Below are 144,179 nucleotides of genomic sequence, written 5' to 3'. Positions count from 1 at the left end.
CAAATAGGCTGCTTCTTTTGATCCAAAATCAACTTATTATAGCTAATTTTAACTCATGACATGCGTTTGCATCTATAACTACAGCACAACTTTCAAAAAACCAATTAGCTACAACGAAGCTGGCTAATGAGGAAGCGTATTTGGTGCTTTTGCCAGACTGTTTTAAGTGATAGGTCAATTGTGAACAGGAGTTAGCCCCTAGGAAAAAGAAGGCCACCCCCCTAATGACACAGATATTTTTATAATGGCTTCTTGTTTGGTTTATCCTACTGATGAGTGACAGAAATAATAACTGTGATAAAATGTATAAAGATCCTGAGTTAAGGATAGTATTGGTAGCAACCGGAAAAGTTAGATGTAATTCAATGCTGGATTTGCTCAATAAACTTTAGATTATGTGTCTAAGCACCTACAGGTATTTTTTTGAAAGCATACACCCAAAAGTTTATTTATGTTGCCACTAAAAAATTTAACTTTGTTATCTCTCCAGCTCTGAATCACATCTCCACTGAAGCAATTCTTTTCATCATGTGATTTTTTGTTGTTTTTTTTCTTGGATAACAGAATTTTTGAGGAGCATAACTATCACTTTATGGCAGAACAGACTGTTCTGAACTTTGAAAACATATTACTATGGAAATTGGTGTTTGGAAAGTCAAGTGCAAAATGCCATATGTTTATTTCTGTCTCAATGGCATTTTTCATACGGGGAAGGACCACAGTGGAGACAGAATCAGAGAGCCCTACACTGGCACAGCCATGCACGTTTTCTAATAAGTATAAGCATTCCACCACCTGTATTTACGGGGCCATATTTTCATTCTACCTGTGTATTTTCAGGAAGTTCCATAAAATATTTGCTCAGAAAGTATTCCGGACATGTGAGGGCACAAGATGCCAAGTCATACAAAGAACTGGATGCAAGAGAGGAACAGGAAGTTGAATGGGTGAAAAGTGGTTGGGCAAAGAAGTACAAAAGGGATTTAAGAAATGCAGAATGACCCTTCAGAAACAGAGGAATCAGACCGTAACATCCAGAGCAGAAACTGTTTTCATAACGTTTTGTTCCTACAAATAGTGTCTTGATGATCTTAAACCTCTGCCTGTGCCCATTTGGGAGCCTGGAGTGAAGGGGATGTTAATATGCCGGGAGTTTTTGGAAACAGGCTTTCCATGCATGTTCTGATTTCTCTTGTGTGCACTTAGCCCTGTGCAAGAACTACGTGGCGCGGTTAGTTCTCCCAGGCGTCTCCTTCAGAGATGCCAACAGAGGAGAGTGGCTGGCATGAGGGGATGCGGGCTCCCCCACACCTAAGGAAGGGGCTCTAACTCATGACTCTTACGAATGCCCAAGGAATGCTCAGGAAACTCCTTCAAGGGAATTCTGCTGCCGAATACATTTGTTAAACTTGTTAAACGGAGGCGACTTTTTCTGGCAGGCTTACAGATCAGAGAACACGTCCGCCTGCCTTTTGATGCCCTCTCCTGGGTTTTCAGGCTGTGCTTCCAAGGACGGACCCGGGGCGTGAAGGAAAGCTGGCTACAAAGCATTTGCCTACAAAGAGTTCCTCAGTGTTTAGGCATATTCTACATTCATGTCCACAAAACAATATTCCACATTACTTGTCTCTCACTCAGCTGGCTCTGAAGTGGAAACACCCATCCCCTGCGTGCACTGTGAGAAATTCCTAGGTTTTGTTTCCTGAATGTTTCATGGAAAGCAAAACAGTGTTTCTGTCTTTGGGTTCTTTTTTCAGGGGAAGGGGGGTTGTATTTTTTTTTTAAACAGGACATCTTTCAAAATGTCCTGAACTTGCTTTGGGCATTTAATCAGATCAGTTTTCTGTCGTGTTGCTTCCCGCCCTTCTGTTCTTCTCTCATCCAAGCCGCAAGGCCTCCAGCCGCTGGCCTGCCCAGAGCCCTGGTTCGATAACCCTGCAATTGGAGGGCAGAGTGGGAGGGGCGGCCCCATACCTTTGTTTTTCTGGTTCCCCCCAACACCCTGGTGGCCTACTTGGGTGTCCCACAAGCTGTTGGTGGAAAATAGTGCACCCTTTTAGCAACGACCCCACCTAGCATGAGCTCCTGAGCTATACTTAAACAAGGAGGAAAGAGAGTTGGAATGATTGAGGCCTGCGTTATGCCATGAGAGAAGAACCATTTTCTCTCCATGGTGGCGGGCCACAGGGTAATTTCGGCTTCTGCTTTGGCAACCCCTGGGGCGGAGGGAGTGAAGTCATGTTATTTTCCAGTGTGACAAAAAAGCAATTGGTATTCACAAGCATATTTTCAGGGGAAATTTTCAACAAAGTTGAAAGGGTTTGTATTTTTTAACCTAATAAAAAATATCCAGAAGAAGATTTCTCTGTTTCCTAAGGCTCCTAAAGCTTCTCTTCATGCTGGGTGATCTCTTCACGTACGGGAAGGGAGACAGAACCTGCACAGCTCAGAGTGTCCATGTCCTCATGGCGGCACAAAGTGACCACCCTCTTCCCTGTTTCTTCTTCAAAATAGCCACGGTCTCTTGTGTTTTGTAATATTTATAGAAAAATACGGACTAGCTGCATAGCCCAGCTTTCGAAGCATCTCAACTATTTAGAGTGTCCCCCAGGCACTAAAAACACGCTGAGGGGGGAGGCGTGAATATGTCCGTGTTCCCTCTGGAGGACCGTGACCTGAGTCTGCTCCCCTCTTCAGTTATCAGTACGAAAAGGGCTCGGGCAATTTTTCCTAAGTATGGGGTGACTAAAATTTCACACTCACGCCCATCCGTTAAAGCGCTGTGACGTGAAAGTCCACTCCTAGGGTCTGGGCCCTGCTGTCAGCATTCCGAAACCACTGCCTGTCTCCATTACAATCCTGCTGACCATCTCTCCTTTGGGCCCCATGGTACCCACTGTCTTTGTCCGTCATTCAGTGGCATTTCTCGTAATGTTGTATTGTATGGGTCAGGATACTGATCTGACACATGTTTGTCTTCCGATATTAAGCCCTTAAGTTCTGTCTGATGTCAAAGTCGTTGTGAAACTTCCAGGGTCAAGGCCACACCCAGACTGCACAGATGACTGATAACTATTTGCTGAAGGAAAGAATGAATGAATAATAGGAAGTTGGAACTGACATAAAGAGTAAAATATTTATTTAAAAAATAAATTTATATATACATGTATATGTATATGTATGTGTGTGTGTATACATATACAGGTATATATATACACACACACACACACACACACACAAGGGGTACCCCCAAATACCTGGAGGGCTTTTATCTTCTGGAGGGTGGGCCACTTGTAATACAGGCTTCCCTCGCTAGGTGAGGGACCCTCACCTAGGACTCTGTATCAGTGGACCAGCTGGCATTGTTGTGAGAAGCTGTGTTTGTTTTTAACGAATTTTTCTACAGACTCAACACATTTGCCCATTTCATGATGGGTGATTTACGGCACACCTGCCCACACCATGCTGAGTGTTTAGCAGTTTTTGACCAAAAATGGGCATGACCCCCATGTCCTACCCTTTTTATTTATCTTATCTTGCCCCAAGCAACTTTTTTGTTTCCCCAGATGAAAAAAGCCCGCAAAGGAAACATTTTGCTGATGTGGAAGAGGTGAAACAAAAAATAGCAGAAGCATTAAAAGGCATCAAAATTGACGAGTTCAAAAACTGTTCTGAGCAGTGGAAAGACTGAATAGGTGTATTGCATGAAGATGATTGAAGTTTAAACATGGAAGAATACACAATTTTTACTAAATAAATTCTAGTTTTAGGACATATCTATAGATAGATAGATAGATCTCTATATATATGCTTTAAAAGACAAACAATACACATGCTTTTAACAAGATGCGGACATGAGGAGTCACGGTAATGGCAGGAAGACAGTTGATCTGGGCAAAGCCAGAGTCTGCACTCAGGATAAGGAAGGAACCTCTCTCTAGGCTGTTCCTGCTTTCCTTTAGACCTTGTCTTCTAGGTTTCAGTTTTTCTTTTTTAATCATCCAGTTGAGATCTATCTATCTATCTATCTATATCTATTACATATATATTACATATATGTCCCTTGATTTTTTTTTAAATTTTTTTTATTTATTTATCTTTAGAGGGGAAGGAGAGAGGGAGAGAAATATCAATGTATGGTTGCCTTTCGTCCGTCCCCTGCTGGGAACTGGCCTTCAACCCAGGCATGTGCCCTGACTGGGAATTGAACCTCGATCCTCTGGTTCGTAGGCCTGTGCTCAATCCACTGAGCTACACCAGCCAGGGCCCCTTGATTTTTTTTAATAAAGGGCTGGAAGCTTGAGTGAACCAAATTTACCTATTTTGAATTCTACTGGTTGAAAAAAATAATTTAATTTCCCTCCTTTACATCCACTCAGAGTACTGGGCACAGAAGTGAAGCAAACAACTGGTAGTATTTACAGGCATTATAGTAAAAGCCTAGTAATACAAAATACTTTTCTGGCATCAGAATTATAGACAGATGAGAACAAAGTTCTTTTAAAAAAAAATGAAAGTAAAAATAAAAATTAGCCCTGCCTAGTGTAGCTCAGTGGATTGAGCGTGGGCCTGCAAACCAAAGGATCACGGTTCGATTCCCAGTCAGGGCACATGCCTGGGGTGCAGGCCAGTCCCCGGCAGGGGACGCACGAGAGGCAACCATACATTGATGTTTCTCTCCCTCTCTCCTTCTCTTCCCCTCTAAAGATAAATAAAATCTTTTAAAACTAAAAAATAAAAAATAAAGATTAGTGTGGAATATGTATCACGTAGATGAGATACTATACATGGTGCATCATTGTAAATTAGATATTTCTTTGGGGAACATTCATGTCTGTAATTTAAAAGATTCAAAGTTAGGCATCCAAAGCTAGAAGCCCCTGAATTGAAAAAAAAACAAAAACAAAAACAACAGCAACAAAAAATACTCTTATCCCAAAGAGGGATTTTTAAATAGAAGACTTTGTATATAAGCCCATTTATCTGCAGCCTAGTAAGGAGCTGAAAAAGGCCTAGAGAATGTGATCTCAGTAGGCAAACAATTCAGATAATGTAAATTGCAGTCCCAGGCCTAAGAAATACAGAAAACATGTTTAGTCTAAAAAAACAGAGACCTAAAATGGCATGCACATTCTGAGAAGAGCCCTTCTGGGACCGGACAATATGGAAACACTAAAATATAAATCGAAATCAAAGAGATGCTTCCATTTCAAATGTGTGCCCTGGAAGCTGCTCTGAACAGCCTGTCCCAAGCCCCCATTCAATTCCCACGGAGACATGCAAAATGAAAACAGGGGAAATTATCCATTGCCAGAGTCAGAGACAGGTTTTCGTAAATAAAGCTGATCTGAAAAAAACAACAACTCAGAACCTATGCACGCTTTACCTCTTGAAACAAGCAGCCCCGTGTACCTAGAAGGAGAGGAGACCTTTTTTCTGGCATCCTGGGCGGGGGCCCAGAGCCTTTACTAATAAGAAAACGGGGCCATTTCCCTTCTTTAGGGCAGAAAGTGTTTTCTACGACTCATTGTTCATATCCATCCTGAGGCTGTGTGTTCCAGAAAGTAAAGGAACCATAATTTAAAGAAGTACTGGTGGTTGAACACGACTTCCTCGGTGGACAGAGATGGGAGAACCCAATGGTAAGGGTTTGCTGAAGATATGGTTTCCTGGGACGAGTCTTCTCACACTGAAAACATCTCAGCTGGGGCATCCAACTTTTAGCTCTCAAACACTTCCCTGCACAACTGTGTGTGGCTATGGTTTTGCTGTGTTCTGACCTTTCCTGTTTAAAGAGTGCCAACCCAACTTCAGCCCCCATGTCGATGGGGTTACTGTGTGAAATAACAGTCAGTGGGTGCAGGGACCTGGAGGTTTTCACTTGCTTCGCTGCCCTTCACGGCCTTACGCTGACTGGGGCAAAATTAATTCAAGAGGGTCCACACAGAGATGTGAGCTGATACTGCGGTAAAATAGGAGGACAACATCTAGATAGAAAATGCAGGTCAGCTACAAGGGGCTGAAGGTGGTTGGCTTTTTTTAAACGGGAAAGGCCAGAATACATCGTTGCATGCAGTTGTGCAGGAAGGTGTTTGTGAGCTAAAAGTCCGGCACCCCAGCTGAGATGTTTTCAGTGTGAGAGGACTAGTGCTTGGTATGCCGGGTCCAAAAACAAGCAAACGAAAGTCACATGTCCTTCTAGAAAAAAATCATAAGACACATTGGTCAAGATTTATTTCAAAAATAACAGCCTCACAGTTGGAAAGTATTCTATAAAAGCAGGGTGGTAGAACTGCCTGAAATCTATTAAACACTGCTGTCTAAGTAACATATAAATAACTCAAAAAGTGGAGCGCAAGTTTCCCGAGCAAATTTCAAAGCTCAAACACAGAAACTAACTATAAGAATAATAATAATGTATATTGATTTTCAGTATGTACTAGACAGTCACTCTGAGAACTCCTTTAATCTCAACAATGAAACTTACAGGATGGTTGCACAATTATCCCTATTTTCCAGATAGGAAAACAGAGGCCCAGAGCAAATCGTGCTAAGTTACATAATTAGAAACTGGATGTAATTGCCTGAATTTACAGCTGTGAGGCTTTTTTTAACGTATCAATTGGGAAAAGTGGGTGGTAAAGTCCCTTGGAGGAATTATACATAAAAACAAGGCTTTTAATTGTTCCCGTTCCTGCATCTCTAACTTTGTGATTGACCTCCAATCTTTTGTCCTAATCCCTTTTCACTGACTCTTCGCCCACCCAACCCTGCTGTCCGAACAGGACCCTGACTCGGCGGCCCTGCAACGCCCTCGCCCCTGCCTGCTCCTTCCTCCTTCTCCTGAATTCAGCTCGGCCCTCTCTGCCTTTGACAGCTTATGTTTGCAAAAATGCACTTCATGGAATAGAGGAATAACATAACAAACGTATTTGAGTCAATATGTTTACCTTTCTGTCTTTCACTCACTACACTCCGGCCGCACGGCCAGAGAGATCTGAATAAATGTTGGATCTGATTAGATAGAAAGTGACAGGAAGATTAAGATACTATTAAAACAAAGGCAATAATGATCAACTGTCACCAAAACTCTTTGTAGAGATAAGACCATAAGTGTAAACACTATTATTAAAAAATAAAAACTAGAAATACAATTTAAAAATTGCACGCAAACTAATGGTTCCCAGATGGGAGGGCAGTTAGTTGGAGGTGGAGGGCAGGTGAAAAACGAAGAGGTTAAGGAGTACAGACCGGCAGTTGCAGTACGGTCACAAAGATGCAAAATGCAGCCTGGGGAACGGGTCAGTAATATTGTAATGACTATGTACGGGCCCAGGTGGCTACCAGACTCACCAGGGGGATCACTTCGTAAGTTACATAACGGCCTGACCACCATGCTGTACACCTGAAACTAATACAAATGTGGAATGTCAACTGTAATTTAAAAAAGTAAAAATAAAAATCGAAAAAGTAAATAAAGTTATGGTATTATTTTTAGAACTAAAAAATGCAAAATATTAGAAAAATATGCTACTTTTAAAAGTAAATTCTTAGATCTATGTCATATCTTTTTCAGTCCCGATTATTTTTTAAAAACTGTAAAAATTAATCAAGAAAAGTTAAATTGAATAACAAATTTAATATCAGAAAGCAGATACATAGGGAGATACATAAGCAGATATATAGGGATGCAGTTTTTAATTTAAGTTTTAAACTTGTAGGAAACACTATATTAATAAAAAATTAAGTATTACTATTCAGTGCTGACTCTACAGCACCTAGAACAGTACCTGAGAGATGGAGATGTTCGGTAATACTTGGTGAGCATGTAAATCTTACAGAAAAATAGTACTTGTCTCAAGAAGTAGGACACCTCAAAAGAGCAGCAACCGTGCCGGGAAGGATTGATACTTTGTCACCAGAGAATTATCTCAAATTCCCAAATCCTCTCATTGTGTAAAACTGAGCACTTACTATATGCCAGGAATGACTTTAGACACTGAAAATACCCCTCCCCCTCCCCTAAATGTCTTCATAAATTACATTTATTTCTTATTAACTCTAGGAAAAAATAAATCCGAACCAAACCGATGGTTATATGCGTACGAAGAAAACAATGGCAGAGAGAGAGAGTAGGGTCCCTCAACGTTTATGCCTTCCGGGAGTCAGAAGCAGCAGACCTGGAAAATCTGAGTGTAGCACGCAGGTAATGAGCAAGGCTGTTTTCAGAGGAGACAGAAAGTGGGGGAGCCCGCAGAGGAAGGCAGGGGCCTGAGCCGGGAGCTGAGTGAGCCAGGCAGGAGGAGTGAGTAAGGCCAGGCCCCATGCGCTCAGAGGCACCGCACTCCGAGTAAGAAGGGAAGCCACGTGGTCTTGATCTTGTGCAATCTGACCTGCATTTAAAATCCACACTGTGATTGTGGTGGGGAGAATGGACTCTGGGGTGCAAGGTGAAAAATCTGGAAGGATAACTTCAATATTGATCATTGCTCTAAACCCAGCAAGAGAGGACGGTGGCTGATGCCAGCATAGTGACCGTCACTAGTGACCGTGGAAGTGGCCAAGTGGTAGGGCTGCAGACATCCTCGGGGTCAGGTTTTGGATCTGCTCTGAAGAGGGAGCTAACAGAATCCACCGATGGATGGGGGAACTTGTACTTTAAGACCACAGAACATCTTAGAAGCTGCAAAAATAAAGAAAACAACAAAAAAAGTAGAACCCTAGTTCAATGAGAGGATCAGGAACACAAACTATATAAGAGGCAACCCATTGACAGATGCTAGAATATATTTTTTAAATTGAGTACATGATAAGCATGGCTTTACAAATCAACTCTGTAGAGGACAAAGAATTATTTAATAAATGGCGCAAACATAATTCATTACCTATTTTTAAGTCATTCTTAACTATTACATATGACAATGAAATGGTTCGTGAAGTGATAAATTTAATGTGAACAATGTTTTAAAGGCACCCATTATTATCAAGAGACTTTTGATTAACTTTTATCTGAACGCAGTAGCCACAGAACTTTGAAGTTAAACAGCAGAGAAAGAAATCACAAAGAGGAAAACATACTAGAGCGTTAACTAGACAAAACCCAGAACTCCTCTAGGTCAGAAACGTGTAAACAAAATTAAAACCAAAGAAAGTAGAAATTTTTGCATAAATATGAAAACAGATGGTCAATGTTCTAGTTACACAGAAATTTGTTTAAAATCCAAAACAAAAAACCCAAGTCCTAACCACCACATTCTAGCCCAACAACAGAAAGAGAAGCTTGGTGCAGCTGTGCTAACACAGTGTTTTTTCCCAGAACTGGCCCCGGTGCTGGCTCCGGTTTCTACTTCTTTTAAATCTTCATCTTTGGAAGTACCATCTATGTTTCCAGATGGAAGGAAGATTTGCAAAGTAAAGCTGAAATGGCTAACTAAATGATGTTATCGCAGAGCCTTCAAGGAATCAGGTGAGCTGTGGCTCTGACATATGGGAAGAATTGCATTTGGGAAGAACATCCAAATAATACTTATAAGTGAAGGAATTAAAAATAAGAAAGCATTCTAAAAGTACAGCATGCTGCTCACTGAATGTAAGATTCTAATACTCTGTGTGGACAAAAGGAGCCATAACATACCAGATATCAAATGTGAAAATGTCATTCCAAACCATAGTGGGCTGTCCCTGGAATATTATATGCAAGGACTAATGGCCACTGACCCTTTAGAGAGAAAGGAAAATAGAATGCTCTCAGGGATCAAGAGGCTTATGGAAATAAACTTTAGGAGGCAGGAGTCTTCCTCACAGGGGCGAAGTTAAAATAATACTAATAAATATCCTATGTGTTTACTGTGAGTCAGGCTGCATGTTAAATTTTTTCAATGTGCTGTCCCATTCAGTCCTTCCATCTGGCCTAGGGGGGAGGTATTCGCACCCCCATGTTACAAGTGAGGACGTGGGATCTCCAACCTTGAGGCCACACAGCAGGGCAGAGCTGAGCAGGGAGGGACCCCACAGTGGGCCTGTCTCACTCCAAAGTACATTCTCTCAGCCATCAGCATCCTTAGGCATGGAAAGAAGCTACACAGGCTAGTCTGTCGCATATTAGACCATGGGGTACTCCTTGAAATTTCAAAGAGGGAAGCCCAAGGTCAAGTCATCCCTGGAAGCACCTGTAGAATTCCCTCCCTTGGGAGGCAGAATAGGATGAGATTAACATAGATTAATTAACACAATAGATTCCAGAAGAGTCTTTCATCACTTCTTCACCTCTCCAGCAAGTATTTATTGAGGCCCAGCTATGCACCAAGCATGGCACTAGGCACTGAGTGTGAAGTTCAGAATCAATTTCTAAGGGCAGAAAGAGATGCTTAGTTAGGGTGGGCATTCTCCGCATTTTTAGATTGAACTCATGCAGGGCAAGCAGGCTTTAAAAAAAGAAGCCCTTTCTTGCCCTGACATAGTAAGCATGATCAGCTACAAATCTGACACATGTCCTTCTGTCTAAATTTAACCCATGTATATTTTGAGAGGTGGAGCATTCGGACCACGAGTATGGTTCTCTGAACACTCGGAGAAAATAGCACTAGGGCATAATTTTGGAATGGTAAGAGGCAACCTACTTTTCAAATGTGAAATCTGCTGAGATTCCTTGTACATTTTTCCTCTATCCCCAAAGATCAACAAAACAATTTTAGAGCTAGTTTATTTTCTACTATGATTTATCTTATTTTGTCAGTGCTCCCTAATCTTGATCTTCAAGTTTCTCCATTCTCTCTCTCATGATGTCAACTTTGGGAGTACTGTAATACACTTTCTATAAGGCCTTGGAAAAGAGCATACATTTTCCTTAAAAACATGTAAAGGAGAAGTATTATACAGGGGGGAAGCTTTTCATAAAAGCATCATATTCTATGGGAGCAAATAAAAACACCGGAATATTTCCATAATTAAATATTCTTTTATAACGATGGAGAAGTTAATTTCATCAATTAAATTTGATCCTACCTGATAAAATTTTCCAACTTGGGAACTTTATGTTTGTGTGACCAGCTTACATGGAAAATAATGACTTTATGTTTCTCAGCCGCCAAAAGCCTGGGTGTAGGACAACCAACTCCCCAAGGGACAGCTCCGGCTCAAGTCCTGACGAAGGTGAGGCTGGAGCCTGGGAGGGAGGAAACAGATTGCACTGCACATGAGCATGACCTAGTGGCTGGTTCACTGAGTGGCATTCGTGGCAATAAGAGAAAAAAGTACGTGTCTCTTTTCCAAGGGTCAGGGTGAGTGATGTGCATGTAGCTGTTGCTCCCAGAGCAGTGAAGGACAAGAAAGAACGGCACCCTAGAAAGAGAGCCCAGGTGAGAGGAGGACATTCACAATCTCTTCCATTCAGCAGTTGGTCTCCCCACTGCCTTCAGGAACCTGGACCCATCAAAACCACTTCGTGGCATAAGTAAACAGAATGCTCTTACTGATTCTTTACAAGAACCAAAAACGATAAACTTTGCCTCGTACTGGCTCCCAAGTCATTGTGGTGAGTTTATTTAGACTGCGAAACATTCAACAGAGCTTACCGTGGTCAGCACAACTTGCCATACACATCCATCAGGGGCTCACTGGCCAGGGCGCAGGGACATTGCTCAATAACGTAAATACAATGCATTAACCCTAGAGAAGTGTACAACTGCTGTTTCACAGCCAAACATGTACTATATGTGCCTAAGCACCTCTGTGGTCCCTGGATAACATGGCTTTGCATGCCTGTCAGTGTCTTCATTAAAGTTGACTACATGACAAATTGTCTGAAGCACTTTTTATAAACTCTCTATGATAATTGTTTCACCTTAGACATCTGACTATTGATATAACAGTTAATATTTTGTTCCTATGAGAATTTATAGAACTAGACATTTCCTAGCCAGAATTATAGACTTACTACAATATTCCTATAATCAGCGTCAGTAATTTGGAGTGGGGAATAAGGCCAGAGATGCTCAAGTTACACTCCTGCTTAAACAATTAAATTAAATTAAAAAGCCAAGTCTTAAACGCCTCATTTGAAAATTATGTTGCACAAATTCGCATATTACCCTCGTGCAACTTAGCTGTATCAATTTAAATAATTGTTGGGCCATATTACCTATATATGCAAATTCACTATTGAGTAGTAAACCCATGAACAGTTAAGAGGTTATTTTAAATGATCATGTCCTGATTAGAAGCAAAAGCAGCAGCATCAAAAATATGAGATACAGTAGAATTTTATAAAAAGCAGTTTAGACTAGGAGTACAGAGATTTGGGTTCTAGTTTCCACTTGGTTGCAAAGATGCTGCATGACCCAAGCCCTTAATTTCCTGTTCTCAGATCATTGCTGAGGCGCTAATTCAAAATGGTCTGCTTTAGAATGGTTCAGGTTGCAGGGATGGAAAAACCCAGCTCAAATGAGCTGGAAGGATAAGGGATTGTTTGATTCGGGGAGTGTGGGAGTCGGACAGCAGGCTTTGGGGTTGGACTCAGGCTCTCCCTCGGTGGTCTCATCAGGGACCTGCTTCTCTCTGTCTCTCCAGCCTGGTATCAGCACCATTCTTGGCCTATCTACCCTCATGGTCACCAGGTAGCCGCCAACATCTGAGGATGCACACTCAGAGACAATGTGTCTGTCTCAAATGCAGAACAATATACTTGCATTTTTACTGTGACTAGACTGACGGGGACTGCGACCCCCGAAAGGGGCCTCAGCTGTATGGGTGAAGTGTGTCTGCCCCCTGAAACTCTGGCATTTGTTAGAGGGAAGAGTAGGAAGAAGTGAATGCTACAGAGATACCCAATAAATATCCAGTGCAAGGCTTTTTAAAACGAATTTTGACCTTCTGCTATTCTAAGTTCCTTGGGCCTTACAAAATTTATGCATGTATTCAACAAGCACTTATGTAGAATCTAAATCATGGACGCTGGCCCACTCCCAAGGAGATTACAGCCTGGCTAGAGAGATAAGAGAAACAATTATTTCTATAACCAAAGGAGTGTATGAAAATAAATAAATCAGAAACAAATGGATGTGGGGGAGGGATGAGGTAGAACGCGGGGAGAAGCACAAGGCAACAATCTGAGGAGCACAGAGAAGGAAAGTGGCCAAAGAACAGGCTGGGTGGGGAGAGAGGGCAGAAGATGACACAGAAGATTGTAGCGGTCAGACTCTTTGCGAAGAGTCTATAGCTGGGAAGACTCTCTGTGTCTTAGTTAGGGAAGCTTCTGCCTTCTCATAAATGTATGTAGTTTTCACTAGGGACGAGAAAATTACATGCAGTAATTTTCAAAAGAGTGAAAGTGTAATGTAGGTGCATTAATGTAGGTGGCCAACTCAAAACTTTGTTGATTGTTTCCTTCACTGTGCAAAAGATCTTTAGTTTCATGTGGTCCCACTTGTCTGCTTTCGCTCTTGTTGCCTACACTTTTGGTGTCATGGACAAGAAATTATTGTTAAGACCAATGTCAAGGAGCTTTCCTTTATGTTTTATTCTAGGAGTTTATGGTTCCGGGTCTTACATTTAAGTATTTTAATCCATTTTTGCTTGATTTTTGTGTGTGGTGTAAGGTTAAGAGTCCAATATCATTATTTTGCATGTGGCTATCCTGTTCTTCCAATACCATTTATTGAAGGAACTATCCTTTCCCCATTGTATATTCTTGTCATGCTTATCAAAGATAGGTTGACCATATGTTTCTGGGCTCTGTATTCTGTTCTATTGGTCTAGGCATCTGTTTTTATGCCAGTACTATACTGTTCTGATTACTGTAGCTTTATAATATATATATATATATATATTTAATTATATTTAATTGATTATGTTATTACAGTTGATTTGCCCCTTTGCCCCCCCACACACACACCCAGAACCCCTACTCCCTCAGGCAATCCCCCCACCAATGTTCATGTGTATGCATCCGGTATATAAGGTCATTGGCTACTCTATCTCCTATACTGTGCTTCACATCCCCACGGCTATTCTGTAACTACTGATTTGTATTTCTCAACCCCTTCACTTCTTCGCCCATCCCCCACACCATTCTCCCAGCTGGCAACCATCAAAATGCTCTCCATATCTATGATTCTGCCTCTGTTATGGTTTGCTTAGTTTGTTTTTTAGATTCAAGTGTTGATAGATATGTATTTTTGCCATTTTATTGTTCATAGTTTTGATCTTCTTTCTCTAAAATAAGTCCCTTTAACATTTCCTATAATAATGGTTTGGTGATGGTGAACGCCTTTAGTTTTTTTTCTTATCTGGGAAACTCTTTATCTGCCCTTCAATTCTAAATGATAGCTTTGCTGGGTAGATAATCTTGGCTGTAGGTCTCTGAATTTCATGATTTTGAATATGTGTTACCAATCCATTCTAGCACACAAAGTTTCTTTTGAGAAATCAGCTGACAGTCTTATGGGAACTCCCCTGTGGGCAACTTCTTTTTTCTTGCTGTTTTTAAGATTTTCTCCTTATCTTTAACCTTTGGCATTTTATTTACGATGTGTTTTGGAGTGGGCTTCTTTGCACCCATCTTATTTTTTTTAATATTTTATTTATTTATCTTTAGAGGGGAAGGGAACGAGAGAAGAAGAGAAACATCAATGTATGGTTGCTTCTCGTGCATCCCCTGCTGGGAACTGGCCCCTGCCGGGAACTGACCTGCAACCCAGGCATGTGCCCTGACTGGGAATCGAACCGCGATCGTCTGGTTCACAGGCCCACGCTCAATCCACTGAGCCACACCAGCCAGGGCATTATTTGGGACTCTTTGTGCTTCCTGGACTTGCATGTCTATTCCCTTCAACAAAAGGGAAGTTTTCTTAGAGAAGAAAAAACTTAGAGAAGTTTTCTCTCATTACTTTTTCAAATAGATTTCCAATTTCTTGTTCTTTCTCTTCTCCTTTTGGTACCCTATGATGTGAATGTTGGACCTCTTGAAGTTGTCCCAGAGACTGCTTATTCTATCCTCATTTTTTTAAATTCTTTTTTTCTTCTTTTTGTTCTGGTTGGTTGTTTTTGGCTTCCTTATGTTCCAAACATTGATTTGATTTTTGGCTTCATCCATTCTACTGTTGTTTCCCTGTAAATTGTTCCTTTATTTCAGTTAGTGTATCCTTTGTTTCTGACTGGATCTTTTTTATGCTGCTGAGGTCCTCCCTAAATTCCTTAAGTATCCTTATAACCAGTGTTTTGACCTCTGTATCTGATAGATTGCTTATCTCCATTTTGTTTAGCTCTTTGTTCTGGAGTTTTGATCTGTTTTTTCATTTGGGCTATGTTTCTTTGTCTCCTCATTTTGACAGCCTCTCTGTGTTTGTTCTTATGTATTAGGTAAAGCTGGTTTGACTCTGTGTGTTGGTGGCCACTCCGTGTGGCCTAATGTAGTAGGTGCCCTGTGGGGTCCAGTGGCACAGCCTCCCCTATCACCCTAGCTGGGTACTTGTGGTGTGCCCTTTGTGTGTGCTGAGTGCACTCTTTTCTTCTAGTTGAGCCTTGGTTGGCAGACCAATGGGAGGGATTTACCTAGGCTAGTCAGCTGCAAGGACTGGCTATGACCACTGACCACCATTCTCCACCCTCCATGGGGGATCAGCTATGCAGGGACAGGGTGGTGGTTCTCCAACATGGTCTGTCTACTGGGTGTGCTGGCCCTGGGGTTTCCCAGGTAGTACAAGCCAAGGTCAGCTCTCACCTGTGTTTTGCTTGGGGCCACCCTACATTAGCTAAAAAGCTGAGATGGTTACTATTTGTGCTGGGCTTGGAGACTCGTAGGCAAAGACAAGCTGTGAATCTACACTGGCCAATGCCAGTGCTAGGCCTAGGGCTCACTGAGGCCAGCTGTTGTTTGATAGGATTCAGGAAGTTGTTAAGCATGAGACAAGACCAGCCATTCTATGGAAAAGCAGTTTGCAGGGCCTGTAAACTGGGTGGGGTGGAATCTCTGGGTATCTCAAAGATTGATATAGTCTCACACACAGCACCAGCTTGCTAGCTCTGTGGCCCTGCGTGTGGGAGTGGGGGTGGGTTTAGAAAATGAACAATGGTGTCTGTTTGCCTTGATGCCAGACTTCAGTTTCTCTCTGTATGCTACTGGTGCCTTTCAAGCTGTTACCCTGACACTGGAGCTTGGAGGGAGTAAATCTGAGTAGGTGAGCCCATGTGTGAGCTGTTTAAGAGGAACTGCTTGGGGCTCCAGGAGTTTCTTCCACTGACTCAATCCCTGCTGGTTTTTGCAGGCAGCAGTTGTGGGGACTCATCTTCCTGGCACTGGAACCCTGGACTGGGAGCCTGTTGTGGTGGGGCAGGACTCCTTACTCCTAAGACACCCCTCCTGAATTTTTATCCACCACATGTGGGCGTGGAACAAGCCTGTTCAGTGTCTGCACCCTCCTACCAGTCTGGATAGATGTGGTTTCTTTAATTCCGTAGTTGTCAGACTTCCATCCTACTTGATTTCTGATAATACTGATGGTCGTTCTATATTTTGGTTGTAGGTTTGATGTGGTTGTGCAAAGAGGTGAGCCATGTCTGTCTATGCTGCTGTCTTGACCAGAAGGAAGTCTGTAATATACTTTGAAATCAAGAAGTATGATGCTTTCAACTTTGTTCTTCTTGCTCAAAATTGCCTTTGGCTATCTGAGATCTACTGCAGTTCCCTACAAATTTTAAGATTGTCTTTCTATTTCTGTAAAAAAACACCACTGGGGTTTTTATAGAGATTGCATTGAATCTGTAGGTCCCTTTAGAGAAAATATTTATAAACAATATATCTGCTAAAGGCTTAATATTAAAAATATATAGGGAATTTCTGCAAGTCATTTGCAGAAAATAAATGAACTGATTAAAAGGGCAAAAGAACTGAATAAAGATTTCTCCAAAGAAGATACACAGATGACCAACAGATACATAAAAAGGCAGTCGATAACATTAATGATCAGGAAAATACAAATCAGGACCACAATGAGATATCACCTCACATTTGTCAGAATGACTATTAAAAAAAAAAAGGTAAGTGTTGGTGAGGGTGTGGAGAAAGGGCACCCTGGCTTACTGTTGATGGGACTTCGAAATGGTGCAGTCACAATGGAAGACAGTACAGTAGTTCCTCAAATACTAAAAAAATACAGCTACCATGTAATCCAGTAACCCCACTTACCAGTATATGTCCAAAGGAACTGAAATCAGCATTTCAAAGTATGTTGAACAGCAACATGAGTGAACCTAGAGGACATTATGCCTATAAATCATAATAGCACAACTATTTAACGTACCAATTCAAAACTACATGTTAAATGTAACAGTAGCAATAATAGTCTTAATATTCAATGCACATCAAGGAAGCAAAAGTTTCTCCCTTTGGACACCAGAATTCATTTCAGGCATCCCAGGTACATCACAACTCTTATTTGAGGTGAGTTACGGCTTCCTAACAAAGGGAATATAAGCAGTGTAGACCCACAAACACAGGACTGATTTTGACAGCCAGAACAAGATCTCTAATTCCTTGTTAAGAAGAGAGTGAACCTAACAATCCACTGAGCTATGCTGTCTTCTGAGAGAATAAAAAGAGAGTGGCTTATTAGATTCAGGAAAAGGTACTTTGGTGATATACTGTAATCTTTCTTCTCAAATATAAATCACCTTTAGCATTCTGAATCACTATGGCCTTCAAATTAATATTCTAGAGTGGGTGGAGAGACTGGAAGGTACCAGGCACCCTTGAATATGGTGGACCAGAAGCCAGACACAGATGGAGGTAAACCAAATAAATACTCAGTTTCTTTATACCCAGGTGAGATGAGGCTCTGGGAATTTGAGTCATCTCTGGAGGGTGTAACTTTGGATCAGAGAAGTTTGCAGGAATGTATTTGGAACCACTGCAGAGTGAAGAATTACAAACATCCAGGAACCTACTTGAGCAGGGTGAGCCCTTTCAGAGCTGCATGAAACTGAATTTCCATCAGTATCTTTTGAGACTTTCTGAATGACTGTTATCCTCTGGACCCCTATATTTTCACCTGCCCATTTCAAAACACCTGGAGTAGATGTTCCTTTGGAAGAAAAGAAGGCCAAGGTCAAAACAAAGTCGCCAAAGCAGCTGTGCATCCCTGGATCCCCAAGGATCCAGCATGATCCTGGTATGGTCTTGAGATTCCCTGAGCATCATGGAACTCGGCAATTTGGACCCAAGTGGTCCAGCCTCTGACTCTCAGACCCCAAGGCAAACACACTGATTAACTTAGGAGCAAGATGCCCTTTCTGTATTGCCAGGTGTCATTTTCATGACTCAATCCAGCAAAACGCATTAAAATCAGGGCTCCACTCCAAGGAAGAGGCCTTACTCACGCCTAATTGCAAGTAAGAAATGCACAAATCCATTTCCAAATGGGAGGCAGTGTATAACCTCGGAACCATTTCAGTGGTCCCATAGCTGAGGGCCAACTGAGATTCTAGCTCCATTCATCTCTCAGAAAAGTACTCGGCCACATACATCAGCTGGAGTTCGCAAGCAACAGAAGTAATGAAGAAAAGGGATGAATTTCAAAGGATAATAAAACCACCACACCAGGATGAACAGCCCTGAATCACAAATTAGAATGCTCCCATTGGCAGAGACACAAAGGTAATATTTTCATGAGAATGAATAGTCCCAGAAAAATCTGTTCTCCAGTATCAGACACAACCAGGCCTTTCCTTCCAGATGAGACATGAATGTCTCCTTTCTCCACTTCATCTTTTTCAGTTATCCAAACAAAGCTTTAGCGGCAGAACAAATAATGAATATAGTCATTTTAGGTCCAATATTTCCTCATTAATGTAGTAACTTTCCGGTAGTAGTCAAACAGGGCACTCTGACTCCAGGATATTTCTTTTTCTTTTATCACCGTGAGAATTCCAATGCCACCTAGTAACTAATCATATTTTACTTCATTTTCAAGGAGGAGACCTTGAAACCTTAAAAGCACATTCATTTCATCCTAGGGAGCCTTCTGGAAGCTTTGCATAACAGTACTAAGGCAGACTGCTGTTTCGATGTTCTCTCGGTAACGTTTGTCAGAACACTTTCACTTCAAGGGCTCCGCGAAGAGGCTGTTGTTTTAGCTCAAAGTGTGTGTGAAGAAGAGCATCCCCACCTATAAATTACCACTTGCTGAACCGCCTTCATTCCCCCAATGCCATGCTGTTCAAACGCTCTGTATTCCTTTCGTTAGCTGTCATGTTGTTTCTGAGTGCAGTGTACGCCAGGGTCCAGCATGCAGCCTCGTGTTTCTCATAACTGGGCATTAAACAATGCTTTTACTTTCATCTGAGGCTGAGGGGCAAGGGGCAAGGGACAGACAGTGTGTGGTCCAGGGGGTTGGCTCAGGTCAGGTCTTGGACTCTGAGTTGCTGCTCTCTACTCCAGAAGCCAGAACACCTGGCTCTCCTTTCTTGTGTAACCATTTTGAAAAGAAACCACCACCACCCTGGGTGGGATTTAAAATAAATGTAATTACAAAATCAATGCTAATACGAGAGAGAAAGGGAGAGGAAGAAGAAGGAGAGAAGGAGGAGAAGGAACGGAAAAGGAAGGAGATGGGAAAGGAGAAGAGCTGAGAAGGGAAGAGGAAGAAGAGAAAAAAAGTAGAAAAATTATCCCTGTAGAAAGATCTGGACATGCACCTGTCAGTGCTCTGGACATGCAGCCGTTGCCAGTGCTCTCTGCTCTTGGCTGCAGGTGAGAGCTGGGTTCGATCCAGTGTTGTCGATCATTTACTCCCGAAACTATCATCCAACTTGAGGTTGCAACACAGAGTCACACTCTCAAAGCTTGAGGAGCAGTGAAGAGAGGAAGAATAACATCTCAGCTCCTTGAATGTTGCTACACCTCTGCTTTGGAAAGATTTCAAAGTGTCCTCATTACTTCTTATCTTTCCTTTACCTGACCTTCATTTTTCCCTCCCCTTGTCTCATCACGTCCTCCTGAGAACACACTACGTGGCGTATCTAAAGGGAGGGATACAGCCCCAGCCATGGAGGATGGTGGAAGGCACCTCCTGCACCTGCCTCCTTCACCCAGCCCGCCAAACTCCCCAGCCGCCTCTGCTGCCGCCTGTGACTTCCACAGCACCAGCTCTAATGGTAGACCCCATAACTTCACAACCAAGCTCCCCAACATCACTCTGCCCTTCCGCCCCTTCAGAAAAGATTTTTAGCCTGCCTAGAGTGCCTAAAGATCCCAATGCCACATCTTTTTTTAATCCACCTCGTCACTGCCATTGCCCTCAGATCCATTCAACTCAGAGCAACGCTATTTACCCTCTAGGTGCTTAGTAACAGCGTTGGTCCCGGGCCTGCCAAAATAACGTCTTTGCGGACTTGACCCTGGGAGCTCTCCGCTTTTTCTTGGTGTTCTTATACAATAAAGCCCTCTTTATAAGATTGTTTTTCAACTGAGTGTTTGAATCAGAGAGGGGGATGGCAAGTCCTATTTACCTTCACAGTTTCATACCCATTCATCTTGAGAGGGAGTGTGTGTCTCTTTTGGACCACTGGGCACTGCAGAGCAGAGCCAGGAAGTACCGAACAGTGTTCTCCTTCTGCTCCCCCATAAACCCGGCCTCGCGGACCCGGCCAAGCAAGGCGGCAGCGTACCGCTCTGCACAGCAGCTAAGCCTGTGGTCTCCCCTCCCGGCCTCCTCAGGAAACACAGCCTAGAACTATAGTCGATCTACCTCTGAATATAAGTGTTTTACTGTCTTCCTGCAGCCAGCACCCCCCCTTCCCCGCCCCAAAGTCCTTTTGGACTTTTTTCCCTTTACAGGCCCTGCTGAGACGTCTCTCCGCTCAGTCAACATGGCCGTTGTCTCTGGCTGGGCCCTCCGGGCAGTAAATAGGTCAGTTGCGACAAAAAGGTTCCAGCTGCTGTCGCATCTTGCTGCAGGTGGCAAGCAGGTTCCTGTGTGTGGTTCTCAGAGGGCTCTACTTCTGATGCCAGCATATCTTACCTGTTCTTTCTTCCTTGCTTCCCCTCTGGCCCATTTCTGCAAAGGTAAGAGTGTCGTTTCTTCAACAAATAAAGGATTTCCTCTGCGCACTCACAGGCTTGGTTAAGCCCCGTTGCTCTAACACTTCTTTTCCCCCACTATGTTCTTTCCAAATGCACTGCACCACAAGTGGACTGCACCACAAGTGCTATTGGATGGCATGCAATGCCAGGCTGTTTTTTAAAGTTTCATTTTGAGGACAAGCACTCGGAAAACCTCAGTCACCTGCCTGTGCCTGGGTTCTCACCAGGTGGTTAGACTTGCTTATTCAGAGACTGAGCTTTTTCTCTCATTTATCCTTTCATTAGCAAAGGGATAGACATGGGACCTGAATTATAGCTTTGGATTTTACTGTGGGTTGATTAAGCCTCTTCTCTGGAGTAAGGATGCGGCAGAAATAGGAGAGATCAGTTTTTTTAAAGTTTTGAAATAATCTGTTAAGTACAGAAACCATTTGTTGAGTGCTCCCTTCGAGCATTGGGCTATAGGCTTAGACATACTGCTTTATTCAATCAATTCAATAATCTTATGAGGGTCTCCTTACTGTCTTCACTTTATAGATTTATAAATAGGCTCAGACTAAGTAATCTGCCTACAGTCCCAGAAAATATCAAAGCAGAAATATGGATATAGAGTTTATTGAACCTAAAACCTGTTCTACTAGGTGCCCTGCCTTACTGATAAAATGATATCATTTGAGTTGTCCGATCTATCATAATGGTCATTGAGAATTTAAGGAAACACAGCCACCAGCATTTTTTGCTGTATCTATTTAATTTTTTAAAATCTGGACTACTGATCCCCAGGACACTTGAATATGCTTTTGCCTCTCCTGAATTATGTAAGGCCCATGTGCCGAATTCAGGTCACCTATTGATTCCTGTGCCTGTCACCTATTGGTGTCACTCACATATATACATATATATACATTTATCATATATATCTCCTAGGTATTTTACATCTTGGAATAACACAGCCAGTAAGTGGCAGAACCAGGATTCAATTGCAACCTCAATTTTGTCATCTGTACAATGGGGTAATAATATCCCTCACAAAACAATCATTGTAAGAACTAAGCATAATGGTATATATAAATTTCTGGACATAATGCCTGGCATGTAAATCCCTACTAATGATGCTTTTAATTATCATTGTTTTTCTTCTCTTCATTCTTCTCCTCCTCCTGTAATGTCTTCTGTGTCTTATTGGTGTTCGCATGCTTATTCTCATGCCTGGTGTTTTCTGACCCCTTGCTGTTGTTTGTGATGTCCTCTTTAGTGCGAAGCTTCAACCCTCCGGTTCTGCCTCTTCAACTGCATACTATGCATTGTGATAAGACTCCCAAACACTTCCCACTGCAACGCATGGGCAGCCGACTCCAACCCTGAGAATTCCCGGTCCTTTGCAGAGATTGGTGTAGGAGAATTTATATGGCCCAATCCTGGCCAATGAGATGTGAAGGGAATCTGCTGGTAATGACGTTATCTTTCCAATGATGGAGGCTGTCCCTCACCTTCAATTGTATGAGGCTGTGTCTGGATGTGATTCCTGAACTACTACCATCCAATCAAAGATGAAAGTGAGAGTGAAGACGAAGAATGGAGGAGGGGTGGAGAGAACCTGGCTGATATCAGGAGTTACTCACACAGAGCCTAGCGCCGTCTTTACCTCTGGTCTTCTTGTCACGTGAAATAAAAATCTTTTCTTAGTGAAGCCGGTCTGAGCTGTAGCTTCATTCTTACAATGAAAAGGATACACAAATATGTTCCAACTTTGCATGCTGATGGATATTAACTCAACTTATGGTGGTGATCATTTCACTACATAGATATCAAATCATTACATGGTGCATCTGAAACCAATATAATGTTATCTGTCAGTTATAGTTCAATAAAAAAATAGGATAGCTCTGGCTGTTGGCGTTTTCCACTACATCAGTCACGAATGCAGTTTCTCACAAACAGCAGAAAATGTGACTATTATGACTTAAATAAATATTTATTTTTCATTTAAAAAAGGTACTAAAATATTCACTGTCCTTTGAGGCTAAATGCTGATGCCACTTTCTCGGTGAAAGTGTCTGGTTGCAATGTGTTCTCTCCTGCTCTGGTAAGTTTTGGAGTCTCCCTCTCTCCACTGCACCTAACACAGGCCACAGCCACGCCCGCAGGTACCGGTTTCTCCCTGGAGAGGTGCTCACTGCCGGCAGTCACCGAATCTCAGTCCCCATGGCATCCCCCCCAAGGCGGACGTTGGCACCCTGCACCTGTCATGGCGATTTGCTCAATGACACCTGTTCACAGACTTCATTTGCTATTTGGGGGGCTTATATGTACTGATTTTTTATAGTTTGGATGGAATTCAGTGATTCTTTCGAAGGACCGTGGTCCTGGCACACAGGAGTCTAGATTCCCTTCCAAATTCTCTGGTATAAAACTATTTTTTAAAAGCTGTATGTATGTATGTATGTATGTGTGTGTGTATGTATTTATTTATTTTTAGAGGGGAAGGGAAGGAGAGAAGGAGAGAAATATCAATGTATGGTTGCCTCTGGTGAGTTCCCTGCTGAGAACTGGCCCGCAACCCAGGCATGTGCCCTGACTGGGAATCGAACCGTGATTGTGTGGTTCGCAGGCCCGCGCTCAATCCACTGAGCTACACCAGCCAGGGCTGGTATAAGAATATTTTTTAAAAATTAACTCATTAGGTGGAGAGCTCAAACAGGCTATAATCAGCACTCTCTGATAGGAGACAGCCTAAGAGTTTGAGTTTAGGAGAGGAAGAGATGAAATGCAGGTACCAGACTTAAAGGAACTTCTAGCAACGCCAGTAGGCGTCGCTGAGCAAACCTGTGGGCACTGATGTTTTCCAGACATGCCGATGCCCTCGTGTGTGATAAAGCTAAATGGCTGTCGCTTTGCCGGTACTGCTACGGGGCAGGAGGAGGGAACATCCACAGAATTTTTTTTCTGCAACCAAAATAGTCAATAAATTCTATTCTTTCCTCTATTGGAGCCACCTCCTCATTTTTTGTCTCCAAATACGGCAGGGAGGGCACATTTCTAACTGACCGGGCCTGGTGGCCTCTCAGCACCTGCTTTGCTCTTTAGCAAACACTTCTTGCTGCCCTAAGCATCCTAGAGTGACGACTTCCCTTCCTCGGGGTCTGCTGGTGGAGGGGTCTGCACATGCTCTGTGGGCACACCCGTGGCTCCCGAAGTCAGTGGACAAAGCAAAATGGCTAACGTCAGAGACCACTGGGTGCTTTTCACAGGTAAAACATGACAGGGACAATACCAACCACTGAGTGTGTGTGTGTACACATGATCTGTATATGTGTGATATGTATACGATACAGTCACTCTCCTCTGTTAGCAGATGGGAAGACAAAAAGAGCAAAAGTTGCAAACAATGTAAGAAGTACTATCACAGGAAGGAAAAGAGCAACACAAAGGTCAGAATCATCGAATCATGCTAATACTTTTATCTTTAAAAAGCCAAACCCTTAGAAAGCAGCAGAGGAAAAAAGCAGCAGTTCTTGGTGTTTTGTGAATAAAATACTTAAAAATTCAAGCAAACAAAATTAAACGTAATTCAATAAAATGGCTTCTCTAGAATGTGACTGCAAGATTACATTTTCCCTTTGCGGAACCCTATGGAAAAGAAAACAGTTAAGACTTAGCCTTGGTAAAGCACATATGCGTGAGTGGTCTTTCCAAGTTTAAATTGATAGATGATTTTTTTCATTCACTTAATAAAGAAGTGCAATAACACATCTTTTGAATGAGTTAAGTGTAAATTAACCAGAAATACTTGTGCTTGGTAATGTCATTTATAAAATAATCTAGTTTGGTCAGGGTGCTGCTAATTTAAACAAGGTGGCCTAGCCTGTGCACGACATGCTTGCCTTGACTAGGAGAATCTTGGCTACCAGCATCAGAATTTCCGAAGGATGTCCCAGGAGACACACGCAGAGCAGTGACATTATCGTAACAGGCTCCGCAGCCATCACTCACCAAGGCCATTCTGGTTCCTCCACCCTTTCATTCAGAAAACAGTCTCTGGAGGGAAAAAAATGAGGGAGTAGTTGGAAGAACTTGCGAGAAACGGAACATCTACGTTTCTCAGAAACACCACTTTTCCTGTGGAGTTTCAGCAAGTGTCTTAATTTATTATATTATCTTTGCTTTAATGTTGCCTTGGGTGAGGCTCATTTCCACCTTTCCCTTTGAGTCATGTGGAATGGCTACTCCTGGGAATGATGACAGCGGGTGGGGGCGCTGAGTCATCCGGTCAAGAGGGAAAGAAAAGCTGCCACAGATGATCATCGCTTCTCCAGACGCCACCGCACAGTTCGAGCAGCAGCGGTTATAAATTAACCAGCACAGGTCCTTTCCTCCCGGCGACGGCAAAGTCACACAGGAAAGCGATTGACAATGATGCACCGTGCGTGTATTGTGCGGGGCGTCTTGTGGCTGCAAAATACCTTCCTGTCTTCAAGAAACTGGCAAAGCAGTTCCAGAGACCAGCGCTAGACAGACACAGGGGTTAGCAAACACAAAGCGGGGATCTCACTCTTCCGTCTTTGCCCTTTTAACAAAAGGCTTTTTTCTACTACCACAGCCAACTGAACACAGACCAGGAACAAGATGTAGGGACAGGACTAACTAGTCAACACTCCTCAGGAATTAGTTAATGCTTCTCAAGAGAATTCTTGATCCGTGGAGTATGATCTGCTTGAATGTGGTCAGAGAAGGAAGAAAACAGTTGGAATGTCCTGACCTCGCAGACACCAAAGAAGGTGAGTCCAAGACGACAGTCCTCAGAAGTGTGGAATGCTGAATTGATTGTGGTCTCTTTTTTCAAAGAGCTTGTCTCTTGTGTCTCTCAATCCTATCTCCTCCATTAAAAGACCTTTGAGTTTAAAACTCATCCCCAGCCCACCAGCACATCCATGGGCCACCCAGGACACAGTGTTGTCATAGAGACATTCTACAGTTCACCCTTATTCACCAAGTCTTTTTACTTCCCAGCCACAGCTATCTGCCACTCAAGGCCACTCACCCAGGCTAACACAGTCCCCTGCATTGGCCTTCATCTTCTCACGAAGTTTTGTAACTTCTCTTCTTGCAATGACTAACCTCTGAAGGAGTCTGGGTTTGGCTACGTCCGTGTGTCACTGAGAACTGCATTTTAACTGTGTCAGTGTTGTAACGGCTGAGTTGCTCTTTAGCTAATGCCACAGGAACAGATACACTGCACAGACTGAAACCAATGACTAACACAAAATTAGGGCGTATTTATGCGAGATGTCACTTCGCATTAGCAGAAGTAGCTGAGGTCGAACCCACCTGAAACACACTTCCAAAAACCCTAACAATTTACCCAAAGACATTCGTTTCCCACAAATGATCTACAAGTAACTCTGTTCTGCTTCTCTAGATAAAGACGACCTGAGAAATTTTTTAAAAAGAAAGAAAAAAGAACTGTTTTAAAAGAGCACTTAGGTTATAAAATATAAAATCACAAGATGACTTTATTTTGTGGCTCATAAAACCATGATAGGGCAATTCCGAGCAAATGACTTTCAGTTCTGTGCGCTAAGGATGCATCAGTGGGTACGTGTCTAGTTTTCTTTCCAGAGTGACTTTTTTCAAGGGCACGAAGCCAGTTTGCCTTTATAGGTTTTGAAGTATCTATTTAAAACATTGGTCTTCTGACTTAAAAATTATACATGCCCATCACTCAGATAAAATACACTCAAATTTTTCAATAAGAAGAGGTACCAAATTTGTTGGCTTCAACACAATACACCTTTTTCTGAATATACCAACATATTTCTGAATATTTCTGAATATACCAACACCTTTTTCTGAATATACCAACATATTTTGTTTGTATCTTGGGGTGGCAGATAGAAGAGATTATGATTTTCATTTCCTTTGGGATTTTCTGTATTTTCCACATTCTCTACACCGAGAGTGCATTTCTTTTATAATCAGAAAAAATTAAACATGGCTTGTAAAGGTAGCTTATTCACATTGTACTCCAGGGATGTTCAGCAGCTCCATTATTCTGAGAAAACCCAAAATTTCCTTTCAAGGGGAAAAAATAAGGTTTATATAAGAATTATATAACCAGTCTCTGGTTGGCATCCTATTGAAAGAGTTTTCTTTGAGTGACTTTTATGATCCAAAATATTAACTCGGCACATTTCAATTTTCTCTGCTCTGGGAGGCACATTAATTTCCTCTCACTGACTTCCCAGGGTTCTGTGCGTGAGCAGGCTGCCCAGGGAACGGGGCTGACACCTGGCCTAGCGGGTGTCCAACGTCCCCCATCACAGCTCTCTTCGTGGTTTGCATAATGCAGGGTTCTTTGGGGCCAGGAAAACAGTTGTTTATTAAGTTTTCCTTTAAACGCCTGTGGACCTTTAAAGAGGACTTCTTTAGAGAAACAGCATGCGGGGGGTTTTCATAACACAACACAGTTGAGAAAATGGAAAGGTTTTACACATTCGTCTGCGTCTCTCAATCAGAGTAATGTTACTCGCCCAACCTGGGACCTGGACGAGTCTCTTTATTCTTTTAAGGGCTCTTTTGAAATGGGTAGCCATTACAAAATTATTCTACGTGTTTGTAATGTAATTTAAAATCCCAGTTTTTTCACTGCCTTGAGGATTTTCTCCTTTATTCCCATTAACCCTGCTAGTTCAGGCAATAGTCCACAACCTGATTTAACAGTTACATACTGATGGATGGAAGTTAAAAGTTAGATTCTTCTGGTTGCATAGTTTCCCCCCAGCTGCATCAGGAACTATTATCAGGGAATCAGCAAGTCCTATTTCTCTAAATACACGATTCAATAGTTGCCCTTCAGCATATGTTGTTCTATTAGCAGGACACTAGATGTGAAAAGCCTGATTTGCCAGTGGATTTTCATTTAGTAATGAAATAAAAGTAAAACAAAAAACTTCCTCTGTGGTTTTTGATTAGATGATTCCTTGCCTGTATATTCCTTGCCTGTAAAACCTCACCTTTGTTTTATTTTCCTTCTGTTCCTGGGCGTCAACCTCCCTCCAAGGGCAGGTGTGGAATGGTATCAGTTAGGAAAGTACTAGCAGCCTGGGGCACCTTTCACACTTTTGTGAGATCCCCTTCCCTGGAGAGTGGGTGGGACCTCTGACTTGCTTCACGCCGATAGGATACAGCCAAGGGGACGGGACATAACATGGTTATACCTCTGTGTTCCCAATACCCAAGACTGTAATGGCCACTGTGAGAGACACCCTCTCCTCCTTGCTGACTTTCAAGAAGTAGCTGCCATGCAGTGAGATGACCCACGCCAAGGGCCACGTGGTATGCAACTGAAGGGGGCTTCTGGCCAATACACAAGAAGAAACCGTCAGTTCCACAGCCTGTAAGAAACCGAAAGATGCCAACAATCACAGGAGCTTGAAAGTGGATCCTTCCCCTTCGTGGAGACTGCAGCCCAGCCACCACCTTCAGGGCCCTGAAGCTGAGCCCGTGCTCCTAAGTCACTGGAACTATGAGATAGAACAAGTCAGTGTTTAAGCTGCTAAATTTGTGATGATACTGTTGTGAAGCAGATATAACTAATAGAGAGGATGCAGTCAACAAGAGGAATGTCAAACCAGAGGTGGTGACGAAGCACGGGGTGTTATCGCAGACGGAGGTGGAGGAGGTAGGGGGAGGAAGGAGTCAGTGGAAATGAGGACATCTCAGAGGAACAGGTTGAATTGTCGGTTCCTCTGAGAAGAGGAAGAAGAAGAAGTTATATATGCAAGGAGCTTCAGGCTCAAAGACAGACGATGAAAGACGTCCTGGGAACTCTCAGCAGCACACATGAAGACAGGTGTGGTCTCAGATCGGGAACGAGGAGATGAGCACCATGCTGGGACATCTGCGTTTAGGATAAAACAATCATCCCAGCTTTTGGAATCACCACAGTAAACTGATTGAGCACGTGTTTGTACCATGGCTCTGTCATTTACAACCTATGTGGCCATGAGAAGTTTCATTAGCTCACTGAGGTTTTGTTTTTTAGGTAAAATGTATTTTTTTCATTGTAGGGTTTTGCTACAATGATTAAATGAGATGATAGATACAAAACGCTTATCGCTGCACCTGACAGAAAGGCTCAAATACGCTCTCAACTGGCTTTTCACACGAGAAACTTCACATCACAAAAATAACTGATCAAATGAATTCAAAGAGTGGAGGGAAATGTCACACAGGTGTTGCACAGAGAAAGCTCTTAGAAGAACCTATAAGAGCCATTCGTTTACACAAATGGAACAGCACCAACAGAACTGAGAAGTGCACTACATCCCAGAAGGCATGAAGGGAGAGAAAAATGCTGGTTTCTAGAGAAATGAGATAAGGCCGGAATGTACAAACCCATGTACAGAACGCAACACTGAATTCCAGATACATGATCTCATTGTCCCCCTGAGGCTATACCAACTCAATATCCAAACCTCACAAGATCAACACATTTTAAACAGTTCCTTTTCCTGACTGTGAGCACAGACTTCACCTCAGGCCTGTCCCTGTGCGTAGTGCTGGCCTTGGGGTTGGTCTCACGTGCAGAACCCCCTCCTCGTTCAGGGTGGAAACACAGCCGTTCCTCCTCAGGTGCATATTAATCATGCTAAGCTACTCTCTAAAAGCAATAAACAATGCACACGTGGTGATTAGGAGAGAATTATTTTTCGTAGGAAAATAAAGTCTGGCTCCATATGTTTTGGATTCCTGCTCCCCAAAATAAACCCACAATTCTCCATTCCTTTACCAAAAAGGAAAAAAATAATCATCTGTTTTAAAGAATAAGGAATCCTGACATCTCAGTTAATTGACATTTATAACTATCTGAATATATTTCAAGAACTAGTTAATATTTGAGAACATATATTTCAGATATTTTAAATAGAAAAATCACATTTTATGTAAAGTAAACAAACCAGAACACCAAAAAGGCTGAATCTTGGGGAACCTATGGTTTTATGACATACAAGTAGACTTTAAAGTTAGAAAGCTTTCTCTCATACCCAACATTTATTCTAAATTTATGCATGTAAAAATATCTGTAATGTCTACAAAGTGCCCAGGTGTTTACAACATTTAATAAATGAAAATGTTTGCAGAACTTCAGGCCCTTGGGTAGGACGTAAAATTCAGACACATTTCCAACCAGGAACTGAAGAACTTCTTTATAAGTAAACCGCTCGTTTTGAAAATAAATCGGATACATGCTATCCATGAATTTTAAAATGAGGTAGAATCTGTGGTCTCAAACCACACCACATAGACCATTTTTTAATTATATCACATTCTATCAAGTCAGGTATACAGTTTGCCTCAGATGTAATGGTTTCTTTGGCCCTAAAATGTAATGACTAAATTTTTGTCTCAGTCTGTCAGAACCTTCCTTCACGAATATATCTCTCCCCTTCCAGATCAAATAACCACAAAACTATTGCAAATCCACAGTTTTAACTGCACAATAAAGGGTTTTATAACATACCATTTTTGCAGGGCAATTATTTATAAGATAAATAATATTTTAAATATTTATTTTTAAATGTTTAAATGATCATATGTTCAGGTTTGATCTAACTAGTTTCATACTGAATTGATGTTTTATATTTTAAAGCAATGTTTTGCCAGATTGTCAAATTGCCACAATTGTACATAGCTTAGTATTTCTGAGGACTACTTCTGTATCTTAAGGTAGCCTGTCTTGAATAAATAAGTCTCAGCATTTTTACATTATGCTTGAATTAAATCTAGCAATTGAGCATGTTTTCATCCAATCATCAGTAAACATTCATTTGCATATGTTGTTTTTACAGACTGGTTGCCAAACATGTAGTTAAATGATAAATAGATACTCATCCAGGAATTAAACTTTCCTACAGGGTGGTCTTGATATGAGTCAAAGCCAGAAAATTAATGCTTAAGTTTCCAAAACACCTAATGCGCACAAAAGTAATTAATTCTATAGCTGTGTGGGCTTTCGATTCTGCGAATTTATAATGTCTTCCACATTTTGTTAATTGTTTACATGGTTAAGGTATTGTAGTTTCTCACATCACATCACGACATAGGGTTGAGATACAAATGAGTTAATTTAATTGATGTAATCATTAATTATTGAATCATCTCAGTTGTGATCATTCTGTTTATGAGGTCATTTCAGGATGCCAACTGTTTTCCATTATTTTATAATTAAGTCCCATTTCTGCACACCCTCAGTCCATTAGCTCACCCTTCCAATTCCATCGAAGGAAAACATATTAGCAAATTACACACGGCAGTTGATTCAGGTATTATAAGAAATTGACATTTACTAAGGAAAAACTCTAGTGGGTACTATAAAAATAACATTTTAAGTCACGGTGATTAAATGAGGCTGTTTTTTAAAAAAAATTAGTAAGTGTGAATCGACCACACAATTCCAACAGACACAACTGCCAGCTGTCACAGGAAATCTACACGAGAGATTCCTGTTGCCAAGCACCCAGGGATCTCCACCCCAACCTCCCACTGACACCAGCTCTAGCCAATGTGCGGACCTGGGGATGTTCAATGGCACACCAGTGGACTCTTGGAGACTCGAAGACACTGTGAGATGCAGAGGGGGCTGCACAAAAGAGGTTAGGTGACCATGGCCATCACAGCCCCGTAACTGTGGCCAGGGGCAGGGAATGTTGCAGAGAGAATCCATCTGAATCAGACCTGATTCCATCATTCCATCACGGTCTGACATGATTACAGACTGATTGCAGAGATTTAGGAAAGGCCAGCTATTGGTAAGGAAACGCAGTAAATACCATCTGCTAATGGGTGCTGCTGCTTTTAAAGAATTGATACCAAGCAATAAAATTATATTCAGCTGAAGAAGTAGGTATAATGTACAAAGTATAACAAATAAGGTACCATTAATATGTAGTCTCTCATAGTTGTTTTATAATTAGTTACATGTAGCATAATAATTACAATGAGTTATGAATAAATTAAATATAAATGGAATAGAATTAAAATTACAGAATTACAATTCTATTTCATATGATTTAATGAATTAAATCACAGCTATTTACATCTACATAGTAACTAAGAGTAAATATCACAGAAGGAAGCTTGAAAAGGCAATACAACCTAAGTAAACAATATACATTTTTGTGAAACTTATCATCAATACATTCAGAAATATAATTTTGCTTATGAAACCACAAAAAATAAAGGTCACTATGTGAGGTGACAGATGTGTGCTTGTGGTAATCATTTTACAATATACATTACGTCCTCACTATCATTGATAGGTTCTTGGAAACTATGAATCTCAGTGAAACAGTGTAAAAAGAAGTCAATTTTCCCATTGGCTAATTAGATATAAGCAAGAATTAAGTTCCTACAGCATATTTATGGTCACAAAATATCACCAAACTTGTAAATAAAGACCCAAAACACCTTTAATATTAAACAGTGAAATAAATGTGAGCTATACATACATTGAAGAAAGATGAATATAAACCAATAAGATCTCTATTTTCCAGCCAGGCTGGCGCCAGTTCAAGGTTACAGACTAAGCATGTGAATTTATCTCCTCACTCTCCCCAGATCCCACCAAAATAGGAATATACCAGCTAAAAGGGGAGGGTCAGAAACAGCAGTGAGCCCTGGCTGGTGTAGCTCAGTGGATTGAGCGCGGGCCTGCGAACCACACGATTGCGGTTCAATTCCCAGTTAGGGCACATGCCTGGGTTGTGGGCCAGTTCCCAGCAGAGGACTCACGAGAGGCAACCATACATTGATGTTTCACTCCTTCGCTCCTTCCTTTCCTCTCTAAAGATAAATAAATAAAATCTAAAAAAAAACCAAAACACAGCAGTGAGAAGAACATGAGGGAGTTTATCAGTGGGTAAACTATTTCAACACAGTTCTAGAAGGTAAAAGGCAAGTGGAAGAGTGAAGCAGACTAGAAAAAGACAAAACCCAGAATAAATATGAAGAGACTGCAGCTCAAGAGGGAGCTATTCTGCCTTTCAGAACTCGGGAGGGGTGGGGCTGCAGACCCGAGGATGCCCGGTGTGATGGGCAGCAGAGTCCAGTACAGGGCTGAGAACAGCAGTGTTTATTGAAGTCTTGCTGCCGATTTCTCCATCTTTATATTCATAATACACAGCCAGGTGTTGCCCTCTGGGCAAAAGAAAAAAAAGTAGAAGAAGGGTTTTTGTGTGTATTTTCTAAATAAATTTAACACTCTGTCTAGAATAAACAAAAAAAGTAACTCTTGCTATTGGAGCAGGAAGAAAGAGAGCCATTCTGAGAGTCAGGGTTCCCCAAGGTAACGGAGAGCCCGGAAGAAGGCCTGGGCATGGCTCTGGAAACAAAGGGTGGTGGGCAGAGCTCAATGGTCTTGATATAAGAATGGGAGAGGTAGTTAGGATCACGACTCATAATGAAGGGCAAACATGGGAAATCATTGACGTGCACTCTTGCCAGCTACTTTGTGAGGATACAGATTATATGAAGCTATGAATCCCCCACTGACTTGGTGACTGGGCCTGTTAGATCCAATAGTTTTAAAGAAGTTGAGTTAGTTATTAAAAACCTTCTTTCTCTCTCTCTCGCTCTCTCTCTCACACACACATACATGATATTGTTAGACTTTTGCTTCTAGCCAAGATGGAATAACAAGAACCAACTTTACCACACCACCTGAAAAACCTGAACTGTCCTCATCATAATATTATAACATGATAACTAAAAAACTGGACAAGGCTTTTAGGCATTGCACATCGACCACCTCAGCAAAGGATGTTGATCCCTGAGAGAGGGGAAACATACAAGGTGAACCTTCTAACTGAGCTTACAGCTCACATCTTCCGGGCTTCCGTGCAGGGTGGGGGAACCCGAATAGAACAAGGCAGTCACCTTGAGTTGAGAAGAGGCACACAAGGCCTAGAGAGGCCAAGAACTGGAGTTCAAAACGCAGAGTCCTGAGAGAGGCAGCTGAACAGAATAAGAGCGGTTGTGACCCACTGCAAGACGATTTCCTTTGCATTTTCAGCTGAGTAGTTAGAAGCACATATGACTGTAAAGAAATGACCCCAGGAAAGGAAAAGAACCACCTGAAAAGAGCAGATGCTCAGGGCTCAGACAGGTGCAAGGACATTTCATGTTCTGAAAAGCCAGAGGGGAAAACCTAATAATTCAAGGAAAATTGGCTAGAGCACCTGTACGATGGCATCGCCTCAGTAGTGGAGAAAATTAGCCTTAGATCACAGGTGATCCTGGTTTCACAAGTGAAGAGATCAACCTGTTACACTAAGGCATTCAACTGCACTTCAGAGCAGAGCTCAAGAATATTTACAGGAATATAATAGCACGCATCTAATAAGGTAAAAATCAAAACCTTTGGAGTTTAATAAAAAAATTATCAAGCATGCAAAGAAGTAGGATAATATAAACTACAATAAAGAGAAAAAAATCAGTGAATAAACACAGTCCCAGAACTGGCATAGATAATAGAATTGTCAGACAAGGATGTTAATGCAATTATTTTAACTCTATTCCACATATCCAGGAATGTAGCAGAAAGATTGAGCAGGTAGATACAGACTTGAAAAGACTTTTTAAAAAAATATATTTTATTTATTTATCTTTAGAGCGGAAGGGAAGGAGAGAGGAAGAGAAACATCAATGTATGGTTGCTTCTTATGCATCCCCTGCTGGGAACCGGCCTGCAACCCAAGAATGTGCCCTGACTGGGAATCAAACCGTGATTGTCTGGTTCACAGGCCAGTGCTCAATCCACTGAGCTACACCAGCCAGGGCTTTGAAAAGACTTTTAAAAGATCCAAATATAACTCTTTGAGATAAAAGAAAAGGATGCTTGAAGTTAAAAATATATAGGTGGAATAGGTTAAACAGCAGTTTAGGCATTGGAGAATTAAAGATTAGTGAACTTAAAGATACAGAAACTATCTAAAATAAAATATATAGAGAAAAAAGAGAAACATTAAGAGAGCTTTAGTGATCTGTGGAACACTTTCGAGTGGCCTATTATACATATAATTAAAGTCCTCACAGGAGGAGAAAATAATTGAAGAGGTAATAAAAAAATTCCAAATATGATGAAATCTATAAACCCACAAATTCAAGAACTCAACAAACCCTGAGCACAAGAAACAAGAAAATACAGGTAGATTAGAATTAAGGGGCTTAAACCTACCAACAAAGGAAAAATGTGACAAGCAACTAGGGTAGCAGGGAAGGCATATTACACACAAAGGAACAAAATAAGAATGAGAGCGAGTTCTCACTGGAAAAAAAATAATTAAGACAGTGGAGCAGTATCTTTAAAGTACTGAGGGGGAAAAAATCCCTCTAAACTTAAAATTATATACCCAGCAAAAATGTTTTTCAAAAACCAAAAGCAAGGGGTGGTCCTTTCCAAAGACCCCACAAGATGGCCGAAGTGCAGCCGAAAAAAGAAGCGGACCTCCTGCGAGTTCACCTGCCCCGGCGGCATCTCCACCGCGTGGAGATGTGCCTCTGAGCCGCTGGTGCCAGTGAACCACACACGGCAGCGCAGCTGAGCCCAGGCCTGTGGGGGAAGCAGCACTCTCTGCCGACTGTGCACCCAAGAAGGCGGCTCCCCACGCCCCCATGGAGTAGCCCAAGGTGGTGAAGACACACCTGCGGGACATGATCGTCCTTCGGGAGATGGTGGGCATCTACAATAGACGTTTCCAGCCTCTGACCTGTTGGAAATCAAGCCTGAGATAACTGGCCACTGCTGTACCAGTTCTCCATCTCCTACAAGCCAGAGAGGCGCAGACCGACCAGCATCGAGGGGCATCTCTCCTCAATTCCCTGTTCTGTTTGGGTTCCCCCTCTGTGTATCCATAAAAGTGCAGACTTCCCCTTTAAAAAAAAGGCAAAATGAAAACTTTTTTCACACATACCAAAGCGAATTAGACATTTACTCTAAGATCTCACAACACATGCTCTTCAGGAAAAGTCTATACTAAGGTATGAGGAGCACCACAAATGGTCAATATGTGTGTAAACATAAAAGAGTTTTATTTTTATATCTTTCTAAAAGGTAAATATCTTTTTACAGAAAAAGTAATAACAATGCGCATTGGGGTTTATAACATGGGAAGCGTATGTACAAGGTATGGGAGGAGAAATGAGAGTACACTGTTAAGTTTCTTACATCATACATGACGTGGTACACTGTTAACCGAAGATGCACTGTGATCACCCAAAGATACTCCAGACTCTAACGTAAGCACACACAAAAAGAAAAACTCATAGCCAATAAAGCAGAGAACAAATGGAATAAATAAATAAAAGGGAATAAACAATAAATGGAACAACTAAACAACATTAAGGTGATGGATTTTAAACCCAACTAGATCATAATCACATCAAATATAAAGGGTCTAAACTCCTCAATTAAAACCTATAAATTGTCATATTGACAAAAATAAGCAAAACTCAATTATATGAGGCCTCCAGTAAATGCACTTTAAATAGAAAGACAGAAATAAAAATTGAAAAATTGAAAAAAATCTGTTAACAGGAATCAGAAGGGTAGTTGCATTAATAACAAAGTAGATTTTGAATAAACATTATTCAAAGGATACAGGACACTTTATAAAGACACAGGAGGCAATGAATTCATCAGGAAAATGTGACCATCCTAAATGCTCACGCAACCAATTAAGAGAGCTTGAATATATATGGAACAAAGGCTGATGGAACTGTAAGAAATGGAAAAATTCATACCATAGTCAGAGACATCAATATCCCTGTTTCTCAATAACTGATAGAACAGGCAGACAGAACACCAACAAGGAGACAGAAGAATGAACACTGTCTACCAAACCGACCTATTAAACAATTAGACACTCCACAGCAAAGTGTACATTCTTTCAATTCTATTCAGAATTCGGACCAAGACTGACCACTGTCCTGACCATAAAAAGTCTTCAAAAATTCTTTTAATAATTAATTCATACACATTATATTTACTCTATAATGGCATTGAATTAGAATCAACAACAGAAAGGTCTCCCCACCTCAAACCCTAAGTATTTAGAAACTATATAAACCACTTTAAATCACCTGCAAGTCAAAGAAGAACTCCAGGGGGAAATCAGAAAATATTTTGAACAGAATGAAACTGAAAACACATTTCCAACTTGGTCAGACATGGCTAAAGCCGTACTGAAAAGGTACAGTACTCAAGGCCTACATTAGAAAATGGGAGGCAGCACCCTCAGGGGTTCCCGGGCCCATCTCTTGCTTCAGCAGTGTTTGGACAGGACAGACCCAGGGACCTGCTTCCAGCCTCCCTCTGCCCTCCAACTTCTTTTCCAGTCACTACGAGAGGAACCACCTCAGCCATCCCCAGCCTCCGAGACCAGCTGACACCAGTTTTTGACCTTAATTCCTTATTACTGAACAACCATGAGCTCCCAAATTCATCAGAATTATCCACCAACGTGAAGGCCACCATCAACCACCCCGCCACCCTGCACCTGCGGGCCTCCTACACCTACTCTCTCTGGGCTTCTGTTTCCACCACGACGATGGGGCTCTGCAGCGCGTGGGCCACTCCTTCCACGAGTGGACAGAGGAGAAGGGCAAGGGACCCAGCATCCCCTGCCAGTACAAAACCAGCACAGGGCGGGAGCGGGGGCGCATTCTCTTCCAGGGTGACCAGAAGCCCTCCCACGGTCAGTGGGGTCCAACTCAGGATGCCAGGGAAGCAGCCTTGGCCTTGGAGAAGCACCTGAACCAGGCCCTTTTGGGTCTGCAAGCCCTGGGTTCTGCCCTCAGCTGTGACTTCCTGGAGAACCACTTCCTGGGTGAGGAGGTGAAACTCATCAAGCAGATGGGAGACCAGCTGACCCTCCTCTACAGTCTGGCGGCCCCCGGGCTGGGCGGGGCAAATATCTCTTCAAAAGGCTCACCCTCGTGCATGACTAGGAGCCTTTGGAGCCCAGAGGCTTGGAGGGGGCCCGTCTCCATCCCCCCCCCATGTCAGGCCTCTGCCGGAGGAGCCTCTCCCTGCAACCACTAAACAGACTTTTAACCATCCTGGAACCCTTTCCCATGCATTGGACCAAATGGAAATAATAAGGCTTTTTGCAGGAAAGGAAGAGGAAGAAAGAAGAAAGGAGAAAGAAAACGAAACAGGTCCCACATTATTTACTTTAGTTTCCATCCTAGGAATCTAGCAAAACCAGAGCAAATTATACCCCAAATAAGCAGAAGGGGTAAATAACAAAGATCAGAAGGGAAATCAATTAAACAAAAACAATGGACAAAATCAGTGAAATCAAGAGCTAGCTTATTCTTTGAGAAAACTCATTAAATTGATAAACTCCTAGCCACGGTGATCAGGAAATAAAATAGAAGATACACATTAGCAACGATTATTACTACAGATTATATAAATAAAAAGGGTCCCAAGGAAACATGAACAACTTTATGCCCACAGTCGAAATAGACAAAGTCCTCAAAAATATATAATATAGCTTTCCATCCTCCAGAGAACTGTTCTGGGCACCTGGGGGTTTATGTCTCTCTAGGGAGCAACACAAATGATAACTGTTACATGGGTTAGAAAAATCAGTCCGCCCCCACCCTGCTCTTGCTTCAGGCGAGGATGGATTCTGTGGTGCAATTCGGGCTCTAAGGCCCCGTGGAATCAGCCTGAGACCAGACACCAGCTCCCATTCTTAGCTTCGTCCTTACTTAGGCTTCTTCTCCTGCTCCTTAGCATACTCCTTCAATAAATTACTTGCCTAAGTTTCCCCGTTTGGGGCTCTGCTTAACAACCTGACGTAAAGACAGGGCATCAGAGGGAGGCTGGGACGCAAGGATGAGAGAGGGACTTTAATTCTTATTTTATCTTGCTTTCCTGCCTGTGCCACCCTGGCAGTGAGCCCTTGTCTTTCTTGAGTTATGGATTAAATTGTGTCCTCCCCCACCCCCACCAAAAAAAGGGTGGTCAAGTTCTAACCCCCAGCCCCTGGGACTGTGACCTTATTTGAAAATAAGGTCTTTGCAGATAATCAAGTTAAGATGAAGTGTCTTAATCCACTGTGACTGAGGTCCTCATAACAAGGGGAAGTGGGGACAGAGACCGACACGCACAGAGGGAACTCGAGGGACAGACCCAGAGAACACCATCTACAAAACCAGAACAGGAACCCCTAGGCTGCCCGAACCAGCAGGGAGGCCTCCACAGCTTCTCCCTCACATCCCTCAGACGAAACCAGCCCTGCCCTCCCTTGGATCTCAGACTTCTAGCTTCCAGAACTGCGAGAGAATACATTTCTGTTGCCTTAAGCCACCTGGTGTGTGGTGCTTTGTGGGGTAGCCCCAGGACACTAATACCTCCTGACAGTGGCAGTTGGTTCCAGTCTCGAGTTCTCTGCCCGCGCTCCCATAATCAACTCATTTCACCAACTGGGGGGGTCCACGTGGGCGGGGCAGCAGCCCCATCTCCTCAGTCCCAGCAGGGCTCACAGGTCAGCTTCTGGGCTGCCAGCCCTGACCTGCCTTGTTTCCCAGTCCCCAGGGGTGGAGCCACAGCTACTACTCTCCTCCAGGGCTCCCTTTTGGCTCTCTCCGTTTCCCGATCTCCATTCAGCCAATTCCTGAGACATAAATCATTCTGTGGGGATAGGAACTAACTAGCAGAATTTCTTTATCTCTGGCAAGACCCCGGAGCGACCACCATTTCATTCACAGTAAAAATCCAAGTCCACAACATGGCTTACCAGAGTCTCTGCTCTGCAGGCCCCTGGCTCCCTGTCTGCCCTCCTTTCTTGTCATCTCTTCTGTCACCCACTCTGACCTAGCCACCTGGGTCTCTTTGCAAATCCTTCAACACACCAAGCATGCTTGCTTCATGCTTTTTAACTTGCTGCTCCCTGTGCTTGCTGACACCCGCAAGCACGTGACCTGCTGCTCAAAGTTTCCCCCTAATTTCCACGCCCTGGTCCGTGCCCACACCTCTGTAGACACCTTTGCAGACAATGCACAGCCATGTGCTGCACAGGGGCGTTTCAGTGAGCGACAGACCGAATGTCCAGCGATGGCCCAGTCAAAGTATCATGGAGCTGAACAATCCTCTTGCCTAGTGACACCGTAGCCATGGTAATATCACAATGTCTGTCATAGCACAAGATATTTACTCACGTGTTGTGACACTGGTGTAAACAAACCTACGGTGCTGTGAGCTCTACAGAGGCACAACATATACTACCATCTACGGTCCATAATACTTGATAATGACAATTAACGACTATGTTACTGCTTTATGTATTTACTACGATATCCTATTTATTGGTAGAGCGTACCCTTTCTACTTATACAAACGTTTTCTGTTAAGCAGTATGCCCTGTGATGCCAGCAGCCACCTTGCACGTCTGGTGTTCACCGAGGCTCTTCACCAGGCCATTTTCTCTTTGCTTGATTCAACCTCGTGTTGTTCTGTGCAGTGTAGGCTCGAGGCGATGGGCTAGACTGCAGGGCCTCGGTGCACAGTAGGTACCGCATCTCAGTTTGTGTATGTGTGCTCTATGTGGTTCACGTGACACATTTCTCGGAACATGTCCCCAGTGTAACCGTCGTGGAAGTCTAAAACTGTGTGTAGAACTCTTTCCTCAACCCCTGTGCTCTCCTTCCCAGGAGCCCTCGCCTTCGCCCCACAGGCCTTCTGCCAGGCTGTCATTTTTCTCCTCTGATAGCACGTGAGCTCCGTGAGACAAGTTCTGTTCACAGCTGTGCCCACGGTGCCCAAGCAGGGCCTGGCACGCAGCAGAAGCCAGCTTTCGAAAAAAAGACCGAATGAGTAACTAGAAAAAACCCCACCGGCAGCCCTACCATTGCATCACTGTTTTTGAATTATAACCAGTCTCTAATTTCTAGAAGATGTGCCCTTATTCTCTGGCTGTGTTGTCGCCTCCCTTGGTGGGATCACACTTGATGGCAACGTCTCCTGAAACTCCTTAGTGATAACGTGCAGTCCTCCTGTTTCATCACTTAAAATTGTATAATGCAAGCGTTTCCTCCATTGTCAGCCTCTAAAAAGTGCTCCACCAAACAAGATGGGCAGTCAGCAGCATTTGTTGAGAGGCTGCCACTGTGTGATGGGGCTGAATGGGGCTCTTTTCTGGGGTCACCACAGAAGGGAATGTCACTCCTGTCCTGGTGGAGCATTCCATGTCACAGATAGTCAACTCCCGCATAGGAAAAAAATCTCAGGGTTATCAACAACGCACAAATAGAAACAACGAAAATGTACTACATCCGTGCTGGTTGGATGAGACACAATGGCTGGTGGGCCATTCGAACTGGAATAATTCCTAGCAGTTGAGTGAAAAGCTGGGATTTAAAGATCCACGAGGACAAGGTAGGAAGGACGACAGGGTACTTGCAAAAGGAAACGACAACTACGTGAGCATAACTTCATTGGCTCCCCGATCGCTAAACTACACTACCAATTGGGCCTACGGCCTTCCTCTCTCAGTTACCAACTACATTCTGTGCTTTCCCTTTAATATGTCACATTCTATTTTGAATTCAAAGGGCCCTGTACCTTCAATGACAGGGCGGAGTGATTTCATAAACTCCTTCCAACTTATCTTCAGGTCTCAGCTGAAATGCCCTTTTCACAAAGAGGGTTTTTCCATATACTTAATCTGAAATGAGTGTGTTTGTTATTCTCTGTCTTGGTATTTCTTTCATAGGTTTTACCACCATTTTAACCATAAATCTGGGACTTGATCATCTGTCTTCCTTGCTAGATTATTAACTTGCTAGAAGCAGGATGCTTGTATTTTTTTCATTAATACATACAGATTACTTAGCACAGTGCCTGACACTTAATATATATTTATAGAAACGGAGTGAAATAGTTCCTACTTCCATGAAGTCCAGAAATCCATCTGCAAAACTGATTACAATACTGAAAATAATTTTATTTTCAACATTTACCAAATTTAAGTCGGGCTAACTTCTGATACATAGAGATGTGCATCAACATAACTATAAGTACATTCCCATATAAATATATACATATATAATTCATACACATGATAATATTTGGAGCTTTACCTATTCAGTTTCAATGGTGTCAAATATTTCATCTTTTTTCCCTGCCCCTTCATCATCTTTTATATTAAACTAAATTGTTCATGAGAATCTTTCTTTTCTCCGAGGTAAGGAATATGATCCTGGATAGGACTGGTGCGTGGGGGTGGGATTGGCCTAGCTGCTCCTAGCCCATCCAGGGGGCCTTGGTGCAGACCAGAAGGAGCCACGCAGTCTTCGGTAGACACGGCCACATGCCGATGCACTGTGCTTGGTGAGTGGAGCTCCGGCATGACTTCCCTCCCATCCGCTGCCTCAGCCACGTGCCCTGGTTCAGAACACCGCCCATGCGAAGGCAGCAGTCCTGCATGGGGCTGCTCTGTGTTGGTGCAAGCAGGACATGGGGACCTGGCCACCCTTGTGCAGCTAGCTCCATTCCTTGCTTTACAAAAAGACTGATTTGTCTGGATGGGTATAGGCAGGTGGGGGTTCCCTCTTCTTCTTGGAAGACAAAGAAGACAAAGAAGACCCCTTTTCCATGCGTAGTGCGCAGGTCGTGTGCCGCCTCTGAGGGAGCTTTCGAGGTTTAATCTCAGGAAATAACTGAATGCTGATACTTGATTCCTAGAAAGTTATGCTGTCAATCTAGCTGTAGTTGAGCTTCCTAATTTCCCTCTGCAAAAAAAAAAAAACAAAACAGAAGTTAGTTCACATGTGTAACCCTGCTTAGTGGCCATTTGGAGGGTCTATCAGTGGCGTGAGAATAAGCTCAGCTGTCTCATCAGTGACCCAATTTACTGACTGCCACGATTGTCTCGTTTCTGTGATTCTTTATAAACTCTCGATATCTCAAAACTTAGGATCGTAAGTCGTAACAGCTGCCTGTTTTACAACCACAACTAATATACCTTTAAGTGACCTTAGTCTTGAAGTACAACCAAAAGGAAGGCCTGTTTTGAACCAACTAAGATGAATTCATCCCTTAGAGCGAGAGCTCAAACGACTGAGACATANATAAAAAAAAAAAAAAAAAATAGAAGTTAGTTCACATGTGTAACCCTGCTTAGTGGCCATTTGGAGGGTCTATCAGTGGCGTGAGAATAAGCTCAGCTGTCTCATCAGTGACCCAATTTATTGACTGCCACGATTGTCTCGTTTCTGTGATTCTTTATAAACTCTCTATATCTCAAAACTTAGGATCGTAAGTCGTAACAGCTGCCTGTTTTACAATCACAACTAATATACCTTTAAGTGACCTTAGTCTTGAAGTACAACCAAAAGGAAGGCCTGTTTTGAACCAACTAAGATGAATTCATCCCTTAGAGCGAGAGCTCAAACGACTGAGACATAATTTTGGAAAGGTTTTGATTTTCAAAAACAGAACATAAAATTGGTATTGGGGTATAGAGCCTTGGATAGCCAAATGCCACCGAGGCTGGGTCCCTGGGTTCTGGTTTTTAAACAACCTGATGAGATGAGATTGTGTAAGTGATCCAGTCTTGATGGGGTTCATCTCCAGATCTGTTTATTACATGGGAGTTTCTCCTCTTAAAATCTTTATAACTCTGCTTTATTTTGTAAGTCCTCAAAACGGAATATGTTGGAGTACCTGTGGATCAGAAGAAACCTTGGCATCACGTGGACACAGGACTCACGTGTGTCCACAACAGTCCTGGGAGAAACGGTGAGTTTTTTATAGGCAGCCCCACACTGAGCTCAGTACTGGACTGAATATTCCAGGAGATTCTTTTCACTTATTATAAATTGGTCATCTTTTGGGGGCGGGGGTAGGGGGGCAGGAATGTAGCTCCACTAGGAAATCCGGGCCCAGGGAGTGGAAGGGGCAGAAACCTCATCTAGCCACCGGGCCCACTTTAACAGGAAGTTCAATCAGCTACCCATCCCCACCATCACCAACTTTCACATTAGCTTGGCGAAATTTATACCCAGCAGGGAAGCAAATCCAAATACGGCCAACATGTCCTCCATTGCCAAAAACGGAAAACGTCCTTTTCTCCTCTTCAAAATCCATCTACTAGAAAAGTCATCTCCCGTGTTAAACGCTTAGTGGCACGAGGCACGCCTGTGTTCAGTCCCTGTAATGCCAACTGGTGCGGATCTCGAAAACGTCCAGTCACCACTGTTGATAACTTGCAGATCCTTTTAGAAACTCTTACTTTAGGCAGACTATGTTTAACTAAGGTGGGGGGAGTTTAATTTATTTAGGTACATGGAATACGTAAGGCATCCCGCTTCTGGATCTCAGCAAACTCGCTACGAATTTTTCCTCCAGAACTAACGCCTCCGTATTGAAACCCCCAGGGAACTCTCCCCAGGAATTTTTTTTCCCACTGAAAATGAAGCTGATTCGCAGCCAGCTTCTTCGCCTCTCCTCCACTTGGGGCGGGGAAAGCCTGCGTTCCGGGGGAGCGCCAGCGGGGTCTGGCAGAGCTCCAGGGCACAGGTGGGGGCCCCTCAAGGGGCGTCAGGGGCCAGCCCGCCCAGGTGGGCGCAGTCCCTCCCGCAGTCAGACTCCGCCGCGCACCCCGTCCGCGCGGTTTCCGTAGCGCGCAGGACCTCAGGCGAGGACCGGCACTCTTCTCCGAAGTCTTCAAACCGTCTCCACCTACTCAGCGGCTCGCAGCATCTGGGTCGCACCCGCCACTAAATCAGACCCCCAGGAAGATCTTTATGGACTAGAGCTTCACACTGAAAATCACCAGGGCACAGGGGGAGTCCGTGCGGGCCAGCAGCGGGGAAGGGGTCGGAAAGCTCCCTCCCGCCACCTCAAGCGGTCTCAGCTCATCCTCCCCCGGGGTGAGGGGCGGGCCGGGGACCGGACCGGGAGGCCGAGGAGGGGGCCCCTCCCTCTCACCTCCCGCGGCCCACTTCTACTCACTTTCTCTCGCAGCCTCGGCTCGGCCGCCTATTTAGCCCGGGGTCGCGCGGAGGGGCTGCGGGCAGGAGAAAGGAGACGGTGGGGACTCTCGGGACCGCGACCAAGCCCCAGGCCGACCCGCCGGAGGACCAGGGAGGTGGACGCCCCCACCCGGGCGCCCCTGCAAGGCGGGTGCGTTGGGTCCCGCACCCCCGAGGCTGACTCCGAGAGCTCGGCCGGGCCCCCACCACCGCCCGCCGCCGAGGCCCTCGACCCCTCCCAGCGCATCCCGGAGGTCGCTGGGCCCCGGGGACGCGCTCGCGCCCCGGCCGCCCCATCCCCTCCCCCCCTCCGGGCGGGGGCGCGCGAGAAGCGGTGACGTCAAGGGGCGCGCGGTGGCAGCACCTCCCCGCGCGCTAGTTAAAAAGAAGAAGAAAAGAGGGAACGAAACATGAGAGGCTGTGTGAGAAGCTGCAGCCGCCGGCAGAGGAGACCTCAGCATCATCTAGAGCCCAGCGCTGGCCCTGCGTTCGCCTGCCCCGCCGCCGCCGGTTCTGTTCCTGCTACTGTCTCACCTAAACAACTCCCGTTACCCGGACAAGTGAACCTCTGTGGCCGGCTTCTCTTCTTCTTCCTCCTCTTCCAACTCCTCCTCCTCCCACTGCCCAGCTGCAGCAGAAAGCCCCTAACCCCACTGACACTGGCACAGCTGTACTCGGTGTCATCCGCACAACTTTCTCCCGCTCCTCGGGCTCTCCCGAGGCATTGGACCATCGCCTTTTATTTTTGGCCGAGTTGCATCGTCCCCGCCACCTCCCTCTACCTCGCAAGTGTCCCGCCGCCCGGCGCTGCGCCCTAGTGCCCCTGCTGGGCAGTGGCGTTTCCCCCCTCTCGCCCGCGCCCACCCCAGGCCGCTCCGTGCAGACGATGCTGAAGATGCTCTCATTTAAGCTGCTGCTGCTGGCCGTAGCTCTGGGCTTCTTCGAAGGAGACGCTAAGTTTGGGGAAAGGAACGAAGGGAGCGGAGCGAGGAGGAGAAGGTGCCTGAATGGGAACCCCCCGAAGCGCCTGAAAAGGAGAGACAGGCGGATGATGTCCCAGCTGGAGCTGCTCAGTGGGGGAGAGATGCTGTGCGGTGGCTTCTACCCTCGGCTGTCCTGCTGCCTGCGGAGTGACAGCGCTGGGCTGGGGCGCCTGGATCACAAGGTAGGCGCGCACCCGCCTCGCCGCCGCGAGGCTGGTGTACTGGCCGGGTGGGGTTCCCTGCGGCTCCGGCAACGCTGGTGGCCCAGAGAAGGGCGACACTTGTTTGGGAAGTTCTTTCTGGTAACTTTTTTATAGCGCTAGCGTGGTTCGGTTGTGCGTTCCTTCGGGGTGCGCAGGCACCTCGCCCGCCCCCAAGAGTCCGCGGTCGGGATGCTGTGCAAAACTGTCTGTCTCAGAAAAGCTTCTGTGGTACCCGCGTTCGGGGCTGGGTAAATATTTTAAAAGAATCGCGATTAACAGTGTGTTCTGGATCGAATCGGGCATGGGCTGCAGGGAAACTGTAAATTAAGGTGTCTGTGGTTTCCGGTTTGTTTTTCTGGAGTGGAAAGATTCGTGCATCTTTCTCCACGTGCTCGGTTAGGGAGAGGGCTGAATAGTAAGGGATGTTGAAGCGTGGTTGGTTTACCATCTCCAGCCCCGTCAGAGGGAGTTGTCTAACGTTACAATCGTTAAACAGCGAAAAGGGAACTCCTGGGACTCCAGCTGAGAACCCGAAACACTGGCGAAAGGTTTTGCTGGGGCGTCTTTACCACATAAAACGGAGACCATCCTCCGTCTCTGGAATGTTTGGTAATATCATCAGTTCCGGCTCTCAGTGGTGTTTCGTTGTCTGGGACGGTCTCCCCTGGAAACGTGTTTCAGGGGTAAAAGCATTGACATTTTCCTCGTGTTAATAAGTTTAAACAAACAGGAAAACAGAGTTGGCTGAGTGAAAAGACAGGCTTGTTTTTGAGTTTGCAACATCTTCCGTGCCATGATGGGATGCGGTAGTGTGTGCTGTCTACTGTACTCCCAAGAAAGACTGGGGCGCATGTCATTAACAATCGCTGCACGTGAAATAAACAATCAGGTGTCTTTGCCCCCCCCCCTTTCCCCATTTTAGGTTTCATTAAGAATGCCTCTGTTACAACACTGCAGTTGTGAAGGTCTGAGAGACTCTTGAAAACCTGTGCTTCAGTCTTGCTGGCCCAGGCATAATAAAAAAAAAAAAAAGAAAGAAAAATACCCAGGCTGAATCTAATTTTTATGCTCAGTTCACGGTAGATTTCACTCTATTCTCATGTAAACAGCTCCTACGAATCAACATATGTGTCTGGGTGGTATCTCTCACTTTGTTTTGTAACAAAAAGCCATATTGCATCATTTAATTTGCTCAAGTCATGCAAATAGGAAAAAATCAATAGGACAAAAAGGGGTCGACTTATCCTCCTCCCCACTAAACTGCTGCCCACACACAGCGTCCCGTTGCTTATGGCAAAAGAATAACAACAACACCATTGTGCTTGTTAGTTGGTTCGCTAATGGGTGAAACTGGAGAACATCATTCTCTTTCAGTCCCCAGCTCTGTCCAAATGTTCGTGCCTTTTGAGGGAGCATTTGTCCAGCGCGCTCTATTCCCAGATGAGTGAGAACTGTCTTGCTGCAGGTTTTCAGCTGCAGCTCCCTCTTTATTCTTACCATATGCAGCAGGGGTCTGAGATTCGGGAACAGATATGCCAGCATTTTATTCAAAACAATGTCATTAAGCTCCTGTGTTGTAACTGAATTAAGTTACAGAATGGCGACATTCACATCATGGGGCAGGGCTTTACCAGGATCCCCAAAGGAGCAAAGATGCCGGGGAGGGTTTAGAAATTTTTCCCATCAAGTCCGCCTGTGTGCAGCATGTACTGTGGGTGCACCCGTGGTCTCCAGCCCCTTGCCATACTGAACAGGAGCGTGAGGAGTGAAAACTTGGTTCTGAACTTAAATGTCGTGAAGGTTGGAGGGGGGCAGGGGGAGGGGGGCTGATGGGAGTTATAATCCTTAAGAGAAGTTACATTGATTTTTTTTAAAGAAATCATTCTTTAGGAAGTAATCTGCCATGTTAGCTATCCACATTCCTTTCCGTTTTACATCCTTCCAATCTCCAGCAAACCCCACCTAATTTGGGAAATGTGTCTGAATTAAATTTGGTACACTAGGTTTTGCTGGCTTCATTACGCATGGTTTGTAAACCAACAGAACTCAAATTGTTCATATCAGAGACTTGATATAGCTGTGCCTATGCATTCTTGACCTATGTGAGCTCTCAGGTTGTAATAGTTTTTAAAACATGTTATTTTATAATAAACTTCACTGTTTCCCTTCTTTCTCTAAGCCTCCTTGGTTTATAATATATGAGAGGGTCTTATTTCATAATGTGTGCACAGAAGAGAGGATGGCTATTTGAAAGGGCTCTTTTTTGTTTATGAAAGAAAATTTTTCACCCAGAAATATTTCTGCAACTTTTCAAAAAATGACAGGGGTAGCCTTTTCCTATTGGGGGAAAAAAACCCTTCACAGACAGATAGTAGCAAACTGGGTAGGAGTGTGGAGCATGCCCAGCTGTGCCATTGAGTCCAGTTTCCAGACCAACACATTTTCTTTCATGTAATGAATTAGCTTTGAGTTCCATTCTTTAGCCAAAGTATTATGCTTTTATATTTTAAATTTTTGTACATCTTAGTAGTTTCATGTATTGTCATGAGATGGCTAACTGCCATTATAAATAATGGTTACCAAAATTTAGGAAGTTACATTGTCGTAATATTTTTGCAGCTCTTAAGTACAACATGCTAAAGGGTCTAATTCCATTAGCCAGATGGAATTGCAACTAGCAGAAATACCCCCATTTCTAAAACTTAGATTGTAGCCACAGAAGCATAGAATCTCTCTCTACCTTGGGTGGTTTCCCAGCCAAAGCTGTCAAGGAATGGGTGAAAAGTAATTGTTTTCAAGTGTGCCCTTTTACAATCATTTGTTTGCTCTGGCTCTTTCAGGGACAAAGGCTATTGTTGAACACATCCAACTAAACAAATAACTCATCCCAGGGTCCCTTTAACAGCTGCCTTGGTACAATGATCTATTTACATATTAGCCTAAAATTGAAACTGAACTCTTTAATGACATAATCCAGCACTATAGTCCAGAGCCCCGTGGGTTCTACCCAACAGCTGAAGGACCTTGTAGTCATATGATTTTTAGAAATAACGTTTTATGTACCAAGTGATCTTAAGGTGACATCTTAATATACTGTCATGCATTTTCCCCTTTTGTCCACTCATCAAGCCCATGTGGGGGCCTTTTTATTCTCTTTGTTTAGTTGCTTGATAAATAAAGAGAAATACAGAAGGTCTCTGTCACCCATTTTACTGTTTGTTGATAAGCTATGGTTGTAGGCCACACTTCGCTGTGTATTCCAGGATTTATCTTACCTTTCTTCTATGGATTTTACTTTCATGTGGCTAAAGATTAAAGGATGACCTGCCAGATGTTATAAATTAGTCAGCAACAGCCACAATCATTACTAGGCATGCTGTAATAATGTTTCGAAGTTTTACATGATTTCCAAAGTATATTTAGTTTAAACCACTATAATTTGATGGTTTCGTATATGGCTTTTAAAAATCAAAACAGGAAATTAGCTTAAATTTCTTCTTAAGATTGATGACATTGTCAGGCATAAAGTTAAGGACCTATATAGACACAGACACACAGGCCGAAAAGAAAAAAAATACCCTACACACACACAGCAGTACACATCTGTCCGAAACAGTGTTGCAGCTTGGGCTGAGTCGGTTTAATTGACTTCAGTAAGACTATTGGTTCATTGAAACCAAAGCCAGAATGATGGCTCTATCTATCTTCAAATGGGTATTTACACGGCAGACCTCACACGGAGCAAAATGTTACCATCCTGCTGGGCGGGAACAGCATGCAGCTTTACAAAGAATAATATCATACTTGATTTCAGATAATTTATTGAATCCTAGTCCTGAAACTTTTGATGAGAGATCCTGTGGCCAGGACACATTCCAAAACTTGTAAGAGACCAAATTCTTTAGGCACTAAAATCAAGCTCTTCCTGGATAGCAGCTGGGAGTGTCCATGGGGATCACTTGGTCCCAGCTACTAAAGAAATGGAAGCCCGCGTACTCCCCATAGAACCGAAGGTGGCGGCACCGCAGCCCCTCAGCCGGCCAGAGAGGTGGCTTCGGCACCCTGCCGTGGTTTTGTGCTCAGAGGACTGCTGTGTGATAAACAGACAGAACAAAGTCCAAGAGTATTAATATTGAAAGGTCTGGTGAGGGCTGCCAGCGTATGGACAATAATAGACATTTAAAACATTCTTGGAATGCAAATTCTAAGTGTCTGGTGTATGTTTCCTTTTAGGAAACTTGAACCATTTAAGCAATTGTCATTCAAACTAATTGATAAAAATTAATATGTGAGTATAAGTGTCATTAAAAGTGACTCCTGGATATTGTAGATCGTTACTGCATATTGTATATTTTTTCTGAAATCAGGTTATTTCTATTAAATTTTTAATTATTGCATGCTAGAATTTCAGCATGCTTGTATTCGACTATTTTTTTTAGTTGCTTTGCTCTCTCAGACCCAACTTTCGTGATCACCTAGAATATCTTTATTCTAAAAAAAATAGAAGCCATACAATGTACCCAAATTAGAATCTCAATTTGTGGATGAAATGTTTGCTTTAAACAATAATCTAGAGATTCAAATATTAATTTCAGTTTATAGTTCTAAAGAAATGATAAAGTATAGCTGTAATTACATAAGTTGGGAAAAGGTATAAAATTCAACCCCATTATGGTATTTTTTAATATGAAAAATCAGTGATTGATTTAGACAGCACCACATTGCATGTCACAAATATTGTGCTGATACTGTTCCTCTGCATTCATTCCAGGGACTCCTGAGGTCAGCTTTTTAAAGTTAGTACCAGACACTGAGACCTAACCTCACTGAATCGATGACTCCAAAAGTGGTCTTATTGAAATAAAAGACATAATACTGTATAAATAAAGATAAAAGTATACCTTTTCCCATTAGAACTTACTAAATACGATATGAAAGTACTTTTATTAGATTCGTCTGTTTATTTTTGCATGTAACATACCTGAGGAGCTAGTTAGAAAGTTTTTTCTGGATAAGGTACGATGAATAATGAAAATTGCTCTTAAACCTGTTTGATTCAGCTTCAGGTATCATTTTTACAAAACATGAAAAAGAAAGATTTTCCCCTCCTTTTGAAAACTTTCCCTATGCAACCTGTAGGTTGAAAAAGAATTGAAATTAGAAAAATGTACTTCAAGTTCACATCTTTGAGACTATCGTATTAGGCATTTCAGGAGTGAAATCGATGTTTACCTAAGACACAAATAAACTATGCTTTAAAAAATTCTGCTTTATATACTGTTAGACAAAAGCATCTGGAATTTTAAAGTTGAGTATCAGTCAGTATGCACTTTGGGGCAGAGGAAAGTGATAAAGGATTCAAGGGACTACATGTCATTGTCATTTAATCTTTTGCATCTGAAAGACAGACAAACTACTTTGATTTACCAGAGTCAGAAGACTTTTGTCCACCCCTGCTCCTCGCCCTTGCGTCCCATACCAGAGAGTAGAAAGTACTTAACATCCTTATAAAGGCAGTCTCTATTGTCACGTGGTAATTCTTTTCAGATGCCTGCATTGGCTAAGTGTACTTTTCTACTTATGTGATTCCAAAAAAAAAAAAAAGTGACTAAACCTCACTTCACATCACTAAAAGCTTCATTTCTGATTTACGGCTTTCAGATATTTTCTGTGACCAATAACACCGAGTGTGGGAAGTTGCTGGAAGAAATCAAGTGTGCGCTCTGCTCTCCACATTCTCAGAGCCTGTTCCACTCACCTGAGAGGGAAGCTTTGGACCGAGACCTCGCACTCCCCCTGCTCTGCAAAGACTATTGCAAAGAATTCTTTTACACTTGCCGAGGCCACCTTCCAGGTAAAGAAATGCATAAATCAAATAAACCGCTGCAGAGTATCCTTCCAAGACACCTGTTCGGAAATGCTTGCATACAAGAGTGCAAAATGAATGTCATCTTTCAAAATACCTGTTCTTTCCTCGTCATTAGCCTTTTCAAATTTGTGGCCTTTTATCGCTGCCAATGGGGATGACTGTCATGTCAGTCTGTGAGCAGTACGTTGGTTCTGTTGGAAACGGTCTCCTTTCTTTTTTGTGTTAAGTGATGCAGTTGGTGGTCTTCACACACATTGTATTAGCAGTTGGATCACCAACACATTTCTGGTTGGTGTCTTTGCCCATCCACGTCAGTAGCAAGATGGCCTCCTCTTCTGCATGGTTGACACATACATGCAGACTGCCCACGGACTCTGAAAGTACTTCCTTAAATAAAATACCACTCAAAATCCGCCCCCAAAGCAATGCCTTACAGAGCGCTTTCACATATGAGGACTAACTTGCTCCTCAGAACCCCCGGGAGGTGGGAAGGGTAGAGTCATACCCCCTTGACAGGTGAGGACCCCTGAACCTCAGGAGGCTCCCAAGGCCGTGACCTAAGCTGTACAGTGGAGAGGTGATGGAGTCATGTGGAAGTTCTTACACGCACAGTGTTCCAAACGTTCCTGGTCCCCACCACGTGCTGCGCCCTGATAAACAGATAGAGTCTTGGGTGTTGATTAATTTTACCATCAAAAGTTGGTAAACTTTGGTTGCTGGTTTAGTTGGAAGAATCAACATAGAGGGAGAAAAGACTTTCACGAGACAGATTCTGTGTAGTTAGGCAAAGCCGCACACAAACAAATCTACGGAAGCTAACAGTTTATGAAACTAAATGGCACGGAAGGGAAAGACGGGCTTTAAGAACGCTGGGATGCCTGGGAGAATTTTTTTTGAACTGCTATGCACATTTCCCTTTTTTCTCTGACCCAGAAAAGTGTAGATTTCTTTGGCATTTTTTTTATGGAGCTCTCCTAATAAGCTAGGAAAACATTTTGACTCGGGTGGCCTGCTTCCGTTGCTGTGCCGTAGCATATATGGAAACGTATTCCATGTGAAAATATTATTATTGTCTTTATAAACTACGGCCATGTTCCCAAGGCTTTTCTGAAGCCAGCTGTTTCTTCCTCTTTATCGCATTCCCCAAAGCAAAGGAGAACAGGTCACGGTTTCCTAGATGGCTTGTCGAGAAGCGATAACAGATTAGGTCCCAAGAAGGTTCGCTGCACATTTCAAGCCTGGAAGGTTCCCCTTTACCACCCTAAGTCGAAAGTGATATCGACACTTCGCATTTTCATCTACCTCTCTCTCCTTGAGATAAAGACAACCCACGCTGGGTTTAGGAGCTCATCTGCGGGGGTCTTCCTGTATCTGAAGTTATTTTAGCTTCCAAAACAAACACCAGAGAGCGATATCCACTGTGGGAGAGAGCACCGAGGACGGGGGCTCAGGAGCCAGAACGGCAAGCACCTCACTCCCCAGATCAACAGATGTGGTGACGAATGACAAATTTATTTTTCTACAAAGTTTGTGTATATGTAAAACTGCTGAAGTGCATCAAGATGTCAAGTGCTTTCGGTGGCCACCCAGGCTGCCTTGAAAGATAACCAGATGAAAGCTCCGCTCCAGCGGTGGATGGAGCCGCTGGGGCGCTTTTCCGGGGCAGGCCAGCAGGCTTCAGCAGCTAGCAGACGGGCTCCCCCTGGATCCGTCAAACGCTGATAATTGCTCTAAATGCTTGTCCACAGAGGGAGCTGTAACAATGCTCCCTTTGCCTTCCTCGTGTTGATCAATGTGTTAGACTGATCCTTGGCATGTGGGTTGCTGCTTCCCAAAGTATGATGAATACGAGGGTAATCCTGCCCTTAGCCCTGGCCCCTATAACCCAGGAGGCTCTTGAGAATTCTAGAACATGGATTTTTCAGAAATTGCTCAAAAGGCAAGTGTTTTGATATTTGCCCCTTCTGAAGTCTGTTTCATGATGTGGTTCACTTTTTTCTTAAATTCAAAATGGCAAAACAACCCAACTTTATGATTCTTTTTTTTTTTTTACAAGGAACTAGTCAACATATTTTGACTATCCTCCTTAATACCTTCACCTTTCTGTGAATCAAAAGCATGACGAGGAAGGTGCCTGAGGGATGTGTTTTGCTAAGGGAATTGCTGAGGGGGGTTGGAAATGCTCCCAGAAACACCGTCAGGTCTCCCTTGCCCGATCCATGCAGAAACATGTATCTACGTGATCCTGCCCTTGGCTCCACCCCCTTGGCTTTAAGAACACACTGGGGCCCTGGCTGGTGTAGCTCAGTGGATTGAGCGCAGGCCTGCTAACAACACGATCGAGGTTCGATTCCCAGTCAGGGCACATGCCTGGGTTGCAAGCCAGTTCCCAGCAGGGGACTCATGAGAGGCAACCATACATTGATATTTCTCTCCTCTCCTTCCCTTCCCCTCTAAAGAAAAATAAATAAAATCTTTAAAAAAAAAACACACTGGGCACTTTGGAAGGCATGTGCTGCTGAGAGAAAGCTACTTTCTAGAAACTTTAATTCAGAAATATTCATGGTCTGCTTATTTCCCAAAAAACTAGAAAGGAAGTTAAGTTAGAAATCACTATAGTGAGGATTCACTCGAGCTTTATTAACCAGATTCTCCACTTGTGAATTTGCTTCAGGAGGTAAATTCTTAAAACTCAAAAAATACTGAAATTACATGGAAAAAAAAACCACCCACACCCACACAGGAGCTCCTTCCTGACACCACAGTTCTCTTCTTCCGCCTGAATTATGATGAGCAGAGCGGATGCTTTGCTGCTCACTAAATAACGGCCTACTTCACTCGGGAAAGCCTTGCTTCTCCCGTTACACTGGTTTTCCAGATGCTTTTTATCACTCTTAGAGCATCATCTGTAGGTTACTGTCACGTGACTTGTCTGTGCCCAATTAGTTCGGTTGGTTTAATCCCATTGCTAACGAGGGCAAGGTCAAGGATTTGATTCCACTGAGTTTCTCTAGTCCACAGCCACCCCCGACCCCAGTCAGACCTCTTACACTTGTGTCTTATTGGGCCCCAGGACAGCAAACCGGAGGAAATGGATGGACACGTCAAATCCACTACCCGCACTAGAGAAGTGTTCTGGAGCACAGGCCTTACTGAGAGTGGAGGGGCGGGGAGTGCCCCATTTTTCTTTGTCACGATAAGCGCTACACGTAAGGAGGAGAAATAACTTTTCTCCAGCATACATGCTGAGAGAAAAGCGAGCAGTTGAAATCTTTCACAGAGTATTTGTTTACATGACAGTGTTTTACAGGGCGCTTCCCGGTATCGTGGGGCGGGGTTTTGGTCCCGGGGAACAGTTCCAGGTCCCAGACAGTTGATAAGTTATCAGGAGCTGAAACAAAAAATAGAGTTACTGGAACAGTCAGTGAGCTTCCGTCATCAGTAGACGTGATCTTATTATGGTGGTCCAAGGGGAGCTAAGCACTCCCTTTGCGCAGGATGCTCTTCAGTGGAGACTCCCAGACAGAAGGGTACCATTTGGTAAATTGCATCTTCCCTGGCAATAACTGGTAGCCCAACATCCTAAACCAGATCTTTTAGCTCTTCCCAGAAAAATCTCCGCATTCATTGGTTGTAAGAAAAATTCCCATATTACATGTAAGAGTCTTCTGATTGGCTCCCTCTTCTCGCTTAAATGATTCACTGTGTCTAGATTCTGTAAGAAGCTTGGAGTAAGCTTCGTTGCCAACCTTCTGAGTTTGTTTTGTTTTTGATTCGCCAAAAGAGCATGGTACCTCTGCAGCGGCAGAGTTTATGAACTGACACCATTAATCTTCTGATTTCTCATTTCCTCGTGTTTGTCCCTAGCTATTAATTCCTTATAAAGTGGAATCAGCCACCTGCATTGTTCCTTCATTTCCCCTTAAGATGGTGTTGGTTCACAGACTGTAAGGCTGGAATGTAGTTTTTTTTAAAAAAGGCAAATCCAAAATTTCTTCTGAATTAGGCTTTAAAATTTTCCTGTGGCCCAAAATGTCTCCTTCACACAATCAGTTAGAAATATATCCATAGTCTAACACGCTTCCTAAATGTATGGAGATGAGTATGGGGGTCTTCCGGTTTGAGGGTGAATATATATCTCTAGAAAATATGTACATTATATAAACCTATATTTCATATCTGATATAAATTATATATGTAGAGAGAGAGATTATGTAATATGTATACATGTATATGCAAACAGAAAAAGATGTAGCCCAAAACTGTTCAGAAAATTTGATTTAGCAACTCAGTTTTTCTTCCCTTCTTTCTACCCAAGCAGACTTGTTGAACGCTACTAGGCAGCTTTCCTCTGTATGCTTAGCCATTAAATACTTGAGGGGCAAGTTGATCTTTCAAACAGCGAACTACTGCAGCTGAGTAAATGTGGCTGCAGCCTTCATTCCTCTTCTCAATTTCTAACCCCTGATTTTTTTCCCAAAGAAAGATAACCTCCTTTCAGCTTCCTCATCCCTTCCAGGGAGCATCCTTCCCAGTTGCCTTACCTCCTTTTTCTGGCCCCCAAAGGAAGATGTTTCTCAATAGCCTAATCAGCTGTTTTCCTTGAAGAATTTGTCTCAGACATTTAGGGGTGAGACATTTTACCCAAAAGTTGGGTCAGAAATCTACATCAAGTGTTAACCATTTGGGATCCCCGGTTCTCAAACTAGTTTTAGATTTGAGGGGACCTAGGTCAAGCTCACAGAAAATAAACTTGAATGCCTTACATGTTCCATCCATAAGCTTCGCTTGGTTGTCCTCAAATTCTTGAGGAATATATGCAAACTGGAATGTGTTATACAGCTTCCGAACTTCAACTGAGTTACTTAATCGCAGTCTTGGTGGGGGTATGATAATTTGATATGTTGGGTAAAAATCAAAATTTTAAACATGATTAAAGGTATGAGACCAAAAGGCAGGGATTTAGGACTTCATGTAAAGTCAACTGTGGTAGCAACAAACTCTTTTGATAGTAGAAATCATCAGAATATGAAAGTGAATTATTAATTAATATGCTATCCTCCCCCCAAACCAACACCTAAACTCAAATCATAGAAGGAATATCAAAATTCTGTTTTATCACCTAGTCCTCTTCTTATTAAAATATAGCTATTTTCCTTTCATAAAAAGTGTTAATACAGTAAGAAAAATGATATATCTTTCAGGTGATTATTTTGCATTTTTGTTTTGGCTTATTGTAATTTTTTTCAGTGAAGAGTGGTATGCCAGCTATTCTGCTTGAGAAGATCAAAAGGATATTTTAAATATAACTTTTGTCTTACAAAATAATCATTATCTCCTATAAGTGAGGTGTAGGAAAAAGTTACCTACATATTTGAAAATGGTGGCTCTGTTATTAGCATCATTATTGCTTAATCATTGCACAGTGAATCAGTGATTTATTATAGCATATACTGACCTTGTGATCATCATTAGGTTTGTTATTTAATCACTTGTGAGTGACAGTGGAATAAGACAATGGCCCGGGCTCTAGCAGCTAACAGTCTATCTGTTTCTTGATTCTAACTTGTCTTTCGTAGGAAGTTCCTGGTACTGTAAGGCAAAAAATGCTGACCAGATAATCTTACAAGGGCAACATATGGTAATGGGGAAGCTTGAAAATAAGTCGGTACGCTTACAAGATTAATGCCAGGCTTATATGATGTGTATTTTGTAAGAGCCCTTTGAAATACCCAATACAGTATTATTTCACTTTTACCAAACTTCTTAAGTTTGGGTTAAAAAATGGAAATCCCAAGGGAAAAAAAAACTTTTCTGTCCTTTTATTTTTGTCTATATACCAGTACTTTCCTAGAATATTCATATAGTCTCTAAAAGTTCTTTTCATATAGTTTATCTTTCAAACAGGATGTGTTTACATGACAGTAAATATTGCTAATGAGCCTTTTTGACATTTTTTAAAGGTTTTCTTCAAACTACTGCTGAGGAGTTTTGCTTTTACTATGCAAGAAGAGATGGTGGGCTGTGCTTCCCGGATTTCCCAAGAAAGCAAGTCAGAGGACCAGCATCCAACTACTTGGACCAGATGGAAGAATATGACAAAGTGGAAGAGATCAGCAGGTTCATAAAGATAATTCCCTTGAATCTTTCCTTAAAAACTTGATAAATCTTGTGGTTTTGAAAGTGAATTGTCTGTCTCTGCTCATGTCCAGCAGCTATTTCCTTCTGATGCTTTTTAAAAATTTTATTTATTTATTTATTTATTTATCTTTAGAGGGGAAGGAAAGGGAGAGAAACATCAATGTATGGTTGCCTTTCGTGGGTCCCCTGCTGGGAGTTGGCCTGAAGGTAACCGGCCTGCAACCCAGGCATGTGCCCTGACTGGGAATCGAACCACAATCCTCTGGTTTGCAGGCCCGTGCTCAATCCACTGAGCTACACCAGTCAGGGTCCCTTCTGATTCTTTTTTAAAAAGTAGTTTGCCTCTCTACAATCATATTAGCTTAAATGCTTTTAATACTTAGATTACTAATCTTCTGTTACGAGCTTGGCTTCCCTGTGAATCATGTGAATTTTATGAGTATTAACTTGAAATTTATGGTTGTTGTTATATTACGGCACTGTGGAAATATTCAGGAAAATTATTACTAGCAAATCAGAGTTTTATAAACAGATCTTAGAAGTTTTTCTCTGAGTACCTCTCTGGCAGGTGTAATTATTGTAGGTCAAGCTCATTTTAATTACAGTCACTGAAAGATGAGATAATGAGCTTATGAAGTTTTAAAATACATACTTTTTTGGTAATTTTTGAAGCTGGGTGGCATGTGAATGGTAGTTCCTTTTTTAATTTTTAAATTTTTTTCAGTGAGAGTTGCCATTCAGTGTTATTTTGTATTAGTTTCAGGTGTACAGCATAGTGGTCAGACAATCACATACTTTACAAAGTGTTCCCCCTGATGTTTTGGTTTTCTCTTTTCCTCTCCAGGAGGCAGGGTTCCCTGCCCCCCCCACCCCCCACCCCATCCCCCACCCCCGCCACTGAAAAGAATCATATTGGGCCTTTGGGTTAGCAGCCCTTCAGGGTCGTCCAAACCATTGATTCCTAGAGGAAACGTATTTTGAAAAGGATGCTAGGTGCATCCCTTCCCTCCCGCACCTTAAGCAAAGCTGAGTGGTTTCCTTTCTTTGTTTAGAAAGCACAAGCACGGCTGCTTCTGCATTCAGGAGGTGGTGGGCGGGCTGCGCCAGCCCGTGGGCGCCCTCCACAGTGGGGACGGCTCGCACCGGCTCTTCATCCTGGAGAAAGAAGGGTACGTGAAGATACTCACGCCCGAAGGAGACATTTTCAAGGAGCCTTATTTGGACATTCACAAACTTGTTCAAAGTGGAATAAAGGTTGGCTTTTTCAATTTTCTTTATCTTTGCTCTGGCTATGTTAATTTTTATTTTAGTGTTATCCTCACTAAAAGTATTTCTTTATAATAAAAGGATGTTTAAGGAGAAACTAAGGAGAGAACATAAGGGAACAAGAACTATGGCAACTGAGTTGGGACAACGACGTAAATTTATAATGTTATTTGGTGACTATTAAATAGTGCAATCAGATTGGTATTTTGACATGCTTTCCCAATGTAATTTTCACATTTAAAATAAGTCTTGGTTTTATAAAGTATTTGTTGAAATGTAGAATTGTATATCAGAACTTGATGGTAGACTCAAAGAGGTCTCGGGGTTATTTTGGCCATTGCAAGTCATTCTTGACCACATCTGTTTCTGAGCCTGTGTCATAAAAGATGCTACGTACACTGTGACTTCCTTGTGCAATGTTTTTACAGGTAAGTCCATTTTTTTTTTTACCTACAATAAGCCATCTTTATAACCTATTAGCACACCTTTTGCCTTCTTCCCCGCTTCTCCAATTTGAGTGCTCAGGTTAAATCACCTAGTAGGTATGTAAATAAAATGGTTGAATTTGTTTCACGGGAGAGTAACATAGTATAGTATTAGCAGTACTAAGCTGTGAAGCAAATTTTGGCGTTCTAAAATTAAGGTAGGCAGAACTCGTGACTCCTTTAGAGTGAAACAATATTATTTGGGAATAACTAACTATCCTTTTCATTTCTTAACTAAAAAAAACATGAAAGGACTATTTATACTCTTCTACTCATATAGAAATCAATTCCTCCTGGTTTTGTTGAACTCTACTCAAAGATAGGTACATCAAAACCACTACAAACAAGTGGGGAGAAATACAAATATATTCCTGACACCTTTGTATTTGGTGCATACTATGTAAAATAATTAGAATGACTCAATTAGAACATAGGAAATGCCTTATTGTTGGGACCACCCAGCCTCAAATTCATGTGATGACGGGGTCACCAAGACATACTGCCTCGGAAAAGCGCCTTGTACTTCCGGTCCTTTAAGAAAAAGGACTTGAGCAGCAAGAGGCAGGTCATTTGGAAAATCTGTTTAATTCTCTGCAGTTTCAACTTTCTTCCAACAAATTTTTTCTTTAGAGTTCACTGCACATAATCAAAAGTCTCTTGAAATGCAGCACTGATGTCTGGCACATCAGAGTTCAGTAACTATTCTGAGTGGGTTCTGATAGCTCACTGCCAATGTCGCTAGCAGGCAAAGAACAAGGGGGCAGCCGCAAGGGCATTCATTACTCACTAAGGGGGTATTTTTCTTATGATGGAAGCTAACTAGGCTCTCTAAAAAAGAAAAAAATGGGCCCTAGCTGGTGTAGCTCAGTGGATTGAGTGCGGGCCTGCAAACCAGAGGATCACGGTTCGATTCCCAGTCAGGGCACATGCCTGGGCTGCAGGCTGGTTCTCTGCAGGCCAACTCCCAGCAGGGGATGCAAGAAAGGCAACCATACATTGATGTTTCTCTCCCTCTCCTTCCTCTCTAAAGATAAATAAATAAACAAAAATCTTTTAATAAATAAGAAAAAAGAAAAAAATGGGGAAAGTATTTTTTTAAATTATTGCCTATAATCCCATTAATTAAAGAATATCACTATTAACATCTTGATACACTTTCTTCCAGTTTTTATATAAAAATTAAATGAATTTTTCCTGACTATACAGGTAAGACAGGTCCATAGTAATAACTGCAGAAACACACAAAAGAATATGTTTTCTTGTAGTTTTTATCCTAAAAACCTTTAAAACAAAACTGAAATCAAACTATATAACCATCTTCTTAGACTTCTCTTTTTTCACCTAACAATAAATGCCATGTATATGTTACCAGATTTGAAATATTTTCTTAAAAACTCCATTTCCTTTTTATGAGATGTTTAGGATGTCTTTTCTTTTTATCACTGTAAAGACTGTTACTTACCATTCCTGTATATTATTTAACCTGATCATGGGTGACTGTCTTAAGATGCATTCATGGAAAAAGCATTACTGACTTAAAGGGCATATAATATATGTATATATATAGTCATTTTCTTCTAAAATATGTTTTCAGGTATCTGCAAGCACAATATATGGCTTTCAAATATTATTTTAGTAAAAATGTTGGCATTGAAAAAATACACATGATGAAGTATAGGTGAAAGAAATGAGATAAGAATAGTTGAAAACTTTGTTGCAAGAAACAACAACAAAAACCCTGATGTTCTTATTTCTCCTTGACCTGTCGAGAGAATGTCTTCCTTTTCATCAGAGTGCCTGCAGAGGCCCTCTTTTTAAATGTGTGCCCATGCACTGGGAAAGCGAATGAAGGTTCACCTGTGCCGTTGAGACATTGCACTGTGCAACAGCACCACACAGCCAGGCCACCACGGGCCGTGGTTCTGCCGCCGTGGTTCTGCTGCCATATTTGCATGCCTCCAGAAATTCTGCACACTCCGCCTGGCCCTCCTCTCCTAGGAGAGCTCCAGACCTTAAAACCAACTCCAAAATCCATTACCTTACATGTGTAGAGTGATGTCTAATGTAATGGACCCAGTAGGGTAACTCTCAGCAATCTCCCTTCCCAGGGAGAGCTGACCCCAGCTCCAAGGACAGATCCTGCTTAGTTAACAGTCACCTCTAGCAACCCATGACTTCTAGCCAGGAAGAGGGTGTGGCCCAGCTAAACTCTGGAGGGCTCTTATTCCGTGCTTGGGAAGAAGGAGCTTTCTCATTTCCTAGATGGGAACGAGAAAGCCTGATGCTCTGTTGCTGCCTGCAGTGGCCCTGTGAACACCCTATGAACATCACATGACATATTTTAAAGCGCCATCTTCATGTTGCTTTCTGTTAGTATGTTGAATTCTGTTAGTATTTGACACTTATGCTGTCAGTGAGGTACCGATCTATCGCATGGATATCTGAGTGTAGACTGGATAATGAGCAATGAGATCGCATCCTCAACTCTTAGAGCGGTTACACCATAACTGGCCTTTGTCTTGGACCTCCATGGACCTGCATGGATTTCCATGGACCTCCTGCCACAAGTCACAGGTTAGAAGCATTGGAAGAGGCAACTCTCGGGATGATGGGGCAGGCACCAATCCGCTCATGAGCTGAGCGCACAGCTGGCTCTCTTGGTGCGCCCTTCAGAAACTGCTGAAGCGAAGAAATTTTCACGGTTGTCTCACAGTAGGTTTTCAGGCTCCTTGATAGATGAATAGTTAGTGTGTGCATGGCAATATTCTTTATTTGTCAACATTTTGCATAGGTCATGCAAATAGGAATTTTCATGAATTATTACACATATCACTTCTTTACTATTCAGTCTGTTTCAAAATCCCAAGAGAGGGAATAAAGCTATTTTAACAGCGCACAGGACGGATGCCAATACTCAGCTCCCAGAATTAATAATGTATACTAAACCCAGCCTTCATATGTTTGAAATGAAAACAAGACAAACCACAGTGGGCTCCTCCGTGATATTAATTAATGACCAGCATGAGTATATTAAATCAAACATAAAGCAGAATTCCTGATTATAAGAGTTTTTAAAGCTAGTGCTGGCTGGAAGGGAATCTGAAATTCCTTTTCTGCTAATTGTCAATTAAGAAATGATAGTGATTTCTGTCACATGAAAAAGGACTGACCTTTTTGTGGCAGGAACTGGACTTGGCTGATCCCCTTAAACCTGTACGAGCCCTGATTCTTGGAGCCAGCAAAGAACCAGTCTTTCCGGGGACTCAGACAGTGCCTCCCAACATGGGCCCTAACTGAAGCTAAAGGTGCTGTCTTGTTTGACACACCCAGGTTCTGCTGCCCAGATCTTGGGAGATTTCAGTACCCGGTGAGCATAACTGTCTAGTTTCTTTGAACAAAAGTTTTAGGCAGAAAAACAAAGCACGAATTAAAGAATTGACTTCTTTTTGCTATAAAAAATAAATTGTGGAGCTAGATTAATGGGTTAAATTCTATGCTGTATGAATTGAAACTGCCATTTCTTTTAGGAAAAGATGATTCCATCCCCAGTAGCCCAGTCTATGCCCAAATCTTAATGCTGAAATGATCCCTGAGATCAAATAGTTGGACACCATTTGTCACTTGTCCTGTGTCTTTAGGCATTCACTTGACCTTTCACACAGTACTTGTTCACTTTGATTGAGGAGGTGAGATTACTCTGGCAGCATGGAAGATTCTTGATAGAAAGTTTTGAAAAATGGCATTTAAAAATCTCAACAATTAATTCTAATTGGATCATTGCTTTGCCCGTTAAATTTGTCCTGGTTTCATTCCTTTTCGAAATCTGGTATTCACCTAGTTGCCACAACCATTATCACTCCTGTTCCCTAAATATGTAGTCTACTAAAAATACCTGAGAATCTCTTGTAAAAAAATGACAAAGACACCAGAAGTGTCTCTAGTATAATTTCACTGGACGTCCCCTGGCCACCAAGGATCTGAAAGCCTGCCTTAGCTTTTCATGTGCATAGCAGTAAAAACAAGCCTGCACCTGTCACCTGCGTGGTGGCCCCTTAAGGAAACTGGCCACCCCCGATCTCTGCCACCAGCTCTCCGAAGCAGGCAGGAACGGAAGTCTTCCAGGCATAGCTCCTTCGGCTTGCGGCGTGCAGCAGGCAGTGCAGAAAGACTTGTCTGTCATTGGGACGAGTGTGACTGGACCCCTGTCCCTCTCTATCTACTTGGATCCTCATTTCAAAAGATGCTTTTTGAAGTGGTCCTTTTACTGGGGCGGGGCATGGGGTGAGGACTAAGGGTGAACGCTGCTGATTATCTGGGTGACTGAGCCCATTGAGGTGAAGCTCTTGAGAGACAGCAGCCTGGGTGCCTGGGAGCCTCAGGAGCATGTGGGGAGGACGCCGGGGGGGGCCCCAGCAAGCCCTGATGGGGCGGCCTCTGATTTCACGTGCTTGTACATCACACACAGAATGGTGACCATCGAAAGTGGAGTGAAGTCCAAGGGCTCCAAGTCCTGCTTTTCTGAAGTTTGTCAGGGACCTCTCACATTGTCCTCTGTCTTGAACCTGGGATCTCATGAGAGCCCAGGAGTTGTTAGTGTATTTTTGTTATCGTGCTATGAACCGGAGCATAAGTTAGAAGCAGTTTACCGTTCAAAATCAGTATTGAAAACACAGCACGCTCACATGTACCTGTGGCGATGGCGGGGCCATGCGGCAAATGCTTCCTGAGGAAAACTGTTAGAAGTCCACTGTTAAGTGTGCTTTGGGTTGGAGGAAAGCCTGGCCTTGTTGACAGAACGCAGCCAAGTATACGTGGTAAATACTACAATGGAAGGATCACCATTTGGAATGTTAAAAGTTTTTGATCTAGCAAGTGACTGCATTCGAAGTTGTCAAACCTCATCTTAAAAGAGAATTGCTGTATTGTTGGAAATAACCATTAGGTAAATGCATTCCAAAAGTGGCCTGCCACTTTAAACTGAATAGTCTCCCCTAAAGTTAAAATTTTTCCGTGTCTTCCCTTTTTTTGTAGGTTAAAATTCTAGTTCCGAACTATTAAGTTAAAATGTAAACAGAATGTGGGTCTACAAGTAAAAATTTTTAAATCTTTTTTTAAAGATTTTATTTATCTTTAGAGGGGAAGGGAAGGAGAGAGGGAGAGAAATATCAATGTGTGGTTGCCTCTCGTGTGTCTCCTGCCAGGAACTGGCCTGCAACCCAGGCATGTGCCCTGACTGGGAATCGAACCGCGATTGTGTGGTTCTCAGGCCCACGCTCAATCCACTGAGCTACACCAGCCAGAGCTACAAGTAAAATTTTAAATACATTTAATTTTTATATCAAAGTAGTAATGACATATTAAACCCAACAATATTTTATTATTGAATATTGCTGACACTTTATATCAGAATGCCCTGTACTCTGTGAAAATTTTTCCAATTTAAAATCAATTTTCATTTAAAATCTACTATGAATGTCCACAGAGAAAAGCAAAAAATCCTTTAGGGAGGTGCAATCATCCCAGTGTAATTTTCTGTTCCGTTATGTCAGTTTTCCCGTGTGGTGTTCGCACGCCTTCGTTTTGGCATCGGCAGTTCTGTGGATAACACAGTTTCGTCACTAGGGACTTGCACGCAGGCAGCCAGGGCCAGGGTCCCCGGTGCACCCTGCGCGTTCCTTCCCAGCCCGCGGCACTTCTCCCCAGAGTGGTGTGCGCAGCGCGTCCAGGTGGGGAGGGAGGGGCCTGCCTGCTCCTGCCTGCGTCTCCTAAGACACAGCAAGGAGAGGAGAGTGTACATGTGAACGTCTGTACTTTTATCTAAGGCTTGCAGGGCAGGGGACATAGAGTCTCTGAACCTGACAAGTCCGACGGTAATCATTTACAACGAGCAAGAAACCAAGACATCTGTGCCCCAAGAAGGTCTCTGCCACCTTTAAAAAACCTCCTGTCTGAGCGTGGCAGCCACCACCTCACCGGCCGACCGGGAAGAGAGAGACCTGTTGGGGATGTTCCTTGTTACCGCGTTCCGGTCAGTGGCTGCTTCCTCTGATGAGAAGGAAGTGGCAGGTGACACAGCCCTCTCTCACCCGGAGGAGGCAGCACAGTCCTCCCTGTCAGAGACACGCGGTAGCGTTTCTTCCCCAGCACTCCAGTCTCCAAGCAAGCCATCTTGTTAGTGTGCGCATGCTGGCCCGCCTTCTTACTAGCCACAACCACTTTTTTTAAAGCACCTACTGTGCAGATTATTTCCAGAATCCACAAATTATTTCTGTAATCCTTACTGTAACCCTGGGAGGCAGGGATTGTGAGCCCATGCCACAGAGGAGGAGACTGAGGCCCAGAAGTGAAATAAATTGCGATAACACAGTCAGTGTGTCACCAGGGCCAGATCTCCACCGCAGCCTGGCTGAGGCTGGGCTCCCCACCACAGCACTCTGGGGGGGCGGGGGGAAGCAGACCATGTGGGGCAGACTAAGGAGCATGTTTAAGAAATACAGGTTGCTGACAGCCAGCGTTGGCACGCTCAGTGCCACCTGTTGTGGCTGGCAGGACGGTGAGGAGACTGGGGGCCTAGACCTGCAGGCAGGCACGGGTCCCAGACTCTGTATCGACACCACGTGCTGGAATTGGGGCTCTAGGAAAGTTATTTAGCCTTTGCAGGCTTAGTTTCTTCATCTGCAAAACAGAGGTAATAAAAGGTTGCACCCAGTACTGTCCATGCGCAATCTCACATGAATCGGCGGTACTTTATAAGCACTAGCTGGTACCGTCATCTGTCTTACTAACACTTGAAGGGGGAAGGAAAGGAAAATGGGTCAGCTCCGAGAATGACTCACAAGCTCCAGTGGCCATGGGGAATATACCCCCTGGTGTTAACAGTGCCCCTGAATATGGGGTTGAATAATAATTTATGGAAATTCTGTGACAGTGTTAGCATTCGCACCAAAAGTACACGGCACTCCCACAGAAATAAAACTACACGGATGGATGCGTGTGGGCTTTCATTCAAACGGATACGTCTAGGATATATTTTTATTTAAATGTGTACCTAGAGAAGGACGACACCTTCATTTTCACAGCATCGCCTATTGACACTAGCTGTCTGGCATGGCTACCTACCTCGTTGAGAGAAAGCGCCCAGTCCTGGGGCTTGTCAGAGCGTGGGCCTAACCATGATTAAGCACAGACCAGCTGACCCACGAGGCCGGCAGCTACCTTTCATCAGAATTTCCTTGCTTTCAGAGTAGTTTTTCTAAACCTGGATATTATAGTAATGTATGTCTTTTTGTGTGTTTATTTTGGAACACGGTTTGTGTCAATCTGCCCTAGAGTTAATAAATTGTAGGATTTGCAAAGGAAATATACTGGGACTGAAAACTGAGAAGGCACGTATTTTTGCTCACTGGCCACTACCCCTCACAGCACAGATGTAGAATCTCAGGGTCCCGGTGGGGAGCCGTCGGGCAAAGGGCCGGGAAGTTAACATGTCCTGCGATGATGCAGAGAGTGTTCTACCCAAACGGAAAAAAAATCCCTCTTTGAGGCCGATCAGTACAAGGTTCTAGGGAGTCAGGGGAGAGAGGACTTTAAAGGAAGGTTTCAGTTACACAACAGCAACAACAAATGTCTCCTGATCTGTCTGTGAAATGTGCTGCAGCTCAGGCATGAGGACACACCCGTGGGACGACCAGAGCTGTCGCCCCCTCCCAACCCAGCCTATGGTGGACACGCCTGCGCCCGCAGGCACTCGGTGCTCTGGAGAAAAGTTCCGAAAGCTGTAGGCGTATCTGCCCTTGGGGATGTCGCTGCCTTCCTCTGACCAACTCTGGGAGCTTAAGTAGCATTTTGCTTTTACCGGCTTCTTTCCTTTTTATGTTAATACATTAAATATATAGATTTATTTATACAATAATGATGTTTATATAGAATAAATGTTATCAATTACCGTATTTTTCAGACTATAAGACATACCCCTCCAAAAACATTTTGGGAAGAATAATGGTGGTTAATGCTGCTTAGAGTTCTGTTTACATTTACATTGGTGAAATATTATGTTATTTATGTTATTAAATATTTTACCACCTTTTTTGCTTCAAAATTGTTTTTTTTCTATTTTCCTCCTCTAACACCTACGTGCATCTTATGGTCTGAAAAATACGGTACTACAATATATTTTAATACATTTGTTGGTAGTGTTCATCAATTGACATTTAGTTATTTTAAAATCTATAAAGTCTATGATTGTGTTGAACTATCATCAGGTCAAGGTGGCCAGAACTGAGCACGCGTCTAAGGTGTTTTTTAAACCTGGATCATTGCCTAGAAATTAAAAACAGCATTGGACTTTTTAGTCAAAATAGGCTTTGAAAAATAAGGTACTGTTTATCGAGACCATTCTGTACTAAGTTATAATGAGAAGAGCCTGAGAACACCTTTTTCTGCGTCATGTAATTTTCTATCCTCGCATGACGTCGTGTTGCCAGATAGCAGTGCTTGTGGCCACAGCAGCCGCAGGAGTCACGGCGGAAAGGAGGTGAAATCTGAACCCTTCGGAGACTGAGTTTCCATCTTGGTCTGTCTGGGCCATACACAGCGCGATGTGAAGTCCATCCATCCATTCATTTAAAGCATTGCGTAATTCCACAAGCCTAAAATTGAAATCACACAATCTGTAAAAAAAAGTCACTATTTGTTTAAGATAAAATATATACATATATGTAGTAGAACAAGAACAGAAAAAGAGACCATTAACATATTTGATCTTAATTCCATCATTGCTAGCAGTTGAAGTTATTTCATCTGATTATAGAAGTGAACCCAACAAACTGAAGCTACTGCAGAAATAAAACATTATGACAAATGATCTTAAAGGTTTGTATACTGCCACAAAATTCCTGAGAAAAGAACTTTCCATTCAGATATCAAATGTTCTTTCTCTTTAAGAGTAAACTCTACTTAAAAAAATAAAATCTCATGAGGCTGTTTCTAAACCAGCCTCTTATCCTAAAGCACCTTTGATCCGAATGGATCACAAACTTAAATAAAATGACATCTGTCCTCAGGCTATATCTAGGTAGGGAAAACACATCTGTTCTGAGAGCCCTCAGCCAAAGGGCCAGAAGAATTCCTTAAAAGAAGAAAAGAAAAAGCTCTGTACTCAGGACTGAGGAAAGAGGCTAGCGGTTGGAAGGAATTAGGAAAGCACTACTCTTAAGAGGATAAAAAGATAACGAAATTTAATTCCTATGAAACGTTTAGCCTTTCTATGAAAGCTTGGGTGACGAGACCCCCACAGTGGAAGCGTCTTTGTGGATGGATGTGAACACACCTGTTCAGAAAGAGTGAAACAAAACCTGAACTGACTTCCCTCCACACATAGGTCACCGAACATCTGTCATAAGTTATCAATTACTAGCCTAGACTGGGCTGAAGCCTGTGACCCGAGGTTGAAAAAACGACATAGCTCACTCTCTCTCTTACTCAGTCTGTGGTTTTTCCCTGTACCCCCATTAAACCTTCTGTTTAAATCTCCAGGGGGTTGGAAGATCAGGTTGACCCCGTGACATTAATAATGTATTTACACCCAGGGTTTCTATGAGCAGCCCCCTGGGGCTGATCGAAGCTAGGATTTCGTGACTTGTGGTAATGTGGCTAGCTCCAAAAAGATTTACCCACTAGTTGGCATACTTCCTTAATTGCATACGTTTTTAAATTGCAGCCTAAAGATAATGTCTCTGTGTGTGTATGTGTGTGTTTTGTGTATTTTAAGATTTTGGCTTTGATTAAATATTGATACATATAAAACCTCTGCACACAAAAATGATCAAAAGCACCCTGGGCATGACTGCCCAGGTGAGCCACTTCCCTTGTAAATAATTAATTATTAGAGGTAGTACTAAGTCAAACTTTTGGTGACAGCATCAACTGTCAACCCATTTGATCCCAATGTGTCATGTCCCTGGAATATCCCACCCACCTCCGCTGGAGAACTAGCCCTGTGGGGCCACAGCACCCACCCATTGCCAAGTCAAGGGCGCCCGTTCTCCCCACTGTTGAATGACTTGGAGCAATTGGCTTACATTTCTGGGATCTCAGAAGCCTATCTTTGGTCTAGGCTGAAGGCTGCCATAGTCCTTTCTAGTTCTAAAATTCTGTGAAAATAGAAAACAGTGCAAGAGAATTGTGGTAAAGACAAATGCAAGAGGTCAGTGGGGCTCTGGCGTTGGAAGTCCGAGGTTGCCCGGGCTCAGTGTGCTGTTTACTCTGCCTTAGTCCAATTTCCCTAGCTTGGACTGGACCCAGACACCCAGTCAAGTCAGTCTCTCCCCACGCAGAGCCCACAAGGCACCCACCATCCTGGCAAATAGGTGCACTCTCCATTGCTCCAGTTAAACTTTGAGGAGCAACCTAATTCACCATAAGTGAGACTTCAGGGTTTTGGTGAATGGCCATGGATGACAGGGTTGGCAATGGCCACCATGACCTTGGAGTGGGCAGTGCTTGGTGTGCCAAGGAGGAAACAGCATGTAGCTGAGTGAAGGAAGAGGACAGGGGTCTGAGCCGGTGAGGGTGCAGAGTGTTGGTGGGTTCAGAAAGCATGCGTCAGGGACTGGAGGGTCTTTGGCTTTCACTCTGAGTGACGTGGGGACTCATTGGAGTATTTTGAACAGAAGAGTGACAGGATCTGACAAACCTTTAAACAAGTAAATAGGAGCCACGTCAAAAATAGAGTAGGAGGGGCCAGATAAGAAGCAGATACCAGGTGCAATACCGACCCCGCACACCAGCTCTGCTCTGAACATGCTGTGTGCCCTTGGGCCAGCCACTGCCCACTGGAGCCTCAGGGTTTCGTCTGGGGAACAGAAAGATCTATCGTAGCTGGGGTTCCTATCCATTCCAATTTCCAGTGGGTCAGAAATTGGAGGAATACTTAGAAAGTGACCCTAGTAAGTGTTCAAGCATTTTTACACATGGTGATTGCTGAATTTGTGCCTTACTTCCCATGGTTTATTTTAAAAGACAAATTTTGAAACTTAGCACATTAGCAACATAGGACATTTCATGGGTGCTGGTGGAAGAACACCCATTTGGTGACCTGAAGAAGAGGGCTGTGGCCTCTGTAAATGGCGATTCGGGAAAATGGCAGCTGCAACCCCAGACAACACACACATGTTCCTCCTTGGAGCAGTGCACGTTTAAGTAGAAAAAGAGAGGAGGTCAGATGATTTTTTTAATATAATTACACTTGGATTTAGCATATAAGAGGCCAAAATCCAGGAATCTTAAAGTCAGAGAGGACTGCAGTGACGATGGAACACGAGACTAGGGACCTCTGCTAAAGAGAATAGGCATTTGTTGCTGTGGGAATTTCTAACTCTTTAAGTTATACCAGTAATGACCTGATTTATAAACTACCCATAATTCACTTTCAAAAGTAGAAATTCCCAGATACACTCTCAGTGAGGTTCTTTTCCCTTTGTTCTTGGCCACTGCACCCCATTTAGCTAATCAATCCTTTGAGCTGTAAATTAAGCTTCGGGGCAGGGGGAAGGCAGTTTGCTCTTCTCTACCTGCAAGTGAATTTGCAAAAGTTAATTTGGCTGTGGACGGAGGGAAGTAGATGTGAAACGCTGAGAGGGAAGGAGGCTCATGCCTGTCATTTCACTTGCACACGTGTAAGGATTTCAGGGCTCTGTGTTTCCTTGAGAGAAATCCCGTGGTGCCAATTAACCTAACTTGTTCCAAAACAATTCTCTGTTTGGAAAGAATCATTTTCATTGTGGGTGTTCCTGGAAATTGTATGCCTCCTCCTCCCCTGTTATTACCGAGATGTGCGCTTTGCCACTAAACGTCCCAGCTTTGTTTCCACGCACTGTGTAGATCGAGCTATTTCCCACACACAGTGTCAGGTAATCTGTTTTAATTTTGTCCAGTGCACACATATTTTAACCTTTAGTCATTTTTTTAAATGTGGAAAAACCATCTCTACCTAATATTAAGCCAAATAGTTCATGTCAAAATTATCAAAAACACTAAAAGCAGGAGATTTGTTTTAATCAGGAAATGGCTTTTCTTGCAAAATTTTTAAAGTACGTTGACTTTCTTGGCTTCAGTGGCATCTTCATTTTTCTTTGAAATACTGTGAGAGCGCTTTCCCTCCAGTGAGGCAAAACCGGACGAGGAGAGACTGAGAGGATTTTAACTAAATTGGTAATAAATACATTCTCTATTTCATTAGGCTGTTTTGGCGATTCGGATTTCTGGAGTATTTTTTAAAAAACCTAATAAATCAATTAGCCAATGTCCATGCTAAGATTTAATTTGGTGAAGAGAATATATGTGCTTTTCATCAGGTCACGCATCTTTTTTAAGTCTGAAACCAACCACACACAAAGAATTTAATTCTGACAGACATTTGTTCTCAGCATAAATACTTGAGGGCCAATAGTTGTCCCCACTTAATCATGCTTCTTAAAAGTGAATTCCAGAAGGACTGTAGGCTCCAAGGGACCCCTGGTGAGGTGAGTTGTCAGTAAATTACTTTTATGATGTGCCCTAGGGAAGCAGGTCTGCTAGAAACTTGGTAGGAAGCTGGCCCCCTCTTGCCTGCGGGGGGGGGGATGACCTTTAACTTTATCTGACCTTTGCATTTCTAATGCTAAATTGCTGGGAGTCATTTAGTCACACGGGAGGATACCATATTAAAAGACATACCTTTTAGGAGACAGTGCTCACTGCACATTTGTTGTTACAACTTCTAGGTGAAGCATGACAGTAAGCTTTTTGTTTCTGCAGTTTCATTTTAAATGCCGGACACTTGATGAGTTGAAGTATAAATGAGTTCAAAACGGATCCGTAGTTAAATGATGACTGTCTTGGGTGCCCTTTGGAAAACATGGTAGAAAATTTAATCCCTGTAATTTTGCTCATTTGAATTTACTGTGCCACTTGAAAAATTGGAAGAGCCATTAAAGGTGAATGATGATATTCCATCAGAATAAAAGTATTTTTTCAACGAGTATTTAGTTTTTGAAAATGGGTCTTGTCAGTTCTTTTGTTGTGACCATTGTGAGCGAGGCTTTATTGTGCCATTTGGGAGCAATAATGTACATGGAAAGGATCAGGAATTTTGTTTCGGTTTTGTTTGAAAAAAAAATACCCTTATTTGGCTATATTAGACTGAAAACATTGGAAAATAATGCTTTTTACAGGATATAAAATATAAAGTGATCACTAATTTCCCATTAATGGTTAGGGCATGACTTAGGTATGTAAACCCAGATGTCTATATTTTAGTTCCATTGTTTTAGTTTCATGAATGTCTAATTTTTCTTCTTTTCCCATTACTTTTGGATGACATTTCATGGGCTGGTATTTTTAATTCCTTCCTAAAGAAAAGTATTTCCTTGCTCAGTTTTACTGTCTATAATGTGATTCAAAAATATATATATACATTTTTATACATCTACATGTATAATAGAACACTGGGTGGTTGAATGAAATATTAATAAAATAAACTTTTCAAAAAACTACACACCTAATTTTTAACCAGACAATGTGTTAGGTGTATAAGTGCATAGACTAAATGTGGAATATTTCCATAATCTCTTTGACTCATAGTTCATATTGTAACGTAAGCAAAGCCAAGCAGTGAGAGCTTTGCATTTGATGGCAACCCTTTGAGGAGATCAACAATTAGCAGTCATAGGAGCAATTAATGTAACTTCAGTAATGTTTTAGTGGGGAAGGAGAGACTTCAGCAAATTCTTTCCTGTAAACCGAAGGCTCTGGCTCCAGAGCGTATATAAACAAGATGTAAGATTTAAATATAGCTTAAATGCCACCCAGGAGTGAAACTCAATGGTAAAAGAGTTGTCAACAGAGAACACTCCTGAAACGGGGAGGAAGATCCTGGACCGACGATGCGGAGGTTCGAACGCACAGCCAGGGCTGCCCCCAGATCAGCCCAGAGTGTCTTCTGCCCCCGGCCCCACCCCGGTGGTTTATCTCGGGATCTTTGTTGACCTCCTCAAAGGGCTGCTATCAAATACAAAGCTCTTGCTGCTTGGCTTTGCTCACCCTATAATATGAATTGTGAGTCAAAGAGATTATGGAAATATTCCACATTTAGTCTATGTACTTATATACCTAACACGTATCATAGTAAAACACGCTGTAGCCGTAACTCACTGATAACTGCAGGAAGATTTTACTTGAGAAAGATGGCACTCAATGTCACTATTTTGAAACACATTTGAAAGTGATAGAATGAAATAGATGACATATTAAGATACTAATATTCAAGCCATCCTATGAAGTTTGCTTATTTTAATCCTACCAAAAGCATTTCTTTGTCATCATGTCCGATACTGCTAAGATATGACTCCGTGGTTTTCATTGGTGCATTTGTTTGGTTTTATCAAAATTTCCGTGGGAAAGTACCTTGATGGCATTAACTGATGTAGCCTGTTTCATGTTGTCATTGTTTGGAGACTTGCTATTCAATTACCATGAAACATGGATGAGGAGACTCATTCATGATGTGTGTTAGGTACTGAACTGGGCCCGTCTCCGGAACCCAACCCAAAACACAGGACCTGGACTGTGAAAGTAGTGCCCCCCAGGAAAACCAAAGTTCTCTGACCAGGAAAAAAAGTGCATGGTGGGCAGGAAAAGCAATAGAAGTACGAGCAACTCAGATCTAATGAGGAGGAGAAGATAGTATAAATGACCTGGTATGTGCTATCGTCAAAGCTAAGTATAAACAAAGTCTGGGAGAACCCCGTGGAAGGAGCAGGTGACTCCATCCAAGGATGGTCACACCTCACACAGGGAATAATTCTTCAAGGGTGTGGACAAAGGGAGGAGCTGTCCGTGCAGGAAGCATCATGAAGGGCTTGAGATCAGGCTAGACATGTGGCCTGAGGCAAGAGACAGTGCCCAGAAGGGGTCTTCCACGCTCAGCTAGGGAGTCTGGGTTTCTTTCAAGGGCAGAGGGTGACAGTAGTTATGGCCAGCACCCAGCAATGTGTTAGGCTCCCGTGGTACCAGCTGGTTTCTTCAAGCTGGTGGGACTGCCCTACTTCCCCTTGAAGGGGTTCGGGGAGCTTCTCCTAGTCTGGAGGGCGAGGCAGCTTAAGAACTGAATCTAGAAAACATTGGAAAATGAATAAAAGTGAAAGCAAAGGGAGACGATCCTAGGAAAAACGGAAACTCAGTTCAAACGGGCTTAATGAAAAAGCAAAACAAAACAACCACTGGCTTTGCTTTCCCCTGCCACGGTTTCCTTTTCCACTGTGGCGGCCTCATCCTTGGACAGGTTTCTTCCCGCGGCACAAATTGTAGCCCACGTCCTACCATCTCAGCAAAGCTGGAGGAACAGGAGGGCCTTTCCCTGTGAGTTCCAACCTGAGTTGCCCAGTCGATGCCATGCCAGGGCTCCCCTCATGGGCCCCCACGATCAGCCTGAGTTGTGTGCCCTTCTCTGCAGCCAGGGGATGTGATCAGCATGGTCTAAAGCAACGATTTTCTCAGCCAGCGTGCCACAAGAATTTTTTAAACATGCAATACCTGGCTGTTTGGTCAGAGGCGCTCACCTCTTTCCCCTTAGACTATTACCAAAAGAAAAAGCCAACAGCCAATACAACAATAGCCATCAGTGTGAATGAATCAAAATTATACCTGTTTTTGGTCAGGTTGGCAAAAAATATATTTTTGGGTGTGGCGCACAGTGTTAGTAATTAGTTTTTGTGTGCCGTGAGAAGAGGTTGAAGATGCCCGGTCTGAAGCACTGAAGGCCAAGTGCGGAAGGGGTGGTGCCCAAGAGGAAAATCAAAGCACTGTTGCCTGCAGACGATCACTACTCATTGGACAAATAAGACCCCTTCAACTCCCAGCCCAGGCTCTCAACAGTCAGTCCCACCTCTCTTCATCCCCATGCTGCTTTAAATTCTTTTTAAAAAGATTTTATTTATTTATTTTTAGAGAGAGGGGAGGGGAGGGAGAAAGGGAGAGAAACATCGATGAGTTGCCCCCCACATGCACCCTGACCGGGCATCAAACCTGCTTCCCAGGCATGTGCCCTGACCAGGCATCACACCCACAACCTTCTGGTACGGGACAACCCTCCAACCAACACAGCCACACTGACAGGGTAGATGGTACTTTCTTAATGTGCACACAACACTAATTTCTTGCTTACATCTACTTTCATTTGTGAGACATGCAAACCAGCAAAACCTAGGTTTGATATAGGCTTTAAAAGCAGTGTTGAATGTGTTCATGTAGAAAGTTACAATGATTTGACCCTTCTGCTTTATTTCACCACCCCGGCTCCTTGTCAGACCATTCATTCTGCCACCTGATTGTGTCGGTGGATGGGAAGGTCCAGGTAGGGATCCATCCAGAGGACTGGTAATAAAGCTACTTTCCGTTTAATCGAAAAGCTGACAGAGCTGTGAAATTCGGCTCAGAGGAAGCATCTGTTGTATGGAGGTCTGTGTGTAGGAACATACTGTTTCCGTGAGCTTTATAGACCTGCAAAGCCAACACGGCTTGGCCCCCCACGAGGGAGGTGGCTATAGGTGTGTCCTTCAGCCACTGGTGATTTGTTCATCAGGCTAAGGTTTGCTGGACTTCTAACTGAGCCTGAGGAACTGGGAAAGGTCCAGAAATCCTGTCTGTGTTTGTTGGTGGATTACAGTGAGTTCACCGTAAACACTCAGATAGAGATTCACAGTATTAGAGAGAAGGATGGAGGGAAGGAGAGTATTTGGATTAGTGTCCCAGGGTTACCCTCTCAACAGGGCAGATACCTCCCCATTTACTTGTACAATTCTTTGGCATGAAGCCTGTCTCATTGTTTCCAATATTAACCTGAAAAATGCTAAAATGCATAAACTTACCATTTATCTGTAGCAGGGAATGGGAACATTGTATTGACTGAATATTCTTATTAAATAATAATTGAAAAGGTACATGGGGAAAAATACCGATTTTCAAAGAATGCACGTGAAGTTTTGATGAAAACAGTGCCAAACACTGTTTATCCTTAGATAGAAAATTTAAAATATTGTAGTATTCAGATCATCATTAGAAATGTATTGCATTCACCGTCCCTTGCCGTCCTGTAATGAAACCCTTGAGACTAGATAAGTTTCAGAATTCAGTGATTTTTTTTTCCGATTTATACTAAGTCAGTCTGGTTCACACATGACGTATCACCTGCCAAACCCGGTGGGGCCTGGGATGGCAGCTTGTAACATTATTGTTAGTATTAATAGTCGGTGAAAAAACATCTGAATATTCAGCCTGTGTGTAATCAATGAAAACTATAAACTGCTTCACAGCAGTATCAGGTCTAGTTTTTCTGACAAAGAAATTTCCACTAAACCTATTTTTAAAAAGGCTTTTCAAAGCTTTTGGGGGGCGTTCACCTCTGCCTAGCAGAGACTGCAAATGGCTCAGTCGCTGCTTTAGCGTCTCATTTGGGTGGCAATCAGTTCAACATCGACTTTCGGGGCTAGGAAGGCGGAATCAAGCAAAAATGGCTCCTGAGCTTCAAAGAAAATAGCTGTCACTAAGTGCTTTAGTTACAAAATCATAAAACTTTTAGAAGTTTGGAGGGAACCTCTGGAATCGTTCTACGGCTGAGGAAATTAAAGTCTGCAGAAGCGTGGTCATTTGTTTGAGGTCGATTAGACCCACAGAGCCCTACTGACATTGAGTTATATGTAAAGGAAATTTCCTTATTTAACAAGCCTGCCGTTTTGCTGTAGGTTTTCCCAGAACGTTCATGTTTCTGAGTGACGGTGCACAGTGGATTAGAAATGCGGAGGACATAGAGGGGGCTCTAAAGACTGATTTACTGAGAAGTGGAAACTGATAGCAGCAGAGAACTTCATACCATGACACACCCTGGAGGCTAGACAGCGCGACGAATGGATTCACGCTGGGGTGACGCTATCTGTCGGCTGTTCAGATGCTCGGAATCAAAGCAGATGCCATGCTTTCTCCTGGACACAAAGGGAGGGCCTGTGTGGCACTACCTGTTGCCAACCCATTCACCTTGGGCGCCTTTCATTGCTTTCAGAACAACCCCACTTGACTTGGGGTGGTGAACACACAATACAATATTCCAAGCGATGTAGAATTGTTTACCTGGAACCTGCATGATCTTATTAACCAATGTCACCCCAACAAATTCAATTAAAAATAAATTTAGAAAGACACAAAAACATCCGCAGATATCACAGTAAAAAAAGAGAATTGCCTCCACTTCTCAATGATATTTCAGTTAGATGGGATTTCTCTGGGAAGAGAGATATGAAATGGGAACATTAGTGTTGTTTGTTGATAGTTATTTGCAGGGAAAAATATGTGCAAAGCAAAATACAGACGAGATCACTTTTTAAAAGTAGCATACTAAGATACTAAGAAAAAGTTAAAATTGTATTTGCAAAAGCAAAGATGTATGGAATGTACTCTTTAAAGATCGTGAGTCCAGTTTTTATAGCTTGGCTTTGGTTAAAATGCAAATGTCCCGGAGAAAGCTGACTCCTTTCTTTACCAGGCTTTTTAGTTTAATGAGAACAAATGTCAGCTCTTTTCTCAAGGGTAGATTTGGATGGGGAGGAACCTTGAGGATGTGTGCGTTCAGAAGGGTAGAAATAGATCGCTTCAAGCAGAGAAAAAAAGGCAGGACCTGAGACAGTCTGGGCACTGAAAACAGAGCTCCGATTTTGTGATCTGGCCCACACGCAAATAGTACCTTCCAGAATCGAGCTCCATTGTTGGATCACAGGACTTTTCATGTACTTAGTTAAGAATATTTAAACCTCATTAATTTGCTTAGACTACTGATTTGCGATCTGATTGATGTTCCTCATTTTCATTTTGAAATAAAGAATCTTGGATCAGCTTGAACAAAGATAAAATATTTTCTGAATCTTCACCTCCACTTGGGATAAATGACCAGAGCAAATGCTATTTATTTAATCTTCATTTTTTTTAGAAATAAAGAGTAAGTGCAGGATATTTATGAGGAGTTTGTGAATATAAAAGTCGACCTGTGGTTAAAAAAATGGCACTAATTACATAATTTTCTTTTTGTTTTAGTAATATTAAGTAATTAACAAAAGATCACTATGATTACAATAGCTGGTTCTTGGAAATTAAATTTAAGATTATAGTTAAATAACTTAATATAAACTTTGCAATAAGTTATACCACATATGTGGATATTATATAGCTTGTGGGCCAGAGTAAAGTACACTTAAGATATACTATGTAATAATGACTTAGATTAAGAATTGGCAAACTATAGACAGAATCTGGCCCACTGCCTATTTTTATAAATAAAGTTTTATTAGAACACGGCCACACCATTTGTTTACATATTATCTATGGCTACTTTTGAGCTACAACAGAGCAGTGGAGAAGTTGCCATACAGAGAAATTCTATGGCCTGCATCGAAAAGCCTTAAATATTCTCTATCTGGCCCTTTAAGAAAAATTTGGCTTATCTCAGATCAGTTATTCTCAAAACACTCCTCTCTGAGAAGTTATGCTGCTTTAAATCTTTGAAGACGCTACACTACCATTTACACGGTGATATTTGAACAGATTAGGGATATCTTGAAAACTTGGTATATTTCTCTAAATGTACATTTTCTATCAGAAAGTATGCTAGTTGTTCTATGGTTTGTATTTCCTAGGGCTTTGCATTTTTTAGGACATCATTACAAAGAACTATTTGTTTTTTAAAATATTTTATTTATTTATCTTTAGAGGGGAAGGGAAGGAGAGAAGGAGAGAAATATCTATGTATGGTTGCTTCTTGTGAGCCCCATGCTGGGAACTGGCCTGCAACCCAGGCATGTGCCCTGACTGGGAATTGAACCAGGACCGTATGGTTTGCAGGCCCGCACTCAACCCACTGAGCTACACCAGCCAGAGCTACAAAGAACTATTTCTGAGAGTTCCATGTATGAGACTAGTGAGGAGAAAGTGGTAGAGGTGCTTTTGATCGCATTCTGCACCTTTCTACTCTAAATGACTCACGGGGGATTTCCATCAGTGATCGGCATGCCCAGGCTTTTATACGTGCGCATCTCAAGTCCCAACCCCATTGTCTTGACTCCCTGACGACACCACTGCTCCCCAACACTAAGGGCGCCACTGAGTGTACAGCTGTGTCCTTCCGCACTATATGCAGTAGCCGAGGCCTGCATACATCCTTTGGTGACTTACATCCTTTACAGCCTTAACAGCTGCCACCGCCATTGTCGGCCACACGCTCCTGGAGGACAGGGACCATACTGACGTCACCTACCTCCACTCTAGCCTTTGGCACCACTGACTATACAGAGCTGATACTTTCATCTAAAAATATAGTTTTAGAGTTTTCCTCCTTTGCCCATGCTCAGGAGTTGAAATATATATTAAAGTAAGGGTGACCTTTTAATTTATCATCCAAACAGGAATACTTCCGAGTAAAGAGAGGCTCATAACCGTTTTACTAGAACACAGACCAGAAGGATGTCCAGGCAAACAAGGATACACGGTCAGCCTAAGTTTCACACATTTTAAATTTACAGAGTATCCTCAACTATACCGTATCTGATCATTAAATATTTACTATAAAATAGACATACCAATAACCTTGATGATGGCAACAAAATTACCAAAAGCAAAACTGTTGTGAAAGTTGAGGGAATGCCAGTTAACTTGCACTTAGTTATCTTGTGTCTATGAAAAGCAACAGATGACCCAGCCCCTTCCTCTCGCTTCCTACTTCCATGCCTTCTCCGCACTTCTCTCCCTTTCAGTCCCCAGGGACAGCAGGTGGATGTCACCCTAGGCAATTACCCCGAGAAGTGGGGAGAGAAAAACAGAAGAAGGAAGGGAGCGGATGAAGTGTCGTGCCGGGAGAAGGAAGCGATGTCTTGCACAAGCCATCCAGCTTCGTGTTTCTTCCCGTTTAATCATCATTGCTTTTTTTTTTTTTTAAGACTTTATTTATTTATTTATATTTAGAGAGGAAGGAGAGAGGGAGAGAAACATCAATGTATGGTTGCTTTTCATGCATCCCCTGCTGGTAGTTGGCCTGCAAGGAACCGGCCTGCAACCCAGGCATCTGCCCTGACTGGGAATCGAACCGCGATCCTCTGGTTCACAGGCCCATGCTCAATCCACTGAGCTACACCAGCCAGGGCCTCATCATTGCTTTTTAAAAGAAAAAAAGCAGAGTTGAGCATGCATCGATCTTTCGGTAGGCTTCACGTATACAGTACAACTTGAGCACATGTTAAATTATGCAGTTCACTATATTAAGCCAGGACTTTCCAGTCCACCCAGAGTTTCCAGTAAAGTTCTGTCTGACCTTTGTGTAAAAGACCACCTTTACTAGGTGACTTATTTTTGCTGCCCTCTTGGGTGGTCGAATGAGACAGATTTCCCTGCTGAACAACACACAACCGTCTCTTTGCCAACTGAACGCTGCGCTGGGCTGCGGCTTGGAGGAACAGTTTCTCAATACTATAAACAACACTTTCTTGGAACAGCTGGTTGCTTAAGCATAAAGAGAGGTTACTCTTGGTTTCTCCTTGAGTAGCATATGAATTGGTTAAGGAAGTAAGTGTGGCTGACCCACCAAATTACAGTGGCCATAATATAATTAAAGTCAGTGTCCTCCCTGGAGGCCCTAAGAAGTATTATTATGACACCAAACTTAAAGACAGGGAATTTTTTAAGAGCCAGGAAATTAGTGAGAAGCAGTCTTTGGGGAAATGTTGCAAAGTTAGAAAAAAAAAGTCAGTAGGAACAGAATAAGAGTTGTTCAAGGAAAAAGGCTGGTTAAATACAATATTTTGTTTTGAGTACCCTAAGTCAATATCTCTCAAAAGAGGAGTGTGCCTAAGGATTAAAGATTCTATTGGAGTTAGGATGGGGAAGAAAAGGGAGATTCCAGATGTATGTGAAATACTGAAAATCAGGGAAAAATAGGAAGTGATCCTAAAAGGAATTTTGGAGAAAGCATTTGCTCTCTGCTTACCCAAATTAAATTGTACTTAAAAGTAAAGTTTCTGGTAACGACTTGGACTGCTAAGTCATAGGCGTAGTACAGACTGTTAAAAGGTTATTAAAGGCATTAAGGCCTTTGCATGGAGAGAAGGGGACAAAGGAATGAAGTCATAGAGAGAAGTCAGGCTCACCATAAGCCCACGGCATTCTCCACAAAGCCGCCTGTGCAGAGACGGGGACCAGAGTTCCTCAGAATATGTGTGAAAGCATAAACACGGAACAAAGATGCTTAGACTGGATTTCCTTCCATTGCTCTCTATCTCTTAGGCTCCCTGACAGAGTGGTTTAAAATAAACGATCAAGGTTTATTTTATAATCAAAGACAAGGGTCAGATATTCTGTGGTAACCTACTGCAGCTTTGTCGCTTTATGCAATTGGTCCTCATACCACTCACTGGTTGTTGCTGAATAACTGGGTTACTCTGCTCATGTGCGTCTGTCTAGGCATCAGCCACCCACACGATAACTCCTTTGATATCCTAATACCATTCTCTTTATGTATCCTGCCTGAGAAGGCTACACTGCAATAAACATTGCTTTCATGTACGTGGAATATTTGGGGGAGGAGGAGAAGGACCATCGGTCAATGTGAAGTACGACCCCACAACGGTGCTGGTCAAACAAGTCACAGGACTGAATGTACCACTCGGCAAATCCATCTCTTACACAGCCAGTCTTCTCCATCCCTTCAGTTTAGACAATGCCTTAGTCGTATACCAGTATAAAACTTAATGCTGCATCCCTGCTTAATTGCTCCCAACTTCACAGAGGCTATTTCAGCCTCCTAGAAGGAGGAACTGAGAAAGTTTATTAGATAGGCTCAAAAGTCACTGAGCCTTAGGTGGGAAAAGAGAAGCCAGCCCCGTGTAGTACTTGGGTTCTGTCTACGCAGAACTGTCCTAGGTTACGCTGGTACGTCAGCGTCTCCCTTCCTTCCACCATCAGGCGCATCATCTTCCTACCACAGAGGCAGAAAGGACATTGGGTCTCATGAGTGCTTTAGGTGTTCCAGGTGCCGAATATCTTTTGGAATATTTTTGCTATTGGCCAATAGGTCATTTCAGCATTATCGAAGCTAAACCTAAATGTGGTACTTTACACTGTATTTGCATACACTTTTTAACTTAAGGAAGGCCATGCACCTTTGCCAAGTTCTACTAGTTCCAGAGACTTTACAAGATGCACCCTACTTAATCCTTGCAACAGTCCTATAACCTGGCTGTTATTGTTCCTAATTTGTAGAGGAGAACATTCATGTGTAGAAGACGCAGTAGTCTCCCCAATCTAGTAACTAGGATTCAAACTCATGTCTGTCTGACTCTAGTAACCACGCAAAATCCATCCAACAACCATTCAACCTGTGAACATTTGAAGATGATTTGTTCCAGAATTGGCACCGATTCCCAACTCTGCTGTCTCCTGTGAGCATTACATAATAAACCAGTACCCGGTTAGACCTGGGTCATGCTCCTGCTCCCGTCAGCCTCTGGCTCCAGGTATGGGTCAACTTTGGAAGAGTTTGTAGAAGCTGAAAAAGAAGCTACGCTTGGCTTTGGCCTTGAGCAACAGGAATTGTCAAGGAAGTTACGTGTGGCTTGTTAGAAGAGCCCCAGTTTGATGCTGGTTGACAGGGTGTCACAGGGAGCCAACAGGCGGAAATACATTGTTCATGAAAGTCTTGGGGGACAGGCTCATGTGATGAGGCAAGCCTTTCTCCTTTCCTGGGTGGGTGGAAAGTTCTATTTTTCTACCGAAATAAATTGATAGTCTAAATATTAGAACTTAGGGAGAAGGGTTATACCCTTCTAATGTATTTGAAGAAACCTGGGTCTCTTTTGTTCTTTTGTTTTCCCAAGTCTGTTTCATACTCCAAAAGATACATGCCACAGGAGCATGTTAAGTGTCAAAGAACTCATAACCTGGTAGATGTTCATTAACTCTGCCAGATGAAACAGTTACAGAATGGGATAAATGAGAAAGCGCATCATCTAAGAAGTTACAAGCAAGAGCCGAAGGGTTGAGAATCCATTCTCATTACACAAAACTCAATTCTCCTGTGTCTCCTACTCTGCATAAGCGGTAATTACTTATACGTTGGATGTGGGTGATTGCCATGGAAATGGGTTTCGAGTAGGAGCACCAAAAACTAACTATAAATGTCATCTGGGCACTCGTTTCTCCAACAACTTGGTGTCTTATACATGTCACACGGGGCCCATGCCATACCAGTAGGCAAATATCGTTTGGGGGCTGATTTTGGATACTGAGACAAATTTGGTGACAGACAAATCTTCCCAAAGAGTTTTGATTGCAGAAATGAAAACAATCTTTGCATACGTTGCTGGATTAGGTCATACATTTGTCTCAGTCCAGAGTGTTTAAGCTACATCTGCACAGTTACTTGTGATTTATAAAGATAATTTGACTTCAGAGCGCTTTTACTGATGTATTTTATTTCACCCAGAAAGTGTTCTGTGTAACAAACAGGAAGCCTCACTAAATATAACCTGATGTTTAAGCAATGGAAAGGCACATAGATGATGTCGTACATTATAAATATTTTTGTACTTGCTAGTTTATTTCTAAGGAAATTATGAAAATGACATCATCATGATGACTGACTTTTATTAGTGTTTTTGCTCTGAAGCTCTAAACAAATAGTTACAAAGAAAAAAAATGGCTAGTGTTATCCCTTAAAATACTGTACCTGGTGTTTGCTAGTAACAGGAATCCTAGGCAGTAATTCTGAGATTGCAATATTATCTTTAGTGTTCCTTTTCCACTTTTATCATGAAAAACAGCATGGTAGTAAAGTGCAAATTTTCTTAAAACTCACAATGGGAAATAATTACCTTTTATTTTTGTCTGAAGTACCGCTTGGATTCGCCTACAACTCAAAACACAATCTCAGACTAATGTTTTATGGACCATCCACCTGCTGATATCAGAGGAAGGCTTCTCATAATAAGCAATATGCTCCTTTGTTCTACTAATACCAAGTGGAAGTCGTTAACATTCTATGACTACTGAAGCTTTGCCCTAGTACCTTTTCTAAATTCATTATTTTAAATGACTTCATTGATAAAATTGAGCCTTAAAAGAGTGTGGGGTAAAGATGTGCATAATACATAAGATGGAGCTAACAGTCTTACTGTCTTTTATTCATACACTCAACACATATTTGAGAACCTAGTAGGTGCAGCCATTGCACTGGATGGTGGGATACAGTCAAAGGATAATGGACTTGATTTCCACTCCAGATCTCTTCTTTGTGGGGTAGGGAGACTGGAGGGACGATCCACACAAAATGACACAGTGGTGTGCAAAGGTCACAGAGTTGAGAGAGGGTGTGCTGAACTCAGGTCACAGAAAACTGCAGGGCATTCCTTCCAGAGCAACTATGGAAATGGGGATTCAGAGGGAACCACCAAGTGTGAAGGCGTCAGGGTGTGAAGCCCAGGGCGCATTGAACTTGACTGTGTTGGAAATGAGGACATGAGCCACAGTGGCGGAGCTGAGGCTGGAAGGACAGGCTAGGGCCATCCTGTGGGTGGTGTTCCCTGTTAAATCATGTGGACTTACTGCTTAAGTGATGAGAGTCAGAAAGTTTGGTTTGGTTTTGCTACTGTTTGGGGGAAGCAAGATAAAATAATGGCATCTGTCTTTTACAAACCTGTGCGAAGGGAGTGGGGGAAGGCTCTTCTTACCATCGCACACGTCCAGTAGAAACCAGAAACTCTTGTAGCCAAGGAAGAAGAAGAACGAGCTATCCCTCATTTTGTCCATGGTTCCCTTACCTTCATTTTAGATTTATAGTTGGAAACGCACTGGGTCAGAGAAAACTTAGCTTTATCTGTGTTTGACCAGCTCAGCAGCAACGGGTGCTGGTCTCCCCAGCATTAGGCAGGGCAGTCCCATCTGGGGCCCCTTCTTGTTCTCGACTGTTCTGGAATGATGTATGGTAGCACACAAAATAATACCTCCTTGTATCTGTGATGGTCTACTGTCTACCACATGATGGGAAGATTACCAGTTTTCCAATTTTAAAAAATAACTTTTTAAATCATAGAAAATATGGGTTCCCAGATAGCTGGATTTTTAATATTCACTTTGATATAGCCTTACATTTTGGTTATAAGAGTAAGAAAAAAGATCCTAAAGAAGTTTTATATCATGCATATTAATTTTGATAGCTAATTTTATATTTCCTGATTTCCTATGCTAACCAAGCATATAGGTGTCACGTGGAACCCAGTGTGTTGTGCACCTGAAATTATTTAAGAAAGAGCAGAGCAAGGCAGTTTTTTGAGATTGCTGATGAATTCGTGTGTGTCATACTTAGGCTGATGAATTGCCACTTGTAGAAATTGGCTGTGTTAACCATATGATGAGTCTTGAAATATTTATGTAGTTTTTGCTCATATACTTGTGTTTATATTGCTTATATTCATAAACATAAGTATCTTTATTTGCATAATTAAGTGCATCCGGGTAAACTTAGATTTTATATATAAGAAGGCCTTCTTTACTTGGTTCCTTCAATTTCAAATATTAAAAATACAGAGTAAAACAAGCAGCTTTTCTGTCAGTATCTCACACGGAGAACCAAGTGTCCCAGTGGTGGCCACACCAGGGCTCACACTCTCAGAGTCATGTTGCCACATGTGCCCTCGAAGAAGGGGAAAAAAGCAAACACTTCGGCCAGCTATAGTTCTCCACTTGACACCATTGACATGGGGGGAAAAAAACAGTTTTTCCTACCAAAATGAAAAAATTGTAAGTGCTCAGGAGTACAATTGAATTATCACTTTTTTTAGAGCTGACCTCATACATTTTAGGGGATGCATCTTGGTTTGGGGTCAAAGGTCTGACAGAACAATCAGGACATGAATAAATGATTATTAATCCCTGTGTATACTGTTAAACTCCGTTCTCCCCAACAGTTAAGGACCGAGCCCCTACCGCCCACCGCCCTGTGCATGAACTGTAAGCTCGTCCCCACCCTCCACTATGAGGGAAAAAAGACCTGAGAAGGGCACAGCTAGTGCTGCCCGCCAAGTGCTAGTAATTTAAAATTTTTATTTTGTATATTTTCATTGAAAAAGAACCGTTATGAAGTAGAAGTTATAATTCATTTACAGTAGGAAGGAGAAACCAGAAACTCAAAGGTACTAAGATACCTTTGCACCAAATCTCATGCAAAGTTGAAGAGCCTGTAGGTCAGAGAGCGGGGACTCGAACCCAGCCCCAGGCTGTGGGACCCACGCCCGTTCCACTCTGTGACACATGCTCTCAGAGAAAGCTCCCCAGTGAGTGCACAGACCCTGGTCCTCTTTCCTGACATTTCCCTCTTCCCGAAGAATAACACTCAGCGAAGTGTCTCTCTGGGAGACGCTGTTCTTTCTTTCCTTGGAATTTTCTTCCATCTCTCTGGCCACTGGAAGTCTTGGCCTGAATGTACATCCTCAGAGAGGCTTTCCCTGATGCCATGGTCTGCACTAGACTCTGCCAACCTGCTTTCTTGTAACACCCTATTCTTCCCTTTTATCGTCCTCTTCAAAACATATGTATTTACCTGCAGGCTTACTTGTTCAAAGTCTCTTACCCCAACTAGAATACAGTAGCCCGGCCACGGCATGTAGTAACAATGCTGACTCCTATCCTGCAGGAACAGCGTTCCCTGGGCCCACTCGACACTGTCCATTAGCTACTTCCCAACAGCCTATGGGGGAAGAAGTGCACCCCCCCTCAACCCCTCTATGTTCTGAAGGTGATAAAACTGAGACACAGAGAAGCTAAGTAACCTTCCCTGTCAAACAGCTAACAAGTGGAGAAGCCAAGTTGCAAGCCTAGGCAATCCACAGCCCTGAGTCCATAACCTGGAACGTGAATGAATAGCAATTGGGGCCCAATGGCATGGAAGCAACTGGCTTACCACCTTGGCTGCCGGATGACTGAGTGTAGTACTGGAGTCTGGGCCGAGGACTGCGCAGTAAGCGAGGGTGGATGGCAATGACCTTGCAGATGATGCAGTCAGTGGGCCTGGTGTTCAGGAGGCTGGAACCTTTACAAACGCATCATTTGCCCCAGAGTAGAACCAGGAACTGGTCTCTGTGTGGCGATTCTGTGAATGAAGATAGTAAGAATTAATGCACCATCCGTTTTGTCCAGATTGCTCTACACGTTAAATGATGAACATGTTAGGAAACTGGTCTGTCACTGGCTCTTCATTAACTAACAACACAATTTCATGCAACTTGAATAACAGAAATTTCCCGAAGGTCTGACTTTGGCCCAAAATTATATTATTCCTACATATGTAAAGTACATTTCCACTACATTAAGAATTCTAGGGAACACAGCTTTCTTTGCATTGAAAATACCTACCGGTAAATCTCCCATGGAAAAGGTAAATAGCCAGACACTCTCCTCCTTAAAATAAACCTTCATGTATTTAAAGAAGTTAAGTGTACTCACATTTTTTTTCAAACCCAAGCCTCCTCCTTTAGTCTTTCTTTGTAAATCCCACTCTGATTTTATCATTATTTTTCTACCTTTAATATGGACTCCAGATTTTTCAGTTACCTGCAATGTGTAACTTCCCACACTTATTTCATCGGAATGGAATAATGTGGTAGTTTCCTGATTAAGGAAAACATGAAACTGCAAAGCTTTATATTTTAAATGTTACATAATTTAATGTTAAAGATGCATTTTAAGAAGTATATATTGTTTTTATTCAGAATTTGTGTAAGTACATAATATACCAAACATCAAAAGGAGTTGCTCAAGTTAGATATCTGAGGTATGGCAAATGTTTGCTGTCTAAATGTTGATTTGTAACTAATGATATTTTGGAATTAGAATGATTTTTTTAATGTAAGAATGGACTGATCATTTTTTAGTCTTTTAATGTTGCTAAAATTCTGCATTTGATCATTTTGTAAAATAGTGGTTAATGAAAATATCAAAGAGCCCAAGAATTTGATTTTGCTCTTTTGGTAAATTGCAAGTTTAACTGACATATAAATCACGTAAACACAAACTCTGCTCAGAAAATAATTTTCAAAGTACCATAATTTTTATGTGACCTTGAAGTTCCAGCCATCTATTACATAACTTCTCAAGAGAAGTTACATAGAGGAAACCTCGTATTTTCTTAAATTTATTAGTGCTTCTTGGTGGTCTAAACTGTTGGGGGTTTTTTTTCAAGGTTTCTCTTTCAAAGCAATAATCTTACTTAATTGTTTAATGTTTGTTCTCATCTAAGTCAATTTGAATTCTTCTTTGGAGTAACAATAGGAAATACATCATAACACAGAGTAGGGAAACATTACTAGGAAACCCCAGTATATGAGGGTTATATTTCTGTATAGCGATGTGAAGATAACGCCTTTAGCTGCATGGCCACCACATTAGCCGCACCTCTTAAAAAGTAAACTTTATAAAAGCAAAAGGTCGAATTCATTAAAAACAATTTTGTTCCATTTTCTTACAGGAGAAAAAAAAGTATTTTTCAAACTACAGAAGTATAAATCTGATGAAACTATCAAGGAAACATGTTTTATATTTTTGAGTTTAAGGTTTAAAACAAAACGGTCAGACTTCAGGCCACAAAGATTTTAGCTGTCAAGATGGGAAATGAAATCCTGTGAGTCATTTTACTTCATTTGCTTTTAATACAAAAATTTAATATTCCAAATAATTCCATTAAAAATTTACTCTTATTCTTATAAAAGTTAATAGTCCTTGTGCTTATAAAACTTTTATTAATGCGATGGGAAAAATTATTTTTTTACTATAGGCTCAGTCACCCTAAGAAAGATATTTCCACGCTGCAAGACAACAGAAGGACACCTCTTTTTTCTTACCCATCAAGCAAGATAAATTTAGGGGTTGGGGAGGTGGGTTTGAAAAAGTTAATGCATTTTCTAAATTGTCTCCTTTGTTCCAAAGGAATTTACTTGTTTTTCAACAAGATTTTCCCCGTATTTGTCAATTTAATAACTTTTAAAACTAATTATATTTTAAAAATTATCGTAAGAAGGAAATCCTTAGAAGAGTGAGAAAAGCAAAAATTGAAACTCCCCAAATATAAACAAATATTTCCTTTATCCTGTACCATTATCTAATTTGGGGGGGGATACGTGTATTTTAATGATGTGCGTATTCTTATACACTCCTTGAGAGATCTTATATTCTTCATTAGTTTCTAGTCAGATATCCAAATCTGAATCAAAATTCACTATCTTACTTATATAAATATGTATAGATATTGTTCTGCGGTAATTGTCACAACTGTTTGCCAATATTAAGAATGAATATCCAGATCTTGGAAGTGCGTTTTTACATAGAGTTTGTTTTGGTTTGGGAGAGTGACTTGTGACTTGCCATCGGTATTATTAGAGAACACAAGTGTTGGGGTCGTTTCCACGACACCTTTTCTTTGTTTTCTAAAGATATTACTTAGGTTTAACTTGAGAGTATAAAAACACCATATATATTTTTAACTGAAAAGAAAGTAATATCCCTACCATGGCCAAATATGCATGTTTCAACTCTAAAGTAAAAATTCGGATCATCTCAAGGCTTACAAATCATTCATTAATAAGCCACTGGTAACATATACCATCTTAACCTCCTGAAGAGACACAGACAGATCTTTACCAAAACTATGTGTTGAGCCTGATGCTAAATATAAGTATAAACATGCCTTTCCATGCCTGCAATTTTCTGAAGTCCAAAAGTTCTTTGGATGGTAGGCAGTGAGATAATAATACTTCCTACATAATTTAAATGCATTCTTTATCTGATTAAAATGTAAGGCTGCATATTCTCTACCTCCAAGTCACATTCCCTTCCAAAATCTTGTATGATTGATCATTGGAATTTAAGGATGGCTCTTACGTCTCTGTTGTAGTAGCTATAATTTCAATACAAATACCACATGGGAATTTACAGAGTGACTTTCTTATCTGAGCAACCTTCTGTGGAAGAGGAAGGATATTTACCAAGGAGTTTTCATTTGCCTCTCTCCCCCATTCAATAGCCAAGTGAACTCCTTGAAAGGCTTGTTCTGCTCTATTTTTTAGTGGTATGCTAGGCTTTATGTATGTTTCGTCGAAAAATCTGGTAGGAGATACCCTTTCGAAATTTCATGTTTACTTTCTTTAATTAATGGTTTATGTGATTAGTTAAACCCCAGATTAATTTACAAAAAGATTTGGGTGCTACATGGTGAAAAGAATGGAAATGACAAAAAGTTTAAAACAGGAGAGTAAAGAAAAAAGCAGAATAACTGGAGGGAAAGGATCGAAGGGGTTTGAAGGAGAATAGAAATTCCGCGATGGTGGTCATGGGCTTGGAAGAGCTCATTGCACCCGGCTGGCACCTCCCATACCAACTGGTGACATCACACTGTCTGTTGAAATTGGCCATGGAGACAGTATTTATGTCATGGAAATGTATACAAGTCAGGATTTTTTCCCCCAGGTTGTGTTTTAGCACATTGCTCTAAAACTAAAATTAACCTTTGTGTTAACATCACAGATATAAGCTTTATTATATCTCCCACAAGAGAAAATGGCTCAGCTGTGAGCTTCATTTCATTCCCCTGTAGGGCTCTGGAAACCTCACTGAGAACAATGGGTACTGATGGGGGAAGACAACCTACTCTTTGTTGGTTCATTTCTTCATGTAGGATGTATGCAGTGGGGCGATAGAACAATAGTTTCTATTATTTGTCCTCCAATCACAGACCGTCTCTGCCACTTCTGGTTGTGCTTGTTGAGCAAGATACTCACATCCTTTACCAGAAAATAAGGACATAAAATAGCATTAAACTCTAGAGTTGTTATAAAGTTGAAGAAGATAATGCTTGCTAAATACTTAGCATTCTCTCTGGCACATACTCAGAGCTCAGTGCATGCCAGCCTTTATGACGAGGTCTCTACTGTAGACGAGAACCTTTGTAAGATGCCAGAAACTCCAAGATGAGGCCCTGCCTTCAGGAAGCTTACAGTCGAGAGAACTGATCTAGTTCTTAATTTACCTATGTGAGATTTTGCCACGTCTAATAATACAACTGCCCAATATTGACCCTTTTACAATCTAGTCAAGAGGTGTATACTTTCAAGAATCTGAGGTCTAAGAAGAATTAAACCTGTACACTGTAATAGAAGAATTAAGTGTAGTTACAAAGCTTTTTAGGCTGTCATTTTTATTTCTTTTAAGTTCCCATAAATACCCTTGTCATTTTTGTGAGACCTCCCATTTATTTTCACGAAGTCTAAACACACAAGCATAAGAGCTTTGCTTTCTCTATGTGTTGGCGATTTTTCTATAAATTTTCCTTCTTCAAAAAAAAATTTAGTGCTAGGATTTTGTTTTTGAGAAGACTTTGGACTTTTCATCATTTTACTATTTTGTTACTTTATTATTTCTAAAAGATGTTTCACAGTTTGATTTTATTGAAGCATTTATCTTTTAGAGAGGGTGTTTTGGAAAACTCTCTGGAAAACCACATTATTACTACTTGCCACATATTGAGACAAGTAGTCCCTAGTGTTCAAGCCATCCCCTGATACCGTGTTGGGTTCCTCGGACAGCGCACAGTAGAGGCTCACTCTAACATCCGCTAACCATCACCTACACCAGGCGAAAGACGCAGGTCAGTCCGCTAACTACTACGCATCATGTGTCAAATCCCACAGTTCAAACAGGAAAAATGCAAGTATGAAAATCAATTCGATTTGACAAACATATCACTTATATAAAATAAATCATGCACAGACATTCATTAACTGTTGTGACCATAGTCATTTTTAAGTGTATAACTGAGTGGGCATATACATTTTTCCCTATAGATATGAGACATCAAAAGAACATTAGTATATGACATAAGCAGCAGCTGGGAAGCTGGAAATCTAGATGACGATCACTTCTAGTATCTTTCCTCTGTGTAAGTTGTCACCTAGACCCCAGGTGACTGATTTATTTCGTTTACATTTGAAAAGAGTAGGGAAGAGAACCTCTGAAGAAAGCTGGTGGGACTTTCCAGTAGTTGGTCTCCTTCTAGAATATATTCTGTTCTCCCATTTGTACCTATTCGAATAAGTCTTTGCATTTGCTACCTGCAGAAGATAAAATGTGTAACCCTAAACACACATTTGACACGGACCAGTTGCTATACACCAGGCATTATATACCCCATGAGACCCTTCCTAGAAACGCTGCCTTACTGGGAACCACCTGGCAGTTCTGCATGGGGAGAAGAACCTGTGTCTTTGTCAGAGGAGGGCAGCCACGGTGAGTCTGGGTCTGGCCAGCGTTTGAAAATCTCATGTACTTTCTTAGGGAAACCGGAGTGTGACAGGTATATACCAATTATCAGAAAAAGCCCCTGAAGAGATGAGCTGGTCCTCAGCATTCCGTGGTCAGGAAACCAGAGAATGACTCAAGTAAGTGAAAGATGTACCCAAAAGAAAAGCCAAGTCTGGGAAAATAGAGGAAATTTAATAGGAAGGGGAAGAACTGGTACTGTAAGGCATAGGCCCTCTGAGGCTGGTTTCACCCCCCCCTGAGAAGAGTGGAGGTAAGAAAAGCCAAGAGTGAACAATAAAATGACACAAGATATTTTACAAAAACGTTAAGTTCCAAAGTCGGATTGGTATGAAAGGAAGACTTCCAAATTACTTCATATATTCTTTCACTTCAGTACGGTTATTCATGATCGCCTTCTTCCTACACAGGAAGATGGGCTAAGGAATCTCTGTGTTCTTTCCTGGGTCGGAGCGGGGAGATGGTAATGTTTTCTGACACCAAATAAGATTTTTTTTCTCTCACTAACTGTTATCCAACAGCAATTGGATGTTCAATGCTCCAGCTCAATCCCGACACCATTCTGACACTAACCAGGGGCTAAAGGCTCAGCCCCACAGCTTGCCACCCCTTCAGGTACCAACCACAAATGGGGTGCCCTGGCTGCCCACATTTCTGGCCAGCTGACTACACACTCAGAGTTTCCCTTAAGCGCCCCACCTTGAGCTCCAGAATTCACTGGAACAACTCACAGAACTCAGGAAAGTGTTTTCCCTACTGATACTGATATGTTTTAAAGGCCATGACTCAGGAACAGCTGAATGGAAACAATGCAGGGGGGGAGGGGGAGTGTCTATGCCCTCTCCAGATGAGCCACCCCCTCCAGCACCTCCAGGCATGGACCAGCCCGGAAGCTCTCCATCCCCTACTGCTTGGGGTTTTATGGAGGTTTCACTACATAAGTATCATTGATTAAGTCACTGACTGCTGGTGACTGAACCCAGCCCCCAGTCCTCCCCGCCTCCCAGGAGGTTAGGGGTGGGTGGAGGTGAGGCTGAAAGTTCCAATCCTGTAATCACATTTTTTGGTTCCTCTGATTACCAGTCTCTATCCTGAAGATTGCCAGGGAGCCACCTGAGTCCCCCTTTTAGCATAAACTCCAGTAAGGCTGGCAGGGGTTCGTTACCAATAACAAAACATGCTCCCATCACTCTGGAGCCCCAGTGGTTTTAGGAGCTGTGTGCCATGAACTGGGGCTACAGACCAAATGTATTTTTCATTCTATCCCAGAAACAGATCACCCAACAACTCCCCAACCTAACTGGGGATCCTCAAGGGGGACTGCCTCCTCTCCTGAGACCAAACTAGTTTTTGGAACCCGTAAAAAGCAATGCCTCTCCTTTTCCCCAGGGATAGTGAAGAAATTAGCACTCCACAGTGTTTCAAAACTTATGAACAAAGCAAAAGAATACAGTTTCAGTGAGCTTAATATCCTCCGGTTAGTAGAACTGACACTGAACTCTTGCCTCCTGCGATTAACACAGGATGAGCTTTGCTCTTGACTGAGTTCGTCCCTGACGGTGTCCCAGCCCCACGCTAGCAGACAGCCTCCTCCCCACAACCCTGGAAGCGAAAGCTTACAAAGACAGACCTTTCTTTACATATTGCCTTGTAAACTCATAGGCGAGCTTCACTGGCCAACTCTCTCAGGGTGCTCACTGTGGCCATGGCCGAGGTGGCTCAAGGAAGTCATAAAGAAAGGATCTTTTTTAAAAATAGATGAACGTAGCCAAGTGACAGGCAAAATAATGACCTTCTGCAAAAGATGTCTGCATCTTAATCTCCAGAACCTGTGAGTACGTCATGTTACCCTACATGGCGAAGGGAAATGAGGGTGGCGGTGGAATTAGATTACTAAAGACGGCACGGGGAGATTATCCTGGGTGACCTGGGGGAAGTGTCACATCATCACAGCTTCTGAAAAGTGGAAGAGAGGGGAGGTCAGAGGCATGAGCTGTGCTATATGATGAGGACTTAGCCCACTGCTGCTGGCTCTGAAGATGGAGTAAAGGGAACACAGAAAAGAAATACAGATGGTTTCCAAAAACTGGAAAAGGAAAGGAAATGGATTGTCCCCTAGGCAGGGGTGTCCAACCTTTTGGCATCTCTGGGCCCCGATGGAAGAAGAAGAGTTGTCTTGGGGCCACACATGAAAGACACTAATGAAAACTGATGAGCAAAAAAAAAGTTTTAAATAAATTGACAATTCTGTGTTGGGCCTCATTCACAGCCATCCTGGGCTGCGTGCGCCCCACGGGCTGTGGGTTGGACACCCCCGCTGGAACCTTCAGAAAGGAGCGCCACTCCACTGACACCTGTGTTGTAGCCCAACGAGACTCATGTTGGACTCTCACCTGCAGATTTCAAGGTTATAGGTTTGCATGGTTTCCAGCCGCTATGTTTGCGGTGATTTTTTACAGCAGTGACAGAAAACTAACACAATCTGGGGTTGTGTTTGAACTACCAATTCTAGAACGAGGCTATTTCACATTTCCGAAGAGCTAAAGGTTCCAAACTAAGAGAAGTGAAGGTTTGCACAAGGAGGGGACCACGGTGGTTACCGAGTCCCCCGATGTGTGCCTGCAAAATAGAGATGTGTGACATTAACAAAGGAAATGTGATGATTTGCCTTATAATAAAAGCATGTGTTTTATAGAGTTAACATTACCACCACTCTGTTCTTACGGTAATTCTTAGAAGCTGCTTCATTATTAAGAAGACAACAATTCTACTGGGGGTCTTCACTCATGCCCAGGAGCCTGTGTCATGCACATAAAATAAATTAGAAGACAATCTGACTGTTTGAAGGCGCTGCCTAATTCCTCATGTAATTGAGCTTTCACACAACTAAGCTTTTTTCTTTTCCTTACCAAATTTCAAGTAGAAAAACCTCAGATGTTAATACACTCATTAGCCTTTGCGTCAGAGTTACCCAGCATAGTTATTTATTTTCTCTAATACTTGTCTTTGGCCATGCATGCGTCTGAAAGTGTAGCATTGCTCGACCTCCCCCCAAAAGAAAGTACGGTGGGAACAAAAGGACTGAGAGCTGCCCTTTGTCATCTGCTGCCACCTATAAGCTTCTTAAGGGCAGGAGTTGGTTTCCACTGATTGTCTCAACCCTAGCGCCAAGCACGATGCCTAGCCCATAGCAAAGCATTCAATAAATATTTGTTGAATAAATGTTAAATACAAACTTTTTTTTTTGACAAGGCAAGAACAAGGAATATCTTGAACTTAGCACTGCATTGTTCACTTCAGAGGACGCTTCATTGATTTCCCAATACCATAGGGCTGTTTTGTAGATTACTGAACTGGAAGCCAATCAGTTGCCAAAAGGTCACTAAGAAAAACTGTGCAAAAATGGAAAATGGTGCTTCCAGTTAAGGCAAATTTTAAAGAGGCCGGCAATCAGGAAAAATGGCCCTTAACCCCACTGAAAGTGTGAAGGAGGTGTTTTCTTCAAAACCATATCCCAATGAAAGACTATGCTTTGCAATTTTTCTAAAAAGGGGGAAAAATAATGTACGTTGTGGTATAATCATTTTGTGATTATTTCTCTTTTCAAGTACTAGATACCTTGTTTTCTTCAAAGACCAGGAATGTTCTTAGTCACCTGGTAAGAACTTTGATCTGTCCACCAGGGAAGAGTATATATATCCCAAAAATGTAAGACTAGATCTGAACTTGTACTTACATTAAAGTCATCAATACTCTTTCTTTGGGGGTTTTGCCTTTTTTCTGTTGACCCTGTGAAGTTTATCCTGAGAACTGAATGATAATTGAATGGCAATTAACTACTTACTAAGAGCCCCTGGGGTGGGGGTGGTTATGACTTACTCTGAAACGTGGCTCAATCTCCAAGTTCCAAAGGGTATAGGGACATTATTTTCCCATCATTCAACTCCTTGGTTTTGAAGAGTCATCTGTGCTCGGCGTGGGGCTGTCTAGAGGCTGATGTAGTGGTGGGAAGGCTGAGCAAAGGGGAAGGAACAAGGCTCTCATGGGAGCTGACGATGCTCCGGGGAAGCTACAGTCAGTTTTAGAAGAGCAAAAACAAAAAACCATGACCTGGACACGGAGGAAGCCCTAATGCGTTTGCACATCACTTGCTGCCGTGGTTCTCCACGGCGATCACAGTCCCAGGAGCACAGGAAGGGCTGAGAGCACTCAGTATGCATGACGCAGTCCAAAGTCCGAGATCGGGTGCACATTTGGACACATCGCTGCTGTGCATGTGCGTAAGGATGAACATTCTGGCTGTCAGTTAACAGTTTTCAAGAGCATAGTGTTAGAAGTCAGTGTCTTTTTTGAAAACCATCTTCCATTTGCCATTCTATGAACGTGCTTTCCCCCCCGTTGGCAGCTTGGCCGAACTAATCCCTAAGGGTTCATGCCCTCCAGATGCTCACTAGAAGCAGTTTCATGATTTGACATTTCCATAAACTGCATGTAGTGAGGGGAAAGGATGGGAAGGAGTAAGGAGAGAGTCGGTGACATTGGCACAAGGACTTTCTGAGACCCCGGAGAGCCGGTCGGGCTCTCAGGCTAGGGCAGCGGCCTGGGGGTAAGGCTGTACCCCGCACAGACCCCTGAGACCTCAAATGCCTGGTGATGTTTCTGGTGCTATGGCCTCTGACCCTGGTCCACAGTTCAGCCTTCAATGGCCAATCAGCAGACTTCATGTAGAGCTGGAAAAATGACCCAGACCTCAAAGGTAGGTTTGCATCGGAGAGGTGAGCCTGTCAGTCCTTTCATCCCCTGACTGTTGGAGACCCCTCATTCCGGTCTCTGGACAGTTCAGGGTCATGTTATACCATGTAATTTGAAGAGCTAATTTCAAGAGACACTCTAGGATATTTATACAGTAAGAGTCATTAGTCATGTTTCTTAACCAACCAGAACACTATTTTCTACTTGGACATTGACTTAAAAATATGAATTCATATTTAATGATTAAACAAATGTAAAAGGGTGGAAAGAAAAGGATATACTTATGTGTATATATGTACATGTGACAGAGCATATATTTGGAGAATGTGCTGTTAGTGAATTTGGATATAGGGTGTATGGAACTTCTTTATATTACTCTATAAGTTCTCTATAAGGTTGAAATTATTTTTAAACATTTACATAAATAATATAGAAGTAAAAAATATGAAATCATATGTAATGATTAAACAAACGTAAATCTGATAACCTGCAAATTTCACAATTATTGACATTTTAAAATTGCTCTTTTGATTTATTTCTTGTCATTCGAATGTCTCATTCTCTGTCCATATTTGTCACTTCCATCAATATCAACGATGTCCCCAAATTCCGTCGTGTGATAGGTGACGCCTAGGATTTGAGCCCATCTCTATTCCCAGCAGTCTTCCCTGCAGTCCGTGAATTCTGCATCTCTAGCTCCCTAAAGGCAACCAACGCAGCTTGAAACCTTTGCTGTCCAACTCCAATTGGATTTCAGACAATTTGATTAAAAACTACAAAAGAACTACTTTCAACCAAAGCTTCTCAGAGTGGAACACAAACATTCGTGAAGTGGGCGCACAGGCCTTCCCCTGCACTTGCAGCTTTAGAGGGAAATCCACTGGGAGGAGGAATTAACCACAGACCAAGCCCCACCCCCTGGCCTCATCTCCCCGAGGTCAAGGAGGTTTAAATGTGCAGTGGCTTTTCTCCAACCAAACCTCAGTTACACCTCCTGGCTTTCAAGGTCTCATCAGCAAGGCCAGAGACAGGTGCCTGATGGAAACATTAAAAGCCAACCAGCAACATCAAGTTGATATTAAACTCATCATAACAAGATAATCTGAAAGGTAGAGGCTCATACATAAATCATAGTCATTAGAGCCTTACTCTTCAATGAGATTGTTCTTTTGATTAAAGTTAATATTAAGCATATTCTGATATGCAAATGAAGAGGCTGATTTTTTTTGTTTGACTTTTGAACAATGGTTTGGTAGTTCTGGGATATTCGAGATGACTTTCTTATTTACGTAGTCTTACGGTTCGGATGTTTCCCCTTCGGATGGCACATATCTGAAAGCATTTTTTCCTTTAGTCCAGGGAATCAACAATGTTTACTAAAACTGAGCTTTTACGCCTAAATCTTCAAATTCTCAAGCCTTTGTTAGAATACAAACTCCAGAGAAATTTATGCATTGCTAGTAACACGCTGTTCTGGGGACAAGATGCATGAGAGTGCCTCAGTACTGATCATAATTGTGAGGGGTTGCAGTGTTGGACAGTGTCGGCCCAAGCTTCTGAGGAGCGATCCATAACTTTTATCCGTAGGAGGTGTGTTTTTAATGAGGGTGTGTATAAGGGGATGTACTAGCAGCCTTCGACTTCTATGTCGCTTTTTTCACCACTGTGGGTAACATCAGACGACAGACACAGTGCTCACTGGCTTCCTAGGATATGAACCTCAGTTTGTGATCTAGATAATTTTAGATATTTTGATTCCTTACAGAAATTCCTAGACTACTTGTGGGATAAAGCAAATGCTAAGACCACGTTGAGCTTCAAGCTGAATTAGCAGAAAATAAAGATAAAATGCCTTTCTATTTAGGAACATGATGATGTTTTAATTGGTACAGCATTTGGCATGCCTAATGTACACAGTCTTTGACATTCCCACAATAACAAAAGAAAGTTGTTTGGGATTTTTATTTCCTAGTGTCCCCTCTCCTCGCTCATATTTCTCCCCACCCTCCCAGCCCTGGCTTTTTTCTCTCCTCCCATTTCTCTATCCTTCTATAAAGAAACACTCTGAGCAGTGAAGGGATCCGTGTAAAAATACCTCATTTCTATGTAGATAGGCCAAGGCTGCTTATTACCTCGCTATGATGAACAGACCACCATCGTTGTGACAACTGATGGAGATGCCTCCGGGGTAAAACAAAGGTTTACATATTACACAAGCAATTTAACTGTTTTCTAAACATAATGCCAAGACAGTGGGAGTTGGCAGCCCACACTGCGTTTTAGGTTTTGGAGACTTGGATTAGAAGTGACTGCTGATTATGAACCTTTTTATTTGTCTCCCATGGACTACAGGCAACCTAGTAACCCAGCAGAGAATTCTTCCCAGCACTTAAAACTCGTCGTCCTAGCTTCCCAAAATTATGTACACAAATCACTCGGCAAAAGTAGTGGAAGCAACCTGTGCATAGGTGACCACACAGGGCACCTGGCTTGCCCTGACCCTGAAAGAGTTCCGCAAAGTGAAATGTTTCATAATCCTTTTCTGTGCAGTAGGCAAGGAAGCGAAGAAAAGAGTCTGGGCAAAGATGACCCAGAAGAAAGAAAGAGACTCTTCGGGGGTTCCAGTTGAAACACAACAAAGAACATAATTAACTTCCCGATTCTTTGTGTTTTTCATTGGACTGCAGGGAGGAGATGAAAGAGGACTGCTAAGCCTTGCATTCCACCCCAATTACAAGAAAAACGGAAAGCTGTATGTATCTTACACCACCAACCAGGAGCGGTGGGCTATGGGGCCTCACGACCACATTCTCCGAGTCGTGGAATATACCGTATCCAGGTATCCCTGAAATGCATGCAGGCATAAACATTTTTTAATCCTGTTTTCTCTATATCTCTTCTTTTTGTGTGTCTAGAAATTATAAATAGATAACCAGACGGTGGCAATAATTAAACCCATAAATCTCCACCTTGCTTAAAACTCCACACGGGTCTTGAAAGAGAAATGTGAAAAATAATAGCTTTGGTACTTTTTCCTCAGTTACCTCTCACCCTTGGTGCTACTTCTGAAACTTGGAAAATAACGTAATTTGGGGGTCACTTTTTATTAGCCCCACTTCAAGAACGTGTTTCCTCTTTACAGGCCAGGTGTTCGCTTCCCTAGGTGCACACTCTACTTTCCAGGGGATTCGCCGCAGGCTCTAACAGTCGTCTTACTGTTTCCTCCGCACCACGCAGGAAAAACCCCCATCAAGTGGACGCGAGAACCGCCCGGGTGTTTCTCGAGGTGGCAGAGCTGCACAGGAAGCACCTGGGAGGGCAGCTGCTGTTCGGCCCCGACGGCTTTCTTTACATCATTCTTGGCGACGGGATGATTACACTGGATGACATGGAAGAAATGGACGGGTTGAGGTGAAAAACAGAAAACAAAAAGCAGGTTCCACTTGATGTTAACATGTCTTAAGTGCCCGGAGAAAGGATCAGAGCCAGTGAGCGCGGGGCAGTCTTTGCGCTGTGTCGCCGTGGTTAAAGGCCTTGCTTTGGTTCTCGGTGTCTGCACTTGGAACCCGGAGAAGCAGGCATTGGGTAGCACGTGGCTGGCACAGTTTTGCAAGGCGCCAGGCCAGGCGTGCTGACTCGTGCTGGGTGGTGCGCAGGCAGCCCTGGGAAGCAAGCAGCACCCTGTCCTGTGCCGCCGCCCCGTGCGGCCCTGCTGCCCTCCCCATCGGTGATTTGGAACTTGAATAATCATGTCTCAGAAAGGGGGGCGATCTGCAGAGCAGCCTCTCCACATTTGGCTTAGGTGACGCATGTGACAAAAGCGAAAGCACTTATGTCGTCCTCCCGTTTCTCAGCGACTTTACAGGGTCAGTGCTGCGCCTGGACGTGGACACGGACGTGTGCAGCGTGCCCTATTCCATCCCGCGCAGCAACCCGCACTTCAACAGCACCAACCAGCCCCCGGAGGTGTTCGCCCACGGCCTTCACGACCCAGGCAGGTGAGAACGCCCGCCGGGGTTCAGCACCCGGGAGAAGAAACAGGGGTCCCGGCCCAGGGCAATCAAGAGCACGGTGCGAGGCTGTGCCTCTGAAATCGCACCGGCTCCTTATCCAAGCCAGCAGTCAGCCCTGGATTCTATTAATGCCAGAAGCAGATTTGGACGGCAGATTAGACATATTCATGGAGAAGAATCTCCTAGTTTGGAGGGCTATTATTAGAGAAACACTATTGGCCACGTAATGATTCAGACTTCAGTCTGAATAACGAGGCATAACCACCCTGTGTCTCCTTCCGTCTGTCTAAATGATACTTTCCTTACGCATTAAATAAGGGTAGTAAGAGCTACAAGGATGCTGTCATGATTTAAACATAGCTATAAGTAAAGCATGAAATGGAGTGTCTACACACAGTAGATTTTAAGTAAATTAAAGCTTTTATTATCATAGCTTCACTTAATGTATGTGACAATTCAATATTGACTTGTAAAGAATAGACTAAATGTTGACATTCTTTTCCTTCAAAAAAAATTACAAGTACTAAAGGAATTCTAAATGAAATATTGACTATTTACTATAATGAACCACAAATAAAGCCATACTAAGAAGGATGTAGAGTGAAAAATTGGGGGTACCCTTTAAAAAGCTGTGAAGTCTCACGCAGCCATTCTGTGATGACAGCTTCACCCAGTCCGCAGGCGAAGGGCTCTCTGGCCACATTCATTTGTTTACTAGCTGAAGTATTATTGCTGTTTAATGTTTATTGAGTGTTCACTGTGTGCAAGGTGAGTATGTTTCGAACTTTTTATTTTTATAATCCCTCATGCCCTTCATCTCCCCCCCCCCCACCAAAGTCCAAGTCTACACTTCATTTCCTCTTTGGCATCTCAGCAGATCTTAAACTCTGTGCAACAGGGAATACTGAAGGTGGGTTCAGGATGTGGAGGAAACTGTCACATTCCATTGCTACAGCTCAGGGCTCACAGATGCCACCACAAAGCAGCACTTTGAAGTCAAGCAGCCTGAGTCATCACATCCAACCAGTGCTCGGTGCTTCCAGCAGCTTCCCGAGGGGGATGGGGAGGGCCTGGACCTCAGGGTAAAAGCCCAGGGTGAGGCACCTTACGGGCCTACCTGCGGCAGCACGCCTGTGCAGGCAAGTCCCGCCTCCCCTGGCAGCAGATGGTGGAAGGCACAGTCATGCTTCCCTCCAAGATTATTTTGAACAGAGGAAGATGTAATAAAGCAGAAGGGGAACTAAAACAATGATTGGCTACATGGAAAGCAGACTTTTGTGAGGCACCTTGGTACACAGGACGGAGCTAAGTATCTTACACTCATCACCACCATACGTCTCAGGAGTGCTCCGAGGGAGCTGGCCTCAGCCCCCTCACTTTTGATAAAACTTTGATTCTTTCAGAGCACTTTTAAGCTCACAACAACATGGAGTAGAAAGTACAGAGGTCCCCCGTATACCCCCTGCTGCCACATGTGCCCAGCTTCCCCCACCATTGCTATTCCCCTCCTAGTGTGGTCCATTTGTGACAACTGATGAACCTCCCCTGACTCATCATAACCACTCCACGTCCACAGTTTACAGTGGTATGCATGGTATGTAGGTTTGGACAAATGTATAACAACACTTGCCTACTGTTATGGTATCATACAGAAGTTTCACTCTCAGACTCTTTCTACATAAGAAACTCAAGGTTGGAAAGGTCATGTGGTTCTCAGTGGACCCAGTACTCGGCCAAAGAAAAAACCTGTTGGCTGCCAGCAGCTGAAGGAGGGGGGTGGGGAGGCCTGGCCTTTTCCTGCAGATGTGCTTTCTTGTCAGGAATAGGTCAGACCTTTTTTTTTTTTTTTTGGTTACAGTTTCCTCTTTAAAAAAAAAGCAAGATAAGGGACATTTTCTCACCCTGTACATTTTTAGTTTCACCTTAAGTCACAGTGTGTCCATGTCGTGATCCCTGCCAGGCGCCGTAAGCTGTGAACACTTCCATTAGAGAGGACGGTGCGGCGGGGTGGGGCGGGGGCAGTTGCTGTCACCGCAGAACTGCTGACCCGGCTTTAGCAGGTCAGGCCTGTAGTGTCCCCATGATGAACGGGCTCATCTGGAGGCAACAGTTTTTGTTTTGTTGTTGTTGCTCAAATAATTGCTACGTGCTACCTGAGACCCAGAACCTCCTCTCAGATTTATTTTTTTATTTATTTAATTGCCCCAAGGGCTTTTGTGTGTGTGTGTGTGTGGCCTAAAACAGTGATTTTAATGGATGATTTGGCAGTATCCAGAAGTGTTCTTTTGTTTGCACTACTTTGGAGGAAGGGATTGTGCTACTGACGTCTCACAGGTAGTGACCAGAGATGCTGCTAAACATCCTACGATACTCAGGACAACACCCTGTCCCCTCCCCAAAGCGCCATCATCTGGCCCAATGTGTCGATCAATAATGACAAGTGTGGCAAACCTAAAAACAATGCAGCACTGCCTTCCATATTTGTGAGATCTTCAAAATTATATTACTCAACTTCATTCTTCCCCCAGTGCAAACCCCTCGCGGCTAGCCCCTCACGGACTTGAACACTGAGCAAATAGTGAGCTCCCTGCCAGGCACCGTAAGCTGTGAACCCTTCCATTAGAGAGGACGGCGGGGGGGGGGGGGGGGGGGGGGGGGGNGGGGGGGTGGGGGGGGGCGGGTGCTGCTTGTTTGCCCAGGTGGTACGGAGACACGGGCTGGAGGTGGCTCCGGTCCTCATGGAGTTCACAGTCAGTAACCTACATCACAGATAAATTCTGGTCTGGAACCTGAAGACAAAAGTCAACTGTAAGACCTCCATGGGCGTGGGACCAGGTTTATTTTATTCCCTAAATTCGAGTGCGTGTTTCCCTTTGGTAGAGTAGCCTGCGTCTGAGAATGTAGCAATTCCATGGGAGAGGCACAGAACGAATATTGTCACTAATGTTGTATTTTATGTTGCACACATGGGTGGACACGGCAGCTGACTCTTGTTCTTCCACGTTAGCAGCTCTGTATGCATGTGATATCCCTTCATGACAGAGTACCGAGTGTTTCAAGTCGGTAGGCACATTCACGATGGAGGAAGACACCAGGGGAAATTAAGAAATATTCTCTAGAGATCATAACACTTCAGGAAAGTAAACAGACACATCAGGATGTTCCCTTCAGCCTCTTCTACAGAATCCAAACTCAACAGCCCAAAGGGCCCTTGCTGGCCCACACAGGGTTCCCCCATCAGGGCTTACCAGTCGGAGCTCGGAAGGCGCACGTAGGAACTCATGGGCATCCCGTTTGCTACACAGGTGTGCTGTGGACCGGCATCCCACCGACGTAAACATCAACTTAACAATACTTTGTTCAGACTCCAATGGAAAGAACAGATCATCAGCCAGAATCCTACAGATAATAAAGGGGAAAGATTATGGTAAGTAGAGCATCATTTGTTGGCTATGCTTTAGTTTGGGTTTTATCTTATTTTAGTATATTAATTGAAGAGAAAAGGATTTCTGCAACACGAGCATCGGGAAGGCAGGAGAACACCGGCCCAACAGTGGTGAGGGATGAGACGGCTCCCTTTCCAAAGGTCCTGTGACACTTCCAAGCTCTGGGGGCTCCATTTGGGTGATTACCTTTCCTGCAGATTGAATGGTGCTCTGTAGGTCCCCAAAATTTAATGGACCCTCAAAAGTGAGCAGTTTATATTTTGCTCATCTGCGAATCAAGATGAATACCTTCTACTTATTTAATACGTAAGGGAGAACTTGTCTTAACATCTTATATGCAGAGGAAAAAAACAAGTGTTAAAGGTAAGAAATTTTTCAATAACCAGCATGCTAGTCTTAGCAATTAGGAAAATTATAAGTGTCTCAAATAAGAATGTAATTTTTAAATGTGGTGGGTTATTTTGGGGGGGAAAATAAAGTAATAGCCTTAGAAAAACATGTTACTTACCCAAGTCATGGAAATGAGATGTTTAGACATTCTTTTAATGCCATGACTACTACTTAGAGACATATAAAAAAGAAAGTTGGATAATATGAAGTCAAAGATTCTTAACACTTTCAATGTTTTAGTATTTGCTCCTTCTGGAGGAAGCAATTTATCAAACATTATAATTCAGGAACATGGTAGAGTAAGATTATTAAATTGATTGCTTCTTCTATTGACTCATTCAATACAGATGTTTATTCAGTATCAGGAGTGAAGCAGCTGTGTTCGTTCACATGGTATTCAGTTATTTTACTTTACTTTTTTTCAGGTATTTTTGTGTGTGTGTGCATCCGACAAAAGCCAAAGCAAAGAATCGTGTGTTTTGCAAAACAAACCTAATGAGTCACTAGCTTAATGCTGTTCCAGCTATATTTTGTCAATTAAGCTAAATTCTACGAGCGCATCAGTGGGGGTCCAGCTGAAACTGGTCAAAATATTGGCAGCCCTACGTTTGTGTATTAAAAATACATCCACAGAGCCCTTCGAAAAAGTATTCATATATCCAGTCACTATGATGTACGCTTTAAATATCTTGCAATTTTGTTTGTCAATCATACCTCAGTAAAGCTGAAAAAAGAAAAACCAAATAACCACACCCACAGTGCTTACTAGCTGCCAGCGCCAGTAGTGAGCACGGTACAGACTTGACTCATTTCATGCACAGAACAACCCGTGTGATAGGCGCCGCTATTGGCCACACTGTCCAGATGAGGAAACTGAGACACTAGAGCTTACCTGTCACACAGTGTAAAGTGGCAGGGCCTGGATTTGAACCCCCACAGTCTGACTCCAGAGTTTATGTCCTCAATCATTCAATTATTCTACCTCTCAGTGTACTGGTTATCTAACACCTATTTTTCTACTTTTTATACTGCTGTATTCACCATAATCACATGGGGTGGGGGAGGGCTTTAAAATGACTGTCTTTCCACAAAAGTGTGTGCCTGAAATACTGCCTGTTGATAGTGCCGTACTGATACTAAGCACATAGTGGACCGATAAGGAATAAGAACTTTTCAGACTGATTTGCAACTGGCTTTAGATCTTTCCCATTGCAGTTAGCATACGTGTCTTCAGTATGTAACGACTCGTGTGGAAAGATTCGGTGCCAGGTCCGTACATCGGGGACCCAGAAGCAATGGCTGCAGCGACTTTATTAGCCACATAACTCTGTCAATCAGCAAAACTATCAAATACTCTAAGTGAAGATATTACTTGATTAAGTGACAATGTCTGAAATGTACAAATGTGGTTTTAAAGATCTTTTATGCACTATATTATTATTTTCATTGAAGTGTGGGCTTTTAAATGGGTTATAACTTAACAGAGGTCTGATATAATTTATTAAGTGAATGCAGAAGCATTCCTACAAAAACTTCAACATTAAAAAATTAGTATTTTGGTTCTAAAGTAAATAACCATGATTTCCAAAGTGTCCAGATTTGAATTTCATTGAAACCTTGTCATGTCTTGGCAGTTACAATAACAGCAAGCATTTCAGAGCATCCCCACTTCATTTATAGCTGTACGTGGAGGCCCTTTATATATTTTATACCATTTAAGCAAAGGAGTAACCGTTTTCACTAAATCTCTATAGCAAAGCTCCACCTTGTGCACCAGGGAACACACTTCAGAGTTAAAAGGAAGTGACTGGAATAATTGTTGCATGGCCTACGTTACTTTTATCTAATGCTACTGTTTCTCTTTTTCCAGAAAGCGAGCCATCACTTCTAGAATTCAAGCCATTCAGTAACGGTCCTTTGGTTGGCGGGTTTGTTTACCGAGGCTGCCAGTCGGAAAGGCTGTATGGGAGCTACGTGTTTGCAGACCGTGACGGGTAGGTGTCCCGACCCCACAGTGGGTAGATGACATACCCACTGATTAGCGGGCAGACTGCCGTGAGATGTCCAAATGGGTGTCTCCCTTTGGGAGTCAGCTCCAGGACACACACAAATATTATTTATTTTTCCTTCCACTATGTATGGTGGTTTCGAGAACTACCTAAGAGACGCCTTTTAAACACACTTGATCAAGTTCATAAACTAATTCTGTTAAGCACGAAGAAGACTTCAGAAGGACTTTTCATATTATTTAGGCTCTTCCCTTCCTTTTTACCATACGTTTTGCCATGATGATGAGTAACATGAAAAACTGTCGTTTTACATGAGTTCATAAATATTTTAAAGCTTATCTTGGAAGGCTGAGAATTTTTGCTGTGGCCTGACTTTCACAACTTTTGGCAAGTTAATTTGTGTCTATTCGTAGAAATACTCCAAAGTTAAATTTTAGCCTAAAGTTCAGTCACCTTGTGGATAATTTTAAGAAATTCTGGGATGAAACCCCAATAAGCATCTTGGTCCCCAAGCCGCTGCTGGCGTTTGGGCCAATGGCAAAGCTGATCTGCTTGGTGGCTACAAGGACCAAGAAAAGCATACTGTCCCCACGGTCCTCCCCTGTCCATTTCTCTGATTGACTGCTCAGGGTGGAGTCCAGTCCTGGAGAGGGGGTGTCATTCCCTGGATGAAGGGGAGGGCTTTTCTCAGCACAGGCACTTCCAGTGCCCCCACCAACAAAACCTCATCCTCGAGGACTTTCTCCCCACGCGGAATTTCACAGTATTCCCACATGTTACGAGCTATAGACCATTGTTCCCCTAGGAGCCAGGCCTATGGCGGAACAATTATGTCCTGAGCATTATTTTAAACATCTGATTGAGTTTTTTTAAGCCAAGTCACATGGGTTTATGGCATGTTTGTGTTGCAGGAATTTCTTAACTCTCCAGCAAAGCCCTGTGACCAGGCAATGGCAAGAAAAACCACTCTGTCTCGGCAACGGTGCTTCCTGTCGGGGGTACTTTTCCGGTCAAGTGCTGGGATTTGGAGAAGACGAACTAGGTACTATATAGACTGTCCTTATCGAGTTCCTTTCTCAGGCCCCTGCCAAAGAGGTGGTGTCCTGCTCAGAGGAATAAGCATGACCTTCTCGTCTGCCGTTCGCTGGAACCATATCAGCGAAGGGGGCCTGCTATAGAAATTTTGGATGGTCTAGTTGTGTATTCTCTCTCAATAACCTGTCTCAGGGGTGGGCAGGGGTAGGGGGGGTGTGGGTCTTTACATCTTGTTTGCACTCCAGAAATATGAAAGTAACCAATTCGGGGAAATGGGAGGCAGGAACAAAAAGATAAGTTTTGAGTCCTGGAGAGAGGGGAAATTTTAAATGTCTAGCAATATTTTTTGATGTATCTGAGTCATTTGTTTATATTTTTTTTATCTGAAAACCTTTCTATTTACCCACATCTCTTGGAATAAATTAAAAATTTGATGCAATCTGAATTTCACCTTATTCTTTATTTCCTAATTTTTTAAAAAAATTTTGTCCACCAGGGCACGAAATTTGTGCAAAATAATCTGTTTGTAGACCTGCTTTCCAATGGAGTACAAGTTATCTCTTCATCAATGATCTGTGGGATAACATACAATTTATTTGTTGGATTATTATCAAAATGTCTGCAAAAAGAAGTTGAAATTGGAATGTAATCAGAGCGGAAATGCTACTAATTTTAAACTTCAGAGATAAATGTCACTTTCATAGTGACTCCCTTTAAACAAACAATGACCCCCACAAGCAGACATGACTACTAAACCCTTTAACATTGGAGATGGGTTTCTTGGTATCGAAAAAGAGTTGTGTTTCCCATCTAAATCAGAACATTTTCTCTAAAAGTGCAGATTTGGTTTTCCTGTAACAGAGGATTCATCAGAAATAGTTGCACACCACTTACTTAGGTTAACGAGGAACTCAGACAAGATTCCTGAAATGCATAGCACTTATTTCAGAGCCACAGGGATATAATGACTTTAAAGAAGAGAAACCAAATCTGTCTTTTTCCTGTTCCAGCATTGAAAGCATTTTACAATTAATATTCCTTTTGGTATACTCCGACCCCACTCATAGGAACCAGAAAGATAGCCCTTTTATGTAAATCTAGGTAATTTAAATTTCATTGGCATACTGTTCATTTAAAATACAAACTAGGATTAAGTTGCTTGTGGCAGACTTAGAGATGAATATTTAAGTGTTGTGACTGAGGCATTTAGATTTCCCCAGGCCTTGCTACCCGTAACTCGCCATCAGTCCTCCCGTTAACATCACTGGTCCAAATACTCAGGTGTCTGTCTGCCCTGACTACTGTGTCGGGAGCAGAACCACCAAAGGAAACACACGCAGTCCTACTGTCCAAAAGCCATAACCTCATGTGTGCTTCCTAATTAAATGCACTTTCATTGAATTATGCTTTAAGGTGAACTTGGGCTTAATTAAGAGCCATATCAGAAAATGAGTAAGTTTTTGCATTTTTTTCTATGTGCTTTTTTAACTATAAAATCAGAATGGGTTTGTTGAAAGGATCAGATGAGGTAAACTATCTAAAGTACTTGATAAAATAAAATACATTAACTTGTCACTTACATTCCTGTGCTTTTTATCTTCGTTTTTACTTTTTCTGTTGAGTCCGTGCTTTTCATGTAAACCCATACATCCTTTCCAAGAGTTAAGAAAGTAGTAGGGTTTGTTCAATACACAATAATAGAGTGGAATGGAGAAGCACTGACTAAATCAAAGTCTAGTTCATGAATGAGAACCAAATATAAATTTTAAAGCCCTATAAACATGGAATCATAAGTACAGCTTCTAACTCCCCATTCATGTGACCCACTCCAATCACTGAATTACATGAAATTGCTGGTGACCAACAGGAGCGGGTACCTCCGGCCAGGGCTGTCCCTCCGTCACCTTTCATTGTCATGGACATGACCTTGGGCCAAGAGTTAGAGCTGGCATTGATCATCAAGGTCTCTCTCCCTCTTCCTTTCCGGATTTTTATTTATTTTGTTTTAAAAAGCTGAACATTAAAAAGAAGTACCCCCAATTCCATCTGGCCTCAAATTATCAATTAACAATGACAACGTTGGTGATCAATCCTTTCCGTTTTGGGCAGAATGGATCAAGATAAAACTTGCCATCCAGCACTCATTCTATAAATATTTACTCCTGTTCTGTGCAAAGCTCTGTCCTAGGTGTTGTGGATATAGCAGCAGATTAAAAAGAAGTCTACACTGTTGTCATAAAATTTATATTCTAAAGGAATATATTAAAAATAATTTTTTTAAAAAAGAGACTGTATACCAATTGGTAGTAATTGCTTAGGAGAAAAAAACTAGTTGTGAAGAGGGACAGAGATTGCTAGAGGCTGGGACCATGAAGTTTTCAATGGTACAGCCAGGAAAGGGGCTACTTTAGCACGGACTTGAAGGAGGCAGGAAGGCGGAACTACTGGTGATCCGCAGGGAGCGGGACCTACGGCAGGAGCCTGGGACAGACAAGAACATGCCTCGTGTTCGAAGCCAAGAGGTCAGCGAGGCTAGAAAGCAGTGAACAGGGGGGTGAAATGTTGCAGATGAGGTCAGAGCAATACGGGGGGACAGTGCAGGCCACTCTCGAAACTTACTCTTGTTCTGAGAGAGATCAGAGGCCATCGGAGGTTATGGGAACAAGAGCGTGATCCAACCTAGAGGGTCTCACTGGCTTTACAAGACTCACCGTGGCCCGTATGTGGAGAAAAAACCGTAGAAGGACAGGACAGAAGCAGGGGCTCAGTCAGGAGGCTGCTGCCGTAATCCAGGCGAGAAGTTACTGTCTGCCTGCGCTGGGGCAGTAGCGGGGGGGCGAAGAGAAGCGAGCAAAACCCGGGTGCCTGTGAAGGTGGACGTGTGCAACAGGCACGGTCTTTAGGCAAGTGGTCTTCCAGAGGTGGGCTGTGTGTGTACATACTCGCACACATATACACACACGCATACTGCACATATAAAATACCTGCCCTGGCTAGCATGGCTCACTGGATTGAGTGCCAGCCTGTGAATCAAGAAGTCGCTGGTGTGATTACCAGTCTGGGTATGTGCCTGGGTTGCGGGCCAGGTCCCCCGGGTCAATGTTTCTCCCCCTCTTTTTCTCTCTTCCTTTCCTTCTCTCTAAAAATAAATAAACAAAATCTTAAAAAATAAAATAATCTGCCAGGGAGCAGGAAGTAAAGCCTTGTAATACTGTGGGTTAATTTATTGTATATCTCTCTCCATAGGGGAAGTTTACATTCTATCAAGTAGTAAAAGTGTGACCCAGACTCACAATGGAAAGCTCTACAAAATTGTCGACCCCAAAAGGTAAGATTTTTTTTCTATATTTGTTTAAGTCAGGAAATGTTATTCTCCGCATTATTTTCGCACATTCCAATTAGTGACAGACAAGTTGCGATTAACAACCAAGAAAGATGGAGGCTTCTGCCCTGTCCACAGGCCACGGGTTGCCCTGCCAGTCCGTGAGGGCCAGGCTGGGCTGCGCTGGAACCTGAAGGCCTTCCTGCCACCCATATTCCTGTTGTCACAGGGGAGCAGCACTGCGGTTGTGGAATGAGTCCTCAGTTAAACCCAGAGGAGGCCCTGGCTTTGTGGGAAGCAATGAACCCTCCTTGTCTTTGGAGAAAACGAGAGACACGCTGGCAGATGTTGCAGCTGCCTACTGTGATTTTTGTTGGGCCGCCGGGAAGAGTTATTTTGGCAGTTCAGCGTCTGAGCCTCGTTTCCAAACGGTCTGGAAGCTCAGAGCTTGCACGCAGGCTTCTGTGACGAAACAAATGAAAACTGAAAGAGTGTTTTGTTATGTACCTCAGCAGAAAAAAATCTGAATGTTATAATCCTTTAAAGAGTATATTTATCCCTCCCCTGGCCTCTCCACCCACCCAACACACAACACACACACACACACACACACACACACAGGAAGTTCAAATGATCTTGACTCATAATGAGTCAGTTGTTAATTTCATGGACCAAACTGGACTATCAGAAGCCACTGAACTTATGTACTGTCCAGTAGATACTGGCCGCAAGTTGAGGAACCACTGTTACAGAACCTCCGTATCCTCACACGGATGACTGCTGTTGAACACCAGGAGCTATCGGAGTCCCATGACACCATGCTGAGAATTTCACATTTGTTCTGTACTCACATATCTTCATAGGACCCTCTGCAAATTTAAATTCCTGAATTTCAAGTCTTTTAGAAAAATAAATTCTAGAAATCTGAAAAGTTTACCAAAAGCAGTCATTTAGCTCCGTTTTTAAATTATTTGCAAGTCGTTAAGTTGTGTACATTTTTCTGAAAAAGTCTCCGACTAACAAAATGGAGATTCTTGTCCTTTTCCCACACCACAAAACACTGTCTTTTCTGAGAAAAACAGAGGTTGCCATTGGTACTGCAGAGCAAAAAGAAGACCACTCACTCTGAACAGCCTCCCCACAGTATCACATGAAGGCGTCGATCACGCAGTGATAGCGCTCCTCTCTCGTGGGACACATTTTCCTTCACTGTAAGGAAAGTACCCATCTGTGCCCTGTGGGGGCCAGGGGTGGCGGTGGTGGTCTTTTCTTCCTTGAGTATGAAACCAATGTTCTCTTTGTGAAAAACAAAGTAATGAATGAAACTATACACACACACACACACACACACACACACACACACACACACATATATGGCATCTCTATAATGGTTGAAGTTGGAAATGTGAAGAACAAAATTCAAACTAAGGTTAATTCATAAAAAGGTCATCAACCTAATGAGTCACAATGAGGCCTAGGGATTTCACTCCCATCTCATGCCATTAGTTTCAAAATAGCCCTTGTTTTTCCATTACGTGTGTCAGAGCCGATTTGCTTTTGCAAGCTTCCTGGTAGCGGTGTGATTAATTCTCCCTCCTCCCCATGAAAATCTCTCTCTCTTCATCTGGATTGTTTAGTCTGTCGGTGGTGCACCGAGGTGAATTTTACACCTTCAACCCATTATTAGGGTCTAATTACCAGGGTTGCCTTGAGAGACCTTGGCTTTGTGATCCAAGGGCCTCCTCTAGTCGGGTGGTCTCAGAGTGACATACCTGAAAGGCCCCACTTCCCCCCCGCAGTGTCTGTGTCACGTGCAGGCCAGGGTTACGACGTCTGTTTGGTTTTCGGAAGGTGGGGGGAGTGACAGAGTCCCAGAGATACCGTCCTTGTACATGGGACGGGCATGGGGGTGCCCTTCAAAATGAAATCGACTGCGGGAAAACACGTGTTTTCATAAACATCTGTTGGGGGCCTCACGTTGTTTTGATTTAGATGCCAGCGTTTGTTATTACAGTATTCCTGCCTTGATAAGTGGACCTTCTCTAGAAGTACACACGTTAGTGTGTGTGAGCAGGATTATTTTGACAACACAAGCTAATTACTAGCCTCCCAGTGTTTGGGTTGTCTGCCTGAAAGCAAAGTGTTTTTCTAAAACTTTTGAGGGAGAAATGAAAGAAAAGGCCTCATCGACTGAAAAAACAATATAGAGACCTTTCTTGTTACATCAAAAATCTATCTCACATTAAAATCTTAGGTTAATTGTATTCTTGTGGAGGAGCCGGATTTGTTAGAATAATGTTTTCAGAGCAACTTTCAAACATCAATTGACTCCTGGCCCTGGAAGAGAAGGACAACAAATTATAAAATTTTTATATTTTAGATGACATCTATATTAGATGTCACAGAAGCGTCTGTCTTACCAGAGGATTGGTTGTTTCTGTCTTTCCCTACAAAACCGCCCCCACACACACCACTCACTCACATTCAAGAAAGATGAGGAAGCTTATAAACCAATGCGATATTCTTAAGCCATTTTGGCAAAAGTGGCCAAGGTTCCAGCATCATCGGCTCCGTCCATGAGGACAGTGCATTCCAAGGCTCCACGTCACGTAACCATTTACATTAATGTACAATTCTTTATAGTGGGCCTCCTTCTCAGAAAAGGGTGGCCAGATAACCGCCTATAAAAACCAAATGCCATTATTTAACATGAAAAAAAAGAAAAAGAACATTCAATGAGGATACAACCAGGTTTTCTAAAGCTTCACTAGAACTGGGGAGTTACTTAAGGAAAACTCAGAAAAAGAGATGAATTTTGCCTCCAGGTTGTGACATTGAGCACTCCCCAGGAGGGTCTTCCGTGGCGGAGCAGTCCCATCTCCCTTACCCATAAGCCAGCGTGTTGGGCCAAGGCGCTGGGTCCCCCTCGGTCTGTGGTACTAGGTCCTGCATGCCCGATCTGGGGCGCTCTCTCCGCCAGCAGGTCCAGAAAGCAGACTCCACTACAGTGAGCACGAGAGCTGAAGAGTCATTTTAGTTTCTCTTAGCAGTGAAGCTGAGGCAGGTCGAGAGTAGGAGCGAGTCTCCCCGGGTGGGCCTGGGAGTCCGTGGGTCTTGTCTCTGAACCTCCTTCAGCCAGCCCCTGCCCGCAGCGGCTTCCCGAGGCGTGCCCCTCTGCCCCCCGGCCAGGTGCTGATTGATGATCATGCTGCCCTGCCTGCTCTCTGCAGCGTTCTATGAAAATCATTAAATAATATATTTAAAAGATATTAAATTCTTCAGTATTGTTGGTGTGCATTCCGTGCCAGGAAGAATTACTTTCAGGTGATCTCTTCGACATTTGAGGTTGTGTTAGTTCCAAACTAGGGCGAAAGTGCCCGTACAGCTGCACAGAGCTCCTCATACCTGGTTTCTGAACACCCTAGACACGCCTCGGATGCCTGCTTGTCCAGAGATCGGTTCAGGGTCAAGCATCCCTCCTGCAGGACAGAAACCAGAGAATTCTAGAGAGCTGTGAATTTCCCAAGCTTTGTTGTCAGACAACACTCTTTTTTGCACTTTTGACAAAGATTCGTTCATTTTTGTTTCAGATGACCATAAGCCAAGTGGCTTTTTTTCTTTTTTAATGTTTCTGGGATGGTTTCTCCAGGAATTTGCACAACAAAGTTCTTAATTGTGTTGATTTCATTACCGCATACGCAGTCGTACTGCGTTTTAACCTACTGCTTATCTGTTCCCCTACCCAGCCCGACAGACCAGTCCCTGAAGAGGTCTATAAATTCACAACGCAAATTCCAGGCCGGAGGGGTCATTTCACAGGACGGTGGCACCTCCAACTCCTGGGTGCCCCGTATCAAACCCTGCTCCTCCTGCCTCCTCCCCGTGGCTCCCCTCCAAGTGAGCGGCTCCCCACTCACTGCCCTTTGTTTATTTTCTTAAAATATCTTCATCCTACTCCTCATTATACTGCATGCTGAAGAGTGCTGGGTGTTTTTTTTTTTTTTTTTTTATCTCTGTAAGAGGAAGTCAGTTCTGTTTATCCCTTGCATATGTCCCAGGGAGCCAGCAGGCAGCTCTGCCTTCCCAAAGAAAGTCGTGCATAATAGAGAGGCTTTAGCCCAACGGAGCCAGTCGAGTCCCAATTCATCAGTCAAAGTTTTATGCAAGGGGCCCCCCTGGGTTGACAAATCCCCACCATGCCTGTTGACCCAGCTGCCAAGTCCTCTTGCTGCGGGCGGTGTTTTCGTGGCCACCCTGACGGTAACACAAACTGTTTAGCAGCTCCATTGACCTTCCAGCTATTAACAGGGACACAGGCCCCACCAGAGACCAGTTCTCAAACACGACAGAATTTCTTAGCGCTGGAGGTCATGAACAAGTCTATGCCCTATGAAAATCCATTCAGCATGGTGGATCGCAAGTCTAAACGACCAGGCGGTGTGTTCCACATCTTCGCTGCTGTGATTTTCCTACAGAGCCAGTAACTAAAAATGGATATACCTGCTGGGTTATCGGTTATTCTTAACGGGCCACAGTTCACATGTGGTGGCGCAGTGCCTGTTTAACTAACAAATCCTTTCCGAGCTGTAATACAGCCTCTGAAGTTTTAAAGATCTGTTACAGAAACATGGGGCGAGCGCAAAGTAAAAATTTCCAACAAATGGACGAGCCTGTGTACAATATATAGAGTAATGGCCTAAGTACAACTGGAATTTTATTCATGCTTTACCACGACTTGCATTGTTTACGTATGAACCATACGTACGTGACCCATGCAGTGCTGCCTGGGACCACCACTTGTTTCCAAGTAGACAGAAAAGATTATGTAATGTTGTAATTTATGAAAAAATTATTTAATGCTCATGTTAATTTTAAATGGTTATATAATCCCTCTTATATGGATGTTATAATCCCTTTTAAACTATCAATTTTAAATGTTGGAATATCAGTTCCTAGAGTAATTGTACAGATTGTTATGAAAACGTGATCGAATTCCCACTTATAAATGCTATTTGTTAAAAAGACATAAAATGGAGAATATGAGTAGTGAAGGATATGTTCTCCAAAATGAGACTCATTTGGTAAAGAGCTGAACCCTCTGAAAAACATTTCTGCAAATCCCATGCTCCTCCCCTGCCCGGTGGAAGACAATCGCATCGAATCTTCTGGACACCTTACACTTCTGCTGTGAGGTGGCGCATCCCCAGACACTGCAGTGCTTGAGATGAAGGCAGATTTTATCTCACATAAAACAGCCACAGAAATGTGTAAAAAGCTGTTTTCTAGAGGAAAGTGTACTTTCTAAAGAAAAAACTACCTATTGGCATCATTTTTTAACTCATTCATTTTAGTTGAGTAAAAAATCTGTTGCTTCAATGACTTGCTTTTGTCAACACTGACAAATGAATCAAGAAGTGTAACATCAAAATTTGGCAGTTTATCTTCATGTGGTTTATAGCCCAAAAAAACTGCTTGAGAAAGTTTCTACTGCATGCATTCAATTCCCTGTAACAAAAATCCACTGGATGCCTGTATAGTGTTTTCCTAGCTCCTACGAATGTAAGCGGTTGAAGGAGACGAAATACTGTGGTGGCTTACATGCCATCATTCCAGAACATCCCTCAGTCCCGCACTAACTGCTCCCTCCTCCGTATTCCCATGTTACTTCATATGCGCCCATGTCAGAGCAGAACTCGCACTGAGTTCCAGTTCTGTGTCTGTGTGTCTGCCTTCCCCGTGGCGTCTCCATGGGGAGTGGGACTCTGTCTTGTTTGTGTCTCATCCCCATGGAGAGCACAGCACTGGCCCGAGTAATGACTGGACTTGAAGAGGATTGAATATGTTAAGTTTTGTCCTGAGAAAGCTCTCATTCCAATGGGGAAGGAGAAAAAGAGAGGATAACCCATTCTTTAGGAGAAATGAAGTCCTATGAGAAATGGGCTATGTTTTATATAATTTTGAGGTAAGCATATTGTCAATAGAGTAACAGTTTAAAAGAGAAAATGTATTAGACACACTAAGCGAGGAATGTTCGTTGTCGACTTCAAAGAAGAAGAAAAAGATGATTGCCCCAGGTATTCAGATCAAATCATAGGTGGCAGCCACACCATCTTCTATAAGCGAAAGTAAACGAGCCCAAATATAAAACAATGTTGCCCATAGGTAGATAAACATTTACAAACCTTAGGCAGAAAAACAAGTTAGAGTCCATCCAAATCTGTATTTCCACGTGTGTGAATGCTTGGTAAGAAGGAGCCAGGGCATCCAGTCGGAGGGTCAGAGAGCCGCCCCCAGGGACTGCCCTTCAGCACTGGGTGCTGGTTCTCGTGTCCGACTTCCTTTCCCCGTGGATTCCCACGTGCAGCTACACCCCTACACTTTGCCACAAGCAGGCAGCACTTTCCGGCTGTTGCCCTGTAACTGCAGCCACCTACACTGTTGATCTAAATGGGGTCTTATCTTTAGACTCATCTGCTCAGGCGTGTAAGCCACATTGTCGTGTACACACGAGTGATGTGCCTCTGTGTCTTGCGTCCCATGTAACATGTAAGACGTTTCTGACACACTCTACTTCTGGGTCTCCCTTCTCAAAAGAGTCAGAGAAAGGGCAAATGAGTGAATAGCACGTGAGATTGGAGGAACAGAATCTCAGTTACCAGTCAACGTTGAACGACACCTGTGTACTCAATGCCACTTAGTAAGTGATCACGGCAGGTGACTCGGGACTTCATGGCTACTGACAGATGGCTCCTCAGATGGCCACAAATGCCACCACCATCTCACAGAGGGAGAATTTCCAAGGAGGAAGAAAGAGGGCAGACTTGAGCAAGTCAAGAACAATGAGAAGGCAGAAATCACGCCCCTACTCTGCTCTGCACAGCTGTTGAATATCCTCTCCACCTTACCCCACCCTGCCCTCACCCCCAGAGAGACCCCCTTGGAGAGCATATGGGAGCGATCCACTGATGTTTTCAGAGTGAAAATACGCTCAGTCCATGGAATGCCTTAGGGATCTTTCTGGAAACGGACCATTTCTATATTTAAATAAGCAGTTGAATAGGCGTAAGGGGGTTTTCTGAATTGTCACCTTAGTTGTAAAACACAGTACTTTCAACTTAGATTGGGAGTTTTATGGGTGAGAGAAGCTAAAGCAGTCACTGCATATTTTTAATATGGTTTTGAGCCATGGTAGAAACAGCCTGAGGTCAGCCCCCAAATTATTATTGCTGTTCGCAGAGCCCACAGGAGGGAAACTGGGGAAGGCTAAGTCTAAAGGACCTAATTATTTTAGTCTCTCAGAGAGCTACACCATTTACCTCTTAGGGTGGTTCTGACCTGTAATTATCACTTTCTTTGATACGGTACTTAAGGAACCAACTGCTCTGGCGGCTGTAAGGATGGCAGGTTGACTGGGGAGGAGTTCGTTTTCATTCCTTTGTCACCAGCCCGTAGCACAGGTCACGGGCGCTGATAGGAAGCGCACCACGCCCGTCCTCTCCCAAAGATCAGCAGGTAGTGAGGAGCCCGTGCCTTCTTCAGCCCGACCCAGCCTGAAAGACAGCCTCTTCCTTCAGACACAGCCAGAGCCGAAAACTCCGCCAAAGGCCTCTGGACCCCCCACCGAAGGACGGCAGTTATAGGGCAAATACAGGGAACTCTATGCCGTGTTACTCGGCAGATAAGATGTTTCTCTTTGCTGCCAATAGCTTTCTTTCTCTTCGTAGGAGGACAAAATGTTAAAATGTTAAATGTCTATATGCACACTCACCTATGTGCGTATCATTCTTTATGTGAGGAGTTGAAATTTTGAGTCAATAGGGCTATCGCACACGTGCAATGGGATAGCCCTTCAAGAAGCTCAGTCTAAAAAAAGTCTCTGAAAACAAATGTAAAACTGACACAAAAATGGATTCCCAAGCTTGTTAGGCTACAAGCGTTCATTGTGATGAATACCTTCAGCTGTGCGATATTGCCAAGGATGTCAACAACAAGTGAAACCTATCTCCAATGCTATTCCTAAAAATGTTTGTAGATCTGGGGGGAAAGCTTAAAAAATATCTATACATCTTTATTTTTAAATGTGTAATTACCAAAAGTTCATAGCCAGTAAATGTAAAATATCAGTATAACTACATTTTTAATCTATTTATTTTGATCATGATCTCGTTTTTTAGGATGTTTGTCATGTTCTCTCTGGTTTAAAACTGGTTAGTTTGTTTTCTATTCTTAGAAAGTTGTCGAAAAGAGAGAGAGTTGCCAATCTTTCTGAGCCGCTTAAAAGAATGCTTAGAAAGCCTTTCTCCTTAGAAAGCCAGCGTGATACTTTGTCAGCTGCAGAGTCACTAGGTTTCCTCCCAGTAGGGACTTCCAACCACAACGCACTCTCCACCGCTGTCTCCCGATGCAGACCTCTGGTGCCCGAGACCTGCCGAGCAACCGTGCAGCCTGCCCAGACGCTAGCCTCCGAGTGCTCCCGGCTCTGTCGCAACGGCTACTGTACCCCCAGGGGGACCTGCTGCTGCAGCCCAGGATGGGAAGGGGACTTCTGCAGGATCGGTTAGTATTGCCACTGTCCCTGGGAAACACGGGGCACGGGGCGATCCTAAGGGACTCCAGCACTTGACATCAACTTATTTGTTCTAGAATTATCGAGTGTTCAACCTTCAGTCATTTCCAGTAATAGTAATACTCGGTCTGCTCCTGAAGGAGTAAATGAAACCCTCCCCATTTTCTTAATGCAAACAATTCACATATGTAAGTTAGTCATAAACATAAAAGACTTTTAAGTAATTCCATCCTTTCAAAAAGTAAAAATTAAACGCAGATTATCTGTCTAAGCCCTCAGTCCTGGGAGAGATTTCCCACCAGCCAAAGCCCCCACTGCTGTGTCCACATTCTCCTGACACCCCACAAACCCACAAACGCCTCTCAAACTCCACTGCTTGCTCTCTGGCTACAAAGTACCAGAAACAGGGTATCCAGTGGGTACTATTAAATAAAAGGGGGAAAGGCAATTAGCTAGAGGCATATATGAGATTTTTAACTCCTTTTTGCCACTGCTTGTGAACCATCAACCAGGGGTGCGGAGGCATAGGAGAGGCATCCCAGGAGTCTTCTGTCCTTCAACTGGGGTCTTCCTCATTCACATGCAATGACGTTCCAATTCCACTTGGTGTGAAATTAAAAAAAAAAAAACCCTACATACATTTAGATACTTGGAGTTGAAGATGTATGTGCTGAAAATGCATTTTCAGGAGAAATTGTTTTTCCCTTTGCATTGTCTCCATATCAGATGTTGGGTGTGAAGGAACCCTACCATGGTAATCATTTCACAATCTGTTTCGCATGCTGCTTTGCCGGTCAGAAACTTTAAACTCATACAGTGATGTATGTCAATTGGAAAAAAGCAAATAAAACTGGAAATAAAAACTGGAAAAAAGTTGCCATCAGGATAAAAAAGTGCATTTTCAATAACCAGCATATAGATATTGCTTACAAAAAAATTTATCTCTGTTATTTCAAATATTTAAGTATTTCTTGCCAATGAAAATAAAAAGCCCTATTAATTCATAAATGTTATCTTTTTTAATCCTAAGCATGTATTTGTTACAGAAAAATCACAACCCCAGCTTGTCTGCTTTATATATCGTGTGACAAAAAGTGGCCACATTTAAAGCCACATATACTATCTGCATTGTGAGCTTAAATTGCGTCAGTATTAGTAACATTACATGATTGATTGATACTATGGTTACATATCCAGCAAAGAGCTATCAGAATTAAAATCCAACAGAAATTAAGTAATTACATTATTTAAAACAAATGCTCACACTTTCTATGTCCCAGTCTGTCCCCCTTTTCCTTAGCTGATAAAGAAAATAAGAATCAGTGTTCAATTATACTCATATTTTAAATTCTGATCCTATATCTCCCCTCTGCTCCCCCGATGCCTGACGATATGTACTCTCTGCTCCATTTATGGGGCGTCCATTCTCTTTTCTTCCAAACTTCCCATTTTGCCTAACTTCTCAAACTATGAGATAACAAATATTTATTGAGTGTCTTCTAGCAAGAGTATGTTTAAACTGAAGGTAAATAAATTTTTTTTAAATATGGGTGGCATATATATACATCGTAGTAGACACTAATAATAATATGTGATATAAATGAACAGATATTCTCTGAGTTAACATGGAGTTCTATTTCAATAAGTACTCTAATTTTTCCACTAAATCTATTTAAATAATTTGAATATACAAGATAAACCAGAACCATTTTATAAAAGTAAACTATTCATGATATTTGTGACCCAAGCAAGAACTTTATTCCTATACTCACATAACTGACTCATGTCCCACAAATTTAAAGGAGAAAAAAATCTGTTTCCTTTTTGTTCTTCCCTTGGATTTTGATTAATGCATTTGCAAAGATTAAAATGACCCTGTCTCCTGAACGTATAAGGAAATGCATTCAAGGAATTCAACTCTGCCTACAGGGCTACCCACCCCGATTTAGCCTATCAGTAAAAGCCGGTTAAGTTACAGACCCACTCTGCTCTCTGCATCCCATTTTAGCAGCAAATCTTCGCCCTCCCACCCATACTGTGGTGGTCAGGTCCTTCTATGCGGAGGATCTCTGCTGTAGAGCAGCCCTGAAAAGGACTGTGAAGAACGTCCTTGGCCAGCTGCACTGACCCAGGGAGGACCTTCCAAATGCACAGAGACGAACAAAGCCTGAGCTGGGCCCTGGCTGGGAGCGTGGAGGAGGGATTCTGGGGAGTTCGGGTGGTAGACACTCTATCTGGCCAGTCGAGAACTGACCTTCCCTTTATGTTGCATTGGAGATGCTCAAGCCAGGGGGCTTCTTTCCTGGGCCAGGCCCTCTCCACCTGGAGGCCCCACCCTGGTGCAGTGGGCACAGAGCTTTACTTGGAAGGCCCTGCGCTGGAACTGCCCTAGTGGAGCTGAGAGTGGAAGGAACTGAAACCCTGGTTTTAAAGAGTCAGTTGTGCAAGGGACTGAACTGGTTTCCCATGATCTCTGCTGAGGTCTGGCCCCAAAGAACTGTCTGTCTGAGAGTGCTCTTCCTTCCCCGTCTTGACTATCTTTTGGGTCAGTTTGTGTCTGGCTCCCACCTTCTTTCCCTCCCTTCCCTTACTTCCCATCAAATATGTGGGCTCTTTCTGACACACACAATGTGAGTGTGATTTTATTGCTTTTTTCTTCCCTCTTAGCAAAATGCGAGCCAGCGTGTCGCCACGGTGGAGTCTGCATCAGACCCAACAAGTGCCTCTGTAAGAAAGGGTACCTCGGTCCTCAGTGTGAACAAGTGGACAGAAACATCCGCCGAGTGACCAGGGCAGGTATTCTTGACCAGATCATTGACATGACGTCCTATTTGCTGGATCTAACAAGTTACATTGTATAGTTTCTGGGACTGTTGGAAGATTCCTTTCCAGTGGGCATTTATTTTTTATCCTGCCATTAAAAAGAAAGACTGTTACCCCGCTACACACTCCTGTGACTTCATTTTCTTTGCTTAATTTAAAAGTAGTTTCTGGAAACGTGCGGAGTCTGTGTGTGTGTGTGTGTGTCCTGGTGCAGTTGTTCACGTGCACACGGACACGCGCCCACTCACAACCCCGGGATGTGCGTGTGGCTGCAGAACAGATGGGTTTTAAAAACAGATATTTCCTCGTGGGGAGCAGTTCACGCAGGAATTCCACTGTCCATTGATAATGGCATTTTCGTGTCACCAGAAGAGATTATTTGACTTCCCAGGAATTTTCTGTCTGTAATAACTAAAGTCAACTTTAATGGAGTTTTGAAACATTACCGTGCAATCTGATGGAACTAATAAAAAAGGCAATATTTTTATATTAAAGGACTATAATGTGAGAATGTTTCAGAACGCCCTGATGGATTTCAGTGTGGGCAACTTGATATAAAATTGTAATCTTCCTTTTTATCATTGTATCCAATTACAGAATGTTATGCACTTACCTTTTTATTGGCAGAGAAATCTGGTTACTCTAGCTTAATCATCAGGATTGTTTTCAAGTGTTTTATAATTAAATGATAACAGCATATTCTAAAACCAATCTTCCTAAAAGGTCTGCTTTTATTGTATATTTTATTTAACAATAGGCACTGGGTTTGTGTGGCATATTTATATTTTTTATTTTATTTTTATAATATAGACATCACCTAGATGAAACACCTTTACCCTGTCCTGTAAAATACTAAAGTTACATTTTTCACCAACTTAATTGGAAAGAAGGGAAGTGAGAAAGCAAACAGTCTTAAATGTGCTCTGGGTCTAACCTAGCAATGGATCCTTGTACCAACACGTAATCATTAACGACGGATGCAAAAGCAAGAAAACAGCCAGTCCTTATAAAATTCCAGCATCAGACCTTGGTCAAGTGCTTTTCACCATAGCGAGACTGTCAGTGGCTGTGATTACAATGTCACAGATAGCACACTCCGTCCAACCTCACCGGACAAGAACTCACTCGTTTTTAACAAGTCTTGGCTGTGTAAGCAGTCACTTGGACACATTTTTAATATAGTAATTCTTGCCAAATATGACTCGTGTATACGTTCCTTCAGAACTCAGTGAAAACCCTCCTTGGTGAATGTATGAGTGAATTTCTGTAAATGTTCTGCCCGGGTTTTGAAAGCAATGCTATGTTCTAACTTACCGTTGCAAAAAATCTGATAGACAGTTTTCTTAATGGTTCTCAAGGCCAGCTCTCCGTGTTTGGATTGTGACAAAATTGTAAGGCCTCTTTGCACTACTGAAAGAAATTCATCGTGACACACACCCACCCTCTATAGGTTGCCCTTCAGTAAATAGCTATTCCTCCAGAATCTGAATTGGAGAGCGATATAGATTATGCGGCACAGGCTGGCTTTCCAAACCTGCTCCTTACTTTTAGGACTACGAACCTCAATTAAAAAGAATAAAACTCGTCACTAGTGTTTATTGTTTTAAAGCAGGAGGGATGCAATTAGAGCGCAGGGAGCATTTATGCAGGGACCACAATGTGGAAAGATCGGTTAAGTGCGCTGTGCTTGTCTTCCATATATGATGACTTAAGTTTCGAGTGACCTCATGCCAAATGGAAATGGGTTGAGAAATCTTGGTTCAGTGCCTAGTGGACAATGGCCTGCATTAAAAAGTGCATGCATAATTTTGCACAATTTAGATTCAATTGACAGTCCATTCAAAGAAGTCTCAGGATTAAATGAGCATGGGGACCAAATTGCCCTCTTACCCCAGAAAAGGGGTGGTCCCTGCTAGTCACGCTAACACTTCATTGGACCAACAGTGTGACAAATCTTGCAATGAACCCTGCAGTAGCCTTCCTCTGTAGGTTAATGGCAGTCTTTTGTCTCCATGGCTTTCTCTTCATGGCCCTTTTACTCAATTCCATCACAGAAAGTTTTACAATTAAAAAAAAAAATGTCCTGACAACCATTTTTGTAAGTGAACCTTACCATCTAATTGTCCCTTATTCAACATGGTGACATTAGCAGAATGTGAACTTCTTGTGAGGGAGCCAGCTGTCTAAACCTGTCAAAGTGTGCAGTTTTATTATACGTGCTCCCAGTCATCATTTCACTGAAAACAGTAACGATATTGCTATAGATTGAGCAAAATCTAAAAGTCCAGCCTTTCTCCTTCATTCTTAATCTTTCACCTCTTCTAAAATAACCCTTTCAAAAAACAAGGTGTGATATTGCCTTTAGTTTTCCTCTTTAAACATATCTGTATTAAATTGACCAGACCCAATTTTGACACAGGCACACATGCACCCCAGGCGTCTTTGCCTTTGCTACCATGAGTCACTGGGATGAAAGACCAACATCTACCAAAAAGGAAGAGAGCAAGGCCTGTGGACATTATGCCTGAGCACAGAACAGAAAGTCAGGTCTTGCCCTTCTCAGGAAAGTCACAGATAGCAGAGGTTAAACTGATGGCTATGTGTTTTTGAACTCAGTGGTCGTTTCTTAAATCTTTGGACCTTTTCAAGTAGGTTTTTAAAATACGTGACTGGAGAATTGTCTTCAGTGATTCACAGGGAGGGACTGAGAGGCACTGGTTAAAAAGTGTGAGCTAAGGAAAAGCGATGGTCACGTCACACAGTGGCGGCATCTGCGCCACCTCGGTTCAGAAAGCACCCCGTCCAGATGGAAAAGAACAGTGCCTTCGCTGTGGACGCAGATGTGGGAACTAAAGTAGCGGAGTAGGAAACGGTATGTGCTTATGCCTTTGTCCGTTCTAGAGCCTAATATTTGGGTGTCAGTTTAATATGAACTGCTGTTATGGTTGGTTGTAAAGAGTAGGGGGGGAAACTTTCCACCACGGCTTGCACCACACTTTTCCCTAGTTTGTAGAACCTTGATTTCTTGCCAGTTACATATGGTGATTGACACGTTATTAACGTGAAAAGAAAGGACAATTTCAAAAACCTGACTGATGATAAAAAAGTACTTTCACCCATCCCTTTCTTGGAATGCTGTTTTAATGTGGCTATTATAAAAAATTTACTTTATCACAGAGAGTACTCAGATGTTTTGTCAGATTAAGGGATTAGCTCTTAAAGAGCAAAGAAACCTACGCCGGTATATAATATACACACAACCTAAATAGAAAACTTTCCATTGGCATACTTCAGAACAAGCACTTCTGTACTTATTTCTTTGAAAAATAATTAGATAATAATGTACTAACAATTTTAATATATTTCTTTTTAATACTGTTTGTATCTCTGAATCATATACGAAAGCCTACTAGGTATTAAGGCATGAGAGTAGATGGTACACCTAGGATCATTTAAAGTACACATTCATTTAAACTTTTATTTAGTTTAACTTTCAGTTTTAAAAGATAAGAGAGAAACCAAGTCCAAATTTTTACGAGAAAAAATAAGGTATAGCACAGGTAGTTGTAGTTGGCTGATCAATAAAGTTTCTGAGTGTCTCTATAGAATGTTACTTATGAGACCTATTTCTCTCTCTCTCTCTCTCCCTCCACCTCCCTTCCTTCCTGCCCATCCCAGTATAGCCTCCTTCCTTGTAACCTCTCCCTTCTCTATTTCTGTTTGGTTTTTTAACTGAACAAACATGTCCTCAATACACCCATGATGAAGATGTCCTGGGGTAGGTCGCTATTGATTTTGCTGGTTATGATCTTTTATTTATTCTCCTGGAAAATACCCTCTCCTGGTCTCCCATTTGCTTGGACTCTGTATCATGAAGACTAGGAGATAAATATGAACTTCCCAGACTGATCTCTGACAGTCACTGAAAGATGTGATCAAAAGCAGAAATGACTACCGGCCAGATGCCCTGGTTCAGCCGGTACTCCGTCATAGACACGGACAGGACATGCAAATATCCCCAGCAAAGAGCCTCAGCTAACAGTAGGGAAAGTTAGTAGCTATTTCCTCAAAGAAGATTATTCCGAATCTGTGAGGAAAGAATAAGAAATAGTTCCTCAGTGGAGACGTTAGAATCTTCTTTTCCCACCTCAGAGGAGACTTGAATTTGCAGAAAACTCACATTCCATGCCCAGGAAATGTACATATTTCTATAACACCCCCAGGAAGTTAGTGGGCCCATTATTGTGAATGCTGGCAATACCTACAGGCAAATTTCCTCTTTAGAATATCCAAAAGAAATATGTTTATTTTCTTACCTTCTTTCTCTTCAGCACACCAGCACAAGCTAGTCATACGTCCAATACTTCATAGAATGTCAAAGAAGGTGGGAGACCTAAGAACAGAAGCATTCCAACATTAAAAATATGACCGTAGAAACTGTCAAACACTAGTCCCAGCCAACTTCAACACTTTTAAAATATCTCCTCATAAGTTTTGAAAGCTGCCTTCGAATAAGTGTGTAGGAGAGTAAGATGTATTCCTGAGCACATGAAGGGATATTGTGGTACGGCCGTGAGAGATTTCTTCATTTATCAGATTAGCACATACATTTCTTAAATTCTTCATTAAACACCAACCCAAGACAGATCCATCATTTACCTTATATAGGTCATATACAAATTGGTTGGAAAAGTTTAAAAAATAACTAATGGATCTTTTGTATCCACAAAAATCTAGGCTTAAAACCTTACTGTTTTTTTTTAGCCAGGTTACATAGTAGTTTACTAAAAAAAAAAAGTATCAATATGAATTCTAAGGTTACCTCTCATGTACATCACAAAGTCAGGATGAAATGACGTGACATTTCAGTCAGGATGTTTTTGCAAGTGTAGGTGATGTATCAAAAATCCAACTACACACACACATATATAAGCAAGTTAACTTAAAACTTTGGTGAGTTATCCTAATTGACTATAATCTTTGAATTAAAAAAATTTTTAGTACATAGGATAGAAATAACAGCATTAACAGTGATGGGAAATTCATAATAGTTAAATATAAAATAAACTTTGTCTTCACAATTAGAAATGAATTCTTGTCCGTGTCCTTTTGAACTGAAAAGTAGCTAGCAACACTTTCCATTCACGTGGACCGTGTATGGTCAGGTTTGGGGTAGTTTATGCCCCCAAATATATTTTAGATATTTCTTTACATCATATTCTTAAAATCTGAGACATAACTTTCCTAGAATATGGTAAGATTTCATGTATAATAGAGCCTAATACTACTTAATACATTCTATTCATAATACTATTATTGAGAAATCAAGTTGACAACTTTATCGGATATCAAACACACTGACAGGACATTTTGGACACGCATTTCACCAAAAACTATGTAGTAACGAGGTAAATGACACTGAAGTATCATGGAATTTGTGGAGCTTGATTCCCTAGGGTATGTGAAAGAAGACTATTTATTTAAAAGAAACCCATCCAATTAAAATGAAAACATTACTGAATTATTATCCTTAACAAGCATAAGAGAAATCTAAAAAGGAACTCCCTAGGCTTTCTGGGCTTTATCTGGGATTAACTTGGTGTGGTTTTAAAGAATGGGTGACTTTACCATTCTTCTAATACATTTTGGTATTCCTAGTTGTTCGCTTTCCTCCAGGTTGCTGACAATTAGGGTGATTTGTCCATAATCTCACATGCAGAATATACCATAACCAATCCTCGCTTGAATTCCTAGTAACAAAAGACAGAAGGCTGTGTGAACAAGTATCAGGGCAGGTGCATGTTTGAGGGAGCAGAGCTGATGTATGTACTAGCTGGGATTTCTCTAAATGTTCACCTGAAAAGAAACACGCAAAGTCATTGGCTCAGATAATCCCTCCACATTTCAATTACTCTGATTTATTTAACCAAGTTATTACAATACACATTTCTCTTTGATCAGCCTTCTATTCAGCCATCCATCCATTCATTAGTTCAACAAATATTTATTGAGGTGCCTAGTGTGATTATGTAACATAGAACAGGCAAGGATTTTTATCGTGGGGAATTGTGAGCCCAATGGTATGATAAAAATGTTTGAATCGAAAGGTACGAATCACGCCCACCCAGCTACAATTCAGCTCAGCATTAGAATCCAGCACTAGGGGTACAGACGGCGGAAAGTACATCTGTGTGTATTTGTACGTGTGCACACACCCATGTATATATATTTATCTATCTGTACAAACACGACATATGTATACACACTATCTATGTAATATATAATATATGTATAATGCATATAAATTCTAACAAGTGTATTTGTGTTGTCTTTAAAATAGAACAACTGTATCTTGAAGTGGTAAATGCAGAGAATTGGTTTTTATTGTTGATCTGTGGATTTAATGATTTTTGTAGGTGAAAAGGATGTTTAAGTGTACAATTTCTTTTAATTTAATATATTTATGTAAATGCATGCCTGAAATTTGGTTAGATTGACTGTGTTTTGTGCCTTTTAACATGATCAAATGTATTAAACTTTATCTTACGACCTGATATACATGTGCTATTTTAAAATTCTTTTTTTATTTTAATATTTAAAAAGGTTACTAAATGTTCATCCTGATAATATGAACACCAACTTTTAGACACTCTATACCCAAACTACTTCTTCAGAATATTCTTGACTTTTGTCATTTTTCATATTCCAATTTTAAAATTTTACTCCCCCAAATATATGCCAATGCTAAAGTTCAGCTTCATTTTATGGGTATATTAGGCAGCCATAAGATGTTTCATTGGCTTCCATTTATTCGAGGTTGTAAAACACTTCAATCGGATCCTCTCAAGTAAGTAAGAATTAAGAAGCGAAGAGTGTGAAAGCGCAGCTGAGAGCACTGAGTGCCCGATCCGGAGGGAAGAGGCAAGTGGAGAGGGTGGGGCGTGAGAAAAGGGGATCGTAGATGCCCCCAAACATTGCTGACCTTGCCACTTAGCTTCTCATTAACCCCATCAAGAGTATTTATGTAAGGTCAGGTATGGTATTTTGAACACGGGTATTAAATCTGCCAGTATTCTTCAGAACAAAATGCTTTCATCTAGTCTCCTTTCTCCTTGAATAAATACAGCTCTGACTCATCAAGAAGAGAAGCTCTTTTTCTATGACTATTTCTAAGAGAAGAAAATGGGTTACAAGCTTATTCACAGAGTCCCTTAGTTTGGGTGACTCCTTAGAAGTCTTAAGTTAGGCAACGCGACACCAGGAGGAGCGGTGGCCCAGGAAGCCCGGGCCACCTCCCTGCTTGGAGCTCTGCTCCCCTACATCTCAGAGTCCGTTCCAGGGGCCTCGCCCGTACCACGCGCCCTCTTTGTTTCTCGGGCAGATCTGGTCTCTTCCACCAGATCAGAAGTCTCCAGGGGGCACGCTTCCTCTTTTGAGATTCCCCAACAGGCTCAGAGAAGCCCCTGCCCACTTGCCATAATGGAAAGAAGAATAATATTCTTTTCCTAACGGCCGAGAGGCAGACGGGGTTTCTTGCCCTTGCCGATCGGGTCCTTCGCTGTCCCTTCGCTGACTTTGTAGCCCTGCCATCACCTGCGGCATCAGTTCCCTGCATCACTGTCCCTTGGTGGTGAATGCCTAGTGTGCTTTCTGTGTTCCCTTTCTAGGCTGAGTGAGTTACATATGTGAGTTAAGACATACGAAGAAAGAGGTAACAAGGTAGAATTATAAAGGGACATGATGAGACTGTCCTCAGGAGAGCACAACAAACAAAGAACCATGGCCTCGAAGCCCACTGTGATCACAGCACGTGGGGTCAGAGGGGCCCCACCTCCAAAGCCGACCTATAGCCCTTAAACGATCTAGGTGGGTGGTGACCGAGCAAAAGGCTGTCATCCCTGCAGTTGTCCCTAACAAGTCAGAGCTCCCATTTGCACTCTGAAAACTGTGCATTTCCACTCTGTCCAGGGAACTAATCACTAATGTGAGAGACAGTTCTATGAACTGGCTTCTTTACATTCGCTTCCATAAAAAAAAAAATTTAGAATAATGTACTATTGACAATGGAAGTACACCTTAAAATAGCAGCCACACTTAGCACTTGATCAGAAAAAAAAAATAGTTTTTTCTATTTGCAGTCCCAAAGAGTTCTCTCTGGAGATTAAATCCTACCATCCCTCAAATCAAGGAAAGGATAAAAGGAAGAAAATCAACTGGGGTGAAATATCTTCTGCATTTTCACAACTTTATCTTTGATTTCTATCCAATCTTCTCTATGATAAAACAGGCAGACAGAGTTTAAAAGCGGGGAAGGGTAGGGCGGGAAGAGGAGGGGGAGGCCTGGTCGCTCCTGACGACGAAGCTCATTCTTCTTGGGACTCTGCCCACATCAGAAACAACCTGAGCTCACTGTTGCAATTTCATAAGATGTCATCAGATCCCTTTCGCATGTTTACAGCCTTATAATTAAAACTACTTGATGCAAAACCCGTGTGGTTCATGTAAGTCAATTTAGATGATCACAGACACGCTGTTTCATGCTCTACAGCAACCACACGCCATGCAGGCCAGGTGTGCTCGCAGGAACCCTGGGCCGGGGCTGAGCCTGAGGACCCAGCCTCGTGTCTCCAAATGATTAGCAGGGTGGCACTGGCAAACACCTTCACTGCGCTGGGGCTCTTGCCTTGGGTGTAAAGTGAGACTTCAGTTCCTTGAAGCTCTACCAGTTATTGTTATTAAATGCTATTAATCCCAGGATGCATGTATCTATTGCAAACTTGAAATTGTAAATCTCAGAGAGGAGTCCCGTAACTACTCCTTTTTATTAATTTTGTGGTGGCTAAATAATTTAAAAAGACACTCTTACTCGCTTTTCTCTAGTCTCCCTGCCTCTTCTCCTCCCTCTGCAGTCCTCTGTTGCTTTCTCTGATGTGTCCTCTGAGTCTTTTTCCGGCCCTCCCATCTATATATGGTCTATTCTTTTATTCACATTTTATTTTTCAAGTACAGTTGACATTCCACACTATTTTGTATTGGTTCCAGGTGTATAGCATAGTGGTCAGACAATCACATACTTTGTAAAGCGTTCCCCTGAAACTTCGAGTACCCACCTGGCGCCATGCACAGTTATGACAATGTTATTGACTATATTCCCTATATTCTCTGCATCCCCATAACTGTGTTGTTACTACCAATTTATACTTCGTAATCCCTTCACCTTTTCCACCCAGTGCCCCAGCACCCCCCTCCGGCCACCATCAGTCTGTTCTCTGCATCTATGAGTCTGTTTCTGTTTTGTTTGTTCACTTATTTTGTTCTTTAGATTCCACATGTAAGTGACATCATATGGTGTTTGTCTTCCACTGTCTGAGTGACTTCGCTGAGCATTAATACCCTCTAGGTCCACCCATGCTGTCACGAAAGGTAAGATTTCATTCTTTTTTGTGGCCGAGTAATATTCCATTGTGTGTATGTCCCACAATGGGATTGTGGGACACAAGCTCTTCGATCGACTTGTCTATTGATAGAACTGGAAATGCTTCCATTTCTTGGCTATAGGAAACAATGCTGCAATGGACACAGGGGTACACATATCCTTTTGAATTAGTGTTTTGGGTTCATCCAGATATATTCCCAGACGTGGAATCGCTAAGACATAAGGCAGTTCTCGAATCCTGTAATGTCCCCTAAAGCTCTCAGTCTTAAATGTACTTTCTGATCTCTCATCCTTTGTCCTTGTGGGGAAGAAAGGCAATGTGACAGGGAGGCTGCCGCTCCCTCCAGGGCCCTTCGCATCCAGTTTTGCAACTGTCAGCAGCCTCTCTCTCCCATGAACTGCGTTCCCAAGAAGACTGTCGCAGGCACGCTACCTGACAGAGAGATGCCACATTCTGGGCAATGCAGGGCATAAATGCCTGCAAGACATTATCTAAAAGGCAGACGATTCTGACACAGAAGAAGTGCAAGCACGAGTTTGCCGGGGCTGGCCTAACAGTACCACCAATCGGGCGGCTGAGACGACAGAACCTCATTGCCCCCCAGCACTGCAGGGCAGAAGTGTGAAACCCAGGCGTCCCGGAGCCGGGTCCTGCTGAGGGTCATGAGGGAAGGACCTGCTCAGCCTTTCTCCTTGGCTTGTGGACGGCCATCTTCTCCCCGTCTTCACATAGTCTCTCTACTATACACATCTGTGTCCAAATTTCCCCCTTTCACAAGGACACCAGCCATACTGGAATGACCCAGTATGGAGGTCATTACCTCTGTAAAGACCTTATCTCAAAATCAGGACACATTCGGAGGCACTGGGGTTTAGGACTCCAAAATACGAATTAGGGAGACAGAATTCAACCCAACCCATAACGCCAGGCCCAAGACACCACATGAGACTTCCCAAGGTCTCATCTGTCCGTCTGAAGCAGCGCTTCCCAAACTTCAGCGTGCCTCCAGTCACCTGCGCGTGGCCAAACACAGACTCTGATTCAGTGGGGCTGGGCAGGGCTGAGGCTGCACCTTGATAATAAATTCCCCCAGGATGCTTGTGCTGCTGGTCCGTGAGTCCCACTCGGAAGCACGAGGACCCAAGCTTTACAGGCTGCACGGACTTCACGGGCAGACTAGGGACACTGGGAAAGGCTTGATGGAAAGATGACTTTCGGCCTCCGAAAAGCAAGCAACGGTTACGTCCTGTATCTTAATTCCTATGCTGCGCTTAGTGGAGTAGGAGGTGCCACACAGAGAGACCACATGGAGGCAGGGGGCGGGCAGGTCTTTGTCATCAGTGTCACCACACTGGGCCTCCTGACTGCCATGACCACAGCCACAGTCTCATCGTGGTCGCCAGGCAAGGGCGATATTTTGGTGAACATTGGGCTCCCCCCGCCTGGTCAAGCTAAACAAGGCTTGCTGAAGGCACGAACACACGCTGTAAAAAAAAAATGCATGTTTCTTTTAAGCTGTATAAATTCTGCCCAGGTAGTGTGTGGCTGTGACAGAAAGCTACAAGCAATGATCAAAAGAAGAAAATTTAAAAAGAAAGATATCACTGTGAATACATATACTTGAGATATAAACCTTAAAAAAAGAAAACAAACTTCTCTATTATACTGAATTTTCAGAAATAAGATGGTATACCTTCATCTTAACACCAAGATATAATCACAACACTTAAAGTCGTAAACACATCTAGAATTATATCGAAATATCTTGGAAGCAACTTTTAGTGCTATTCACTGTGGAACAAGACTCACTATCTGATTCAAACACTGAAGTGTATCCTGAGAGCAGGGCTGCCCGGTAGAGCCGCCTGGGATGGCGGAGGCGGCCCGGAGCTGCAGCGCCCGACACGGCGGCCGCTGGGCCTGTGTGGCCACGGAGCACTCGGAGGCAGCTGATCTGAACGAGGAACCGAAGTCTTCATTTTATTTCATTTTAATTAAATTTAAGTGGCCTGTAGAAAAATAGAGTGTCTCTTTATATTGGCTACTTCGAAAATCAGTGCTAAAGGCACGTCATACAGTTCAGCTAACACGTTTTGGTGCCATGTGTGTTTGATGGTCCCTTGTATACAACTGACAGTGAAATTTTTCGCATTCCCTTGAGCTTTGTTTTGATCCTGTAGCTTATTCCAAATCATACTACACATCCTCTTTGCTCTGAAATTTTTCACATTGGCCTTTCACCAAAACCAATAAAATTCTTAACTCTTAATTCTTCAGCACAGGGTTTTCAAAAATATTTTATTTATTTTCAGAGAGAGGGGAGGGAAAGGAGAAAGAGGGAAAGGAACATCCATGTGTGGTTGCCTCCCATGTGCCCTTCACTGGGGACCCAGCCCGCAACCCAGACACGTGCCCTGACTGGGAATCGAACCGGCGACCCTTTGGTTCACAGGCCAGTGCTCAACCCCCTCATCTGTGATCATCTGCACACACCCCTCTAAGTGTAATGAGGGGTGTAGCGCCACCACGCACAGAGAGAGCGGTTGGTGGAGAGGAGGGACGGGGCTGATGCTCATCACATGCCCAGCCCTCCTCTGTGTTGGAGAAAGCGCAGACAGGGCACCAGTGGCACAAGGCTGCCACTGTGTGCCTTTATATTTTGTTCTATAAAATTCTCCTGGAAAAGAAGAATTTGGGAGCAATAGCAAATAATATTTAAAGAGAGAAAATAAAATCCATTCGGCTAAGGATCGCACCTCATGCAACCTGAAGTGCCCATGAGGCATAAGCAAGAGGGTACAGCCAAGGGGAATGTTGAGGTCCAAAGAGACAGTGGGGAACAGGAGGCGCCTCTTCCAAGTACCATCAAGCACTGGGAAGGGTCTAAGATTTCACTCTCATCTGGAGCTAACCAGCAGCCTGCCATGATCTCACGGGTGCCAGCAGAAGGCACAAGACTCCTGGGTCGGAGACAAAGAACAGTTTATTATTCACCAGACGGGTCATAACCAGTAGCCAGTTCTCCGAGCCCCGATTCCCAGAGAAGGGCCACGTGACACTTGCACCGCAGTGGGCTGAGTTACAGAAGAGGAACTCTGAGCTCAGGGATAGTACGTCTTCTATAATGGACAGCAGGCAAACCCTCCAGACCCTTGCGTGTGAGGGCGAAGCTATCTCTGTCTTCCGAGGCTGTTTGCTAGACAAGCACCCTTGAAGAAGTAGTTCACGAGAAAGGCAGTCGGTGCTTCTGCTTACTAGATATGCAGAAACACAAAAGAGCCTTGGAGAATTGCCGTCCAGTGAGCATTCCGCCCATACAGACTCATTTAACCTTCTCAGCTGGGAGGTGAATGGATGAGAGGTAGGTAGCCCGGCACCATTCTCCAAAGGAGGGAATGGAGGAAGAACACAGCTGTTGAGTGGTAGAGTGCAGACCTGAATCCAACAGCCTGGCTCGGGAGCAGCCTGGTCCAACAGAAATATTATGTGAGCTACATGTATCATTTTGAATTTTCTAGTAGCCACATTCAAAAAGTAAAAAGGAACAGGTGGAAGTAATTTTAGTAATATATTTATATGACTCCAGGTAGCCAGAATGTGATCGTTTCAACATGTAATCAATATATAAATCATTAATGAAATATTTTACATTCGTTTTTTTAATACCGAGTCTTTGAAAAAACAGTATGTATTCTACACTTAGAGCACATATCAACTCAGACAGGAAATTTTTATCAAAACCCTTGACCGTTGAAAAGGTAGATTCCCTTACCCAAGCTGTTCCAGACACACTTAACACCATTCCAGGAGCCGACTCAAGTCTCAGCTGTACAGGTAAACTAATTAGAACTAAGCATATGAAACCTTCAGTTCTTAAGTCATAGTAGCCACATGACTGCATGCACCCGATGGCCGCACCTGGCTAATGCCTCCTCCATCGCACAGAACCTGAGCCCGCGCACATCACCTCTGCACGCTCGTGCCGCCCAAGGGAAGTCCATCGAAAATGCACAGCGTGCTAATTTACTTCTTTGTTCTGCTTTAACGGTTTCACAGAGTCACAGACTCTGCTCGCTGGTGCCTGCCCTGCAGGTCTGCGGAGGGCAGTTCAGAGAAGGCGAGCAGTGCCCTAGTCAGAGTGCCAGGCTCACCTGCCCCCCCAGTCGGATCCGGGCTCCCTCACCTCTGCCACCTGTCAGCTGTGTGACCACAAATGTCCTTCCTGACCTCCCAGAGCCCAGCCTCTTGTCCATAATGCTACGCAATAGCAGCAGCTCTGAGGATTCAATGAGGCTGTTCATGTAAAGGCCCGGGCACCGTGCTTGGCACCCAGTTCTTGCTAAATAAGTATTGGTCATTATTTGGTAACTGTAGTAAATTTAACTGAAGAGGCCTCCAAAAAACTTCTAGAAGCACACCATTTTAAGATGCCCGTTGGCTTCCTGGAGACAGGCCTTGCTGACTTAGCTGTGCAGCCCAATGTCACCCTCTAGTGCCCTCTAGTGTCAAACACCTCAAACAGCAGGTGTCCCTCACCAAACCTCTGGGCTACCAAAGCTCTGAAAGACTGTGTCCATTTCCTAAGCTCAGACAATGTGTCTGACGCAGACCCCGGGCCCTCAGCCGGGGGCACCAGTGCTCTGTCTTCTGGGTCTGTCCTAGTGGCCCTTAAATGTCCTTTCTTTCCAGTTACCTGCACATCTTCTGAAGAGCAGTTTATGATTCACACAGTACGAAGCGGAGCCTGAGCACGGGCGTTTCTAACCAGCTCCCAGGTCATTTCCATGTCCCCTCCCCACGGACCTCCTCTGAGTAGCACCACTTTAGGAAATTCGACACCCCCATTCCAGATCTTTTGAAAGGAACCTCCACCTTGTTAGAATAAGGTATTGCAGCACTATGCTAACGGTTGACATCTTTCTTCCATGGACATGCACAAGAAGAAACCCCCGAAATGGAGACTGAAGCTGACACGCACTGGAATTTCAAGGATGTCTTTAAAGACAGCAACGGTATTCTTGTAAGGAGTGTGCCCCAGCAGGGGAAAGAGAGGGCAGGTGGGCCAATGTAGCAATTCTCATACTCCCTGGACATTCGGGTATAATGTAAGGTCATGTGCTGTTCTAATAATGTAGAATATCCATGGATTAATGATAACTATATAAATTGCTGTGTTCATAGTTCATGGCCCATGATAACCTGGACTGGATAATGGTGTGGTGGTGGGATTGTGGGCCAGCAATGGAAACTGAGTCAGAATTCAGCGGTCACCGATCGGTGGTCTTTCCAATGTCATGGGCAGGAGGAGTCGGAAAGCTAACATTGGGAAGAAATTAGCATCTATACTGGTTCCATATTTGGTACACTGGATACAAGGACAACTGCCACATGTTTCGCCAACATCAAAGGAGATACCACCATGAAAGTACCTTGAAAATGGTGTTTCATGGATAGGAATATAACAATATGTCTGACGGACCAGACCGGTCCAGTATCTCATTGGCAAAATAGACAGCATTGTTTATTTCTGGTAAGGAGAAAAAGACTAGGGGGACTTGGAGTTCATTTAAATTTGCCTATCTGTTTTTTTAATTACAATTACAATGACTTAATTACTCCAGACTTCTAGGTGTTTGTGCCGCCCGCCGCAACGTGCTGCCAGGTTACCGATCATATTCACCCGCCTCTTGTTTTCAAACCTCTGTCTCTGATGATGAGTTTACTGCGCCGCAACGCAGTCACGCTTTGGTGGAAAGTCCGCCTGTTATCTAGCTGGACGCGCTTTGGTACCAACTTGGGTAAAAAGAAAGTCCCCAGGGATGTTCAGAGGCAGGCCGTGTATCGAACACGGCCGTCACGTGGGTGGTCTCTTCTGCTTACCTCACAGAACACTGTGATATTTTCACTCTGGGCCCGAGCTCACTTAACCCCCTTCCCACCATGGACGTGTAGGAAGACTGGCCACTATGCCCCGTTGTTTTGTTGTAGGAAATGACTTTGTTTCTGTTGGCTTCTTAGAAGCTTGTTGGAAAGTCTCTCACTTCCACCTGTGTTGACTTGGGATCTCATATTAATGTGCTTCCCTGACTGATTCCCTCTATAGAACTAGATTTTAAAAGAAAAACCCTCATATCAATGTGCTACACATACCAGAGATGTAAAGAGAGAACGTTTGACTGCCAGATTAGAGGGAAAAAACCAAAAATAAAAGAAACCCAGCCCTACATTTCTATAGGGAGGGAAAATCAAAGAAAGAAGGTAGTAGGAAGGAGGGCACAGGAAGAAAGAGAAAGGAAGAAAGAAGGAGAGAGAGAGCAGAAAAAGAGGAAGGAAGGAGAGGAGAAACTTGGAGGCTTTCTCTCTGTGTGCATTCTCTCGTTTCATTAACACAATAACGGCTGACAGGGCGGGGCTGGGAAACAGCAATTTCATCCCAGGATCTCATTAAGAACGAATGCACACAGCAATCCACCCTCAGTTACTAAACCGTCACCGACACCCAGTCTGGGCCCTGCTGGGAACGCACAGGTGCGCCCAGGGCAGGTTCTTCACTCTCAGAATGCTGACCCTGTGGAGGGGGAAGTAACACCTGGATACTAAAGATAGCACTACTTGTGTCCGAAAGCACTCACAAGGCAGAGCAAACTTTTTTATTCATTCCAATCCATATTGCTTATTTATTTACTTAAGACCTGTGTTTGGGGCCTGGGCCAACCAAGAGAGAAGTATGAGATCCTGTGTTACAATCCAGACTCCAGGTGAGGTTTTTGCTTAGTCCATTAAGTAAATGGGTCACCACTTGTCACCCTGAGCTCTCTTAGGACTCCCTGCTATTCCCTGGACATCGCTGTCCTGGCCTAGTAGAGGACCGGGCCAGCCTAACACCATCTTCCCACCGACCCCTGGCATCACAAGCTCCCGATGCCAACCTCGTGCGTGGGTCGGCCTGCCTATTCATCTCCAGGTCAAGGTATCAACTCTTCTTTTTGTTCTTGCATTCAGGAGCCACTTCACAAGAGGTAGAAGCAGCTGCAACAGAACACAAACCCAGGTTCAGAGAAGGTAGCCTGGGCTAGGCACAGGATGGCGTGGTCACACTGCTCCAAACATAACATCTTCAGTTAATGCTCTACAAAGTTAAAGTCCCTAATGAAAAAAGACGACCTGAATATTGCTACAGAAGCAAAACAGGAGTGTGGAGCTCTTCCGTATTAGAACCTCATACGGCCAGCCTTACATCATTATCCAATTTGCTTCCATCCTCACTGTAGAAGAAGAGTAAGCGATCCTAATATTTGTTAGGAATCCTCACTGACAACCACCGTGTGAAGACACTCAAAGCGCGTTCCACGCACATCCCTAAAAAGCTCTCACACGACCCACACCACCGCCCAATCTGCTTGAGAAACTTTGACTGGACCGATTCAACCTCAATTCCACTTGTTCCCAAATGACTTTCTATGCAATTTAACAAGACACTTGAGGTATATGTAGTAGAGAGTTGAGCTAGTGGAGGGAAAAAATAAAACTTAATGGCAGCCCCAAAATGCCCAGCCAACAGTTCCTTACCAAGACATGGAAAATTATATGGAAGGCTAATCAGTGGCCAATGGTCCCACTTCCTGGCCAAGTAAAATGTGATCAATAAAATCATCCCATTAGGCGTCTATACGGAGAATTCCCTCGCCACCCCCACAGCCCTGCACCGAGGACTTGGAGAGTCGCTGGGAAAGCTAGCTGAGTAGAAGACTAGAGGAAGGAAGGTACTCGATTAGCAAATATTGCATTTCTAATTACGTCTGCGTCATGCACTCCTAGGGCAAGATGGCCAAGGAGCACAGACAGCCTTGGAATGTCTGTGTGTCTCAAATGAGGACTCAGTAGCACTGGAGAAATGTCGACTTAAAAGGAAGAGGTAGGGGGAACTTCTTACTGCTGCTGTGCAGGTATTGCTGCAACCTTCAGAAAGGGGCAGGTCAAAGGGGAAAAAGACCATTTCGCTAGCGACGTGGTTTGGTTTCAGGAAAGAATTGAGTTGAAGCACCAACTTGTCCTGGCATTGGGGTGTTCCTTCCACGACTGCACACCCCTCTAGGCTGGTGGCACAGGGGTAATCAGGACGGACAAGGCTCTTGCCCACACGTTCTCAGGAGACAGACACAATAGAGAAAATGACAATAAAGGCTATATGACATACTGTAAGAAATGGAATTGTGGCAGATTGTCTTGCCCGAGGTGGTGTGCACCAAGATCGCCCCTCACACGTGCTTTCCTAGAGTCACCCCCCATCGAAACATGTAGTCTTATTCCCCCACCCTTGAATCAGGGCCAATAAAAAGTAGCAATGATGCTAAGAGACTTTCATTGCCACTGCCATAGAAGGTTACATGACTTCTACTTGGCTCATAAGAACTTATGGCTTCGGAAGCCTTCAGCCTTCACAGAAGCAGTGGGACTCCCGTGAGCCCGCTATGCTCAGAAGAACCAGCTAAAACTAGTCTTTCTGGAGAGGTCATGAGACAGTAAGAAGGACAGTGATGTCCATTCGGGCCAGCTGCCCCAGCCCCATACTGCCACAGCCCCAGTCACCTCCTGCCCGCAACTGCATGACAGACTCCAAGCAAACGCCACCGGCCAAGCTTTTCCTTAATTTCTGTCCCAAAGAAACATGGAGGTATAACAAAAGTATAGCTTTTGTTTTAAACCATTAATTTTTAGAGTGCATTCTTGCATCGTGATTGAGAAACAGGACAGTTCAGAGGGAAAGGAGCAGGGTGACAGCATAGAGAAAACTGGAAGTGAGAGCTACTTTAAACAGGGAGGCCACAGCAATTTCATCTCAGGAGGAAGCTGTGTGGAGTTTGGAAAGGGGCACCCCAACAGAAGCAAAAGCCAAGACCTGGAGGGTAGGAAGGACTGCCACGGCCTTGGAGGCCAGACTAGCTGGAGTGCAGAGAGCAAAGGGAAGAATGAGGTTGGAGATGCAGGTGGGAGACAATCGTGCAAGGTCTCGCAGGCGCCGATGAAGAGTTTGGGCTTTATTTTAAATACTTGGGAAAGCCCTTGTGTGATTTAAAGCCACTTCCACCGGGCCATGCTCATTTCTCCAGTCGCCTTGATTTCAAGGCTCTCCCTCTGGGCCACACACAGCTTTCTTGGCATGTGACCATTAATCCCCCAAATGGGCCCGGTGTCCTCTGGAGACTGAAGTTGAATGACATCAAAGAGAGTACATCCACAACCCCCATCACCGATTTCTGCCCACATTGCTGTAGCCCATGTCTTCCCTAGATCAGAGATTGACCTGCTTCTCTTCACATTTTCCTGGTGCCCGGGACAGTCCTAACTCTCTCAACCTTTCACACCATTTTATTTCTGTCTCCACGATAACTTGCCCTACAAGGAACTTCATTTCTGTGTTAGCCCACAGATCCTACCACCGCATATATGCTTGTTGAATGAATGACTTGCTAGAACGATGCAAAACCACGAGACACACACAAAACGCTTGATTTTGTAGCCAAATCTTGCACACTTAGTAAACTGTAATCTGAAGACCCTGTCCTCAACTGCATATCCCAATGGGTTCTACTAGGTGAAGTCCCTGGTGCCCAAGGCCTTCCATAAATCTGCCCCGATTCCCGAGGTTTGTGAGGCCTGTTCTTTTAAGCAGCATTGGAAATTCTGAAGATGCTCCCAGGCACTTCAGCTCGGTGAGCAGAGGAGGGGGTGGGGGATGAGTTGAGCCAGTCTGGACTGGGTGGCCGACTGGTTCTTATCATAACTGTTTAGTTTCATTGACATTTTTCTCTGGGCTGCTCAGGTCCGGGGCAGTGTTATTTGATGCGGAGCACCTGTCCCCACACAGGGAGCGCGGCAGCCAGCCCTGCCTAGAGCAGCGTAGACAGGTCCGCTCTGCAGAACCGTGCAGTGGGGCTGCAGCGGGGGGCACCCACGAGCTTCTGTCTGGTTCATAGGATTCCGACTCAGAGGAATCCCTCCAACCGCCGCGGCAGAAGTACTGGAGGCCCTCCTCATGCCTTCGGCTCCTGCAGGGAAGGGGCTCCATTTGATTCTGTTCCGTGGCCATTTGCACGGGTCCCAATCCACTCTTTGACAAGACAGGAGTGCGAGTTGAGGGAAACCCTCGACCACATCGCATTAAGCTGATTCTGAGGGAGAGCTCGGCCTTGACCAATCAGAGCTGTATTCAAAGTGAAGGTAACGTGACTCATCCTGAGAATCCAGAACCACCACAGGTGCCTCGGGAGTGGCACTTCTCGAACTTTCCTGTCCATAAGAAGTACCTGGGCATCTCAGGAACGGCAGGTTTTGATACAGTGGGTAGGGGGTGGGCTTCAGTCTCTGTACTTCTAACAGGCTTGCAGGTGCTGCTGACAACCGCCCTGGTCCAGGGCCAGACTCGGGGGGACAAAAGTCCAGTTTACACCCCAGATCCTGCAGCCCATGTTCCTAGCACAGTGGCCCCCAAAGCACGGCCCCCAGGCCGGCAGCACCCACATCACCTGGGAACTTGTTACAAATGAGAGCTCTCAGGCCCCAGCCCAAACCAGGAATTTCAGCAATGAGGCTTGGCATTCGGTGTTTCAATGGGCCCTCTGGGAATTCCTGTGCACCCTTAAGTTTGAGGATCAAGATTCACTCAGGTGAACTGAAGAGTTTTATCCACTGGCTCCAGACATTGATCTCATGATCCACAACTCTAAAATCAACAAGCGGGATGTACTGAACACGAATCTAGAGTTTAGAATTTAAATTCATTTGAAAGTGTTTCATACTCATCATCAATAATCAATTTCGACATTATAATCCTCAGCATCTTTTCGTATTTAAAAAGAGCAATCCCTTCAGGCCTCATTTAACAGTCCTCTGGT

General features: G+C 43.0%; 1 protein-coding gene and 1 pseudogene across 1 annotated transcript; both read left to right on the top strand.

Annotated features, from left to right (window-relative positions):
* The first annotated feature begins 37,561 nt into the window (after positions 1–37,561).
* LOC118995269 (ferritin light chain-like) lies at positions 37,562–38,083 on the top strand (annotated as a pseudogene).
* A 7,387-nt stretch (positions 38,084–45,470) lies between these two features.
* On the top strand, positions 45,471–130,399 carry HHIP (hedgehog interacting protein). The gene is made up of 13 exons (XM_037058462.1): positions 45,471–46,286; positions 51,969–52,161; positions 58,140–58,296; positions 59,370–59,571; positions 100,931–101,082; positions 101,481–101,654; positions 102,098–102,241; positions 105,562–105,683; positions 107,963–108,086; positions 109,013–109,143; positions 112,383–112,464; positions 120,866–121,014; positions 123,692–130,399. Exons 1-13 carry the CDS (start codon positions 46,008–46,010, stop codon positions 123,883–123,885), a joined length of 2,103 nt encoding a protein of 700 aa, XP_036914357.1. The 5' UTR covers positions 45,471–46,007; the 3' UTR covers positions 123,886–130,399.
* Positions 130,400–144,179: the final 13,780 nt, after the last annotated feature.

The sequence above is a fragment of the Sturnira hondurensis genome, unplaced genomic scaffold (genome assembly GCF_014824575.4).
Source record: "Sturnira hondurensis isolate 20B ecotype Veracruz unplaced genomic scaffold, ASM1482457v3 Scaffold0010128, whole genome shotgun sequence".
Classification (NCBI taxonomy): Eukaryota; Metazoa; Chordata; class Mammalia; order Chiroptera; family Phyllostomidae; genus Sturnira; species Sturnira hondurensis.
This window is presented reverse-complemented; position numbering and strand designations above follow the sequence as displayed.

What these genes read in the sequence shown, in the direction of transcription:
- HHIP (XM_037058462.1), top strand. Translation starts at nt 46,008, where the DNA reads ATGCTGAAGATGCTCTCATTTAAGCTGCTGCTGCTGGCCGTAGCTCTG. An exon ending in GGCCTTCACGACCCAGGCAG is followed by an intron (nt 102,242 to 105,561) that starts GTGAGAACGCCC and finishes TTTGCTACACAG; the next exon opens with GTGTGCTGTGGACCGGCATC. An exon ending in AATAAAGGGGAAAGATTATG is followed by an intron (nt 105,684 to 107,962) that starts GTAAGTAGAGCA and finishes CTCTTTTTCCAG; the next exon opens with AAAGCGAGCCATCACTTCTA.